Raw genomic sequence first — 141,535 nt, forward strand, 5'->3', positions numbered from 1 at the left:
ACCTACAGAATTGGCAAATGAAGTAGATAAAAGAATTTTATGAATATATTTTTGAGGTAATAATGGCAATACTCGTGTGTCATTTTTTGGGTGGGGAATTTTAATGTACACATTGCAGAGTTGGCCAATGTCAAACTTCTTTTGCTAATTTTACAAAAAGTATAGGAAAATGTGATATACAAAATGCTCAACATAAACACAGTACCTTAAAAACCAGTGATAATTTCATTTGTCACAAACAAAATTTCCTTGTTCAATAGGCTGACTGTGGATGTGAAAACATCGTAATGGATCTTGAGCTCAGTTGAATCATATATTAACAAATGAGAAATGGTTTCACTTGGTAAGGACCTGTGTATGTTAGTGCGGGGCCTCAATAAATAAATCCTGTCTCACAACTAGCATTTTATTGCAAGTCTGGTTACTGTGAGGTTGAACTGAGTTTTTTGTTTTATGATTACTGTGAACTTTATCTACAAGGATCAAATGATATGGTCTTCCACAAAGTTATGGTAAGGTGGAATATTAGTACAGATGCTAAACTGTTGTCACCATTTATCTATTTGTATTTGAGCAGGGAATAAATAAATGAATATTTGAAGATTGTTTTTTGTGAAAACATACTTATCTTATGGTACTTTGTGGTTTTAAGTCAGGTATTCCTTGAGGTTGTCACAGACATTCTCTCAGATATGCCAGACAAGCTGTTCTTGCTACCTGGGAGTCTAAAACGCTGATGAAACTGATATTCGAGTGACACTCAAGTCAAAGTGGACCCAATTTCGGCGAAGTCCGGACGGTCTATGACAGCCAAATCCTCTGCTTGCACCTTCACGATGGTGGGACTGTTAGTAATCCTGGGTATAACCTTCATGCACAAGTACATGGTGGGTGACCACCCAGGTGTGAACCAACGTAAGCAGGGGTCTAGGTGTGGCGCCCCACACCACATGGAGGAACGCCGCCCCTCTATGTTACCAGGCAATACTAGGTGGTAGATGACTCTCATCAACCGGTGAAATACCATCACTTTGCTTATTGGAGGCTTGAAGTGGTGGAACCCATGTTTAGTCTCTAGAGCTAAGTTCCGGCCAACCCTTCCCTATCTCTTCCATCATGCAGTATGATTGATGATTTTTGAGGTTATGATGAATGTCGTGGCGAGATCCAATATTCCTTACATTTCGAGGGTACAGCTCTAAAACGGTGTTCGCAGGCCGGCCGCTAGTTAGTACACCGGACTGAACCCATTGGTAACTCTCTAGGAAGCTTCCGGATCAGCTAGTGTATAATCTTGCTACCTCTACTCTGCCAGATAGTGACTGGAGGGAGTCCGAGTAGTGTGTATGCGGGGAGCATTGTCGAGGCCACGTTATGTCAAGGATCTGGGTATATTCTTACCACATGTACGCCATATCCAAAAATTTCATTACTTCATACAGCATGTCCCACCCACTTTTTCTTACTATTGAATACACCATGAATTGTCAAAATAATAGAGCAAGCTTATCTGCGAAAAGATCTAAACCTCCCAAGGACTTCCTAATTCATTTCACAAATATACGTGGTCTCAATTCTAATCTCAACGATGTCCATTTCTACTTGCAGTCTTCCAAACCCCATGTACTTTTTCTGACTGAATCTCAGTTATCAGTTGATTCAACTACTGCTCATCTCAGATGTCCAAATTATTTGCTGTATGATTCCTTTCGCCTCAAAGGTGGTACTTGTGCATATGTCCGTTCTGATATTCCCTGTCAGAGACTTGGCAATTTGGAATCTCCTCTCTTTGATCTTCTCTGTCTTAAAATCTCTCTACCTCATTGTGTAAAATTCATCTGTTGTCTCTACCGTTCTCCCAACTCCACTAATCACTTGGAGCTCTTTGACCTCCTCTCTTTGCAACTTGACTTTCTCCAGTCCAACTTTCCTAACAGTGAGGTAATTTTCCTTGGTGATTTTAACGTTCACAACACCAGCTGGCTTCCGTTTTCTAGTCACACCGACCCAGCAGGTCGAGATGCTGAGGCTTTTGCAATTACTAATGACCTAGCACAGATTGTTCATTTACCTACAAGAATACCGGACAATCCTAATCATACAGCCAAATACGCTTGATCTTTTTCTCACAAACAACCCTTCTAAGTACAAGGTTGAAGTGAGAGGTCCTTTAGGCACTTCAGATCACAACTTGGTGATTGTCTCTTCTCCAATGGAACCTTTATCTCATGGCTATTCCCAACCTCGTATTGTTGGGCATTACAAGAATGCAAAATGGGATGACCTGCGTGACTTCTTTTCTTCTTTTCCTTGGTCTGATTACTGTTTCAAAACTTCTGATGTCAACGTTTGCTCAGATCGTGTCAGTGAAATTATTCTTGCAGGAATGGAATCCTTTATCCCACACTCCACTTTAAAATCTCGTCCTTTATCTAAACCTTGGTTTTCCAATAAATGTGCTAAGGCTGTCCAAGAGAAGAACGTTGCATATTGTAATTGGCTTGTTTCTAATTCTTCAGTTTCATTTTCTGCCTACACCAAAGCTCACAACAATTGTAAAGCAGTTATTAATCAGTCCAAACTAGAGTTTGAACAGGCTAAGAGTAGAAAACTTGCTTCTTGCCCTAATGGTAGCCGAGCATTCTGGTCTCTTGCCAAAGCTATTGGCTGCAACTTTTGCCCATCTCTGCTCCCACCTCTGTCCAAACCAGATGGTTCTGTTGTCACTTCAACCAAGGATAAAGCTGACCTGCTAGCATCCCATTTTTCTTCGAACTCATGTATTAATGATCTTGGTAAAACACCTCCCACCATTCCTAACACGCTCCATTCAATGCCTCCTGTGGTCTTCCGTCAAAAGGATATCAGAAGGATTTTGATGAATCTTGATGCTAAGAAAGCTCCAGGTCCTGATGGTATTTCTCCACTTGTTCTCAAAACCTGTGCTCCTGAACTTACTCCTATTCTTTGCTGCCTTTTTTTCACTTTCTTATTCCAAAGGTGTTTTTCCTTCTGGCTGGAAATTTGCTCATATCCAGCCAGTTCCTAAAAAGGGTGACAAATCCCTCCCATCCAATTATCGTCCCATTGCAATTACTTCTACTCTTTCTAAAGTAATGGAGAAATCAATTAACCGCCAACTCTTAAACTACCTAGAAACCTTCCGTTTGATCAACGATCGCCAGTATGGATTCCGTCAGTGTCGGTCGCTGGTGATATTCTGGCTTATGTTACCCATTTATGGACTAATTCAATGGAAAGGTTCGGTGAAACACAAGTAGTTGCTCTTGACATCTCAAAGGCTTTTGATCGTGTTTGGCATAAAGGTCTTCTAAACAAGCTTCCATCTTATGGTTTGCCAACTGTTTTTAGTAATTGGTTATCCAGTTTTCTCTCTGATCGCTCACTGAGGGTGATGGTAGATGGCTCTCTGTCTTCTAACTTCTCCACTAATGCCGGTGTCTCCCAAGGTTCAGTTCTTTCCCCCACTCTTTTCCTCTTGTATATCAATGACCTACTCCCATTGACTGGAAATCCTATCCATAGTTTTGCCGATGATAGCACATTGCATTCAACTTTCCATTTTGAGAAACCTTGTCCAGCTCAATCAGCTTCAAGTTCTCGAAAATCTGCTGCCAATTCCTTAAATGCCGATCTTCAGGTAATTCTCCAGTGGGGCAAAGACAACTTAGTTGATTTCAACCCTTCTAAAACTCAATCTTGTCTTATATCTCGCAAAAAGGATTCTTCTGCTCCTATGCTTATCTTTAGTGACACTCCGATTTCTAGGCAAAATGATATATCTCTTTTGGGGATTACCCTGACTTCTAATCTCTCTTGGCACAAGCACATTACAAATATTGCTTCCTCTGCATCTAAAAAACTTGGTTTTCTGTTTCGCGCTCGGCGTTACTTTTCTCCCAAACAGCTGCTCACTCTGTATAAATCGCAAATCCGCCCTGCCATGGAATATTGTTCCCACATCTGGGGTGGTGCCCCCAAAACCTCTCTTAGGCTTCTTGATTCCATTCAGAAGAGGGCAGTTAGGTTAATTAATGATTCATCTCTAACAGAGTCTCTCCACTCGCTTTCTCATAGATGCACTGTTTCTGCTGCATGCCTCTTCTACAGATACTTCCATGGGCACTGTTCTTCTGAATTGGCTTCTATAATTCCCGCTCTCTGTTTCAAAACAGTCCGAACACGTGCCGCCACCAGCCAACATCCATTTACTGTCCAACTTCAAACCCACAGGGCGCCTCCGTAGCCAGGTGGGAAGGAGCAGCAGTGCCTAGCACACGCTTCTTGATTAGACCAGGGTTCGAGCCCGTCACCACCAAATATGGAGGATGCGGGAAGGTCAGGGAATGACCACCGCATATCCCGGAGCAATATGGCCTTAGTTGCTAATGCTCCTAAAAATCCAAATAACAATAACAACAACAACAATCAAACCCACAGAACCAACTTTTCATCTTCCTCATTTATTCATTCAACTGCCGTTTTCTGGAACAACCTTCCTTCATACGTATTTCCTGAAAATTACAATCTACAGAAGTTCAAGTCCAATATCAACAAATATCTTCTTTCGTCTTCTCAACCTCCAACCCCAGCACGGTACCAAGTACTATTGGTTATAATACCTCTCGTGTTTGGGGTTCTCATAAAAAAAAAAAAAAATTCATAATTTGGGGAGTGACTTGGTAATTTATTTTCTTAGTTTTTTGATTTGTTTTAATACAGTAGTAATAATTGATTTAATGCAAGTTAGTTATGTAAAGAAAGTTTGTCAGTTGTCCAATAGTGTGAATTTTATTGATATTCGCTGTTTGAAAGTTCTGCATTATATGAATATAGCATAAAACAGTGAAAGTAAAGACAGGTATTTTTACCTCATCACATGTCACAAGGAGGAGGATTTTTTATTTTTTTTAAGAGTCCTGTAAACAAAATTTGCCAGTCATTACACATGGGAATAAAGAGATCAGTTTTCCAATAATGCTGATATCACAACTAAATGGAATTTGAAGTGTTTATTCAATTCATTTAATTTACCTGTTGAAGGATATTTACCTTATCAACAAGCAAAATTGTCAGTTTCAAATAGTATGTTGCTTATAAATTGTGAAAAGTGCACACTACTACAAAACTATATTATATATGCATAAAATGGAAATGTGTGAGGTGTGGATTTTATTACAGTCAAAGCTCTTAAAAATATCGGTCCAGCCACCACCAAAATACTTCCCTAAAATAATGAATATAGTACTTAATACTGGTGATTTGCAAACTAAGTGGAAGCAATGGCTAATCTTTGTCTCAAAGTAGGGGAACCATTCAAATTTGGAGAATTATAGCAGAATCACTTTATCTACTATATTAAAGGAATATAGTGGAATGATTCTAAATAGAATTGAGCCATATGTAACTCCATTAAGAAAAAATTATTCTGAATTTTTAAAAGGAAGAAATACAGTAGAAAAATATATTTCACCAGGAAACTCGGAGGATATAAATAAAAACTGTTTTTGTTTTAAATTTCGATTTTAGGAAACCTTAAGTTCTATTAATATACAAAATATTTGAACTGCTTAAATATTATAGAATTCCAGATAAATATAATACAATTGATTGCTGCACCATGTGTTGAGTATAGAGCTAGTCTTCATAAAAAGGAGAAATTGGTGAATGAACCTCTTTTTGTATGTGTTTGCATATACAGTCATTCCTCGACCTGTGATGTAGTTCCATTCCAATGACCACGTAACTCGATTCAGTTGTGTGTGTGACATAAGCCTGTTTTTTATGTACATAATGGATTTATTATTTCTTTTTTTATTTAATTGTTTGTTTATATATTAAACTATTTTATAATTTAGTTTTATCTTATGTTTTATTAGTTAATTTTTACAAATCTCTAAAATCTGCTTCTTTACAGCATATAATTTCCCAACAGCCATCATCTAGGAGTGTCAGTGTTGTTGTCATTTGATCAGATATTTCATGTTATACGCATTAAATAAGTTGCCAGAATTCTCCTTGATGAGAATTAATATACTTGGAAGGATAGGCTTGTCTGGCGCCTCCGTAGCCAGGTGGGCAAGAGCAGCACTGCGTAGCACACGCTTCTTGATTAGACTGGGGTTCGAGCCCATGACCACCAAATACGGAGGATGTGGAAAGGTCAGGGAATGACCACCGCATATCCCTGGAGCAGTATGGCCTTAGTTGCTAATGCTCCTAAAAACCAAATAACAACAACAGGATAGGCTTTAAAGCTGAAGGATGTTTCTCCAATTTTTTTTTTTTTTTTTTTTTGTCCCTGTAAGCATGAGTTACGTATATAAGATAGATGGGTTTTTGAATTCAGATGCATAGAATAACTGTTAGAAAAAAAAAAATGTATCTAACTTTTGAAGTTGATAATTTTGGGCAATTTCATGTACCTCTGTGCAGGTAGCTGAGGTACTCATACTAAATACAAAATATTTAAATTTTTTTCTGGAAACAACTGTTGTAAGTAGAATAGAGACTGCGTGTGTGTGCGTGCATGTGTACATATATTCACACCCACACATGTGCTGAGTGCCTATTGTCTGCACAGTGTCTATCTGCTTGCATGTAATGGATGGGTCTTTAGTGGTTGGATTTTCATGAAATTTTGTATTTGGGCTTGTTGAGCCAAAATAAATTTAATTAAAATTGGAACAGATAGAAATCTGGCAATTATTATTTGCCAGATTTCTATGGAAAATGGAAAAAAAAAATTCATAGGTTAAATGTAATGCAGTACTGTTATCTTAGTCTGTGCATTCTTCACATTGTCTGTGCATGCTTCACATTGTATTGTTATGCAAGATCCATGAACATGATGTTGCTTATGAAGAGATGCAATATATACAGAGAGAAAAGTGACTTAAAAGAGTAATATGGGAGGAGGGTAATAAATATTATACGTTTGTAATTAAACTAAATGACTAAGTTTAGAGAACATGAATATACAGAGTTTTATTAAGTGTTCTATAAAGTTATCTTAGTAATTAAATGATAAGGAGATAATCATATTTACTTTTTGTTTCTGTTGATCATAGAAAATAAAAAAAAATCATCTAATTTAGGGGAAAAAAAATCAAAAACATATGAAATGTAATGTACTGTGTACATTAGCTAACTTGTTTTCTCTTACTATAGGGGTTATGCAAGAGATGTATTAACTCTATTTATTTGTGATCTACCTTGATTACATGCTTAAATCTATGGGTGACAACAATCCTGGTATAATGATAGATGAATTAACTGCTGATTGGGATACACATTGCTGATTAATTTTACTAATGGCATTGTACAGGTTGATTCAAAAGATTCATAGTATATTTTCAGATTTCTCATTTATTGTCATAAATATAATTATAATAGCATTCATAAAAAATATTTAAGGGCAAAGGCCTCGTGCTACAAGTTTAGAATGACTAACAGAGAAGCCAACAAGCTTTGAAACAGTCTGGGTGGTGGTATCTGCCGAGAATAAATAACAGTAGTCTTCTCCACTGGTGAAGTGTTATTTATTCGAGGTAGTGCAATACCATAGCAACTCATTGTGAAGGCATTCACAATATGAGATATAACCAAAATGATGCCAATTTAATTAATTAATTTAACTACTTTGGTAGATGGCTACGTTAAAATATGCTTTTGCACTAACCTACATATAATAGCAGTTCATTAAATTATATTTCATTATTTTCAATATTTCATTATTATTAAAAATATAATAGAGATTGCAATAAATGTTGAATGTATTCCACTTTCCTAAATGTAAGTACAAAACTCCTGTGCTTACATTTAGGAAGCACAGTTGCTTGTAATCCTGTGATAAGATTTGACATAAGTTCGAACAGTTATTGTTGAAATCTCTGATTCACTATTGACTTTTAATTCCTTTAATATTTGAAGGTTGTTAGTTTATACTATTACTTTTTAAATTTTTAGCTGCAAGATAAAAAATCTGGGGTACATGGCTGTTCAGTTATGAATGTCTGCTGTGCCTGGGAAAATGTGTCTTCATTGTAAACAAGACACTGACACTACTGGTTAGTGATTGAAAGTTAACGTATGACAACTGTGCATCTTGTTAATGACCATGCTGTTATTTGGCAATTAGAATCAAATTCCATCAAGTTGTCGATGACAAAATTAACACTTACAATTTGGCATTCTTGAATTTTGAATCATTCTGTATTTGTTGGATTCAAACAATGAAAACATTCAGAATCATCTTGACTAACTAGAAACTTGTGGTGTTAAATTATTAGGACTAATAGTAAATGACAAAATATAAAGTATATCATATCAGATGGTGGAGGATTTCCAGTACCTTCGATCATTAATTTGAGATAGTTTCATGGGCATATCTAATAGGAACAGCAACCATAATTTCATAATAAGTCGTATTTTGTGGAAATCTTAATCACTTTAAACAGTGAAATAAGACTTTATAATGCGATTAGTAGAACTATTTTCCTGTATGTGGGCACAAACATAAGTTCTCAGTAAATATGAATTAAAGTCAGAAAGCTCATTAAAAACTTATCTTTTCATCGTATGAAAATATAGGAAAACCACTTTCAAAATTACTTTTTTTTTAGTTAATTGATTGAAATATTAATTGAAATATTGGAATTTTGGGAGATTTTTTTTTTGAGAGAGATGTTTTTTTGAGACAATAGTACAGAATCCTTGTAATCAGGACTTCTAAAAAATTCAGGATGGTTGGTCCATAATAGATTTACTACTTGCTTTAGAATATCTAAGTTGATTTGCATATTTGACTTAGGATATTCTTTGTTTCAGGAATTGTAAAATAAACAAATATTTTAATTAGTAAACCTTAATTTTTTTCCTGATTTTCGTATCCAGATAGCTTGTTGAGGCTATCTTGATGCACTGCTATTTTTTTGAGTCACTAAGTGCGACTTTCTTTATTGCTTAAATTGTTTTTTTTTTTAATTTTTATTTAAAATTTGTAGTGTAGTTATTATTTGAAATTATCTGATTTAACTTTGCAGATTTATTCATTACTTCGTCTTTATAATTGCTTAAGAAACCACTGTTGACCTCTGTCCATTGTGTTGTATCCCTAATAACATTTAAATTCTGGTGATGTTATAGGTAATACTTGGGGATTTTTCTATGTAGTTTTGTAGCTGTATAACCAGTATCAGAAGAGGCCTATCAGCTATAAATTTTATCGAATTACAAACCATGTCTTAATTACTTGATTTTATCAAGTAGCATGTAACATAACCAAAAAAAGGGCGTAGTTTGTATTAAATAAGTAAGATTACTCTAGCATTATTCTTTATCCCTTAGTTTATTGCGTTTTTTAAAATTAAATATAGATTGAAATCAGGCCTTAGACTATAGCAGCAAAGCAAAGGGTTCTTAAGCACCAAACTTTGGTTCAGTAGGGAGAAGTTCTAATGACAGTTCTCCAGTGAATCAGGATTATGTCACGTATGTGTTACTTGTTTCTTTTTGTGAAGCTACTTCTAGAGGACATGATACAGCCATAGGGGATGCCTTAGGGTCTATTTGATACGAAGAGCATGAGAAGGTTAAGGATTAACAACCTCTGCATTCTGAGATTAGTATTAGCACATGATGCAAGAAAGCAACCTTATACAGCATCAGCAAAAAAAAAAATCCTATTTTACTTATCCATTCCCTTCAATAGTTTATATAGTTCTTTTTTGAATTTATTTAACCTATCCACTTACAACAACAGATGGAAGTTTGTTCCTGCAATCAATCACCTGTTGCCTAAGGACAAACTTTTGCTCATCTATTCTGCAACCACCCTTCCTCAATTTGAATTTTTGCCCTCTCATGTGTAGTCTGAACAAGAGAAAGGATCCCACCAGCTTTGAGTTGCTCAATTCATTCAAAATATTAAACACCTCAATCAGATCACCTTGCAAGGAGCCTAGTCTGTGAATGTTGCAATTTGCAGAAATGAAACCTTTGATGGTAAGAGCACCCCTTTGTTCCCATCACCAATCTCGACACTCCTTGGCACCCTTTCTAGTAGCTCTACATTTTTCCTAAAATGAAGCCTTCAGTCATGTATGCAGTATTGAAGATGTGGCCTGACCATTTCCTTGTACAATGGGTTAATCACCTCCTTATCCCTCCTATCAAAATTCCTGTGTATTATTGACAAAACCCCGTATGCTGGCCTGGCAGCCTCTCTGCACTGCTCAGAGAACTTCATATTTGACTGCAAAATTACCCCCAGGTGCTCTTCACTTCAAATACCCTGAGTGTAGTACCACACAGTTGGTACATTACTATGGGGTTACTGTTACCCATGTGCAGTACTTTGCATTTGTCAATGTTAAAACTTCAATTACCATTTCTCAGCCCATCTGCTTAACTTTTCTAAATCCTGTTGCAGTAGCATACTGTCATTAACCACCTTGCCAACCTATATATCATCTGCAAACTTGGACATCAGGTCCGATATGCATTCATCAATATCATCAGTAAATATTGAAAACAACAATGGACCCAACATTAAGCCCTGGAGGACTGCTAATAACATTAGTCCACAAAGATCAGTGTCCATTGAGAGCCACTCTGTTTTTTCCCACTCAACTATTCCTTTATCCATAGCAGTAACTTGTCATTAATGCCACCTTGTTCCAAGTATGTGATATCAAAATTACTTTTTGCATCCAGTTCTTTTGTGACCATAGTATCCAATCAAATTGGTCAAAAGGAATTCCCCTTAATAAACCCATGCTGTGTCTGGAGTATAATTGCTGCCTTGTCTAGATGATCCTACATTACTTCTTTTACTGGTGACTCCATTATTTTCTCTGGAATAGAAGTAGAACTAACTGGTCTGTAATTATTCTTCACCATTTTTGATCCCCTCCTTTGTGAATTGGGGGATTCATTTGCACATCTCCCGTCCAGGTTCCGTCCCCTGAATCCAAGGATGCTCTCATAATTATGGCTAAGGGTTTGCTTACCTTCTTTGCTGCCTCCCTTAATATAATTGGGTAAACCCCATCCACTCCAGATCCTTATGTTTAACTTTAACAGTTTTTTATTCCACTTTCTTCTCAGTTATTACAAAATTATTTAGCTCCCTGCTAGAGTTTGATAAACTTCTGGTTTCCCTTTCCCTAAAGAATTTCTGATATGTTTGTAGATGCAAAATAATTATCCATTTTCTTAACAACTTGAGCAGGAATACTTATTCAGTTTGTCAGCAACCTGAGCAGGATCATCAACAGTTGAACCTTTGATATCAAGTGGACCAATGTGAATCATTCCTTTTTAATGTTTACATAAGTAAAGAAATCTTTGCTGTTTTTCTTTGCATTCTTTCCCAAAGATTAATCTGCTTTGACTTGCCTAGTTACCTTTGTGACTTTATTGCAGACTGGTTTATATATACCACAGGCTTCTGTATCACCTGAGAATCACCAGATTCTTCTCTGCCACTTGCCCATTAGTTCATCTGACATCTGTTGAGGTTTAAGGAGCGAAAGATATTTCTTAATTGGTATAAAAAGCCTAGGAGCTTTTATAATTATTTTCCTGAATGTGTTCTACGTACAGTTTGTTGTTGGTAATATCATTAGTTGATCCCACTGTGTGATTAGACCGGGGTTTGAGCCCGTCACCACCAAAAACGGAGGATGCGGAAAGGTCAAGGGAATGACCACCGCATATTCCCGGAGCAATATGGCCTTAGTTGCTAATGCTCCTAAAAACCAAACAACAACAATGATCCCACTGTACAGAATTTAAAAATTGTCTGAGACCCCGTAGTCTCCTATACGTAAGCATAAGCCCCTCCCTTTACCCTTGATCTTAGTTATTTCTCTAAGTAAATCACACATCAATACACTGTGATCACTGCTAAGTAGTGGTTCTTTTATCAGCACATTCTTAATGCATGAAGAATCATTGTTGATAATAAGATTAAGAGTATTTCTCTCTCTTGTTGCCTCTCTAACATGCTGCTGTAGAAAACAGTCATTCAGTAAATCCGCAAAAGGTGTGTGTGTGATCAGCTCACAATTTTCAGTTAATATCTGCGAAGTTAAAATCCCCAAAGGATTATATGAGTACTGGAACAATAGGGTTGATGCCCTCAAAGGATTAAAAGAGAGGGCACCCATCAAACACTCAAGCACAGCCCAAAGCTTGAGCCCATGTTCCAGCATCAGACAACACAAAGACATCCTCCCCAGCAAAGATCCCTAGTCTCACAGGAAGTAGCTATATTTGTTAACTCGATTGTCAGGAAAACTGGAACTATATCGTACCAAAGGACAGGTGGAATAGGACCAGAGTATGTATGTCAGATGTTAAACTCTAAACTAGATGACAGGTTGCAGCTGTCATCTTTTAAGTTTACAAAAGGTGATATTATTGAACATGTTTGTACTAATGGTATTAAGAGTAGAAGAACTGAGGATTTAATTAACGATTACAGAGCAATGTTGAGAAAAAAACCACAATTCAGGATCGAAATTGAAAGTGATTGCAATCATGTGTAGAGATAGAATGGGAGAGAGTATATGACAAGTGCTTTCTCAATCAATTCAATCCTGGAGAGGCTGTGCAAGGTTTATGGAGTAGAACTTTAGTAATTGTAAGAAAGCAAGCTTATATAGCATTAGCCAAAAAAAAAAAAAAAAAAAATCTCATTTTACTTATCCATTCCCTCCAATAGTTTGTCTAGTTCTTGCTTGAATTTATTTAAACTGCCATAACAACAGATGGAGGTTTGTTTTAACAATGAAACACCTGCTGGCTAAAAGCAAACTTCTGCACTGCACATCTATTCTGCAACCGTTCTTCCTTGATTTGATTTTATGCTTCCTCATGTGTGGTCTGAAGAAGAATCCCATCAGCATTGAGCTTGCTCAAGCTGTTCAAAGCCTTAACCCCCTCAGTCAGATCACCTCACAGGTGCTGCATAGTCTCCAGATGCTATAGTGTCCAGAACAGAAAGTAGCTAAGGCCTTTCTTAGTAAAAGCACCCCTTTCTTACTCTGACTAATCTCATTGCTCTTCTCAGTACTCCTTACAGCAGTTGTACATCCTTCCTAAAATGAAGTTTCCAGACTTGCATGCAGTACTCAAGGTGTGGTCTGACCATTTCCTTATACAATGGGATAATCACCTCCTTATCCCTGCTAGCATAATTCCTGTATATCATTGACAAAACCCCCACGAGCTGTTCTGGCAGCTTGGCTCCACTGCTCAGAAAACATCTGACTGCACAATTACTCCCAGATCTTTTTCATTTTCTACTATCTTGAGTGTAGTACCACAGAGTTGGTACATTACTGTGGGTTACTGTTACCCGTATGCAGTACTTTGCATTTGGTAATTTTAAACTTCAAATGCCATTTCTCAGTCCATCTCCCTAACCTTTTTAGATACTGTTGCAGTAGCATACTGCCATCACTGTCATTAACCTCATTGCCAACCTTTATATCACATGCAAACTTGGACATTAAGCCTGATATGTTTTCAATAATAAATATTGAAAACAACAATGGGCTCCACACTGAACCCTCGGGAACTCCACTAATAACATTAATCCACGAAGATCAGTGCCCATTGAGTACCACTCTGTCTTCTGCCACTAAACTATCCCTTTATCCATAGCAGTAACTTGCCCTTAATGGCACACTGCTTCAGTTTATGTGCGACAGTATCAGAAGCTTTCCTAAAATCGAATTACATTAATCGAATTATATCAAAATTATTATTATTTTTGTTCTATCAATCAGCTTGTTCTATCAGTCAATCACCTGCTAGCCAAAGACAAATTTCTGTACATCTACTCTGCAATTATTGAGTTTGTCCTCTAGTATGTAGTCGGAGAAGAGGAAGGATTCAATCAGCTTTTATCTTACCCAGTCCATTCAAAGTCTTAACTACCTCAGATTTCCGGGCGCCTCCGTAGCCAGGTGGGAAGGAGCAGCAGTGCATAGCACACGCTTCTTGATTAGACTCGGGGTTCGAGCCAGTCACCACCAAATACGGAGGATTTGGTGGTGACTGGCTCGAACGTGACTGGAATGACCACCGCATATCCCGGAGCAATATGGCATTAGTTTCTAATGCTCCTAAAAACCAAATAACAACAAAACAAACAACCTCAGATTTCCCTGCAGGTGTCTAGTTATAAGTGCTTCAATTTGGAGAACTGAAGCCTTTCCTGGTAAGTATACTCTTTTGTTCCTCTCACTAATCTTGCTACTCTTTTCTGCACCCTTTTCAACAGATCCACATCCGTCCTAAAATGAGGCCTCTAGACTTGTATGCAGTACTCACGATATGGCCTGACCATTGCCAGTGGTCAATGGGATAAGCATCTCTTTATCTCAGCTGGCAAAATTCCTGTATATCAATAGCAAAACCCCATGATTTGCCCTGGCACCTGTCCATATTGCTCAGAGAACTTCATATCTGATGCCCAATTAACTGCAGGTCTTTTTCATTTTCCACTTCCCTAAGTGTGGTATCACAGTTGTTTATTTGGATTTACTGCTGTCCATATGAAGTACCTTTCATTTGTTGTTATTAAACTTTAGTTTCTTCATATTCCATCTATGCAGTTTTCAGATGAGGGTATTCTACTTTTGCAGTAGCATACCCTGATTATTGTGATTAACCACCCTACCAATCTTTGTATCATCACTGCATACTGAGACATTAAGCCTTATATATCTTCACCAGTGTTATTTATAAATATAGAAAACAATGGCCCAGCACTGAACCTTAGGAAACTTCGTTAATAACATTAGTCCAAGCCAACTAATATTAATGGAATTATTAACTAAACGAGATGTGGCCTTCCCATTGATGATCACTCACTGTCTTCTATTACATAACTACCCCTTTATCCACAGCAGTAATTTGTCCTTATTGCCACATTTCTCTTGTTTATGTAGCAGTCTTTTAGCATTAGCATTAGTAGAGGCATTTGATGCAAGAAAGCAAGCTTATGCAGCATCAGCCAAAAAAAAAAAAAAAAAAAAAAGAAACCACTTCCACTTCACCCCTCTGCTCGTTCAAAATACCTGTCCAGCTGAGCCTTAAACTTATTTAGGCTATCAACTTCCACGACAAGGGATGGAAGTCTGTTCCACCCGCTGGCTAAAGGCAAATTTCCACACGTCTATCCTACATCTGTCTTTCCTCAATTTGAATTTATGCCCTCTCAGGTGATTATTCTGAGCGAGAGGAAGAATCCCATCAGCATTGAGCATGCTCAAACCATTCAAGGCTTTATACACCTCTATCAGATCACCTCGCTGGTGCCTAGTCTCCAGACACTGTAATTTGCAAAACTTAAGCCTTTCTTCGTAAGAGCACCCCTTTGTTCCATTCACTAATCTTGTTGCCCTTCTCTGTACTCGTTCCAGCAGCTCTACAAAATCTTGAAATGAGGCCTCCAGACCTGTATACAGTACTCTAGGTGTGGCCTGACCATTGCCTTATACAAGGGAATAATCACCTCCTTATCCCTGCTAGAAAAATTCCTATATATCATTGACAATACACCATGAGCTACTCTTGCAGCCCATCTGCACTGCTCAGAGAACTTCATATGTGCCTGCACAACCACCCCTAGGTCCCTTTCATTCTCTACCACTGTCAGTGTAGTACCACAGAGTTGATACGTTGCTCTGGGGTTGCTGTTTCCCATGTGTAGTACTTTACATTTGTCAATGTTAAACTTCATTTGCCACCTCTCAGCCCATCTGCTCAACCTTTCCAGATCCTGTTGCAGCAGCATAGTGTCAGTAGTGTCCTTGACAACCCTGCCTACCTTTGTATCATCTGCAAACTTGGACATTAAGCTTGATATACCATCATCAATATCATTTATGAATACAGAAAACAATAATGGACCCAACACTGAGCCCTGAGGGACTCCACTAATAACATTAGTGGGCTAACATTATGAACTAACATTAGACAATACCACACATTTATGTGCAGTATTGTCAAAAGCTTTTCTGCAGTGTAAGTATATGAAGTCAAAATTATCTTTTACGTCCAGTTCTTTTGTTACTGTGTCTAGTATCTAATCAGATTGGTCAGACAAGATTAGCTATTAACTAATCCATATTGTAATTTCCATATACTGCCTTCCTGTCAGGATGATCTTGCATGAAAAATGAAGCAACGAGGAAAATTAAGATGTAATTGTTAAATTACAGAAAACCAGAATTTTTTATGTTTTAAAGGAAAACAACATTATGAAATGGTAACTCAATAGGACTCTTAGTAAACAGAAAATTCAGATTTAAAAAAAAAACAAAAAAAACATCAAAATACAAGTGGGTAAAGACTGTAATACAAGGTAGCTGAGAGGTCAGGAGCGAGTATAGTAGCACATGCTCTTTGAGTGGACTGTGGTTAAAGCCCTTGACTGCTAAATACAAGTAATGATTATACTAATGGTTTATTTTAAACTCCTCTGACCTGGTGGTCGTTCTGGAGTATAAACAAGAACATTTAGTTTATGGTTATTATGTTTAGCACATAAGTTAAAATTTATCATGTAAAAATCTTATTGTCTTCTATTTGGTTTAAATTCATTATATTCAGTGTATTTTGATTATAAACATTCTTAAAATTATCATTTTCTTTTTTCATATTTGTGTTTCAGTACTAAGTTCACGTGTTGCTGGACTGAAAAAATTTGCTTGATTTTATGAACTGCAATTTAATAGTTATGTATTGTTATGCCATAATTTGGACTGCCCTTGACCTCTGTTAGTCTGAATTTCAGAGGTTTTAGTGTATCTTGATTTTTTGTTATTTTATTTATATATATAAAAATATATAATTTATGTTATGAAGGGGATTTAAACGAGATTTGTATTCACTCAATAGTTGTGATAGAAGATTGAAACCAACACTGTGGATTACACTTTTTTTCAACATAGTCATCAGATAAAATGACACATTTTTGCTACCTCTCAGTTCACTTCCTCATGCCAGTTTTTAGAAGTCCTCTGGACCTTAATCACCTAAAAAAAAAAAAAAGATAAAAAACCTAAAATCGCCTCATCAGCAGAAAAGCGTTTTTCATGAAGGAAGGAGAGCAGGAAAGAGGAAGGATGCAAGAGGGGGGTGCGGGATAAGCAGGATGCGGCAATATTTCAAACCCACATTCATGGGCACACCTGACTGCAGTATGCGAGGAATGTGCAAAGGCATTATCATGAAGCAGGCACACACCTCATGACAGCCTTTCTCATCTTTTTTTTTTTTTTACAGCAGCACGTAGCTTTGAAGAGGTTTGCTGTCACAGTACACCCCTTTTTAAGGTAATCTGTTAGTATTACACCATGCTGATCCCAAAAAAATGACATGTTACCAACACTTGGTTGCACCTTTGCCATTTTGGTGAGGTGGGGATTCTGCATACTTCCATTTGTTTAGTTTCAGGATCATAGTGATAGATCCCAAGTTTCATCCATGGTGACTAGCTATGAAAAAAATTCCTCTTTCTTTTCCTGGCACTTCAACAACATTTCATGTGCACATTGTGCCCATTTTTCCTTCTGATAAGAGGGTTAGAAATCTGGGAACCCATCTAGCAGACACTTTACTCATAAGCCACTGTTTATGGATGATATTCTCCACAGACCTTACTCTAATTTGGAGCTCTGCAGCTAGTATCTTTGATACTGATACATCGATCTTCCAGGATTATTGCCTAAATTTTTGTAATACTCTCTTCTGTTACAGCAGTTGGTGGGTGTTGTGGGATATTTTCATCACACTGAGGTTCTTCCACATTTGAATTGTTTATGTGAATGTGCAACAACACTGTAACCAGGCGGTCTTCTCCATAAACAGTGGTGATTTCTTTGTGGGTTGTTTTGGGTGTTTCCCCTTTCAGAAAGAGGAACTGAGGCATTGATCTGTATTCTACTTTATCCATTATGGCATTTCACTTGATTCAGTGTTGCAAAGAAAAAAAAATGAATTGTCAGATCGAAACCACAATTTGTGTGGTTCTATAGACATTGCAAGGTATCAAACAAAAAAAATTTCATCTTTTTGTCACAACCACTACTGGGTGAATACAAATCTTTTTTGACCTCCCCATCTATATATATTTAGATAGTTTATTTAAGTTATTTTTTTAGTATAAAAGTGTAACTCAAGAAAAGTTTTTATATTCAAGCCTTTCTTTTTTCTAGTTACCTGCTTCAGTTGCATCATTTTATGAAGCTTATTAGGTCCATTCATTTAAGAAATCATGATTGCAGATGATATTATATACATTTCATTACTTCTTCTATCAATTGGCTTTGGGCCAATCATTAGGAAAATCTCAGATGTAAAGATTCGACAGTTAACATCAACGTTGTTGGGCTTTTTATTGGTGATTTTTGTTTCTGGCATTCATGTAATTCATCCTCTGCTTCTGACTGCCATCAATGCACTTATTATTATATACGTACAAAAACAGTAAGTATGCTAAATTTACAATCTAAGCATATCTTTTATTGCTCACCTAAAAAAAAAAAAAAAAAGTTACAGTTGATTGTTTATGTGAAAGTGCCCTTGTGTTAAAGCCCACAAACAATCTTGATGAATTGACATATTTCACAGAACATCATAATCCTGTTTTCAGTAAAATAAAATCCATATGACTTGTTCTTGAGGAATTGATAGTTTTATTGTAGCTGAATTGTAGCTGAAGTGCTGAATTCCTTATCTAAGATGATTATTTAGAATTGAGAGGCTTTCTGGGTTTTGGGGTCTTGATATGAGAAATTAGAAAATGTGCAAGACAAAATCTTATATCATAATTTACTTCATCAAAAAAGTGTTAGTAATTACAAATTTTATTACCACTATAATCAAATCTTATCTCAACCAACTAAACTTTATTTTTTTAATGTAAAAATTAATAGTTTCTTAATAAAATAAAAATACTATGCATACAAAATACTAAAAATTAAGTACAGGTAGTTCTCGACTTTATGAGTTAATTCGTTCCTAGCGAACGCATGTAAAGCGAAAACTTGTGAAGCGAGAATTAAATCCCATAGACAATGTTAAAAATAGGGGTTACGTTCTCAACAATGAAATTAGTTAGCTAATTAGTTTGTTTAAACAATGATTGATTTATCCAAAAAATGAAAAAGTAGCCTGTAAAATCAAGCAAATTATAATAATAAAGAAATTATTTGACTTACAAATTTTAAAGAATGTTTATTCTTTATCATCGACTACATGCACACTCGTTGATCACTTATTATTGGCTCGGCACTCAGTTTTTTGCACAAGGAGTCGTCTTCTTCAGAAATGCTTCAAGAGATGTTTGTTTTCAAGATAAGCTTCTATTTTCTTTATAAATTTCAATAGATGCATAGAGTTTTTAACGGAACGCACAAATTGCAACTAACACAATTTGCACGGAGTAACAAGTTTATGAAGCTTAAAAAAAAAAGAATGAAGAGAAGATTCTGAAAATTTATTTATGCTTTTTATATGACAGAAGATTTCAGTAAAGGAAACATTTCACCATAATAATGCAAAAAACCAAACAATTCCAGCTATCGGTATTTTTGCAAATGCAATAATACCGATAGCAATAACATGGAGTTTACTACCCGTTTATAATTGCTTGCAGTAACAGAAAAGTCTAATAAACCGGAAAGTGCAAATTGTTTTATGGTCATGACCTCCAGAAATGTGCTTTAGAAAAATATCACAAAGGTGTTCAAATTTGGTTCTTATAACAGAACATATGATGAAAGTGTAGTGCATTGTAGTGATTTGGATTGGTAACTAATACAATTTTTACTATAAAAACAACATTTTAGAGAGTTATATAACAAAAATTTCAACTTCCGAGGTTGTTGAAAAAAATTGCCAAAAAACAAGTGTTATTCGGTTCACATTACGATATTTTCACGATACGGATTAATATCATAAAGATATTAATCTGTATGGAACAGATTAATATCATAAAGCTGGGTACACTGTATTGTATAGCTATGCACATAGTTTGAAATGTGGTATTTATGAATGTTTAACATTCATTTTTCGCAATTAATGTTCATATTTTCGATTTTGTTGATATTTGATACTTTGAAAAAAAAAAAAAAAAAACCAAACAAACTCGTAAAGCGAGAACTGCCTGTATAGGTAAATACAGTTGTGCCCCCATATCTGCTGATTCAGTTACCCGCGGTTAACCATGGAAAAAAACCGAAAAAACTTAACATGTACTACTTGCATGTCCAATACGATGCTTCTCTTTATTTTTTACGATGTTGATTTTAAATCGAATAGCTTCCCTTTATTTTTTACAATGTTACGTATGGTTTGGTCACCAATATTATAATGGTTCTTTAGAGATTTAACAGATGCGCCGTTTTCAAAATTTTGAATAATTTCAAGTTTTTGTTTAATTTGAAAGCACAACTCTTGCGTATGCCCATCATTTTCGTTGATGTCTAAACAAAAAAAATAGTTATAAAAAAAAAAAAAAAAAAATTCCGACATCCCTGACAAATAACGAAACAAAATTTGTCCTTTTGCAATGCGATGGAACAATCGACGTGATGCACTAAATCAAACTAAACATTTGGTCTCTTTTTTTTGTTTGAGCGGTAGGTGTGATGACAGCAGGGGTTGCAAGATAATAGATACACTAATCTTCCAGTGACGACTTATAACACGGGCTCTTGTCGCTTATTTATCTTGCAAAATATCTGTTTATACCTAGTCTAGTTATTACTTGAATCCCGGTAAATCAAGAGTCTGCTGTACTTTATTATTACCATATTTAACGTTGGTAATGTCTTACTGTGTGTTTAATTTATCAATTAAACTTTATTATACCTATGTATGTACAAGAAAATCCCGTTATATATGGGGTCAGCAGGTGTTTGCTTATATCTGCTGTTTCAGCCAGCCACGGTAGGTCTTGGAACATATCCCCTGCAGATATGGGGGTCTTACTGTATTAAAAAAGTATATAATAAATATACTAGAATCACAGTAATTAGATCTCATGTATGGGATATGGATATAAAATTTTCCCTTTTATATACAGGGGCAGACTAGGCAACTGCCTAGGGCCCATAATTTTTTGGGGCCCATAAAATGGTTTTATTATACATTATTTTATTTTAAATAAATTTATCAAGTTCCACTTGTTTCACCAGATAGCGCTAGTTGCACATTGATTAGGTAGATCTAGTTACTTAATACCTCTGTTGTACTTTCATATGAACTAGTTGATTTAAGTTGGCGACTTCAATAATATGTATTTTTATATTTAGTAATAGAAGACCTTTTTTAACCCATTCAGCTGTGTCTTCCATTACAATTTCTGAAAGGTGGCAGCCCTAGGTGGGGCCCGAAATGAGAATCTTGCCTAGGGCCTGATTTTTCCTTAGTCTGCCACTGTTTATATATTAGCACTCTTTACAATGAACATTTAAGTATTTAAATGTTTGTTGTATTTGTATTAGAAGTCTGCACAGGCCTACTTTTTTTTTTTTTTATTTTTACCTGGCCCGGCCCACCCGATCCAAGCCTGAATTTGTTTTTCAAATTCATTACCCATACCTGAACCACCCAAACCAGTTTTTATCCCAGCCCTACTGAAACTTTTTATGTAAATAAAATCGCTAGCACTTATGTTTAATAATAATAAAAAAAATTATATAACAATATTAATAATTATATAACAATCATCCAAAATAATTATCAATATTAATTATAAAGAAAATGTAATAAATTTTCAATTTACCATATTTAATATAATTCCAAAATGAATTTCACATGCTTTTTATTGTAAATTGTTGTGCAGAAATAGTCAACACTGTTATTTAAATTGGTTCCACGCTCTTGCGCTGCTAATCCGGCTGCACAAAAATTTCTTTCGGAACTTGCACTGCTGGCAAATCATTTCCACGAAAGAGTACAAATTTCATTGAATTTTGGAGATGTTGATGAAGTGTGCCTTATTGGTCAATTAAGTGTCAACAGGCAAATAATACACATTTTTTCTAAAAAAAACCTTTAAGAATTTAAATACATAAAAATATATGTTAGAAGTAGTCCAAAAAAGACCAAAGCATGAACATTGACCTGAGCACAAAAGTCGTTTGTTTCCTGGCCCAGCCCAGCCCAGCCGGAGGGCTGGGTAGGGCCGAAGCCCGAGGACCAGGCTTGGGCTCCATGCGGAATTTTAATTTGTATTAATACATGCAATGCAACCTTATTATAATGCAAGTGTTGGGATAGCTTGAACACCCATATTAAAGCTGAAAATAAAGTTTACATGTTTTTCAAACTTTTAATTTGAATATTGAATGACCAATAGACATGAAATACTAAACAGGCATGTTTATCATATTCAGGTTTCATTTTTATGTGTGTGTTTGTTTTAAACTAATTTTTTGCTAGTGGATGAAATGGGTTAAATATTTTCTTATTTCAGGATGGTTCCTATTCTCCCACTTCACTATACAATTGCTAGGTGGGAGCAATGAGCACACAGAAAACTTATGCAAACTGTGCCTACATTGGTAAATTGTCTGTTAGTTGTGGAAAGAATAAATTTGAATTTAGATCTTGTTTTCACCGTTGGAAGTAAAAGATAAATTTCCTTATTTATTTTCATGAAACAAAGATAATAAATTTTATTATCTTTATTCATGGTGTGGATCAGCTTTTGCTATGTCATGCCTGCACTCATGTTGCACTGTAGCCCCTCAACTTCTGACATGCTGGGGAATCTCAAAAAAAAACAGTTAAAAGGGTGCAGTTTGAAATGAAATACCTGTTTGCAGGTGTTAGCATATTTTTCCTGGTTCTCCCTCCATAAGAGTGGAGAGAAACTAATTGTTGTGTGTATTCTATCTTTCCAACCTACAACCTATACATGATGCTAAGTACCATAGGTTCTGATATATTTTGTTTGGTGTGTTCATAAAAAATATATAAAATAGTGAATGATTATGATAGTGCTTATTTATCAGCACGAATCAGTCATGTCACTCTATTAATCTAAAACGTATTTCGGGTGCTGCTCTTATGGTAAATTTTATGACTTCAACACTGAACTAAATTCCTCACTTTTTCTGCCCTATTAAAATAAAGTGGGTCTCAGCAAGAAAAGGCAGTGTTTATTTTGAACTGTTATAACCAAATAAAACCATCTGTTGTTTCTAGTGCTACCAACCTGAAAGCCTGAATGCTGTATTGCAAGAAAAAAAATCTCCTTTGAGTTACAAGGGTGTTAGCATTAGTAGAGGTATATAATGCAAGAAAGCAAGCTTTTACAGCATTAGCCAAAAAAAAAATCTTCCCATTTCACCCATCCATTTGCCCAAAATGTTTGTCAAGTTCTGCCTTGAATTTATTTAAGCTTTCAACATCTACAATGACAGATGGAAGTTTGTTCCAACAATCAACCACCTGCTGGCTAAAGGCAAATTTCTGCACATCTGCTCTACAACTGTCTTTCCTCAATTTGAATTTGTCTCCTCAGGTCTGGGCAAGAGGAAGAATCCCATCAGCATTGAGCTTGCTCAAACCATTCAAGGCCTTATACATCTCAATCAGATCACCTTGTAGGTGCCTAATCTCCAGACACTGTAATTTGCAAAACTTAAGCCTTTCTTTTAAGAGCAACCATTATTTCTGCTCTGTATGACTAGAAAACAAAAGCCAGCTGAAATTGTGAATATTAAAATCACCAAGGAAAATTGTCTCACTGTTAAGAAATTTGGACTGGAGAAAGTCAAGTTTCAAATAGAGGAAGTCAGAGATTCAAGTGATTGGTGGAGTTGGGAGAACGATAGAGGCAACAGATGAATTTGACAGAATGTGGTAGAGAGATTTTGAGTAAGAGAAGGTTGAAAAGAGGAGATTCCAAATTACTAATTTTCTGACAAGGAATATCAGAACAGACATGTGCACAAGTATCACATTTGAAGCAAAAGGATTCATACAGCAAATAATTCGGACAACTGAGATGACCAGTGGTTGAATCAAAGAATAACTGACATTCTGTCAAAAAAAAAGTACATGGGGTTTGGCAGACTAAGAGGAAATAGACATCATTGAGATTAGAACTGAGACCACTTATATTTCTGAAATGAAAGAGGAAGGATTTGGAAGGTTGATCTTTTCTCAAATAAGTTTTTGCTATTAGTTTGACAATTCATGGTGTATTCGGTAGTAAGAAAAGGTGGGGGGGGGGGAACATACGGTATGAAGTAATGAAATTTTTGGATATGGGCGTACACATGGTAAGAATACACACTACTTGGACTCTCTCCAGTCACTATCTGGTAGAATAGAGGCAGTAGTTGATTCAGAAGCCTCCTAGAGAGTTACCAATAAGTTTGATCAGTGGACTATCTAGCAGCTGGCCTACGAATAGTTTGAGCTGTGCCCTCAAAATATAAGGAAGATTGGATCTCATGATAATGTCCATCATAACCTCAAAAGATGTCAATTGTACTGCATGATGGAAGAGATGGGGGGTTGCGGAGCTTTTTGCTCTGGAGACTAACAGGGTTCCACCATGTCAAGCCTCCAGTAAGAAAAGTGGTGGTATTGCACCAGTCGATGAGAGTCATCTGCCACCTAGTATTGCTTGGTAACACAGGGGTAGCATCGCTCTGTTTGATGTGGGCACTACACCTTGATCCCTGCTAACGTTGGTTCACACCTGGGTGGTCACCCACAGGTGACCACCCAGGTGCTAGGTGCCGAATTTCAGGACTTTGCGCATCGGGGTTAGCTAGGGCTACTAACAGTCCCACCATCTTGAAAGTTCAAGCAAAGGATTTGGCTGTCATAGACCGACTGGACTTCACCGAAATTAGGTCCACTTGACTTGAGTGTCATCTGAATATCTTCCATCAACATTTTAGACTCCCAGGTAGCAAACACAGCTTGGCATATCTGAGAGAATGTCTGTGACATCCTCAAGGACTTGTAGGAAGGCAGTAGAAAGTTATACAGAAGGTAGAAAAATAATATGAATGATAATTTATTAAAACTTGATTTGATATAGTTGTGCTTTAATTCAAAAAAAATCAAAAAAAAACCCAAAAAAGTTGAGACCAAAGTTATGTTAGATTTTCAACACAAAATGCAATTCTTTTAATGGAATAGGTGTATATTTTAATCTGTAAGCAAGATGATTAATCATAATTTGTAGTTATAATTTAATAATTTGTCTAATTTAAGATCAAGTCATCAGCCTATTGGGTTGGGGGAGGCAGCATATTGAAAAGTCTTTCATTATGAGCATGGTGGTGCAGGGTACTTCTACCTCTATAGAGCCACATTGACTCAGATACACCTTTAATACTGCTAAGCCTGATTATGTGTTATATTTTGCTTGAATGATAGATGAATAAGTGGCAAGTAATAGTTTTTGCTTGTGCAGTATGTAAATTAAAATTTCACATTTGTTGATGACAGTGTGATTTGTATCACTGATGTTATTAACATTTTAATGATTGTCAGTTCTTTATTAAACTTTATATAATTTTTGTTCATTGTTTTAATTTTTCTTTGCTAATTAGAAGTTGCAGATATTGCACTGTTTGTTTCCGATATTTTGCTTTATTTTTTTTTTTTAGATATTGTCATGTTGCAAGCTTTACATTTTGCTTTGGTTACCTAATATTTTTTCGCATTACTGAATGGTTTGGACTCCCATCACCGCCTGCACACACAAATGCCATCCAAATGATATTGACTTTGAAGGTGAGTTTATATTTTTCAAGGTATATAGATAATTTTTATAATCATTAAACATGAAGGCTGTAACTTTTTGGTTAATTTTTAACTCCAGACCTAGTAATGCTAGTGTAATAAAGTAATATTTTATTGTTTTGATTAAAGAAATGTAGTTAATAACTTACAAAATAATACAAAACAAACTTAATATTTTATATTGACAGTAGTTATTTCATGAATTGGTAGCAAATTTTATTGGCAGCTTGTTATGCACATACACACACTCTAATATATGCACAACAAGTATTTTAGAAGCTAGTAGGCTTTTCATACCAAATAAGAAATATTGTTCAAGGTGTAGGCCTAAATGGATGTCAGATGAACTAATGAGACTCGTGGCAGAGAAGAAAAATGCATGGCTTGCATATAAATTAGGAGTCACAGATGTCTATGGTAGATATAAGATAGTCTGTAATCAAGTCACAAAGAAGGTTAGGCAAACAAAGGCAGATTATAAGATGCAAAGAAAAACACTTCCCTTCTTGAGTTTACTTATGTAAACTCTAGAAGGGAGGGGATGAATCAGATTGATTCACTTGATATTGATTGTTTTATTGTTGATTCTGCTCAGGTAGCTGACAAACTGAATGAGTATTTTGCATCTACATTCACACATGAGGAATTCTGTAAGGAAGTGGAGGCCAGAAGCTTATCAAACTCTAACAAGGAGTTAAATGATTTTGTAATAACTGAGAGAAAAGAGGAGGAGAAATTGAAGTTGAATGTAAGGAAGGCACCTGGGGTGGATGGGATCTGTCCAGTTATATTAAAGGAGGCAGCAAAGGAAGTAAGCAGGCCATTGGCCATGATTATGAGGGCATCCTTGGACAGCGGAGGTCCCCATGGACTGGAGATGTGAAAATATATCCCCAATTCACAAAGGGGATCGTTTAATTTCTGTTCCGGAGAAAATAATGGAGTCACTGGTTAAAGAGGTATTGCAGGATCATCATGCAGTTGAAGTTCAGACATAGCATGGGTTTGTTAAGGGGAAATCTTGTCTGACCAATTTGATTGGATACTATGATGTGGTCACAAAGGAACCAAATAAAAAAATAATTTTGATATCATATACAGTGGAACTTCTCTATTATGAACTTCTATTTAACGAATTTCTCTATATTACGAATTTTTTCGCGAAACATTGCACCTTGAAACAAAATTACATGTAAAATTAACCCCATATAACGAAGTGTTAGAGTCTCTATAACTAATTTTTAAAAAAATTAGTAAAGCATTTTTGAAGATTTTCAAGCATTTACTGCTAAACAGCCGATCAAATATACTGCCTCCTTCCTTCCGAAATTGCGCATTAGCATCTGAAATTAAATAATCATCACTTTTAGTGAACACGTGTGGCCATCGAAGCCCATAGGGAGGGTCTTTTTTTCATTTTTGTTACAGTTATTAAACCAAATGAGTTTTCTTAAAAGTGGTTGTAAACTTTACAATAAATAGGGTAGATTTGTAAATGGATGTTGGCTCAGGGGAAAACGAAATTCACTGCGGTAAACTTTAGCATGCTGCGGCGGCAATACATAGAATGCTACCGTAGTCGGTTTTTAGTAACGTCTACTGAGTGACATTCGCTTCTCACTTCAACTGTACCACGTGACCTTCATGTCAATCATTATATGATATCTTCGTTCTCATATAACTGGACTCCCAGTAGATGGTTTTCATGAATTTTTTTTTTTTTTTTTTTTTAAATTTCGTTCGTCATCAATCACATAGGCTATATGCTCTTGTATTTTTTTTTTTTTCTGAAAAGTAACATACAGCATACGTTAATCATAAATTTTCTTTTGTGTATATAGGAATGAAAGCAGAATAAAAGAAATTCACAAAGTCGTATATTTCTTCAAAGTGAGTGATACTGTTGAATTGGCAAGCGAACGTCATTGAGTAGGCGGTACTAACAATTCGCTATATGGCCAGCACACCGAAGTTTGCAGTGTATGTATCGGCAAGAGCTGCAGTCCAGTAATTTTTACAATTGCGAAAACAGTGTCGAAGAGAAAGTATTTTAAGTATTAATGATAAAGCAAAGATTGTTATGATATTGACCAGGGTTTTAAGAAAAAAAGATGTTGCGGAGAAATATGGGCTATCTGCAAGCAGTTTATATATGATTTAAAAAAAAATTGAGAATCAATTTTAAATGCAATTGAAGGAGGAGCAGACAAGAAGCAAATTAAGTTGTGTATATACGAAGATGTTGATGAAGCTGTTCTAAAATGGGTGCAAATGATACGTGAAAAGAATATCCCAATAACGGGCCTAATAATTAAGCAACAAGCCCTGAAATTTGCACAGTCCCTTGGACATACAGAATTTAATGCGAGCACTGGGTGGCTAGATAAATTTAAGAAGCGCCACAGAATTGTGGAAAAGGTTATTTGTGGAGAAAGTGTTAATGTAAGCAGTGGCGGATTAAGGATAGTTGGGGGGTCCCTAGGCAAATTATATTTGGGGCCCCCCAAAAAATAGTAAAAAACATAAAAAATAAATAAAAGTTAGGTGGCAAATAAATGAAATTGTGTACTTTTGAATTTTTTGCTTAAATTTTCGCTTAAATTACCGGTAATCAAGATTTTTATGATGTTCACTGTGAAAACATTAATCTATTTTAGAACACTATAGGAAAATGTCTTGGCTTCGGGGGGGGCCCCCACCCAAAGCCTTGGGCCCCTAGGCATGTGCCTCATTGCCTTAATGGGTAATCTGCCACTGAATGTAAGCGAAGAAGATTGCAACAGTTGGAGGAACAATACCTTAAAAAAGATTTTGGAAGAATATGAGCGTAAGGATGTTTTTAATGCTGACAAAATGGGTTTATTCTTTAAATGTTTACCGAATAGAACACTTGCTTTTAAGGATGATAAATATTTTGGCGGAAAACAAAGCAAAGAAAGAATCACTGTGCTAGTTGGAGCAAATATGACAGGAAGTGAAAAATTAAGACTTTTAGTCATCAGAATATCAAAAAACCCCAAGATGTTTTAGAGGTACAATCTTTGGAAGTTGACTACACCTTTTAATAAAAAAGCATGGATGGCAAGTGATATTTTTGAAGAATGGATATTAAAACTAGACAAGCGTATAAAAAAAAGAAAAAAGGAAAATCGTGTTGGTAACTGACAACTGTCCGGCACATCCTACCAGTATTTCTGCCAAACTCAAAAGTGCAAAGTTGTTTTTACCACCAAACGTAACGTCAAAACTCCAGCCAATGGACCAAGGCATTATTAAAAATTTTAAATTTCATTATTGAAGGAGAATAATAATGAAGATTGTCAATGCGTTATCAGAAAATAGAAACTTGTAAGGTTACAATTAACCTTAGAGATTGCATCTCTGAACTGGCAAAAGTTTGGACAAATGATGTCACTGAATACACTGTTCAAAATTGTTTTTCGAAAGCGGGATTTGCATTGAATACAGAAGTCGAACAACGACTGGACGAACAAAATGAACTGCCCCTTTCACAACTGAAAAACTTTTGGACATTATTAGAATCGTCTGGAAACATCGAAAATGAAATAACACTGGATAGTTATGTTTATGTAGATCACAGCAGAACATCCAAATGAAGATGAAATACTGCTGAACAGTGTTAGACGCGACCACGATCACGAAGAAATTAACGATGACGCTGAAGACGCATCAGAACAACCCATAGAAAAGCCAACTCGCAAAGAAATGATTAACGCTTTTAAAACGGTTCGTATGGGTCTACAGTTTTGTGAAAATGTTCCTGATAATGTTTTTAATGCTCTGAATAAATGTGAGGTTTTCTTTGAGAATCAGACAATTTTTTTAATTGTACTGTGCAAACGAAAATTAATTTTTTAATTTGTGATACTTACTGGCGAAAATTGTGTAAATGTAATTTAAATAAGTGTTTTGAAATAAAATACATTAAAAATAAATGTAGATTCGTTTTCATTTTCTAATTAGATAACAATTTCTAATAAAAAAGATATTCTCTATATAACGAAATTTCTCTATAACAAATTTTTTCACCGGATTTATCGAATTCGTTAATAGGGAAGTTCGACTGTATTTGGATTTTAGGAAAGCTTTTGATACTGTTTCACATGGAAGACTACTGTACAAGTTGGAGCAGTATAACCAGTATGTTTCCTGCTGCCTTCGTAGTGTCAGGTTGGCCACGCCGTCTCTCAACAATTTTGATTCCTCCCCCCAACCTTTTCTTTTCTTTTTTTTTTTACAGTGGCGGTAACACTTTAAAACCGCTGCTATTTCCGGGCAATCACCGCTTAGTTACCTGGACCACACTGCCCTTGAATATTGCTAAGTTCATTTCTTCCGTCAATGTGTTTTTGTGTTGGCCGATCCATGAAATATTACGATTGAATGCAACAAGTCTGTTCTGCAGGATTTATACATGTTCCCCGAGTATTATAGTAACTATGGATTTATACTTTTTCTTCGAGCATTTTGATATGGTTTACATATATGCTCTACAGTTCATTGGCAGCCACCAATTACTGTAATATCATAGAATAAATACAGGTACTTGGTAACTGATAATTAGTAGTCATTATTTACCAAGATAAAAGAAAAATGGTTTAAGTTATGCAATGGTATCCGGTTTTAGTGCATAGTTGTTTTTTGGGGCCCTTTTAATTTTTTGATGACTATGTTATGACTGTTTAAAAAACTTTGGGCCCTGAGTGGACCACGTCCAGTGCACCCTGTTTCGCATGCTCTGCAGTGCAGATGGTTGTGGTTAGAGAATAATGACAAGAAATCCAACTTTTTGAGAATTTGTGCAGCGATTTTATATCATCTGATAATGTGATAGGATAATAATAAAAAAAAAAAAAAAAAAAAATAGGGTTACCCAAGAACAACTTCATTTACCCATGTGTAATATGTCCACAAACTGCATGCATTCTCTGTTTGTCCGTTTTGCTTTACGAAAGATTAGTTTCTAGGTGGGAAAAAAACTTACTGTCCATGCTGGAGACCGGTTAACTCATCCATAGAGTGAAAAAAAAAAGCAAAGCACTGCATATGGGTAGTCCCAGAGCAATATACCAACTGTGTGGTATATTACTTTGTGCTCAGGTTAGTAGAAAATGAAAAAAACCTGTGGATAATTGTGTGAGATGTTTTCTGAGCAGTGCAGACAGACTGTAAGAGTAGCTGATGGGGTCTTGTCAATGATATCCAGGAATTTTGCTAGTAGGAATAACGAAGTGATGATCCTCTTGTATAAGGCATTGGTCTGGCCCCACCTTGAGGCCTCCAGACCTGTATGCAGTACAGGTCTGGAAGCCTTGTTTTTGGGAAGATATATAGAGCTGCTAGAGTAAATACAGAAAAGGGCAACAAGTTTAGTGAGTGGAACAAAGGGTTAATCTTACCAAGAAAGGCTTAAGTTCTGCAAATTACAGTGTCTGAAGACTAAGCACTTGCAGGTTGTTCTGATTGAGGTGTATAAGGCCTTGAATGGATTGAGCAAGCTCAATGCTGATGGGATTCTTCCTCTTGCTCAGATTACAAACCTGAGTGGGCATAAATTCAGATTCAGGAAAGACAGTTGTAGAATAGATGTGCAAAAATTTGCCTTTAGCAAAAGGGTGGTTGATTGGTGGAACAAACTTCCATCTGTCATTGTAGAAATTGACAGCTTAAAATAAATTCAAGGCTGAAGTAGAGAAACTTTTGGAGTGAATGGATGGGTGAAATGGGAAGGTTTTTTTTTTTTTTTTTTTTTTTGCTGATGCTCTGAGCTTGCTTTCTTGCATCACATGCCTCTACTAATGCTAATGCTAACAATACTGAAGTTGAGCTTTAATGCAATTTATGAGGATTTTATATTTTAGCATGTGGCTATGGAAGGTTACCTTACAGTAATGTTCTGCCTGGGCAATTATTTTCTTCTGCTCACATCCTAGCTATAGTCAGTGAAGGAATAGCAGTGAGCATGATAATTAGAAGAGCAGTGAACTGGTCTGCTTTTTTTTTTTGAGCCCATTTCCATTATGTGATAAGGAAATATCATATTTCCTTATCAGTTTGGGAAAAAGCCTGTAATTCTTAATACGTTACTACTGTTGTATCCAATGGGAACTACTTGCCATTTGCAAAAACTGCTTTCTTGCTGCACAACAGTGAATACATATGCAAATAATGCTTCCTCAGTCAGTGAAGTAGACATTGTCACTTCCCTGGAAAATTTATTACAGGGAAATGGGCAGAGTTTTCCTTAGTGTTTGCAACTGTGGGAAAACACCCACTTAGAGCAATGTTTGTGTGTGTGTGTGTGTGCAACCCCAAACACAAAAGGTATAAGAACCTATAGTACTGAATATTGTGTATGAGTTGTAGGTTGAGAAAACAGGATGCTTGTTGAAATTGCACTTAAATTTCTGTAGATTTTCAGGAAATGCATGTGAAAGAAAGTTGGTCCATAAAACAATAAATGAAGAGGAGGGTAAGTTGTACTTTGTGAGTTTGGACAGTGGATGGATGCCGACTGCTTGCTGCATGTGTTCAAACTGATTCTGAAGAGGGTAGTGGTATTACAGATGGCAATTTAGAAGAACAATGCCCATCGAAGTATGTATAGAAAAGTATGCAGCAAATACTGGACATTTTTTGGCCTAGAGAGACAGATCATTAAATAACTGGATGGAATCCAGTTATTTAATGATCCTCTTTTGAATGGAGTCTAGAAACTTGAGAGGGGGTTTGTGGGATCACCCCAGATGTGTGAACAGTATTCCATGGTATGGTATGGTGGATTTGAGATTTGTATCGAATGAGTAGTTTTTTTGAAGAAAAGTAATGCTGAGTGCATGAAAGAAAACATGGTTTTTCGTTGCTGACAGAGCAATATTTGTAATTTTCCAAGATACAGATCGGTAGTCAGAGATGTGATCTTGTCTAGAAATCTGAGTGTCATTGAAGAGCAGCATAGGAGAATACTCTTTTTAGTGAGAAAAAAGACACGACTTTGTTTTTTTTTTTTTTTTTTTTTTTTTTTGAAATATTGAAGTTAACTAAGTTTTCTTTTGCCCATTTCAGAATTACTTGCAGATCAGCATCTAAGGACTTGGCAGAGGATGTTTGAGAAGTTGAAGCTGTATAGGACAAGTTTTCTAAAATTGGAAGATGGAATGTACTGCTATCATTAGCAAAACTTTAGGTAGGATTTCCAGTTAGTAAAGAGAGCCATTAATATAAGGAGAAGTGTGGGAGAAAACAGTGGACCCTGCGGAGCATCAGCATAAGTTAGAAGACAGAGAGCTGTCTATCATCACTTGTGGCAAAGGGTCAGAGAGAAAAGTGAATACCGAATTGCAAAAAACATTTGGCAGATCGTACAATGGGAGTTTGTTTAGAAGACCTTTATTCCAAATGTGATCACCCAGAAATATCAAGAGAAACTACTTGAGTTTTAGCAAACTTTTTCGTTGAATTTGTTCAAGGTAAATTAAGCCAAAATAGTATTAGGGAATCAACACTAATGAATCTATATGGACAGTCATTGATCTGATTGAAGGTTTTGAAGTAGCTTAAGAGTTGGCGATTGATGGATTTCTCCATTAAATTATAGTGCAATGGCACTATAATTGGATGGGAGAAATTTGATACCCTATTTAAAAACTGGCTGGATATGAGTAAATTTCCAAGCAAAAGGGAAAGACACCAGTGTAAAAAGATGATACAGAGCAGGAACAAGCCCAGGAGCAAAAGTTTTGAGAACTGGAGAAATGCCATGAGGACCTGGAAACATCCTTCTGTCAGAACACCACGGCAGTATACTGGCTATGATAGAGGAGGTTTACCAAGGTCATCAATACATTGAGTTAAAAGAAAAGTAGGATACTAGTAAGTCAGCTTTATCTTTGGTTTGTGAGGATACTATAGAAAAGTTTTAACAGGTGGGAATTATAGGTGGACAGAAGTTGTTGCCAATAGTTCCCCCCACCCCCAGTCCAAAATTTTCCATCTGTTTGAACAAGAAATAAGTTTTCTGCTCTTAGCCTGTTCAAAATCTAGTTTGGATTCCTTCAAATAAATAAAAGTATTTACCTTAAAATAATAACTCTTAAACCAAGTGATAGTGCTGGAACTCCAGCATATTACCTATTCTGTAACCATTCCTCCTATTACCATTAACTAAAAAAAGAAAAAGAAAATCAACAAACTAACCATATTAATTAAACAATGAAAACCTCTCTTTTATGGGTAGAGTCTCTCAGTCCTCCACAAGGTTGACGAGATGCCGTGACCTTATGTTATGCAAAAAAAGCTGAAGAAATTAAATCCCAAGACAAAAGCAGGCTCCCAAATAAGAAATAAACTGAAATTGTAAATAAAAATAATAAAATTGAATAGAGAGGTATCACACGTGTGATTTCTTTGGTGAACAGCCACACGTGTCAGCACCCAAAAGGCAGTTGTCCCATAGTGCAGCTGAAAACACAGCTAAATGCCTATTTGCATCCCTATATGACATATGGTAAACCAAAATGAGAGAACCAATTGAAAAATGTGAACTCAAATATGTCCAGCCCTCTTCAGGCTAAATTAAAAACCAAACATATGAAAGGGAATTTAGAGTTGACCAATGGCAAATTGACAAGGCTGATTCATCATTGGTTGAATCACCATTCACCATTGGTTGAATCAGCCCTGTCAATTTGCCTATCATGACTCAGAGTTCAGATTGATTAATAACTATTTTACAATTTTTTGTAAGGTTTAGTGTGTTCAGAAAATGAAGTCAGATTTTGATGCAAGACAATTTTCATATCCAACATTCTTATCTTGAACAGCCTATGGTAGATATAATCTAGTGTGTAATCAAGTCACAAAGGAAGTTAAGCAAGCAAAGGCAGATTATGAGAATTCTTTGGCAAAGGATGCAAAGAAAAACAGCAAAGACTTCTATACTTATGAAAACTCTAGAAGGAAGAGGGATGAATCGGATTGGTCCACTTGATATCAATGGTTTGGCTGTTGATGGTCTTGCTAAGGTAGCTGACAAACTGAATGGGTATTTTGCATCTACATTCACACATGAGGAATTCTGTGGGGAAATGTAAGACGATTATCAAACTCTAAACAGGAGCTAAATGATTTTGTAATAACTCAGAACAAAGTGGAGGATAAATTGTTGGTTGTTGAAGTTAAACATAAGAAAGGCACCTGGGGTGGATGGGATCTATCCAGTTATATTAAAGGAAGTAAGCAAACCCTTAGCCATACTTATGAGAGCATCCTTGGATTCAACGGAGATCCCCATGGACTGAAAATGTTTAAATGTATCCCCAATTCACAAAGGGGGAATCAAAGGGTGACAGGAGTAATTACAAATCCGTTAGTTTAACTTCTGTCCTGGAGAAAATAGTCACTGGTTAAAGAAGCATTGCAGTATCATCTAGACAAGATTGCACTTATAGTTCAGACACAGCATGGATTTGTTAAAGGGAAGCCTTGTCTAACCAATTTGATTGGATACTATGAGGTGGTCACAAAGGAACTGGATAGCAACAACTTGCCCTTAATGCCATACTGTTGCACATGGAAGACTGCTGTACAAATTGGATCAGTATGGCATTAAGGGCAAGTTGTTGCTATGAATAAAGGGAGAGTTGTGGTAGAAGACAGAGTGGTAATCAATGGATACTGCTCTTTGTGGACTAATGTTATTAGTGGAGTCCCCCAGGGTTCAGTTTTGGGACCATTGTTGTTTTCGATATATATCAGTGATATTGATGAAGTTATATCCGACTTAATGTCTAAGTTTGCAGATGATACAAAGGTTGGCAGGGTTGTTAATGACAGTACTCTACTGCAGCAGGATCTAGAAAAGTTGGGCAGATGGGCTGAGAGGCAGCAACTGAAGTTTAACATTGACAAACCCAAAGTACTGCATATGGGTAGCAGTAACCCAGAGTAAGGTACCAACTGTGTAGTACTACACTTAGGCTAGTGGAGAATGAAAAAGACCTGGGTGGGGGGTAATTGTGCAGTCAGATATGAAGTTTTCTGAGCAGTGCAGATAGGTTCCCAGAGCAGGTTATGGGGTCTTGTAGATTATTACAGGAACAATCACTTTATTATCCCTTTGTATACGGTGATGGTCAGGCCACACCTTGAGTACTGTGTACAGGTCTGGTGGCGTAATTTTAGGAAGGATGTAGAGCTGTTGGATTGAACACAGAAGGGCAACAAAATTGGTGAGGGGAACAAAGGGGTGTACTCACCAAGAAAAGCTCAAGTTCTGCAAATTGCAGCATCTGGAGACTAGGCACCTGCAAGGTGATCTGATTCAGGTGTATATGGCTTTGGATGATTTGAGCAAGCTCAGTGCTGATGGGATTCTGCCTCTTGTCCATATTATGCACTTGAGGGGGCACAAATTCAAATTGAGGAAAGACAGCTGCAGAATAGATTTATGTCAATTTGCTTTTAGCCAGTGTGTGGTCAATTGCTGGAACAAACTTCCATCTGTTGTTGTGGAAGTTGATAGCTTAAATAAATTCAAGGATGGACTGGAACTTACCTTTAACACTATCAATCTATTGTGGGACACTTTCAACCACTTTCTTTTAGCAGTCAGTAGGAATTTTTATCCATTTCCTCCTTCAGTGCAATTGCCAGTTCCATTGTATTAGAATTGCATTGACTGTGGCTAGATCTGGCATTAGTTAAATTGAAACATTTTGATTGGATTAGGTGTGTGGATTTGTCAAATAAACCTTTTATGCTGCTTTCTATATTGGATGAAGCATTATTGTTCTGGAACATGGAAGGTGTATTTTCATAGAACTGCCCACACTCAGGCAGGAATTGTCTAAGATAGTGTCTGCTCAGTGTTGGTCTTTCCCAGTACCACAAATAGGAATTTTTATCCATTTCCTCCTTCAGTGCAATTTCCAGTTCCATTGTATTAAAGTTGCATTGGCTGTGGCTAGATCTGGCATTACAGTTAAATTTGTCCAGGTCCAAACTAGGTGAAGCAGCCTACGCCATACTTCCACCTCCTTCACATTTTGTTGTGGGCACAGTGCACACATGGTAGATACCATACTTGTTCTCAAGGCATTCTCTGCAACCAGACCACATGATTTGAAGAATGTAGTGTGTTTCCTTGCACCTTAGGGCCCATTTCCATAGTTGAAGAATGATCGATCAGTGCCACCAAATGGTCTCTGTCATTCATTGGTGTGAGGTGGGATTTGTCAGCAGCAGCAGCTCTGCCACAAGTGCATACTTGATTTAGATACATATTAGTTGTACCATTCACTAATTTTGGGATTGGAATAGAAAATACTTTTGGTAGAGTAGTATGTCTCTAGCCAAACAACAATAAACAGCCAATAGGTGTTAATTGGGTCAAGAATTATTGTAGGCATTCATAAAGTTTTTTTTACTATCAACAATTTGACAATTTGCTTATTGGAGACTTAAAAAAATTATGCACAAAAGAAGCCTAAATGCTGGGCTGAACTGTGGCCCATATATTCAGGGGCACAGTCCAGGAAATTTCCTGTTGGTTACTTTTAAGTATTTGTTTACAGTCTGTACCTCAGTATTGAGATTTGAGGTATTACAAATGTCCATGATCAGTATGGACATTTGTAATACCTTAGTATTACAAATGACTTCTGTTTTACAAAAGGACATTTGTAATACCTCAGTATTACAAATGTCCTTTTGTAAAACAGAAGTCCAGTTATTGGCTGGTTTAACAAGACAGTGCATTATATTGCGCAACTAAATAAGTTATTGGTTTAAAAAAAATAAATATAATAAATTTGTTTATGGGGTGCTCTGAAATACCCGACTTCGACCTAAAAAATATTTGGTCAATTTTTGATTGTGAACTGTCTAAATCAGCATTGCATTTTGTTGAAGGTTACAAGAAAAGAGCAGTGTTTTATGGGGGAACCTAGGGTAAATATTTCTGTAAAACTTTACTTAATTCTTTGACAAAGAATTTTTAATCTTATGAGTATTAAAGGCAATAGTTGTCATTATTAATATTTTTTGTAAGTAGTTCTATAACCTTTGTTTCAATAAAATTTTACGTTCAAAATTTATGCTTTTTTTTTTTTTTAACTACACAGGATGTTCCATAAGTAAGGAAAATACAGCTTGATTAATTCAAAATATTCGCTATTTCAAATTATTTTTCTGCCTGTTGAACCTCCTATTATATAAAAAAGATTATTTAATTTGAAGTTTGGATAAATGGAAATAATTTTGATGTCCCTTCAGCTTCAAATTATCCAAGCTCTACTGTATCTTGAATAGTTACTGTATAAATATGTGTAAGTTATTTAAAAATTTTTTTTTTTTTTTTTTGTTTCTGAATAATTTAAACATGGGAAATATACCATGAGCCTTACAATGAAGGAGGGTATTAAAATTGTAAAGTGGTATGCAACATATGAAAATTTTCTAGGAGTTGTATGCCAGTTCAAGAAGTTTTTTTTAACATAAACCTATTATAAAGACCATACCACATTGTGTAGGTGTGATGAAGTGTGAACAGTACACAGCCTACCAAAACCTGGTAGACCTTGCATGTCACAGACATCTTTTAATTTGGAACTTTTAAGAGCAGATATCATAAATAGTAAAAAAAAAAAAAAAAACCCTGCAAAGAAAGCAAAGTTTTGAACTTTAAATAGCTAAAATAAGCTTAAATAGAATGAGAAAGGAACTTAAATATATAGTTTATCATCCCATGTTGTTACAAAGTTTGAATGAGAATGGCCCAGATAGAAGATTGAAATCTGCCAAATGGTTTTTGGTCATGTGTTAACAAAACCGGATATTGTTGATGTTGTTTTGTGGACTGATGCCACATTTAAACTAGGAACTGTTGGCCACCAGAACTGTTTTTGATACTCTCTTAAGAAGTCCCATTTATTCTTTAACAAGGATTTAAACACTCTGCTTGACAGTTTGGGCTTGAATTTGCACAAGAGGTCATCTCAGATCTTTTTTCTTTCTTTGTGGGAACCATGACAGGAGAAAGCTAAATGAGACTGCTAAAAGACAATCATTCTATTAATGGGGCTTAAATTGTCCATGAACTCTTAGGTGAAAAGTTCCCAGGCTGATGGATTGTATGGTGGGTTCCGCTGAATGGCCATTGCACTCCCCAGATTTAACACCTGGCGATTTTTTTTTTTTTTTTGTGAAGATTCTTCAAGACTAAAATGGTGGCCAATGTTGAACAGATGTAATTTTTTTTTTTTGTTTTTATTTTTCTTTAAAGTTTATGTATACCCTTTCTATTGTGCTAGTATTAATTAAAATATATATATTTAAAACGTTATTTACAGTCAAACATGTATTCTTACTTCTGGACTACACTGAATATAAGCAAGAACAATGATCTTATTCTTATTACATTAATTCTTATTTTGTGTTCCTGCATATAGGTGAACTAGTGTTTAATCATTGTAATGTATGCACTATATACTGTTGCAAACAAATAATCCTTTAATCAATTCAATTTGACATATTGTTCTACAGAGTCAAGCTGACTCTGTAGAAAAATGTAGTCAAGCTGAGCTGGATGCTGAATATTTTTGTAGCATTGTCTGTGAGATTTTGAGTATTTTTTTTTATTTTTATTTGCAGATGGTTGGATTATCATTTGAAATGCACCATAATTATCAGACAAGTCTTAATTCAGAACAAAAGAATACCTTAGAATTCATGTATCAGAAAATAAGCCCAACATTTTTTGATGTCATACAATATTCCTTCTGTTTTGCTGGTGTCCTCATAGGTAAATTCCATTTCATGTGTAGTTTAGCAAGTTATAATTTTTTGTGGTCAAATTTAATAATTCACAAAAAAAAATAATAAATAAAATAACTATTCTTTTTTGAAGTTATGCACCTGGTGAAACTTTATTTTTCAATTCCTACTATTAGTTCACACTCTCCCTATATATATTTATATATCTTGTTCAAATTTTCAATCGTTAATAAAATACTTTTTATTCATCCACTCAAGTTCAAATAAATTTTTTTAAACTTGTAGTGGATGACACTTGATGTTAATACAGTTTTTTCAAATATTAATTCATTAATTAAATTTAATTAATTAATTTTAGTTTTATATGGGAGAAAAAAAATTTCTCTTATATAAGATATTTAGCAGGATATAAATTTAGGAATAAATACCGTCAGTGGCAAAGCGTGTAGATCGCTGGAAAAAAATTTCTTTTTCAGATTCTTTTTTCATTCTAGGTTCTAGTCTGAGTCAAGGAGGGAACAAAATGGAAAATGAAACATGTGAATAAAAATAATAGTCCAACACCATATATAGAAAGGAAAATGGAAAATTGCAAGGAAATTCGCTTTCTATTTTGCCACTTAATATTGTGATTCTGTCATATGTATATACATATTTATATTGTAATTATTTAATAAAAAGTAACTAAAATAAAATTTTTCTTTGTTGACCTAAGTAGGAATTGACTTTAAAAAATTTTTTTTTATATTACTTGTTATGTTAGAACTTGTAATATGGTCTCTGTATTGCATTGTGTACAAAGGAAAAAATCTGTTAAAGTGAGTAGCACTCATCCGTGTAAAATTCGATTTATTCTTCTTATGCAGGATATACAAGTGAAAAAGTGGATCACATATGTTTTTCATATCTTATTTTGCTTCTTTAGTGTATACAATAGGAAAAGCAAGTGAATGACATTGCCATTGGCTAATCATGAATGCGATGTTTACTTTGTGGGTGTTATCCATCCAGAAATGAACTATTCACACACTTTTTACACCATGATAAATAATTTTTTAAAATGAACATTATTTTACCTTGTTCACAAGAACCTGGCATTAACTTCCTGTTTATGCCCTTGGCATGAACAGGAAGCTAATGTTGGAAAGAGACCGAAAACTGGCATAAATGCTTTAAATGCCCCAACATATCTTATAATACATTCAAATACAGTCAGTCCTCGTATAGCACGATAGTTGTGTTCCTAGAAACCCTCGTGCAATATAAACAACAGGCCCTATGGGAAAAATAGGGTTATGTGCCGACCACCCAAGATTGAACACACATTTGTAACCAAAACATTACCAAACACAATAAATAATCATAATAAAATACTTACATATTTTATTACGACTATTACGTAATAAAATTTATTATTGCTAATGTTTTTGCTTCTATCGTAAGCAAACTTGTTTTTTGTTTGATTTTCTATCCAGACAGTTGACAGCTGTTCCATCTCTTCCAATTCTTTGTCTTAATCTAATGGATTTTAATTACACTTTGAGTTATTCCTGCTATGAAAGTTATTTTTATTTTCTCTGCATTCTTTGTAATTCTCAGCATTGCCTCATTTGGGTCTGTAGCACGTGCAGTATCACATGGTCTTTCATTTTGCTCAAAGCGTTTCACAATTTCATATTTTTTCTCTATCGACAGAGGCGGATTGGCCATAAGCCTTACCGGGGAAACCCCGGTGGGCCGGAGGCTGGTGTGATTTTGGCCATAAACCATAGTATGAGGCCACCACAAATTTTCCTGGGTAAGAATTTTTGACCCAGTCTGCCTCTGTTTATTGATATTGCTTTTCTTTTTCTCTTTGAATCTGCAGTGTCTTCACCAGGATGCTTCCTTTTCACACCTTTTAAGTATTTTACTAATTTTTAGGGAATAAAGCACAATTACAAAACGAGGAGGCACGCTTGATACACATAAACAAAGCTGCGCGCGTGTAGCAACCGAATAAACAACACCGTAAAGGCAGAGATACACTATTAACACTTCACATTTTACTAAAGCACATTTCTAGGGGTTACTACCATAAAACAATAAAAACAATTTCCAGTTGCGTTTCTGCTAGTGGAATCTGTTATAAACTGGTAGTAAACTCGATCTAATTGCATTTGCGATTATACCGATTGCTGGAATTGTGTTGGTTTTTACGTTATTATGGTGAAATGTGTTTCCCCTTCAGTGATATAAAAAACAAATACATTTTCAGAATCTTCTCTTCATTCCTATCGTGTTGCGTTCGGTTAGGGTGATTCTGCGTTCGACTGCCATTTCTTGTAAACACAAAGGCGAATCGTGCATAAGCGAATTCGGTTCATGTTATATAAGATATCGTTCCCCTATTTATAAATCGTGTATGATCGAATTCGTGTAGTGCAAACGTGTTATACGAGGACTGACTGTACTGAAAAAAAATCGGTCAATTGTCACCATTTCTCATACAAAAGAATCTTGAGAGTTATGTCAGCCCACCATAAAATGTTAAGAGATAAAAATCGGATGATATTTTAGTATAAACAGCCCATTCTAAACATTCTGAAAGGTTATTATAAACGACAACCTTTGCAAGAATACCAGTAACGATATCTCCTCACAATACCTTAAATACTTCAAAAAATGTCATTGTGGAATGGGACCTTCTAAATGTGCCCGAAGAAGAAATTCAAAGTGAGCTCCAGGAACAAAGAGTCATCAATGTTAAAAAAATTACAATTAAAAAAGAATGTATAATAACCCACATCAGGAATCTGATACTCACTTTTAACACACCAAAGCCACTCAGATCAGTAAAAACAGAATATCCACATTGCAATATAAGACCATATATCCTTTCTTCTGTTTCAGTTGTCAGAAGTTTGGCCATTCTCAGACTGTGTGTAGAGGAAATTGACGTGTGCACACCGTGGATCTCAAGAACATACATTTGTATTTCTACTTGTGTAGTTTGAAATCATAAATGTCCAAATTGTAAAGGGGAACATACTGCATACTCAAGAGTGTGTGAAACCTGGAAGAAAAAAAAAATAATATAAAAGTACAAAACAGAAATTGGAGTTTTCATATCAAAAAAACTAAAAAAGCCATAGCAATAAACATAGAAAATAAACCTTGTTATGCTCAAGTTAGCAAAATCAAAAACTCTGGAAACAAGACTTCCTAACTCAAAATATTTTGAAACACAGATGGATGCTATATTTCCCCCAAGAGAATCAATCTCAGAATGGGTTTGTGAATTTTACAAATCTTGACCACCACAAAAGCAACAAGAAAAAATTGTCAATACACCCAGATAATGCAGACAGTGTAAGAAGAAAAGTAAACAAAGATGACAGAACAAATGGATATAGGGGCAGAAAATCCCAGAGAGGACATTGTCCTGGAAATTTTTGTTGAAGAAATAGATACAGGAAGACCCTATTTTCCAAAGAAAGACTAAACCAAGGCAGACAAAGTGAAAACAGCCCAAAGGAAACAATCCGAGAGATCATCTAAACCCAACTGACAGATACAATTATCCAGTGGAATTGTAGAGGTTTTTGATCAAACATTAATGATATTATAGACTTACTACCCAATATCATTCATTAAGTATCTGCCTATAAGAAACATATTTAAAATTACAAGACAGTACAATTAAAAATTATATCCTATGTTGAAAGGATTGTATATTGGATGGAACAACATGAGGAGTCACAATTTTAGTTCACAGAAATGTGCCATCCCAACACTTCCTTAGAAGCAGTTGCAGTCAGTCTAGCAATAGACATCAATATTACCATAGCCTCAATATATCTATTTCCTAGAAAAGAATTTCCGTTGAAAGATTTCAAACAGCTGATTGTTTAACTGCCATCTCCGTTCTGTATATTAGGTGACCTAAATGGGCATCACTCACTATGGTATGGGATGATCTCAAAATAGACCAGAAGGGTAAACAAATTGAGAAAATAATAGTTGAGAACAACGTCATTATTTTGAATGATGGTGCGCGCACACACACATTTACACCATCCATCAAAAAGCAGCTCTGCAATAGACTTGTTCCCCAGCACTACCTGATGATTCAATGGACTGTGCATGAGAATCCATTGAGCAACGACCACTACCCCATAATTTTGGGGTAGCGGTTTCTGCTCAATCAGCAAAAAAAAATCTGAAGAAAACCCCATGTCAAATAAGTAGACATACTAGATGGAAAATGATAGACTGGGAAACTTTCAGGACACTAGTAAAGCTAGATTGCAACATTATTAAACAAGAACCAGTACAAGTAGCAGTGGCTTATGTCACAGATAACATTCTTCAAGCAGTGGAAAAGACAATACCTAAATGCCTTCTAACATTAGAATGTATCCAAAACCATGGTGAAACAGCGAGTATCAGGAAGCTAAAAAAAGAGACAGACTAAAAAAAAAATCCAACAATGGACAATCTGATTCAATTAAAGAGAGCCAGAGCTAAGATCAGGAAAGTGCACAAAATCAGCAAAAAAGTGACTTTGATCAAATTTACATCCACCTAACCAGTTTCACACCAACTACTCTTATCTGGAAGAAGATGAGAAAGGTGACAAACAGTTCCCAAATAAATCCCTCCCTATTACTAAATTGGAAAGGACAGTTGGTCACAACTACCAGTGGAAGTTCTACATACTATATTGAGGTAAACACTTCCAGTGTTCCCCGTAGATACTATAGGAAACAAACTCTGTATTTAGATCTAATCTTTCATCATTAAGTATGCATGAATTTTGGCTGTGATTTGAAATACAGCAAAATTCAAAAGCTAGTGTTTTCAAAATTCAGTATGAAAAATAAGAGAAAATTATATACACTGGTATCCATGAATTTTTTTTGTGCTATACAGAATGTTCCATAACATGTGGGCAGTACTTTCAGGATCCATTCAGGACCTAAATGAAAGTTATAAACTTTTGATTCTTAATGGTTAGAGTTCTAGCTTTTTGAATTTAAAAAAAAAAAAAAAAAAAAAAAAAATGGCTATGGAGCTTTCAATGTTAAAATAAAATAATAAAGAATAAGCAGACACAACATATCAGAAAAAGGAAGTGAGTGAGTGGCCTTCATTGGGAAATTTTGACAAGAGTGCTACTCATCTCATCCGCTATCTTCACCTTCCTCATTTGTGATGTGTGATTGTTCACTTTCCTGCTTGTGTGGTTATTCCAGGTTTGTCAATTCTGGGATAAATAGTGTAATCATAGTGCATCATCTTCATAATATTACTATTCTTCAAAATGTAGGAAACTGTGGCGGCATCTTTCTGAAATCCAAATTGCTCTTTTGCTCCCTTCTATCAAAACTGAATTGTGGTAGCAGTTCTCTTAGTTATACATGGTGTGAAACAATGGTCTTTTTTCTAGCAATTCTTGTTTTAGAACAACTGCAAAACCACTTATTCATCATTGCATTATACAAAGTAGAAGGATCCACATTTGGATACAAGATAATGGACAACATCACTGGCTGCTTGCTGTTGAGAGGAGTACCGTTCCTTAATGCCATTGAAGAGCAGTTTGTGCATAAAAGTACAAACTGTTTTTCAATAGTGCCCACAGTGTCACAACGGTGCCACACTATCTGCCCACAGTGTAGGATTTTTGGCAATTGGCAACAAACATCTCTAATAATACTAAAAAAGTTTGGTGGTAAACCCTCCATCATCTGGAGTAGATGTAATCAATCCAGATGCAGCAGAGGAAAAAAAAATTCAGAGGTATGATATGAATGTACATTTGTTGAGTTTCACTGTCTGCAGTGACACAGTAGGATATGGCCTTTTTTTCAGTTTTATCCATTAGTTTGAAGTCTGTCCCTGGTGAGGTTCAGAACTCTAGTTCATACATACAAATTAGTTTTCATCAATGTGCAGTGAATCATCACCTTGCTAATAAACTGACAAAAGTATTTCAGTGGGAACTTTTACTTTCTTCCCTCATATACAATGTATTTTTAGACATACAATGTATTTTTAGACTTTTCTAACACGATGTTTCCTAACATTATTTTTCAATCATAAATTCAAGGAGGAACTGGACAAACTATTTGAGGGAGTGGACAGATGATATGGGAAGTGGTTTTTTTTTTTTAGCTAATGCTGTATAAGCATGCTATCTTGGTAATGATATTCTGTCAAGACAGGATAGGATAGTCATGGCAGGAAATGACAGTATAGTTCCATCTTCCTTTCCATCTCTGTATCACTGTGATAAAGAATCTTTTCATAGCAGTTGTCTTTCTTTATCTGATACATCAGATTCTCTCTACTCCTGTGCAGGGTGAAATGCCTGGAAATGCATTTTTACTTAAACTAATAAAAACAGAATAAAAAAGTGAAAGAGATACACACAGTGTGATTTCACTTAGAGAAAAAAGTGTGGGCTCTTTCAAAGAATAGTAACTACTTTGAACAGTTACAAAAAATCAGAAATTGCTCTCCCAATAAAATGAACATGAAGTGGAAGACTGGGCTGTGCTCCTATCTCAGAAAAGTGAACTGTGTCAATAGCTGCAGTGCTACACATTAATTACTGCATTCCCACCCTAATGTATCAAGGAAGGAGAGCTTGGAACAACTTATTTTGCTGAGAAACCACCAGGCATATTGTCAATGTGGGTTATTTAATAATGTGGACATTGCAGACATGACAGATCAGCTTTTGATGACCTGAGTTATGAAATATACAAGCAACTCCTTAATGTGCAGGGAATTAAGTTTCCAACAACTCTGCATTTGTTGGGGGGTACTTTATTTTATTTTTTTTGGTGCAAAAATGCTATTTCTGTGCAAAATTCAAAGAAAAATATATTACCACATTTTAACAACACGATAAAAGCTTTATACAGGGTGAGTCAGAAAAAGTAGCCCGCTGCTCCACGCTTGGAAGAACCAGCAGCCAATCAACACGTGACTAGCCACCTGCACAAACAAATCTTCCCCTCATAGATTAGTAGCATATGTCACCCCTCAAGGTCAATCTCGTTGGAAGATAGTGTTTTGCCTGATATAATCCTGTATGTGTGTGTGTTTGTTTGTTTATAAGGATTTTCTGCATCATGCCTTATTCAGTTCCAGAAAGAGTTGCAATTGTTGAGGCATATGTGCGTACGGGTTTATTTAAGGAAACAAGAAGCATGTTTGTGGAACAGTTGCCCAGCAGTGGGGAACTTTTCATGTATAAAATGTTCATCAGTTGCTGTATACAGCAACTGATGAAGAAGTGGCACGAAACAGCAAGTGTCCTCAATGCGAAAAAGAACCGAGCCCTTTCTATTCGTATGCCAACTGTAGTGTGCGATATTCACGAGAGGATGAAATTAAGCCCCAGGAAGAGTACCTGGAAATTAGCCCAGCAAGTCGGTGTAAATCAGACATGTGTACGTGTACTGCACTCTGTAAATTTGAAACAATTTTGTGTAATGTGTGTGCAAGAATTAAGAGACAGAAAGTGAAACATGTAAATCATTCCAGGTGGCTCCTCAGCAGCATTGTTGACGGTCCAACTCAATATTTTATGTCAGACAAAGCCTGGTTTCATTTATCTGGACATATCAATTTTCGAAACAATGTACTGGGCAACTGAAAATCCACACCAACTCCACGAAGGACTGCTTCATGACAAAAAAATCGGAGTATGGTGTGCCATATCAGCATGGCGGATCACAGGACCCATCTTCTTGGAGGCAACTGTTAACACAGACATGTACCTTGCAATATTGGAAAGCTTTTATGCACAATTAACCCCTGAAGAGCGGGAGTGGTACACTTTTCAATAAGATGGGGCCACTTGCCATATGTCCCACAGAGCGCTGGTCCGAATTCACGAAGCCTTTCGAGACGGAAGAACTGTCAGCAAAGATTTATGGCCCCCACGTTCTCCAGACCTGTCCATATGTGATTTTTACTTTTGGGGTTACCTTAAGGAGCAAGTTTGAGACGAACCCACACACTCTTCAGGAATTCGTACTGCTATTGCGGGCATCAATGATACAGTGTTTCAGAGAGTTTGCCAAAACATGTTGACACAGGCTCAGCACTGTCTTGTGGCCCAAGGAGGTCATTTCCAACATCTTCTTTAACGGCGGGTAATGTACTATACATTTACCCACTTGTGCATGCATCGTATTGTAGTTTCATTGACGGGCTACTTTTTCGTGACTCACCCTGTAATTGTATAGGTATTTTGTACATATACATATGTACATTAGAAATAGTACTACTTATGGATCTCTGTATTAAAAAGGGCATCCAGTGTGGACCAATTGGCTTTTTTGTTTGTTATGCAAAATTTGTCTATAGTACTAATAAGTGTGTACAACCTCACTTCATGGAATTACCTTGTGAACATCTTTGTTAAGCACTTCTAAAAAATTCATATGCTGATGTAATGGTGATATCACTTCAATGCTTTTGATAGTCAGAACCCTTGTGGGAATGTGCCCAGACACTTGTGTGTTCCTCTAGTTCATTGTTGGTAGGTGAGTCATAGTGGGAGGTTAGAAAATTGTCTACATTATCTGCATTGGTTCCCTAGACAAGATGAGCTACCCAGTGCAGTGGAGACATCAACCACTCTTGTCTGGTGCTGTCAGTTGCATCAGGTAACTCATCTTCAGACATGAATTTTGTAAGACTTCTGGTACAGTCACTGTTAGGGAGACTTCATTTCAGGCCTCATTGAAGTTACAGATTGCCTTCAGCATGTGAAAATTTGTCCAATCTCAGATGCTTTATCTCTTCTGGCCACTAGTAATGCTTTAATGATTGAAACTATGTATGCACAATAATTTGTAGACAGTACAAGGGAACTTCCCCACACACACAAACACAACTGTGATGAAACAGTGGCAGTTCTGAAAGTGCACTACATACCTAGCTTGATAGGGTTGCTCACACTTGGTATCATTCATGTATGTTTCTCCCCTCATTTTTCGGGGTTCGAGCCCGTATACCACCAAATACGGAGGATGCGGAAAGGTCAGGGAATGACCACCGCATATCCCGGAACAATATGGCCTTAGTTGCTAGTGCTCCTAAAAAAAACCAATTAACCAATTAACCCCTCATTTTTCTATGAAAAGTTTTATTTTTTTTTAATATAAACCTGTTATAATGAATTTATGTTGGCTGGGGGTGTATGCTAAGTGGGGCTGCATATATATAAATAAAATTTATGTATCTTTATGTCATGAAAAGAAATTTATCTGACAAATTTATCTTTTGCTTTCACCACTGAAAATTAAAGATACAGTCTGTCCTCGTATAGCACGATAGTTCTGTTCCTAGAAACCCTCGTGCAATGCAAAATCGTGCAATATAAATAACAGGCCCTATGGGAAAAGTGGGGTTAGGTGCCGACCACCCAAGATTGAACACACATTTGGAACCAAAACATTACCAAACACAATAAATAATCGGGTAATTTTAATCGTTATAAAATACGTAAACATTTTATAACGATTAAAATATGTAATAAAAATATATAATATATATTTTTATTATAATATAATAAATAATAAAAAATAAATATTTTTTATAATACGTAAGTATAAATTATAATACGTAAGTCGTAATAAAATGCTTACGTATTTTATTACGACTATTACGTAATAAAATATTGCTAATGCTTTTGCTTCTATCGTAAGCAAACTTGTTTTTTGTTTGATTTTCTATCCAAACATATGACAGCCGTTCTATCTCTTCCAATTCTTGTCTTAATCTAATGGATTTTAATTACACTTTGAGTTGTTCCCACTATGAAAGTTTTTATTTTCTCCGCATTCTTTGTAATTCTCGGCGTTGCCTCATTTAGGTCTGTAGCACGTGCAATATCACATGGTCTTTCATTTCGCTCAAAGCGTTTCACAATTTCATATTTTTTCTCTATCGACAGAGGCGGACTGGCCATAAGCCTTACCGGGAAACCCCGGTGGGCCAGAGACCAGTGTGATTTTGGCCATAAAAGCTAGTATGAGGCCACTACAAATTTTCCCGGGTAAGAATTTTTGACCCAGTCCGCCTCTGTTTAGCGATATTGCTTTTCTTTTTCTTTCTGAATCTGCAGTGTCTTCACCAGGACACTTCCTTTTCACACCTTTTAAGTATTTTACTAATTTTTAGGGAATAAAGCACAATTACAAAATGAGACACGCTTAATACACATAAACAAAGCTGCGTGCGTATAGCAACTGAATAAACAACACCGTAAAGGCCGAGATACACTATTAACACCCCACATTTTACTAAAGCACATTTCTGGGGGTTACTACCATAAAACAATAAAAACAATTTCCAGTTTCGTTTCTGCTAGTGGAATCTGTTATAAACTGGTAGTAAACTCCATCTAATTGCATTTGCGATTATATCGATAGCTGGAATTGTGTTGGTTTTTACGTTATTATGGTGAAATGTGTTTCCCCTTCACTGATATAAAACACATAAATACATTTTCAGAATCTTCTTCATTCCTATCGTGTTGCATTCGGTTGGGGTGATTCCGCGATCGACTGCCATTTCTTGTAAACACAAAGGCGAATCGTGCATAAGCGAATTCGGTTCGTGTTATATAAGATAACGTTCCCCTATTTATAAATCGTGTATGATCGAATTCGTGTAATGTAAACACTTGTTATACGAGGACCGACTGTAGATATAAATGCATATTTTCCTTAGTTAATATGAACAGTTCACACAAGCTTGTCAATGATAAAATAGCCATATTCCATCACTGCTCTCAATTACCACTTCTTCATATATGACCATTTTGAAAGTGAAACATGTACAGAGTAAGCTGAGCCCTCTTTCAAAGAACATCCACCAATTATAACATCTATAATATTTAGAGCAGTTCTCCCCCACCATGAAATGAACATGAAAAACAACAAGAAATGCCAATAGCTAGTGCAGTGGTGTATCCAGGTATCATCATAAGGGGCGGGGGGGATATGGCGACTAGGCTTTTGAGATTTTTTTTTTTTAGAATGCCTTCTGCATTCTTTCTTTAATTTCAAATTTTTGGTTAAGGGGGTGCATATCCCCCCTCTGGCCACCCCTGAATACCCAAGCCGGTTCTGGTTGACTGAACAAATTTGAAGAGTGCCATGGCTTGGCAGTAATCATTGTGGCACTAGCTATATTTCTTATATTTCAAGCTTCCTTGTGCACTTGTCAGTTCTCCAACCATGGACCACTGTATCTAAATTCTATTATTTTTCATAATAGCTTCTGGGAGATTGTTTTTGACTGGGTTACTTTGTTGGAAGATTTTTTTTTTGACAGTAGAGGCATTTTAAACTTTTATGGGTCTTTGTCAAAAGTTTTTTGGTTGTGTTATTCCATTAAATTACTGAAATAATAAACTTTGACAAGCTGAGATGGTTACTTCTGACTATTTGTGATTAGTTACATCAGACATACTTTTATTAGTTCACACATCAAATGCCAATTTCAGCTTCAAGACCTGCTAAGTAATTTTACTTTTTTTTGCTATTCTTTGTGCTATCTAGCAATATGGCACCAATATTATGTGGAAAGTAGCAATATCCATTACAATAAATGACAGTTGTTTCCTTGAGTACTGCTCCATTTTGTTACTCCCTTTCTCAGTAGTGCTGTGTGTTGTTCACTACTATGTTATTATTCTGATCAGAATAGAAGAAAAGTGGAAAAACTGCCAAGATGTGTTTATACATGAGATATATCAAACATTATTCAATGTTTTTCCCACTTTTTTTTCATTTTTCTTCCATTCTGATTGTAACAATAATATAGTTCTGAACAATATGCAGCACTGCATGACATGAGGAAGGAAGTGACAAAATGAAGCCATATTCGAGAAAACAGCTGTCATTTATTGTATTACATGCACACACACACACACAGCATAATAGTATTGTATTACATGCACCTATCCGTTGTATTTTGTATTTAAATGTCAGTTGATGAAGAGACATGCGTCTCGAAAGCTTACTGTTAGTATATATTTGTATTCTTACATTAAACTGGATTTATAACTTATACGTGTATGTTAGTAAAAATTCAAATCATTAAAATGCACTACACTTTCATTGTTATCATGTGTTCCGTTATAATCAATTTTAAACACCTTTGTGATAGTTTTCTAAAGCACATTTCTGGAGGTCACGATCATAAAACAATTTGCAATTTCCAATTTATTGGGCTTTTCTGTTACTGAAAGCAATTATAAACAGGTAGTAAACTCTTCTTGCATTTGCGAAAATACCGATAGCTGGAATTGTGTGGTTTTTTACGTTATTATGGTGAAATGTGTTTCCCCTTTACTTCAATCGTATAAAAAAACAAATAAATTTTCAGAATCTTCTCTTCATTCCTTTTGTTTTTTAAGCTTCGTAAACTTGTTGCTCCACACGAATCATGTTAGTTGCAATTTGTGTGTGCCGTTAAAAAATGCTTATGCATGCAATCGTGAAATTTATAATTAAAAGAGAAGATTATCTTGGAAATAAACGCCTCTTGAAGCATTTCTGAAGAAGACCACCCCTTGTGCAACAAACCAATGAGTGCCGAGCCAACAATGAGTGATCAACGAGTGTGCATTTAGTCGATGATGATGAAGAATAAACATTCTTTAACATTTGTAAGTCGTTAACATGATAACATTTGTTTAAAAAACTAATTAGCTAACTAATTTCATTGTTGAGAACGTAACCCCTATTTTTAACCTTATGTCTATGGGAAATAAATTCCAGCTTTACCAGCGTGTATTAGGAATGAATTAACTCGTAAAGTCGAGAACTACCTGTATTTTATTAACCTGTGATTGCCTTACTCTTGCTCTTTTTTATATAAAGTTATATTTATGTAAGCACGTGTTTATACTTACGGTTATATTTTTTAGGTCCATATTATAAGTATCGAACGTACTGGGATATGTTTCATGCCCCATATATTTCTTGTATTCCACATGCAGAATTTTTAAAGCAAAGGATATGGGTGGTTCCTATGTATCTTTTATTGTTTCTTATCTCCAATTATATTTTTCCACTCGAGGTAAGTATATAATCTTATCACTTTTCTAAAAAAAAATTGTGACTAAAGAATAGAATAACATTCTGGATTTGTTTACAAAAGTTGATATAATTTTAATATGATTTTTAATAGAACATGGGGTAATGCTGAAATTATCAAAAAGATATTTTGAAATATGGATTTTTTTTGTACTTTTCTTTGTGTTTGAAATTAGCCTTCTACAAATCCCCCTCCCCCGCTCCAACATTTGTCACCCATTTGGTTTAAGGTTCAGTCCTTGTCACAGACTGGAGGAATTATCTTCGAAGGCTGTAATTAGTTGGTCTCGACAGACTGAATTTCAATCAAGATGGGTGGCACAGCATATTGCCCCTGGCTCCTCTGTTTCTTCAACAACTCCACTGGATTTATTTAATCCATTGTTGAAGGCCGTAATGTAGTTTCTCCTTTTCTCCCTCCTTTCACTATTTAGCATTATTTTAACCACTTTGTAGTGTTTATTTTAAGTTTGTTTTTTTCCCCCCTCTATAAATGCATTGAAGAAAATATTTTCCGTTTATTGTGTTTTATGCTGTTATCTATTGGCTGTTATCACCTGCTTTGGAACCTACCAGGAATGGCAAAACCATCACGCAAACATATCCAAGATGTTACCTGTGCATACCAAATTCTCCTTCATGTCCTTCATTCAGTTGAAAAGTATAACATCAGATGTCAGGAAAAATACTAGTGTTTTTAAGACCAGTGAAGTAGGGCGAATCTGTGAAGAAGTTACACAAGTTGGCTTTAAAACTTGGTATTTCATTGCACTATTCAGTCAGGTTCTATGCTGCAAAATTTTTCCATTGAAGCATATTTTGAATGTTATTTCAATAGTGAGTTTCATTTGACGCAATGGTTTGGCACAACATCAGCTTCTCCATGTTCTAGATAACATTGAAGCAGAGTATAGTGAGATGGTCGAGTAGGGGTGCGGCCCCTGAAAAGGTTTTTTTCACTTACAATCTGAAATAGATATATTTTTGAGAGAACATGGTAATCCAGTACCATAGTTATCATGTGAGAAGTGGATTTTGGGTTTCTTGGTCTTAGATCTTACATCTTGGTTTTATAGCATCTATAACAAGTTATCTTAATGAGCTTTATGAAACATCAAGGAAAAGGTAAATTACTGCCTGATTTCTTCTAATGTTAGTCTTTGAAATTGAATTTGTCACAAAACATTAATGAACAAAACTTGCACCACTTTCATTTTTTTACAAAATTGATGTTGGATCATTCATCAAACCAGTTGTCTAACACATTCCCTAATATAACTGAATGGTCACGCTGAGTGGTACATTAATATCTGTGTGATTTGATTGGTTTCAAATCAACATGACTGCAAAGCTTAGTTAAGGATAATATTCTTGTCAAAAGACTGGTTATAAATTCCCCTGAGTTATGTGGTCATTCTGGAGTATAAAGCAGAACTGAGTGGGGGAAAAAAAAAAAAGTTTGTCATGGTTTTGTAGGTCCAAAATGAACTTTTCTCAATGTTCATTGATTTTTCACTCTAGGCCAAATTAAATCTGCATATTTCAAAATCATTTCACCCTTAATGCTGGTGAGGTCCCAGCACAAATGCAGATGGAGACAATTTTATTACAAAATAATGGCTCCTTGAAAGATGCTTTCGCTGAGGGAAATCTTTACAGTTTTTATGCTGGGGTACTTATTTCAAGATTCCCAACTCAAAACCTTTCTCAAAACAATTGATCACAGCATTTGGTTTATTTTGGTTTGTTGCTTGCAGAAGTATTTACTTCTGTGAGCAGGCAATTTTGCTTTGGAAATATCAAAAAATATATTGTTCTTGACTAAATGAGCATTTCCAAGCTATGTTATGCATTTCATTTTTCAGCGAGATCCATATATGGAGTATCCCAGCTTGATATCCAACAAGCTGGGAATATTCAGTTTCAGAAATCTCATTAGGATGATTTTAAAATAGCTCATATTCACACACTTGTCATACAGGTGATATGCGTAATTGATTTTGCAGAGGTTACCAGTTAAAATAAAGAATGGAAGAATGCCAAGAATCTAAGTAATTAACAGATTAAGGTAAAAGATATCAAACTAAAACAATAATATACTTTGAGGCTTTTTTTTTTTTTTTTTTTTTTTTCTCTCCCAGATCTCACCAAGTAGGTTGCCTATCTTTGGACACTTTCAAGAAGCTTAATGTCTTTTTTTTTTTTTTAATGTGGGCTTTATACTTGAATGCATTACAAGTGTGGTCTTACATTTGCATTATACAGTGGGATTATGACTTCCCTGTTCTCTACAAGCAAATGTCTGATAAATCATCAATAGAATACCATAATACGTCCTTCACACACACTTATCTATGTTGCTTGGAGAACTTCATGTCCACCTACATTTTAACCGAGAAATCTTTCTTCCTCTACTGCTTTTAATTTGATCCCACCAAGTGTAAAAGTCAGGAATGGCTAACCTTTTTGTGCGGTATACTACATATGTTAGGTTAGAAATGTGTTGTGTTGACAAAATCAAAAACTACTGGAATCAGTATCCTCCCTCCCCCAACTAATCTACATCTGGTGCCACCACATGTTTTTGCAAACTATGTAAAGGAATTTTATGCTAAGCACTTGTAGTAAAACAACATTAAAACAATTTTATATTTATAAAAAATAAATTTATAACACACCTACTTACCAGAACATGTGCTAAGTGGAAGAATACCAAAAATCTAAATAATTAACACAATAAGGTGAAAGATATCATATTAAAGCAGTAATATACTTTGGGGCATCTCTGATTTTCACAACAGTATCAATGTTGGGAGAAGCTTACTGGCACTTCTGTTTACCCGAGTGTGTGCTAAATTAATGCTAGAAGGGAATAAATATGAACTGGCAAAGTAGGTTCCTGTCATGTTGATTCCTGGAAATTATGAAATTATCATGATTTCTGGCAATAAAAGTGGAATTTAAATTATTTGAAATAGATTAGGGCAGTTATTAGCTTTCAGAGAGAGAGAGAGAGAGAGAGAGAGAGAGAATGAATGTGTCTGAAGTTGCTTCCTTCAGAGTATGAAGCACATGAAGAAATAAATGTTGCAAATTTTTATGTATTAACTTGTAATTGTATTTTAATCAATCAGTTATATCAATATATGTAGTGAAAAGAAATGAGGGAAAGCAATGCACATGTGATGCCAAAATTTTATGACACCCCTTGGAATATGGTATGATGCCCACTCTGGAAATTCATGTTTTGCTTTTTCAAATTAGTTGTATACTTTTTTTGCTTTTTTTTTTTTATATATCAGGAGGTTTGTTACTAACAAGAGCTTCATGGCCATCTCTGGTATAAGATATTCTGGGGTTACTAGTCCCCACATGTATTTTGCTGCATTAAAACATAGCTGCCAATATTCTGGTCATCCTTGGAGTGTATCCAGGTCACCTGAAGGAGAACTACTTGGTGCTGATTGTTAATTTGCAGATTTAGATATCATGTTTTCAGATTTAGATACCTAAATCTGCAAACAACCACTGTTGTTTCTCATTTAAGAAAACAAGAAACAACAGTGGTCTAAGAACTGATCCTTGAAGGGACCCCACTTGTAATGTTAGCCCAATCTGTAAAGTAACCATTAATTATAGCCTTCTGCCCTCCAGCCAGCCTGCAGTTCATCTTAAAATCTTACCTTGATCCCAAGATGTTCCAACTTATACAGTAATCTCTTGAGGACTGAGTCAGTCGCTTTTATAAAATCCGAATAAATAGTGTCAAAATAATTTCTGCCTCCAGCTCATAAGTGACTGTGTCAAAATAGATAACCAGTTAAACATGATTTTGCCTTAACAAAACTATGTTGTCTCCTTCAGAATTCCATTCCATCTAGAATGTCTTTGTACTGCATTCTTCATCATTGCCTTTATGATTTTCCCAATCACTGAAGTCAAGGCTACTTGTCCAGTCTATAGTTATCCACTTCACTCTTATGTATTGACCTTTATGTATTGGCTATACATTGGCACTTCTTCAATCCAAAATGATCTCTCCTGAGTTCAATAATGCCATCATACTTAACTATAATGGTTAAGTGCACTACTCTCTAACTACCTCTGTTACTGGGTATATGCCCTACTATCAACTCTAGGAGCCTTACTTGCCTTTAGGTTTGGAAGATTGGTTTCTAATAAAACATTTTCTGTAATTTCATCATTGCTAATTTTATACTGCTCAGCTTTGCATTTTAATTCTCCCTTGAGAAGGAAATGAAGTCACAAAGATCAAGATCTGAATAATAAGAGAACTGCCTCAATTCTTAACCATTATAGTTTCCTCAGAAACTGTGACACTCTTGCTGTGGTGCAGTAACCTTCTAGACATTTTCATCAGAATTTTTTTTTTTTTTTTTGTCTCACTTTGATAAAGTTTCTTTAAAACTTCACTATAGTATTTTCTAAACACAGCACAGAATAATTCCACAGTATGAGTGTAAGCAATGCTTTCATGTTGCCAACAGACAATATTGGCAAGCATATAGACATAATTCATAAACTATGCTTGGGAGGTGGAGATTTGCTATTTTTCCACTGCATACTTTATTTTGACTCAGGATGATAATGGTAGATCCAGGACTCCTTTGCAGTGGTATTAAGTTTAAAAAAAATATATTTTTTTAACTTAATAAAGGTGAACCCAGATATCATTTCACCTACTTTTGTTCACATGTAAGGAGTCAAGAGACTGAACTTGAACAGACATTCAAAAATGTTCCAAAACATTTTTGAATGTCTGTTCAAGTCAAGTCTGAATGTCCAAAACATTCAGAATGGGAATAAATTCCTGTTTTGAGTTTTCGCTTTATGAGCGCACGCTAGGAACGAATTAACTCGCGAAGTCGGGAACTGCCTGTATTTTGAATTAGTAAAACATTTAAAACAGAAAAGTTTGTAATTTTAATGATTTTTTAAAAAGTTAGAAATAATTTTTGAAAAATTAACAGTGTACCTTTGGTGAGGAGTTTTTTAAAGGTTTGTATTATTTGGAATACCGTTTCTGCTTAATTGGGTTTTTCACCTCTCCTATAAAATTTCCAGTTTTGAGCTTTACTAATTAAGATAATGACATTGTTAATGTGTGTGCTATGTTTGACTTTAGTTGTCTTTATCATAATTTAACTGATCCCGTAGATTTTTTTTTCAAAATAAAGTCACTCTGACCACACAGGGTCAGTTAAACACAATTTGGGTTCGAGCCCATCACCACCAAATACGGAGGATGCGGAAAGGTCAAGGGAATGACCACCGCATATTCCCGGAGCAATATGGCCTTAGTTGCTAATGCTCCTAAAAACCAAACAACAACAAACAATTTAAATACAAGGTTAGTGTATTTAAATTGTCTTGTCACATAGCATTTTTCAGTAGTAACAGTAAATTGGCATTTATATTATTTATCTAGTTTTGAGTTATTTTAGTAATCTACAGTCAGAATGAGTGGAAATAATGCCTTTCATATAAAGAAAGATGATGGCCATATGAATGCCAGCAGACTTCACTGACCTTGTTCGGGAGCTGGAGATTTACCCTGATTCCACTGCATAGCAAACCTTTTACTGCCTCTTACACTATAGTTTTATTTAAAATTTTAATTTATGATTGACTCTTGTGTCCTGCAACTTTGTAGGAAATCAGGTTTATTTTTACAAGTTTAAAATAATTTTTCATATGTATCTCATATAAGCAGTCCAAATAAAGTTATGTCCTGTTATATAACTAGGTGATCCAGTTTAATAAATTATCTAAGAGTAAACAGTAATGCGGTATAATTGCAAAATAATTTGGTTATAGAGATTTCTCAGGCATTAAGAAAATAGACTGGAGTGCAGTTATTATATTTTATGCTTATACCATCATTACCCATGTGTGATGATTGATTTCATTTCTAGCATATGAGTTAGACATAACATACAGCTAAGAAAACTTGAAATATCAAATGCTACTCAGCATGGGAGTAGATATTAAGATATAGTAGAGAACTGCTCAAAGAGATTTAGATTATTTTTAGCAGAATACGTATTACTGCATTAGCTTAGCTTAGTATAGTGTTGTATAGTCAACTGTAGTATAGTAAAGTTATCAATTTAATCTATTAACCTTATTAATTTTCATTATTAATTAATTAAATCGTATTTAAACGGAAATCATGCCCCAGACTAGAGCAGCAAAGCAACGTGCACAATGTAGCGGGAGTGCCATGGCTCAGGGGAGAACCAAAGGGGGCAATTCTCCAATGCACCACAGCCTAAAGAAATGTGCAACTTGTGAAATGTTTGCAGACATTTTTGGGATGGGTCATGATGTTGCCAAGGGGGATGTCTTTGTGTGTGTGCTCAATGTAAGCAGTGTGTGAAGGAGTTAGGCGCCAAACTCAGTGTTGTTATAGGTCTTTATCAGAGCTTGAAGGACAGGGCAGATGCCCTCGAAGGACTTAAATTGGGGGACCCATCAAGCTCTCAGCTGCTCCCATCAGTGCCAGAGCTTGCACTTGATTATCAGGTAGCACAGCGGTAACTGTCAGGGCAGAATGCACTGGTCCCACAGGAGCTAGTTATTGTCGGTGACTCTATTGTCAGGGAGACGGGAAATATATTGTTCAAAAAGGATATGTGGAATAGGACCAGGGTATGTCTGCCAGGGACAAAAGTTGATGATGTTATAGAGCAGATATCATCTTTTAAGGGCACAAAGGGTGATACTGTTGTACATGTTGTCACTAATGACATTAAGAGTAGGAGATCTGCTGATTTACTTAACAAGTACAGGTTAATGTTGAAAAAAAGTTAGGGTTAAATTTGAAAGTGTCTGCAATTCTGCCCAGACACAAGAGGGAGTATATGATGAGAACCTTGTCAGTCAATTTGGTGATGGAGAGATTGTGCAAGGCTCATGTGGTAGAATTTTTCTCAGCGTGGTCTGTGCTTATTAACAGGAGAGATTGTTTCTACAGGGATGCGATGCACCTAAATAGAAAGGGTGCAAGAATATGCTGATGCTATCGAGGCACTGTTAGGTGGGTCGGAAAACTGCTAGCTTGTGGGGATTCACAGACTAATAGATTAACAGTAGCCACAGTCAAGGTGAAAGTGATTCTTGCACTGCTTCTATTGGAATGAGCAGGAGCCTGCAAAGTGAGGTACTGGGGATTTCAAGGGCTGCTGGAAGTCATCATGGAAAAAGTAAATACATGGGTTGTGTTAGAGTAACTAAGAGTAAGAATAGGTGTATGTATACTTGCATGTACACTTTGCTTGGAGTAATATAAATTTGTTGACTTTGAAATGCTGGTCAAGACATCAAAAGCAGATATTGTTGGGATATCAGAGACGTGGTGCCACATGGATGTAAGCAGTGCAGAATTGGAATTTGGAGAGTACAATGTGTACAGAAAGGATAGACAGGAAGGGAGGAGGGGTTACTCAGTTAGTTAAGAAAAGATAAAATCTAAGGAAGTGCATCCAATTGACATTGGTGGACAATGCAATGTTGAGTCAGTGTGGTGTGACACGAACACTGGGAAAGGGAAATTGAGATGTGTATTATAGGCCTAATGAATCTGATGAGTATAATGAGCAATTGTGCAGAGAAATAGGAGAGTGGGCCAGTAAATCCGAATGTCTTATGGGGAATTTTAACTTTCCAGATATTGACTGGAACTTGTGGTTGGTCACTCGCACACTAGCAAGGCCTTTGTGGATTTATTGGATGACTTTTCTACAGCAAGATGTTCAAGAGGCAACAAGAGGGAGTAATACTCTTGATCTGATTATCAGCAGTGATTCTTCATGTGTTAAGCATCTGCAGGTAAAGGAACCACTAGGTGGCAGTGATTGCAGTGTACTGATTTGGGATTTACTTAAAGATGTAACATCAGGGGTAAAGGGAAGGGTTTTTGCTTTCGTAAAGGTGACTACACTGGTCTCAGATTTTTTAAATTCTATACAGTGGGATCAACTGATGATGTTACCAAGAGTGAATTCTAAATGGGAAGCCTTCAGACTTTAATCTTGGAAGATACTAGGCTTTTTGTACCAACTAAGAAATACTGTTCAAGGTTTAGGCCTAAATTGATTTCAGATAAATTACTGCAGTTCGTGGTAGAGAAGAAAAACGCATGGGATGCATATAAATTATCAGGCAATACAGAAGACTATGGCAGATATAAACTAGTCTGTAATCAAGTCAAAGGAGGTTAGGCAGGTGAAGGCAGATTATGAGAAATCTCTGGAAAGGATGCAAAGAAAAACAGCAAATAGTTCTTTACTTATGTAACCTGTAGAAGGAAAGGGATGAATCAGATTGGTACACTTAACATAGATGGTTTTACTGTTGATGATCATGCTCAGGTAGCTGATAAACTGAATGAGTATTTTGCATCTATATTTACACACGAGAAGTTATTCAAGGAGGAGAATGCCAGATGTGGATTGAACCACAATTTCTGTCTGACATTATTTCTTTGGCAGCTCTCTCTAATAATAGTACCACTTCGGTTGGTTCAGCTGCTGTAGACATGTTGCTTATTGTATGAATTATTATATATAATAATTTATACAATAATTTCTCCTCTAGCTGTTTAGAATGTAAATTGCAAAGTATTTGTAATGAATACTGATGTCTTAGTAGCACTCTTACACGACTTCTTGCATATAGCTCAAGAGGGAGCTGCCAAAGAAATAATTTCAGACAGAAATTTTGTGGTTCAATCCACAATTAAAATTAATATTCAGAAATAAATAAAAATGGTATAGAAAATGAAAGAGAATTGGACACCCAGCTGATTATGGCCAGTTTACATGAGTATTCAATTCAGTAAAAAGATGAGCACATTATGATATTGTGCAAGCAAAGTTAAAATAAGGTAAAAAGGATTGTCAACAACAAAAAAAAAAAAGGCTGTTTACTGAAGATGACTGAGAAACTTAAGGAATAGATGAAACCACGTTCAGAACATTATTAATTTAATTTTTCCAATTGAAAATTAAATAACACAGAAAATATTAGCAGGATGCAAAAAAGTAATCAAATATTAAGGAAACTGAAACACCAATCAGACAGTGACTAATAATGAAGTGAGAGAAATCAGTATAAGTATATGGAGAAATAAGTTAAAAGCAGCAATCTATAGTTTCCCAAATAAGGTGACAATAGGCCCTGATAAATTCCCCACTATTCATGTTCAAAATCTGTAGTATTTACATTACTGACTTACTTCTACACATCATCGAGAGAATACTGAATGAAGACAACTTCCTGAAGGTGTGGAAAACTATTTCACGAAACAAGTCCCCAAAATCAGTCACCTTAAATTGTGTGAAAGATTTCAGACCAATTGCTTTAGGACACGTGCTACAAAAGTTCTTTGAAAAAACAATCCCACACAATTAATATTGCTTTAGGAATAGATCAGAGTTATCTGCACTGTATAATCACAGAGATTAACCATTATAAATTTAATGGAAATCTTGCTTCTAATCCAAGAAGGCCTAAATAGCAAGCAGAATCTAGATATCATTATTTTAGATATTACATCTACCTGTGAAAACATTTTTATTCTTGTCATAACAGGTATTCTGAAGGAATACTTTCTCATAAGGGGGAATATTCTCTCAAGTTTAAATAGAATTCTTTGTGACAGACAGAAAATGGAAACTCATGTTTCCATTCAAAACTGATGAATGGAAACATTGAGTGCTACATATCAGGTCGATAAAGGGTGTCCTTCAAGGGGGTGCCAGTCTTTACAGTAGCAGTAGACCCCTTTTTTAGCACAAAACTGCAAACATATCACTTATGTAGATATGAAATTTTTTAATAAAATCAAAATATCAGTTGGGTACTGTAATAAAGTAGCAGATAATAAGAAAAAAGAACTTGAGAAATACTTGAACTGCATTGGATTACCCTTGGATGAAAATAAGATTACACAATTGTTCTTTACAAGTAAGAAAAATCAAAATAATATATCAGTAATGGTTAGTGGTGCTTTCATCCAAAAAAGTAAAATCTCGTGGATTTGTGGACTCAATGAGATGAAGAAATAAGTTTCTTGCACATTTTGTGCATATAAGGAAGGGGAGGAGGGAAAAACATATGTGGCACTTTGACCAAAAAGTTTGGAACTAACTAGTGTCAGAAAATCCTAATCTCATAAAGCAATACATTAAAAAATGCATTGAATCCATCCTGTTATATGCATTGCAAATTGATTATTCCGGGCCTGAGAAAAGCTGTAATGCTGCCCGAAGGCAGCGTTACAGCTTTTCTCACGCCTGGAATTACTGGCTCTGGGGATGTCTGAGCCTACATAGATTTTTTTTTTTACAGTGAACACAATGGTGTTCAATAACCTTAACATTGATCCTGACAAACTCTTCATGAGCAAAGCTTATCAGAAAGAAATTTTTGAAAATGCTTATTTATAGATACAGATATAAATGGATCAAAGTTATAAGATCATACCCATGTACATGAAAACTACAGCCATGTGAAAAATTCACTTCTGTTTTCTGTTGTGTGCTGTGATGGCAGATAAATTATACATAATTGTAATTTTGCCTAGTGAATGAGGGAATGATAGCTTCAAAAGTTTGAGTGAGAACCATGTTTATTAGTTAGAGCAAAGTAATTTTTGTATAAAATCCACTGTGCTTGCACAGATCTCTTTAAGTGCTTGTGCTTGCATAAATCTCTTTACAGTAGCAGTAGACTCTGGGCATATGAGTGGATTAGAAAATCTAGAACTAGAGCAGTTGCTATGAGTTTTCCATCTTTACACAGATATCAAGGAATGGGAGCGAATTGTTAATTTTGTTGAAGATTTCACATATTACCATTTGATATAAAAATGTAAAAGAAATACTACCAAAGAAAGAAAAATATGAAATACTAATATTTATTAATATTAATTACCTTCTTTTAGAATTTAAGTTACTTGTTAGGCAAAACAATGGATGAAGTTAGTATATTTTAGAATAAAATAATACCAATTTAAGAGTCATAACTGAAAATTGAAAATTAATTTTTCATTTGAGAGTAAAAAGAGGCTTAAGATTGGTGTTAAAATTCAATTTATTTAGAGATAATAAACTGCACATTACTAAGCTATTTATCATTGACATAAATTGTGTAATAGCAATAATAAACAAATAGCCAAAAAAAGCCAACTGATTTGAATACAGATTCCATCAGTCTCATATTGTTGAGACCTACTTACAGTACACTGCCCAAGTTCTGTGCTACAAATAAAGCAATTTCCTCTTTAGTTTTCCTACCAAATTGATGCACATAAAACATGGTGTTAAAATTATAAAATCATTTATTGCCATCCAATAAAGTAGGGACAATAAATCCAGTAAAGAGGAGATTTACATTGAATAAAAAGTTAATTGTAAAGTGAGGCTTTAACAAAGAATAAAATGAATAAAAACATGAAAAAGCTCTTTCAAACTGGAGATAAGTTTGCTAAAGTTAGAAGTTTGATATCAGTAACTCTCAAATGAGTGAGTTTGAAATCAACTGGGCATCGGGGTCAAGGTTGAAAGCATGAGCAGGTAGCTAGAATGAAGAATCATGAGCAGATAGCTGAAATGTTGATATTTGAAGAATCAAATCTGTTTTATCTGAAAGGTTCAGATGAAGAAATGGAGAGGCTCTGGTAGTCTTGGGTGGAATTTGCCACTAAAAATCTCGGATGTTGAGGAATTCACTTTGACCAGTGACCAGCGGTGCAAAACATTGAAGCTTTGTATTGCCAGTGAACAGCAACAGGCATCACTTTAATTCAGTGGTATAGTTGATGCTGAGATGACAGAGTAGGAAGTTCTATTTTCTCATTTAACTGAGAAAATATTCATGGTAGGCTACCTGAATTTCTCATTTAACTGTCCAATCAGAAAATATTTGACCATCATGGTAGGCTGAAGGGTGGATTTTGAGATGACAGACCAAATTAGTGATGCATAGAGGAAGTATACAGGTAACCCTCATGTAACACGGTAGTTTGGTTCCTACAAAATCTTGTGTAACGTGAAACTGGGTATACGGGACTAAGAACCAGTACAAAAAGGGGAGTTACGTTCTAGAAGCTAACAAAAATACACCATTTTTTATAACTATTGGAAACTTAATTTTTATAGTAGTAATAACTATTATTTTTATAATAGTAGTAACTTAAATAGTAATAACTGAACAAAGTCTTACCTTATAAACCGTGATACTTGTATATCAGATAATGTACATTCATTTAATTTTCTTCCTCTTCATGGTTGCTAATCACTATATCTTCTGCTCTCTTTAAAAGTCATGAACTGCATGCTTCAAATTCACAATTTTTTATGATCTAAAACAGCACAAGTTCAATAGCACAGAACAGGGATCTCCCAACAAAATACAATGGACCCCCACTAAGATATAAAGCACAAATTTAACTTTATTACCTTACCAATTAACAAAGTTAAATGATACATGAAAATCGGAAGAATATTTTCCAGTTAGCAAAATAAAAATAAATTTACGCTTATCTACATTGCTTAATGAATACTTACTGTAATACATACCAATTGATATTTCTGCTCACTGACTTTTTTTTGGTCGAAAATTTAAAACAGTAAAAATGATAAGAATTAATAACAAAGAATGTGATAGATGGGGAAACACATTTCACCAGAATAATGTGAAAACCCAAAGAATTCCAGCTATCGGTACTATAGCAAATGCAAGAAGATAGTTTAGTACCCATTTATAATTGATTACACTAACAGAAAAGACCAATAAACTGGAAACTGCAAATTCCTTTTATTGTTTTATGCTAGTGACCTCCAGAAATGTGCTTTAGGAAAATATCACGAAGGCAAGTAAAGAAAGTTTTATCCAGATCTCAACAAAAAGAGAGAGAGAGAGAGAGCTAACGTTTTTACTTGGGTATGGCAATGATTCACCTTTTCTGCTACAGGCATAATATCCTTTCTGTGTTAAGTCATATCCCACTCCCAGCTACAAAATATAAGTAGATTCCTTGCAACAAGTTCTAAGTGCAACTCTTTCTTAGTTTGTGAGCATTTAAAAAGCAGAGGTTTAATAAAACTTGTTGGCAGTGACACTCCCAATTTACTGCAAGGTTTGATTACCATTGATGCTCGCCATCTTGAGGATGATCCACATACTAGTGCCACACGACCATGTATATATTGCCACAATGCTTAATCTTCACGGTAATATTTTATATGATGTTTTTATATACAAACTGCAGAAGTGTGATTATCCAGCTTATTTACTAGAATGTGATGCTGTTATTATTGACCAGGTGGAAAAACACATTAAACAGTACAGAATAAAAAAAGTAGAGATTACAGTTTGAAGTGAAATGGCTGTCTGGGTTGCCTTTTCAGATCCTGCTGACATATCTGCTGGCTCTCCAGTAAATGAAATGAATTTTCAAAATCTCTGCTGCTAAACAATGAGGAAAATGTTGTTGCTTATAATAAAGACCCAAGGTTGTCATTGTTAGGTTATAAGTTGATTTTAAAGAACAATGTAGAATTATCACAGATATCAAATAGCTCTTTATGTACAAGTACATAAAGGCAACTTAGGTACGAACTAGGAACTGGTGAAGGGACTCAAGATTATCCACTCGGTAAATTATTTCCTTTAGAGTGTAATGCAGACTATCTTCATGGTGTTAGTTTTCATAAAGGATGTTATCTAGGGCAAGAATCTGTGTCAAGGGTACATCATACAGGAGTTGTAAGAAAACAGGTTTTTCCTGTCATGATAGAAGGCAGAATACAACAGAAAATTTCAGAACTTTGCACTGTTGAAAATCAAGAAAGGAAAAGAATGGGCAAATTACTTAATTATGAAGGAAAATATGGATTAGCTATGTTAAATATTTCTAATAACTTTCAAGCAAAATATCTTAGGTTAAAGGACTCTGAAGTAATTCTAAAAGCCTTCAAACCAAATTGTTGGCCTCAAGAACTTAAGATATAGTTATTAATGAGATAGAATACCAGGGTTGTAATTAATTTTAAATTCAACAGTGAAAGTTACTTTGTTATAAAGCTTTTATAAAAATTAAAAGTATTTTTAGGTAATCTCATAGTCTATGTATAAATATAGTGCAAATGCATCAGGAATACATAGCTGTATCTGAATAAATCAGATTATTAATAAAACGGCATCGTTTTAAGTTATATCTCATATTGTGAATACCTTCACAACGAGTTGCCATGATATTGCACTACTTCGAATAAGTAACGCTTCACCTAAGGAGAAGACTAATGTTACTTATTCTCAGATGGATACCACCACCCAGACGGCACCGTTTCAGGGCTAAAATGAAGAAGGGCCAAATAGCCCTGAAACGGTGCCATCTGGGTGGTGGTATCCATCTGAGAATAAGTAACATTAGTCTTCTCCTTAGGTGAAGCGTTACTTATTCGAAGTAGTGCAATATCATGGCAACTCGTTGTGAAGGTATTCACAATATGAGATATAACTTAAAACGATGCCGTTTTATTAATAATCTGATTTATTCAGATACAGCTATGTATTCCTGATGCATTTGCACTATATTTATACATAGTCTAGACTCCTTCATAGCTTGAGACTTATGCCCTAAACGCTTGAGTAATCTCATAGTAAATTAATTAATTTTTATTTTATTGATTATTCTTGTGCAGCAAATCTAATTTAAATTGTTACTTTCTGTATTCATTTGTGACTTTCAGTAAAATACAAAGAATATGAATTCAGAGTCAGAAAAAAAAATATGACAATTCTCAGTATATATTTACCCCAGGGGCTCACATCTGGTGAGTATGGGCTTGCACACCCAGGGTCCTGAGCTGGATATCATCATTCTTCCTTTTCTTGGTGATTCCCTTCTACTTCTCTTGTTCTCTCTCTCTCTCTCTCTCGTGGCGCCTCTGTAGTCAGGTGGGTAGGAGCAGCAGTGCGTAGCACACGCTTCTTGATTGGACCGGGGTTCGAGCCAGTGATCACCAAATACGGAAGATGCAGAAAGGTCGGGGAATGACCACCGCATATTCCTGGAGCAATATGCCCTTAGTTGCTAATGTTCCTAAAAACCAAATAACAAAAACTCTTTCTCAGAGTAATTCAGAAATTTTTTTTTGGCTGGTGCAGTATAAGCCTCAGGATTCCTTGTACCATATGGCTAATAATAATAATAACAATAAACAGCAGGGATTCACAAAAAGAAATGGAAACGTTGAAAATTACATCTAACATAATAGCAGGGTTTTTCGATATGCGAGATTTCCTGCAATTCTCAAACTGTGTTAGAGCGAAACCCTGTTATATAAGTACAGTCAGTCCTCGTATAGCACGATAGTTGTGTTCCTAGAAACCCTCGTGCAATATGAACAACAGGCCTTATGGGAAAAATAGGGTTAGGTGCCGACCACCCAAGACTGAACACACATTTGTAACCAAAACATTACCAAACACAATAAATAATCGTAATAAAATAGTTACGTATTTTATTACAACTATTACGTAATAAAATATTGCTAATGCTTTTGCTTCTATCGTAAGCAAACTTGTTTTTTGTTTGATTTTCTATCCAAACAGATGATAGCGGTTCCATCTCTTCCAATTCTTGTGTCTTAATCTAATGGATTTTAATTACACTTTGAGTTGTTCCTTCTATGAAAGTTGTTTTTATTTTCTCTGCATTCTTTGTAATTCTCGGAGTTGCCTCATTTAGGTCTGTAGCACGTGCCATATCACATGGTCTTTCATTTCGCTCAAAGCGTTTCACAATTTCATATTTTTTCTCTATCGGGGTTTCCCGATATATGGCCTTACCGGGGTTTCCCCGGTTGGCCGGAGGCCGGTGTGATTTTGGCCATAAACGCTAGTATGAGGCCACTATAAATTTTCCCGGGTAAGAATTTTTGACCCAGTCCGCCTCTGTTTATCGATATTGCTTTTCTTTTTCTCTCTGAATCTGTAGTGTCTTCACCAGGATGCTTCCTTTTCACACCTTTTTTAAGTATTTTACTCATTTTTAGGGAATAAAGCAAAATTACAAAACGAGGAGGTACGCTTGATACACATAAACAAAGCTGCGGGCGTGTAGCAACTGGATAAACAACACCGTAAAGGCAGAGATACACTATTAACACCTCACATTTTACTAAAGCACATTTCTAGGGGTTACTACCATAAAACAATAAAAACAATTTCCAGTTGCGTTTCTGCTAGTGGAATCTGTTATAACCCTGGTAGTAAACTCGATCTAATTGCATTTGCAATAATACCAATAGCTGGAATTGTATGGGTTTTTACGTTATTATGGTGAAATGTGTTTCCCCTTCACTGATATAAGAAACATAAATACATTTTCAGAATCTTCTCTTCATTCCTATCGTGTTGCGTTCGGTTGGGGTGATTCTGCGTTCGACTGCCATTTCTTGTAAACACAAAGGCGAATCGTGCAATAAACGAATTCGGTTCGTGTTATATAAGATATTGTTCCCCTATTTATAAATCGTGTATGATCGAATTCGTGTAATGTAAATACGTGTTATACGAGGACTGACTGGTACCGTGTTGGGCGAGGATTGCTGTAGTTCATCAATTGTGTTAGAGCGAAACCATGTTGTAGAAGTACCATATTATATGGGGGGGTTGCCTGTATATGTCAAAGTTTCTATATAGTGGATAAAAATTTTTTACATTTTTTTCATTATAAACTAGGGGAGAATTTTTTTTTTTTCCCCCACTGATTGCAAACAAATAGCTGAATACTTGAAGGTTTTTCGCAAAAAGATTGCAATAGCAGTTGAAGGTAATAATAGGATCACGGATTAAACCAATGTTTCTGTTTTGGAACATCAATAGCTTGCTTCAAATTATGGCAATTTGTGGTAGAGATGGAACCTAAGTAGTGTGGGAAAGTTAGTAAGCTTTTGGACTTTTGTTCCAGTTGCATGTATAATTTGATTGCCTTTAGTTTGAATAAGGAAAAGCTTTTAATGCAGTACAAATAGTCATAAGAATTATTTTGGTAATTGAAGGCTGAAGTTGGGGAACAAATACAGTATATTCCCAAGATTTCCACTACGCTGATGGCCATGCATGTGTGGGTGCTTATCTGTCTATGTATAGATTTCTACAAATATCTGGTGACATGATGATATATCTAGATGACAGAACTGTCAAAAAATTTTAGTACTTTGTAGAATGATGACAAGCTTGGCAAAAAAGATGGTCAGAATATTGGAAATGAAAAATTGAATTTTCTTGAAATGCACTCATAAAAACTGAAATTTTTTTTTTTCTATTTCGGTAAACAAAGTGTGATAGAAGGATATTTAGAAAGTTTATCTGAATATCCCTACACTTGCAAAAATAGTCACTTAGTTCTAGAACATAAAATGTTTTTATCATTTGGAAGTATGCTCGCTGTTTTGTAACACAGACTGGTTTAGTGAAAGTAAAATTGTTTGTCACAGGTTTTCTGTAAAAGCAAGATTAAAAAAAAAAAAAAAAAAAAACCTAGTTTTTGCCTTCATCATAAGTGTGAATTTTCAACTTAATTTTTCATATCATATTATTTTTTTTTTTGTTTGTATTCAGTGGAAAAAAATGCTCATCTAGTTTATAATGAAAAAAAAAAAAAAAAGGTAAAATATCAAAATAATTTAACAGTATTGTTTTTAAAGTATTTAAGACTTAATTAGTATTTACTGTATTATTCTAAATGTTAATGAAATTTTGGTTTTATTACAGTATGCATCATCACAGGAGATTATTTATCAACCATTTTGGTATTGTGTTTTCTATATGACTCCTCTATTTTTCAATTTTCGAATGCGCATCTATACTGGATTTGTTTTAGGCGAATGTGTTTGTTTAATGGCAGGCTTAGGAATATATCCAGCTGTGAGTGCGCCTCAGCCAGGTTCTGGACCTACTAATTTTGAGCTGCTTAAAGAAGTGTGAGTTTTTATCCATACCTTAAAATAATAAATAAATATTTTTATTGCAAAGAATTTTTTAAATTGTTTATGAAATTATTTTCTTAAGAGAAAGTGCATTTTGCTAAATGAACAATACGTCAGTTATAAATCAGTCAGTTATAAACGATCAGCGTTGGACCCAAAAAAGAAATGAAATGAAGTGATAATAGTTTGAAAAATTAATGCTACATGTGTTATATTTTTCTTTCTTTACTGTCTGGTCCCTCTGGCTCTTCAGAAACAACTGTGTTTATCCATGAGTTGCCCAAAAATTGCTAATATTGATTTTTAATTGAATAACTTCATTAAGAAAGTTAAAGGCACTGTTATTCTAAATGAGCAGCCAAAGCAATGTCTGGAAGAAAACTTCTGATTGAAAACATAACTTATTAATGAATAATGTAACTCCTATTACTGAGCTGTATTAGTCCAATACAGCAATTTAATAGAGGTGGGACTGTTTCAATACTTGGGTATAGAAATAGTTTGAGAAAATAACACTACCCTTTGTTGTATTATATTTTTCTATTTTTACCGTCTGGTAACATCATTGTCCCTCCAGTGACAGAGCTTGGGCTTTAGAAATGACTAAGTTTATTCACAACCTAATGGAAAATGACCTAATGAATATTGGATTCATTTTCTTGGCAATGCTATTTGCCAAAAAGATGAATCCAATATTCAGTAGGTAATTCGATCACCTGTGGACAAATTGCATTTGTCCACAAATGATCAAATAAGCCTCTTCAGTGGAGGGACAGTAGTGTCCCCAGACAGTAAAGACAGAAAAAGATAATGCAGAATAGAAGTTAATTTTATACCTCTGTTGAAATATCATCTCATTTCTTTACTAAATTGTTGAAATGAATCAATACAGCCCAGTAATAAGGATTATGCATGTAATGAAAATTACATTTCTTTCTACACTCTGCTTGGCTGCTCATTTAGATTTGATACATTTATTCACTGTTTGACACAAGGTTACTAATTGTGGCTATGCTACCTCTTGTTCTGATAACGGAGTCAAATAACTCTGAAATTGGTACGTTGTCTAAGTCATGACAGTACTTTTGCATTTTTAATAAATAAACTGCCGACCGGGCTAGCCGGGTAGGTAAAATGCCTGCCTGGCAACCCAAGGGTCGCGGGTTCGATTCCCACCTCGGGCTGGATATTACGATGATGCCAAACCAACCGGTTGGTTGGATATCCCGGCCACGATACACGAAGGAAGTAATAAAAAACTGGTTCCTTTGTGTATTGATCACATCATACGAAATAAATAAATAATAAATAAACTGAATAAATGAATTTTAATGAAATAACATCACCAAGAGATGATATTTGATTAAAAATATTATTAGTAACTTTAGGTCAACTTGTGGAAAAGTGCAGTCATTTCTAAAGACTATATGGAAGGACAGTAGAAAAACATGAGTACCGTTATTTTCTAATACCATTTCTATACCAGTGTTAAAATAGTACCAGGCTTCTTTGCTAAATAAGATGACAGTTTATAGCAGTAAATGTAACATTTCAAGAAATAAGGAATTTCTTGGTATGTAAAGTCTATTAATTACATTATTTAAATGTAATTAAAGTCTATTAATTACAGTATTTAAGTGTGTGATTCAGGAAAGCAACATTTAATTCTCTCGGAATCAATCCTTTTCTAGGAGAATAAACAGATATGATGCCTGAAAATCAGGTCTGAATAGGATTTTTAAATGCAGTTAATGATAAATAAAGCAGTAAATTTAACATTTCAAGAAATAATAAGGAATTTCTTGGTATGTAGTCTGTTAATCATTATTTAAATGTAATTAAAGTCTATTAATTACAGTATTTAAGTGTAATGATTCAGGAAAGCAAGGGAAGCATTCAGGAAATCAACCCTTTCTAGGAGAATAAACAGAGATGATGATGCCTGAAACTCAGGTCTGAATAGGATTTTTAAATGGTCAGTCATGAAAAAGATTTAATTAATCTTGTGCTTCTTTTGAGCACATCACTGAAATTTGTGTTAATACTTTTGTAATCAACATAGTATTATGTAATTTGTTATAAATAATTTTATCTGCTTGCTTACTTGAGATCATTTTGTTAGATTTTAATGAAAGAAAGGTGTTTGAAATCCTTAAAGATTTAAGAGATAGTAACAAGCCATGTTAATGAAATGTTAATGTGGAGTAACATTTAATTAATATGAGCTGTCAATTGTAGCATATTGTTGAAATCAGGCCTAATTCACAAAGGGGAACACAGGTAATTACAATTAGTTTAACTTCTGTTTTGAGGAAATAATTGTCATTGGTTAAAGAAGCATTGCAGGATCATCTAGACAAGACTGCACTTATAGTTCAGACGAAGCATGGGTTTGTTAACAGGAAGTTTTATCTGACCAAGTTGATTGGATACTATGATGTGGTCACAAAGGAACTGGATGCAAAAAATAATTTTGATATCATTTACAGTGGGGTATGCTAGAATGAACGTAATTGGTTCTAGAACCTCGTTCGTTCTAGCATACGTTGAAATATACGTATTTAGGGGTAATCCGTTCCAGGCCTACAGCCTGGAGCAAAGTTACCATTCAATACAATGATTTAAACAGGAAAAATATAATACAAAATGAAAAATATGTGTAAAAATAATATAAAATTAATTAATTTAACTTTTATACACTGTACATAAAATTTGAAAAGCATAAACAAACTTTCCCTAATAAAAATCACAGAGAGGTGGAAGGAAAGGAGTCATCATTCCTACTCATCTTGGGTGACTGTCCTGTGGGAGGTTCATCAGTTGGAGGGCATTTGTCCACCTTTTTGAAGAATGAACCCAGGCTTGATTGCTTTATCCTGGATTTTTGGACCCTCCAAAAGTGGGCCATCAAGGTGTCATTATAATGATTAAGGCCCATTTCCACAGCGGCAATATCTGGGTGATAATCTTTTATAAGTTTGGATAGTTTATTCCAGCAAGAGAACCTCTTTAAGGTCTTCAGCTGGAATGCTGTGACTTTTTTTTCTTGTCCTCGTCCTTCTCATCCCTGAAAGCTTTCCTCTTCTTCAGTGCCTCTGCCTCTTCATTGTGAATCTCTGCTAGTTCCTTCCTGTGGTCCTCCACCAGTTCCTCCATGTCCTCCTCGTTGATCTCCAGCTCATGGAACTGCCCAGACACACAATTTCCTGCACAACAGGCTCTTCCTCCAATTGTTGAATGCCTTTGAAGTCCCTTGGAGCCACAGCGTCAGGCCAAAATGGCCTCCAAGCTGAATTCAAGCACCTAACAGAAACTTCCTTCCAAGAAACCAAAATTAGGAAAACAGCATCCGCTAAATTGAAGTTACCCTTCCAGAAGTCCTTCAGAGTCACATCACTTAGAAGAAGTAGCCTCAAAACATTTCCTGAACAGTGCCATAGTGTAGTTTTTTTTAAATTTGCAATCACCTGCTGGTCCATAGGCTGGAGGAGAAGCGTTGTATTAGGTGGCAAGAAGTGAACCTTGATAAAACTGAACTCATCTGGTAATTCTTCCATCAAATTAGGAGGGTGGGCTGGAGCATTGTCCATGACCAAAAGAACCTTCAGTGGAAGCTCCTTCTCCCCTAAGGTAGTCACAGACAGTGGGGCCAAACACCTGTCACCCAGTCAGAGAAAAAACTCCTGGTCATCCAAGCGTTGTGGTTGGAATGCCACAAAACTCAAAGGTGGTTTTTCCTGATGTTTTTAAAAGCTCTGGGGTTCTACATGAGCAGTGGCTATAAGTGAAAGACTCACTGGCTATAAGCCAATGAGTCTTTCATTGGCTTATAGCCAGGCAAGGGAATCTCGAAGGTGGTCTCCTCCTTTGTAATATATGTTCTACATGGCATTCTCTTCCAGAAAAGGCCTGTTTCGTCACAGTTAAACACCTGCTGCGGAATAAAACTTCCATCCTCAATTAATTTGAGGATGGAAGCCCCCAATGTGACTACAATCCACAAAGCAGGATCAAAGGGAGACACAGGTAATTACAGACCTGTTAGTTTAACTTCTGTTCCAGGGAAATTAATGGAGGTACTGGTTAAAGAAGCACTGCAGTTTCATCTAGACAATCAGTTATAGCTCGAACACAGCATGGGTTTGTTAAGGGGAAGTCCTGTCTGACAAATTTGATTGGATACTGTGATGTAGTCACAAAGGAACTGGATGCAAAGAATAACTTTGATATCATATATTTGGACCTTAGAAAGGCCTTTAATACTGTTGCACATGGAAGACTGCTGCACAAATTGGAACAGTGTGGCATTGGAGGCAAATTGCTGCTATGGATAAAGGGATGGTTGAGTGGGAGAAGACAGAGTGGTAATCAATGGACACTGCTCAACGTGGACTAATGTTATTAGTGGAGTCCCTCAGGGTTCAGTGTTGGGTCCATTGTTGTTTTCTGTATTTATAAATGATATTGATGATGGTATATCAGGCTTAATGTCCAAGTTTGCAGACAATATGAAGGTTGGCAGGGTTGTTAATAACACTAATGACACTGCTGCAACAGGATCTAGAAAAGTTGAGCAGATGGGCTGAGAGGTGGCAAATGAAGTTCAACATCGACAAATGAAAAGTACTACATATGGGAAGCAGTAATCCCAGAGTAACATATCAACTCTGTGGTACCACACTGACAGTGGTAGAGAATGAAAAGGACCTGGGGGAAATTGTGCAGGCAGATATAAAGTTTTCTGAGTAGTGCAGATGGGCTGCAAGAGTAGCTCATGGTGTCTTGTCAATGATATACAGGAATTTTTCTAGCAGGGATAAGGAGGTGAATATCCCCTTGTATAAGGCAATGGTCCGGCCACACCTTGAGTACTGTATATAGGTCTGGAGGCCTCATTTTAAGAAGGATGTAGAGCTGTTGGAATGAGTACAGAGAAGGGCAACAAGATTAGTGAACAGAACAAAAGGTTGCTCTTATGAAGAAAGGCTTAAGTTTTGAAAATTACAGTGTCTGGAGACTAGGCACCTGCAAGGTGATCTGATTGAGGTGTATAAAGCATTGAATGGTTTGAGCATGCTCAATGCTGATGGGATTCTTTCTCTTGCTCAGAATAATCGCCTGAGAGGACATAAATTCAAATCGAGGAAAGACAGTTGTAGGATAGATGTGCGGAAGTTTGCCTTTAGCCAGCAGGTGATTGATTGCTGGAACAAACTTCCATCTGTTGTAGAAGTTGATAGCTTAAATAGATTCAAGGCAGAACTTGACAAACATTTGGAGTGAGGGGATGGGTGAAATAAGGGGTTTTTTTTTTTTTGGCTGATGCTATATAAGCTTTCTTTCTTGCATCATGTGCCCTTGCTAATGCTAATATTTTCTTAAATTTCTCACGATGTTGCTCAGCAGCATCCCTATCTGCACTGGCAGTCTCACCATGCCTCACAACTCTGTGTAATCCAGTCCTTTACCTAAATCCAGTAAACTACCCCTTGACAGAACCTGTACTTTTATTAGGAGCCTTGGCATCAGGTTCCTCAAATAACTGTTTCGCCTTTTCACAAATAATTGCCTCACTCGCACTATCACCTGCCATTTGTTTTTCATTAATCCACACTATTAGAAGAGTTTCCATCTTTTCTGTGATATTACAACGTGAACTACTTAACCTAGAGATTCCCTTTGTGACCTGTGCACTTTTTATTTCTTCACTGATTTTTAAAATTGTACTGATCGTTGATTTAGCCATACCTTATTCAGCACTTAGATCTCTACACTTTTCCACTTTCTCGCTTGGAAATATTTCTTTCTTAATGTCTAAGTTAATTAGCTTTCTCACACTATTTTGCTGGCTCATGGCTAAAATTATATAGCAGATTAATTAAAAAATATATTTTCACTGCTAAAGGGCAAATAAGCAATTACCTGAACTAAACTGATAACTGAACCTTCCAAATGATAACAAAGATAACTGATGCTCTAATTAAAGCTGGAAATTATAGCAGGAAGCGCTCTAATCAACACTTCATGCACACGTGCGTGCTACGTCGATCGATGGTATTGCTCCGCGTTCATTGTAGCATTCTGATTTTATTGATAAAACTGTTCATTGTAGCATTGTTTGTTGTAGCATAGCTGACTGTACTTGGTTTTCAGTAAAGCTTTTGGTACTGTTTTGCACATGAAACACTACTGTACAAATTGGAGCAGTATGGCATTAAGGGCAGATTTCTGCTTTGGATAAAGTGATGGTTGAGTGGGAAAAGAGAGTGGTAATCAATGGACACTGTGTTTCGTGGACTAATCTTATTAGTGGAGTCCCCCAGGGTTCGGTGATGGACCCATTGTTGTTTTCTATATTTATCAGTGATATTGATGAAAGTATATCAGGCTTAATATCGAAATTTACAGATGATACAAAGTTTGGCAGGGTTGTTAATAACAGTAATGATGTATGCTACTGCAACAGGATTTAGAAAAGTTGGGCAGATGGGCTGAGAAGTGGCAACTGAAGTTTAACAGTGACAAATGCAAAGTACTGCATATGGGTAGCAGTAACACAGAAATGTGCCAACTGTGTGGGTACTACACTCACGGTAGTAGAGAATAAAAAAGACCTGGGGGTAATTGTGAAGTCAAATATGAAGTTTTCTGAGTAGTGCAGACAGGCTGCCAGAGAAGGTTATGGGGTCTTATCAGTGATATACAGGAATTTTGCTAGCAGAGACAAGGAGGTGAATATCTCTTTGTGTAAGGCAATGGTCAAGCCACACCTTGAGTACTGCATACAGGTCTGGAGGCCTCATTTTAGAAGGATGTAGAGTTGCTAGAACGAATACAGAGAAGAGTGACAAGATTAGATTAGTGAGGGGAACAGAGGAGTGCTCTTACCAAGAAAGGCTTAAGTTCGTCTGGAGACTAGGCAGGCACCTGCAAGATAATCTGATTGAGGTGTATAATGGCTTGAATGGTTTTATCAGGCTCAGAGCTGATGGGATTCTTTCTCTTGCTCAGATTATGAACCTCAGGGGGCATAAATTCAATTTGAGGAAAGACAGTTGTAGAATAGATAGATTGAATAGGTGGTTGCTGGAACAGACTTCCATTTGTCATTGTGAAAATTGACAACTTGAATAAATTCAAGGAAGAGCTGGACAAATTTTTGCAGCGAATGGATGGGTGAAATGGGAACTTTTTTTTTTTTTTTTTTGCTGATGCTGCTGTTATAATCTTGCTTTCTTGCATCATATGCCTCAGCTAATTTTTCTTAGCTTGACAAATATTACTATCTGACGTGGCAGTTTGTGATCTGAACAAACCTCTTGAATAGTTGTTTGCTCCTACATGATGTCCATTGCTTCAACCACACCTGCACACACACTTGGAATTGCATATTGCAAAATGTAGTTTAGGTTTTGTATGCAAGCCTGTGTCATACCAGTGGAGTTCTTTTGTTTAAATATTGTATTTTAGCCGCCAAAGAAGGAGAAATGCATACATACAATAAAATTTATGTTATTGATATAATTTAAATTGATACAAACTGTAAAGGACATTCTGAATGCAGATTCTTAAGGGAAAAAAATGAAATTTTCCCAAAAAAAGTTTTCGGACTTTCATTTATGGCAGCTGGAAAATAGCCAGTTTGAGCCATATTTAGTTGTCGAGGAAGTAGCTCAGAAAAGCTCTGGATTGTATCATTTCTATTATCTGAATTGATATAAACTCTTTATTTGATAAATGCAGACAGAACAAAGAAAAGCTCTTTTTTTTTATTAGTGATTATTTAAATATTCTCAAAATTGCTAATTAAATTCTATAAGGATGAGCCAAATGAGATTAGCTTTTCTGTATGTGTGGATGATGCACAGCAGCAGAGACAACATAGCATTTAAGTGATGGGTGCAAAGAAGCTAGGGCAATGCAGTGTTCAGTTTTTTATAATGGAGGGTGCCTCTAGAATAAATTCATTGATGTATTGCTGATGTACATCAACAACTGTGTATGTCATGCCTATGATTGTATACAAATGGGCAATGACTCTTGCCCAGGAGAAGTTCAGCCGCTTGTCACAGAAAAAGGTGTCTTGGCAGACATGTCATCAGGGCCGACCGGGCTAGCCGAGTGGATAAAGTACCTGCCCGGCAACCCAAAGGTCGCGGGTTTGATTCCCGCCTCGGGCTTGGATCAAAGTACTGCAAAAACCTGGGGAGGTGCAATATGGCCATAGAAGCCGATGCGCCAACAACTACCAAATCAAAAAAAAAAAAAAAAACGTCATCAGGGAGGATCAGCATATGACAGTTGATTATGTAACCAGGGAGCTGAATATCAGTCACGAGGATCTGTACAAAGTGGGTTTCTTAAGTATCTCAATCCCATTTGCACGTTTCTTAGATTTGCATGTGTCAGCAGCACCTGGCATGAAGTGAAGAGGAAAGAAATTACTTTCTTTTGCTATGTAATAGTTTTTTACATGGTAATGCATGACCATACATGGCTAAAGACTATGGCAACCATCAAGAAACTACACTGGAAAGTGTTTGAGCATCCTCCATACTTGTTTGTGTGTTGTCACCCTGCAATTTTTGTGTTTTGAGAAGACAGAAAAATGATCTCTCACAATGTTGATTCTACACAGGCAGGAGTGAAGACATCAAGCATTGGTGCCAACAGCAGCTAAATTTTCATGAGCTGAGTAAGGAAAATATGGTTTGCAGATGTAGTAGAGAAACTACACATTTTGTCCCCTTTGCACTTTAACAACCAACTAAATCCAGCCATTTCGTTGTACAAATGGGGCAAATCATAACTGTGTGAAGGAACTCTTAAAGATGACTCTTCCCCAGGACATATTCAACCACTTGTCACAGAAAAAAAAAAAAAAAAAAAAAAAAACGGTATTTTGGCAGACATGTTATCAGGGAGGATCAACATATGACAGTTGTGTGGCCAGGGAGCTGAATATCAGCCCCTTGACTGTCCCTCCCCATGATGTCAGACCTGCTAGTGTGAAGGTTTCACCACTGTACAGATAGGATTAGTGCCTAAACTGTGGAACGCCTCTGTAGCCAGGTGGGCAGGATCAGCAGTGTGTAGCACACGCTTCTTGATTAGACCGGGGTTCGAGACTGTGACCACCAAATACGGAGGATGCGGAAAGGTCAGTGAATGACCACCGCATATCCCCGGAGCAATATGGCCTTAGTTGCTAATGCTCCTAAAAACCAAATAACAAACCTGAACTGTAGTAGTTTTTTTTTTTTTTTTTAAACAAGATTGTTAGTAAAAAAAAAAAAAAAAAGTCACTCTTTATAGTTGACTCTACTGTCTGGCATTTTAATGATTCCTCTGTGATGACAGTACAGTGGTTTTTGTCACTTGTAAAGGTCTGTGTTCAAATCCTGTTGGTGACTGGAGGAATTAGTTTTTCAGTCAGGATTGTCATTTAATGAAGTTAGAAAAAGTGAGAGGGTTGTTCGAGAACAGTTTCCAGAACCATTGAAGTTCCCTTGCTGACATAAGTAAAAATTTTTCCTACTCATATTTTTCTTTCTTTACGAAACAAATAACCTCTACCAACTAGGGCATCCTATTTTGAGAAAAATTTGTCCTTGTAGGCCTTGTGGAGTCTCAAGACTAGAGTTAATTGGCAAGACTCTCTTCTTATATTCCCTCTTGCAGCATGTTCCATCATGACTGTATCACAACTAAGTCTTCAGTTCAGTTTTGCTTGATGTCATTAGTTCCTGTGTGTTGAATACTATAGGATTGCAAAGATATTTTAACACAGTAGTTAAAATTAAATCAAAATTTGTATGCATGATCATGCATTCAGTTTTAACCAATGAAAGGCATTCTGCTCTCACTAAAGACTGAAGGTCAACTATTTGATCATATGGCTTGGGAGTTATGTTCAACTTACAGACAAATAATGCTATCTGAAACTATCTGCTATCTACATAAACTGAAATGATGAATCTGTCATACATTTAAAAATCTGAGACACTGAGGAATAGCTGTTTTTAGGAGCTGTCCTGACAGTGTTTCAGCTCTAAATTATAGTGTTTATAAATGAAAGTTTACTTTTATACCCCACTTGGATGTTTACTTAGATAAAATAGCTATTCATAGGTTAGCATACATTTGCTAATAGAAGTTAGCTGCTGTTTGATGAGAAGCTAGTAAGCTTTAAAACAGCTCTCCTGATAGGGTCTCAGATTTTTAAATATACAGCAGATTCATTTTTTCACACTGCAGTTATAATTTTAAAAGATATCAACTTAGGCAGAACTGTGGGTAATGGCATTTACCCACATTGTCTCTAAATTAAACTCTAGATTATCACATTGTCTCTAAATTGAATGCGAGTCCAAGTCATAAGGTCAAATGCTCAGCCCTCAATAATCTTCATTAATTTTTTTCCCAGTGGCTCAACATTGTTACTTTAAACATGAATCCTGGGTATGTAAGCCTTTTTTCACATAATCATCATTGAGGGCAGAATGTCAATTTTTGTGCCAGGCAAACATATTGAGGTTCTGTTCTACTGTCTTTATTACAGAAAATATTCCCAATTTCCTTAACAGTTGATCATGAAAATTACCTCCTTGGTTCCAAGAAGGAACCAAAGAGCCAATTTTAATGTGATATTCATTAGGAGTCGATCCATCCCTGGGGGGCTTATCTTTTGAAAGATCATTAACAATGGCGCCTCCGTAGCCAGGTGGGCAGGAGCAGCAGTGCATAGCACACGCTTCTTGATTAGACCGGGGTTCGAGCCCGTGACCACTAAATAAGGAGGATGCGGAAAGGTCAGGGAATGACCACTGCATATCCCCGGAGCAATATGGCCTTAGTTGCTAATGCTCCTAAAAACCAAATAACAAACATCATTAACATATTGCTAATTGAGTGACTACCAAACGCTCCATGTATATCATTATTCAGGGCATCTACTCACTTTCTATTAATTCCATATTATACCAAGCTTTGACTTAAGATTGCTGCACTCTCTGCATCTAGTATGGAGTGCAATAAAATACATTACAAATATGTTACCATTAGCTACAGTAAGTTCTACGCAGAAATGCCACAGTGAGTACAAGCAATAAGATCATGATTCACAGGTGAACCCAGGGCCCGCTTTAGAGTAAGGCAGAGTAGGCACTGTGGCACCGCCTAAACCTTATTTTTATGAAGTTTTTATTTTTTATTTTAAATTTAGTGTTACATTACATATAATTTACTTTATGTAAGTAAATAAAATCCAAACTTAATTATTCTAAAAAATGAAAATCTTTGCTTTGGCAGGTGGTGGGGTGACATAGTCAATGTGGCCTGGGCACCATATACCCTTGAACTGGCCCTGGGTAAACCATCAGTGAAATCCATCCCTACCCCCAAGTTGTGCCAGCCTTCCTGAGCCATGCTATACTTAATCATTTTTATTGGAAACCATATTTAGCATCAGATACAGTTATATTGAAATTATAAAAGTATCATTATAGTTTCAGTGAAGCAATTTATAAATACCCTAATGTCCCATAATGCACTCATATCCAGGAACATATAATTGTTCCCCAAATTAATAAAGCTGAAGAAATTTGTTTGGTTTGGTTTGGTTGGTTTTTAGGAGCATTAGCAACTAAGGCCATATTGCTCCGGGATATGCGGTGGTCATTCCTTGACCTTTCCGCATCCTCCGTATTTGGTGGTGACGGGCTCGAACCCCGGTCTAATCAAGAAACGTGTGCTGCGCACTGCTGCTCCTTCCCACCCGGCTACAGAGGCGCCAAGAAATTTGTCTGCTACTGTCTCCTCCTCCTCATTTTGAAACTGAGGCTCTCACCCTTTCCTTCTTTACTTGAAATTTTTTTCTGACAATTTCATTTTATGACATTTTGATCACTACTTGCTATCAGCTCCCACACCATCACATTTTTGATATTACAAAAGATACAAATATCCAGATCAAGAATATTTTTATCCCTTGTACTTTTGGACATGTTAGTGTATGTAACAGTCATGCAGTTGGTTCAAAAAAAAAAAAAAAATTACTGATCACAATAAACTATTTCTTTTCATGATTTCCAGTCTATAAAAAGTAAGCTAGTTACCCATAATGAGGTATGTGTATTGCTTGTTCGTTTGCATTAAGAGATTTTACTCATACTACTTGCACTTTTGTTCTGTACCCTTCTCCTTCATTCATATTTCATTTACTACTAGTATTTTCACACCACATGCTCACCTTTAATATATATATATATATATATATATATATATATATATATATATAGGAATCCCTTGATTAGCTTGAGACTCGAATTAACCTGGTTTATATTTAGCTACCAATTTTCGATTAGCATGGTATTTTGGCTTGGCCTAAAGAAATTGAAGATGGTGATGCTACGAAAGTCAGTACTAAGCTACGAATGTAAATACACTGCTAAAGTATGCATAACATTAGAGAACATTATAGAAACACATCGCTTGTTTTCTTAGTGAGCACGCGACTCTCTTCACAAAAGGGAGTTACTGTTTATTTCGTGTTGCGTCATACCTTCTCCATCGAGAAATAAACAAAAACGAATGCAAGATAGTGTGGGAAGCTAGTTTGTTTTTCTATCATAAGAAAATAAAAAGGAAGCGGATTATTTCAAATGTGTATTATTACAACAATTGAAATATTTTCTAACATTATGCACTCTGAAGGACAACACCAGCCACTCTATTTATTACGTACATACAGATCAGTTGCTTTCCGTTGTTCTTGCGTTGCATGTTAACGTGCAGACTTCCATGTATCTCTCACCATTAATTACTGTGCATACTAATTAATTACATTAATTTCTATTAAATTTTTTATATATTACGTAATTATTAACTATGGATAAAAGAAAAAGTGTATCTGATAGTGCCTCTGGTGAAAAGAAAAGTGATAACGTTAGATGAAAAAATTGAAGTCATAAAAAGATTTGAAGATGGTGAGAGTAAAATACAATCCTAAAATACAATCCTGGAATGCCTGAATCAACGGTTTGGACAATTTTAAGTAAAGCCAGCGCATATAAGGAAAAAGGTAAGCTTGCTTCATCATCAGCACGCACACAACCCACAAGAAATAGAAGTGTTATGATGATTGAGGTGGAACATCTTTTAGCCATTTGGACAGAAGACTGCAATCAAAAAAGAATTCCAATCTGCACAATGACCATAAAAACAAAAGCTTTGAGTATTTTTGCAATGTTAAAGAAAAAGTCAACAATAGAAAACTTCGGTAGAGTGGTAACCGAAGAAAATGTTCAAGCAAGTTCTTCAAAAGAAAGTGATTTGAAGCAGAAATGGAAGAAAATTTCACTGCTAGTAAAGGCTGGTTTGAACATTTTAAGAATAGAATAGGACTGCATAATGTTGCATTGACTGGAGAAGCGGCAAGTGCTGATAAAGATACAGCCACGAAATATCCCGAAATTTTAAAGAAAATTGTTGATGACGGTGGCTAAACAGATCAACAAATATTTAATGTTGATGAAACAGGCCTTTTTTGGAAACGAATGCCAAAAAAAAAAACCTTTCTAGCAAAAAAAAAAAAAGGCTCAACCAGGCTATAAAGTTTCCAAAGATAGAATAACACTTTTATTGGGAGGCAATGCAGAAGGCGATTTGAAATTAAAACCCACGGTTATCTATAGAAATGAAACTCCCAGATCTTTCGGTAAAGCTTTTAATAAAGCAAGCTTACCTGTTGTTTGGCGCTCTAATCGAAAAGCTTTGGTCACGAAAGCTTTATTTGAAGAGTGGTTCACTAGCTATTTTTGTTCGAAAGTTTAAAGGCCTACTGTGAAGAAAATAATCTTGCATTCAAAATTTTATTAATTTTAGACAATGCTCCGGGCCACCCACCAGCACTTTCTGATTTGTGTGAAAACGTGAAAGTTTTTTTACCTCCAAATACGACAAGTCTTTTACAGCCTATGGATCAAGGCATAATCACTACTTTTAAGGCCTATTATTTATGCAGAACGTTTATGCAAGCAATTGAAGCAACAACTGGAGATGGTGCAGGTTCTTTAGTTGAATTTTGGAGAAATTACATCAGGAAAGCAATAGACAATATTCGTGAGTCATGGTCTGAAGTAACATCCAGCAATATGAGAGCAGTTTGGAAGCATATTTTGTCACATTGTGCAAATGATTTCTGTATTTTCACTCATGTCAACACTGTTATTGATGAAATAGCAAATATTGGAAGAGATCTAGGCTTTGATGAAATCGACAACAGTGATGTTTGCGAATTGCTGGAATCACATTCAGAACAGTTAAGTGATTCTGACCTCCTTAATATTGATGAACAACGAGCATATGATGAGGTGGAAATTTGTGAGGAAAAAAATGTTCAAGAAAAAAAGTTGACATTAAAAGAACTTGAAGGAATATTTCGTGCAGCTGAAAATTTGAAACAACTAATCATGGATGCAGACCCAGATGTCGAGTGCAGTATGCAAATTCGCAGGAACATTGAAAAAATGTGTATCCATACAAGCAAATTTATGATGAAAGGAAGAAAGAAAAGTCTGTGCAAACCTGCCTTTTGAAATATTTTACAAAGAAATAAAGTGAGTTATATATTGTAATTTTTTAATTTCAATAAACTTTTGATTACAGTAATACCCCGACTTACGCTACCCCGACTTACGCGAACTCGGAGTTACGCGGTTCTTGATTTTTTCGTTTGGCAACGCTGCCGCCCACTATTTTCAAGGTCGTTTTTCATATGTTAAAGAGAATGAGAGCGAAAGATGAACAAAATTCAACTTTGCTGCTTTCATGTTTTTTATATCAGTGAAGGGGAAACACATTTCACCATAATAACGTAAAAACCAACACAATTCCAGCAATCGGTATAATCGCAAATGCAATTAGATCGAGTTTACTACCAGTTTATAACAAATTTCACTAGCAGAAACGCAACTGGATTTTTATTGTTTTATGGTAGTAACCCCTAGAAATGCGAGGTGTTATAGCGTATCTCTGCCTTTATGGTGTTGTTTATTCAGTTGCTACATGGGTGCATCTTTGTTTATGCGTATCAAGCGTGCCTCCTCGTTTTGTAATTGTGCTTTATTCCCTAAAAATGAGTAAAATACTTAATTAAAAGGTGTGAAAAGGAAGCGTCCTGGTGAAGACACTGCAGATTCAGAGAGAAAAAGAAAAGCAATTATCGATAAACAGAGGCGGACTGGGTCAAAAATTCTTACCCGGGAAAATTTATAGTGGCCTCATACTATGGTTTATGGCCAAAATCACACTGGCCCACCGGGGTTTCCCCAGTAAGGCTTATGGCCAGTCCGCCTCTGTCGATAGAGGCAAAATATGAAATTGTGAAACGCTTTGAGCGAAATGAAAGACCATGTGATATTGCACGTGCTACAGGCCTAAATGAAGCAACGGCGAAAAGCACATGACAATTGCAAACTTGACAGGTTGAAAATTGAAAAGGGCTCAATTGTAAAGGGCTTAAAAATTTTAGAAAACAGACTCCAACGAAGAACGCGTTATAGCTACAAAGCAAGGAATAAAAAAATTATTAGCTTGCTATGAAGAAATTCTGCGTGAAAAAAAAGAACGCGCTGTGTCGTCAGACGAATTTGTTAGATTTTATGAAGCCATTGACATCGAAATAACTTTTTAACGTAAGTCATTTGTTTTTTTAATACATATTTTGTATTAATATGTATAAAGAACTGCAATTTTATTAATATTTTTCTTCTAAACTAGTGTTTTTGTTAGTCCTTGGTCCCAATTAAGCAAAATTTATATGTATTTATATGCAAAATTGTACCCCGACTTACACGAATTCGACTTACGCGATTTTCGTCGGACCCACCTATCGCGTAACTTCGGGGTATTACTGTACTGTACTGCAAATATTTATAATTATCCTTTGATTTTTTAGTGCTGTACATTAAATTGCCATAAAAAAAAAAACGTATTTTTAAAAATATTGATTGGTATATATTTTTAATGGTCTGTAGGTCTTGGAACGAATTAGGCTATTTTGTATTGATTATTAACATGATTTTGTATAGCGCACCATTTTTGCGGAACCAATTAATCGCGCTAATCAAGGGATTCCTGTGTGTGTATATATATATATATATATATATATATATATATATATATATACATACACACACTGTGGCCAGGTTATCAGATATATTCTCATCTTCCAAGGAATTGACCATTTCCTGAGACAGCCTCACATCTGTACCAGGCTATATAAAGCAGGTAACCAAATACTGAGGAGTAGTGTGTACAGTTCGGTGAAAGAATGGTCCAAAAGTGTGATTTAAATGATTTTGCAGTGTTAGTCGCTGTCAGATTGCTGATGTGCATATCATGGACACTACCTACAGTGTCTAGGTTCTACTGGAATGGCCTTGTGGCAAGAGACCGTGTTAATGTGAGAGGTCAATGGAGGGGTGGGGGGATGAAAAGAATCATTCAGTCTAACAGAGCTGAAAAATCAGTCAAATTAATGGCCCACAAAGGAATATATGTCAAAATTCATTGGAATCTGTTACAGATAATTATGGCTGACAAATGTGGAATCCTCACCAGATTCCACTTTTCTCAGCTAAAAACAAACAGCTATGGTACAATGGGCACAGGAATATTGATTGGACACTTGAGGATTGGAACAAAAAAATCACCTTTATTTTATCCTACAGTTGTTCCATGCTGATGGAAGGACCAGGGTATAGTAAGAACAGCATGATTGTGTCCATTACACCTGATGTCAACCCTGCAGGTGTGGAAGTGTAAAGTAGGTAGTGTTTTCTGGCACATGTTAAGTCCTCTGACACCGATAGGTCAATGTCTGAGTGCCACACACTACTTGAACAGAACATCTGATCAGATGCTTTCTCTCATGCTCACAGCTTGTTTGGTAAAAGTTACTTCCAGCAGAGTAATGTTCCATGTCACAGGTATCATTTGGGTCATTTGGAAGTGGCTATGAGAGCATGACAGGGAGTTTACCATACTTCTTTGACCTACTCAGTCATTGGATTGAACATCTCTGGGCCCCTTGACTTGGGTGCCTGTATGTGGTTGGATGAACCTCCTAGTGACATGGCTGATCGTCCAGATTAGTGTCACTAGGATCCAATGCCCACAGCCTAGGTTCCAGGCTAATACCATAGGAATTTGGCATGCTTGCCATGCTGTGGGACCCATGGAAACTCAGAAAGGGGGATCCTGGTGGTTGACGAGGCCCAGCTTTGACACACCACTTTGGACCCTGCTTCGAAAAGATGTGTGGGCATGGGATGATTCGCCAGGAGTGGGATGGCATCCCACTCCTGAGTGCATTTATTGCTAGCTGGGTTGTGGGAATCCCATTTGAGTGCTGTGGTGAGTGGAAAGTCCAGGTGCTGAACCAAAATCCAAAAACTTCACAAATCCTGATAATATAAACTCTTTTCCTGGAACCCCAACACAGTGGCTACCAGAAAAATTGAATGTTGACCCAGATAATGTCACCTCAGCAAAAAGACAGAACATAGAAGTTATATTAGGTTCAAAACCTTATTGACTGATAATACACTTTAAATGTGGGTAGAAACACCTTTTTCCACATGCCTACCTGTACGTTTTCTTCAATTGGTCTTTCTATCTCCCCCCCCTCTCTCTCTCTCTCTCGCTCTCTCGCTCTCTCTCTCTCGCTCTCCTGCCTTCACTTACTTGGGAGGTAGAGGAGAACCCAACCCATATGGAAGTGACCACTTTTCTGTGATAACTACTCTACTCGTGTCTTCCTTTTAGGATGTCATGATAGAAGATTGATCAGGCTGACTGGAATGCCTTTCAATGTCTGGCAGATTTTGACATCAATACAGTCAGTCAGGAGCCCAGCAACATGCAGTCATGTTGATGGGCTCCAAGAAAATATTGTCCAATGCAGCTGCAATTTCAATTCCAAAAATGTCTACCTGGTTTCCATCATTTCCCAAACCAACGTGGAATGTAGAGTGCACAGCAGCAGTGAAAAAAATGCTCAAAACAAGCTTGGGGATTATTCCGAAGATATCCCACCACAGCTAATTTGATAGCCTTTAAACACGTGTGCCAAAGATGTTATGTCCAATGTCAGAGCGAAAGGAATTGTAGATCAGTTTTACTTCAACTGTTACCCAGTTGGTCATCTCTAAGGTGGTCAGACAAAATCTGGAAAATGTAGGGAAAATATGTATTACATCCCTTGTCAGTCCTGGAATAAAATGGATGCTCTATTGCAGATTCAGCTGCAATAGCCAATGCTCTTGGGGAACTTTCTCTAATATCTCAGCAGCATCATCCTGTTCCCCCAGAGTTTCTTGTCCTTAAATTGAAAAATGAAAAACAGTCCCTTAATTTTACACAAAAGGTGTTTACCCTTATAATGGGCCATTTATCATTCACAAGCTGAAAACAGCTCTCGGCCTTATGAAGGTAAGTGCTATTGCACCTGATGATTTCCATTATGAAATGATTAAACACCTGTTCATAAACCCATGGACTACTTGCTCTTCCATTAGAATCCATCAGAATCTTCCTCAAAGGATTGAGGATTTTCAGACACCTGGAGCAAGGCAACTGTTTTTGCTTAGCAAAAGCAAGAACAGTTGCCTTACTAAAAGATTGTACATTTCCAGCAAATTACTTCCTATTGCTCTGATAGCTGTTTATGCAAAATATTAGAGAATGGTAATGCTCATTTGATACGGTACTTAAAAGCAAATAATCTTGTCTCCATCATGCAATGTGGCTTCCAAAGAAACAGGACTACTTTGGACAATTTAATTAGGTTGCAGACATACATAAATGTTTTCCTAAAATGAGAACACTGTGTCCATGTTCCTTGATATGTAAAAAGCATATAATACAGTTTGGAGAGATGTTTTAAAGGAATTTATAGCCTTGGTCTTAGAGGTCACATCTCCATTTTTATAAAACTTTTTATCACTTTACTTTTTCTAAGTTTGTAGGATCCATCCTCTTTTGGTCTTTCTGCCAAGAGGAGGGAGTTCTTCAAGGATCAATTTAAGTGTTATACTTTTTTGCCATCAAAGTAAACTCCATTAATAAATAAATAAATAAATAAATTTTCTGTTTATACTCCAGGACGACCAAACGGTCAGGAGTTAGGAACACCTTCCCCCATTTGTAAATAGTTCTCTGTTTTGACTTCAGCATACTCTCTTAGTCCTGCAGCATCAAAAGACAACTGAAACATGCCAATTGCCTTAATTCCTGGGAATTAGCTAATGGATTCAGAGTCTCATTGAAAAAAAACTGTTTACACTTATTGTCATAAACATAATTTTCATGCTGAACCTGAATTGAGGCTTGGATACAACATATTCCAGTAGTACCAGACATAAAATTCTTGGGACTTGTGTTTGATAAAATGTTAACTTTGTACAAAGTGCATGCGAGGTTTGAATATCCTTTGTATACTGTTTTCTATTTCCCGGGGTGCAGATTGATTCACCATATTATGTCTGCATCATGTTGTGCGATCTAAATTAGATTATGGGTCATAGTTATGTGCATCTGCCCAGAAACAGTGTGCTTCAGTGGTGGACACCATCCACCATCAGGCTATCCTTATTGCTGCTAGAGCATTTCAAACATCTCATGTTCAGAGTCTCAGTGTGGAAGTAAATGAGCAGTCATTATTGTTTCAATGGAAATGCATCTTTACAGTAAGCATTCAAACCAAAATCACTGCCAAACCATCCTGTGTGGGCATCCATCATTGAACCACGATGGGAAAATCTTTATACTGTATACTCATCAGATTGCCAATCATCCTTTTGGTATTAGTGTCCAAGAGCTACTCAGATTTAGATATCACAGTGGACAATGTTGTCATGTCACCAGGGCAACCCATCCATCCTGTATATGCATGTTCCAGCATGCTACTTGTCCCTTAAGAACTGGGAAAGCCTGATATTTCAACTCTCTGCTTTCCAGCTCTATTCTGCACACCAAACTGACATTGAGGCCATGCCAGTCTACACAGATGGCTCAAAGTTGGAATTATCTGTGGGATCTGCTGCTATTTCCAGAAATGACACTATCTGAGCAGATTCCCCACGAGTGCAGCATATACACTGCTGAGCTACACACTACAGAATTAGCCTTGGACCACATATGTACCTATCAATACTAACATTGTATTATATACAGTAATACCCCGAAGTTACGCGATAGGTGGGTCCGACGAAAATCGCGTAAGTCGAATTCACGTAAGTCGGGGTACAATTTTGCCTATAAATACATATAAATTTTGCTTAATTGGGACCAAGGACTAACAAAAACACTAGTTTGGAAGAAAAATATTAATAAAATTGCAGTTCTTTATACATATTAATACAAAATGTATTAAAAGAAACAAATGACTTACGTAAAAAAGTTATTTCGATGTCGATGGCTTCATAAAATCTAACAAATTCGTCTGACGACACAGCGCCTTCTTTTTTTCACGCAGAATTTCGTCGTAGCAAGCTAATAATTTTTTTATTCCTTGCTTTGTAGTTATAACGCGTTCTTCGTTGGGGTCTAGGTTTTCTAAAATTTTTAAGCCCTTTACAATTGAGCCCTTTTCCATTTTCAACCTGTCAAGTTTGCAATTGTCATGTGCTTTTCGCCGTTGCTTCATTTAGGCCTGTAGCACGTGCAATATCACATGGTCTTTCATTTCGCTCAAAGCGTTTCACAATTTCATATTTTTTTCTCTATCGACAGAGGCGGACTGGCCGTAAGCCTTACCGGGGAAACCCCGGTGGGCCAGTGTGATTTTGGCCAAAAACCATAGAATGACGCCACTATAAATTTTCCCGGGTAAGAATTTTTGACCCAGTCCGCCTCTGTTTATCGATAATTGCTTTTCTTTTTCTCTCTGAATCTGCAGTGTCTTCACCAGGAAGCTTCCTTTTCACACCTTTTAATTAAGTATTTTACTCATTTTTAGGGAATAAAGCACAATTACAAAACGAGGAGGCACGCTTGATACGCATAAACAAAGCTGCGCGCATGTAGCAACTGAATAAACAACACCATAAAGGCAGAGATACACTATTAACACCTCGCATTTCTAGGGGTTACTACCATAAAACAATAAAAATCCATTTGCGTTTCTGCTAGTGAAATCTGTTATAGACTGGTAGTAAACTCGATCTAATTGCATTTGCGATTATACCGATAGCTGGAATTGTGTTGGTTTTTACGTTATTATGGTGAAATGTGTTTCCCCTTCACTGATATAAAAAACATAAAAGCAGCAAAGTTGAATTTTGTTCATCTTTCGCTCTCATTCTCCACCGTCGCACCGTATATCGATAACATATGAAAAACGACCTTGAAGATAGTGGGCGGCAGCGTTGCCAAACGAAAAAATCAAGAACCGCGTAACTCCGAGTTCGCGTAAGTCGGGGTAGCGTAAGTCGGGGTATTACTGTATACAGATTCCTTAAGTACATTTCAGGCATGTTATCAGTGATGAGATACAATTCTCACCTGATCCTGTCTCAGGTTAAGCAGAACGTATACCCTCTCAATGAGTGTGAATATGATATCCATTTCTGCTGGATTCATAGCCACATTGGGATTAGAGGAAATTATTTGGCTGACACTGCAGCTAAATTACAAATTTCCACAAATTATCTTGGTCTGTCAGTCCCCATACAGATTATAGGCAAGTAATATGCAATATGTTACACTTCCAATGGCAAAATACATGGATGAACAGACTACAAATACATTATATTAGATGAAGCCAGATTTAATTGAAACATGTATAGTCTAGTCTGTACAGGAATTGTAAAGAGGAAGTTTTTCTTGCTCAACTCTTCATAGGACAGTCACCTGACTGTCCTATGAAGAGTTGGACAGTCACCTGACATTTCTTTTTGATTAGGGCTGATGACCTTCCTGTGTGACTTGTGACACCATTCTAAATGTTAGGCATGTTTTTATTGAATGTTCAGATTTTATTTTTGCACAATGTTTGTTTAGTGCTTTTACCATTTGACTGAGCCCTATACATTTAGTAATTGTATCTGACAAAGACTCAGAAATTCTTGCCTTTTTAAAAACTAAGTTTATACCATTACATATAACTCTTATTTTTAAATTATACACCTTTTACTTATTTTTTATATTTACTGCTTTTGTTTATTTACCTTTTTTTTTTTTAACATGTTGGCCAATTTTTTAGGAACTTTTGACTTTCTGACCACAAACAAGTGTTTATGGCAACTACAGGATGTAGTAGTTTGCATGGGCCAGCATCCCTAAGGAATGCTTTTAGCACCTTGTGGAATCTCTGCCCTTACAACTTGACAGAGTAGCCTCAAGTTGTCAAAGTGATACTTTTTGGAGTTTGGAAATTTTTTTTTTTTTTAAATTTTGAACTATTTCTAATTTTTTAACCAAACATCTCAGTATATATTATCTAAAGTAGAAAAATTACTAGTCTAATATTTAGGATAAAGAAATTATTTGCTTATTACTTATTTGACAACAAGATATTTAACTCTGACTCTTACAATAGTGAAAGCCATCCCGAGAAATGGTCTAGGATTGAATACAGTTTTGAAACTATTCGTAACATTAATGAATATGGAAGTGAATTCTTGCCTACGATTCGAGAAGGAATACGTTCATGGAATAGGACAGTTCAGTACTGGCTTGCAGTATTTGTTTATCGACAACTTCCCTTTCCGAAACACATAAGGTAAGCAATACTGAAAAGAAATTCAAAGTTTTGTTTTAATGATTTTTAAATAAACATTTTACATGACTAAAAAGAAAATTTTACAGAATTCTGCAGATGAAAAAAAAAAAAAAAAAAATGGTAATTTATACCAGGATTTAAATTAATGACCAGCCATTCATGAAGTCACTATCTCCGTTGTTGTGATCTGGTTATTTTGTTAGGTGTTTAACTCACTGTTTTCCAGGTGATTTCAAAACTGTTTTTCCAATGTTTTTACACTGTTATCAAAGCATAGAACTTGCATTAGACGTCATCAGTAAAAGAACAATTTATTTTTATTGTTCTTTTTCTGCATTAGGTTTAGTGCACTGCAATAACATATGACTGCTTAGCTTGGCCATATACACTAACATACCATTAATATCTGGATGCTGGCATATTTACAAATAACCTTTATTTACAGGAAAACAAATAATGTGTGCTGAAACCATGTGTGCCTATAACACAGGCTCTAGTCTCTGTGGAACACTCTTCACCAGTTTTTGTTGTTGTTGTTGCTGCTGCTGCTGTCCTCCAATGCCGCCCCTGTCTTACCAGGCAATACTAGGTGGTAGATGACTCTCATCATGAATTTTAAAGTGGTGCAATACCGCCACTTTGCTTATTGGAGGCTTGAAATGGTGAAACTCATGTTTAGTCTCCAGGGCAATGCTCTGGCAACCCCCACCCCAATCTCTTCCATCGTGCAGTGCAATTGATGTCTTTTGAGGTTATGATGGACATCATGGTGAGATCCAATGTTCTTTACATTTTCAGGGTACAGTTCTAAAACTGTTTGCAGGCCAGCTGCCAGATATGCCACTGACCAAACCTATTGGTAACTCTCTAGGAGGCTTTCAAATCAACTAGTATATAATCTCACTGCCTCTACCCTGCCAGATAGTGATTGGAGGGAGTCCGAGTATTCTATATGCAGGGGGAATTGTCGAGGCCACCTTTGTCAAGAAGCTGGGTATATTCTTACCATGTGTCTGTCATATCCACAATCATTACTTTATACAGCAGATTCCTCCACCTTTTCTTATTACTGAATTCACCATGAATTGTCAAACCAATAGAACAAACTTATCTGTGAAAAGATCTAAACCTCCCAAATACTTCCTCATTCATTTCACAAATATAAGTAGTCTCATTTCTAAACTCAGTGATGCCCATTTCTTCTTAGTCTGTCAAACCCCATGTACTTTTTTTTGACAGAATGTCAGTTATCGGTTGATTCAACCATTGGTCATCTCAGTTGTCTCAGTAATTTGGAAGACTTTGAAATCTCCTCTTTTCAACCTCCTCTGACTCAATCTCTCTACCATATTCTATCAAATTCATCTGTTGCCTCTGTCGTTCTCCCAACTCCATTAATCACTTGGATCTCTGACTTCCTCTATTTGAAACTTGACTTTCTTCACTCCAACTTTCTTAACAGTGAGGCAATTTTTTTTGGTGATTTTAATGTTCACAACTTCAGCTGGCTTCTCTTTTCTAGTCATACGGACCCAGCTGGTCAAGATGCTGACGCTTTTGCAATTATTAATGAACTCACACAGATTGTTCATTTACCTATATTCCTAACCATACAGCCAACAGGCTTGATCTTTTTCTCACAAACAACCCTTCTAAGTACATGGTGAGGTGAGTGATCCTCTCGGCACCTCAGATCTCTTTTCTAATGGAGTCTTCCTCTCATGGCCATTCTCAACCTCATGTTGTATGGCATTACAAGAATGCAAAATGGGATGATCTGCGGGATTTTTCTTCTTTTCCTTGGTTGGATTACTGTTTCAAAACTTCTAATGTCAATGTTTGCTCAGGAACTCTACCTAAAAATAAAAATCTCGACATTTATCTAAACCTTGGTTTTCCAATAAATGTGCTAAGGCTGTTTAAGAGAAGAATGTCACATATTGTAATTGGCTCATATCCAAATCTCCAGCTTTATTTTCTGCCTACACCAAAGCTGCAACAGTTGTAAAGCAGTTATTAATCTGTCCAAACTAGATTTTGAAAAGGCTAAGTGTAAAAAAAAAAACTTGCTTCTTGCCCTAATGGTACATGAGCATTCTGGTCTCTTGTCAAAGCTATTGGCCGCAACTTTTGCCCATCTCTGCTCCCACCTCTGTCAAAACCAGATGCTTTTTATTGCTACTTCAGCCAAGGATAAAGCTGACCTACTAGCATCTTTTTTCTTCCAAATCATGTATTAATGACCTTGGTAAACCACCTCCAATCATTCCCAATATGCTCCTATCAGTGCTTCCTGTGGTCTTCCGTCAAAAGGATGTCAGAAGGATTTTGAACAATCTTGTTGCTAAGAAAGCTCCATTTCCTAATGGTATTTCTCCACTTCTCAAAACCCGTGCTCTTGAACTTCTGTTCTATATCACCTTTTTTCACTTTCTTATTCCAAAGGCATTTTTACTTCTGCTTGGAAATTTTCTTATATCCAGCTAGTTCCTAAAAAGGGTAACAAATGCCACTCATCCAATTACCCATTGCAATTACTTCTACTCTTTCTAAAGTAATGGAGAAATCAATTAGCATCCAAATCAAATTATCTAAAAACCTTTCATCAGTGTCAATGGTGATATTCAGGCTTATTGTCCATCTCTGGACAAATTAAGTGGAAAAGTTGTAGGATTTAATTTTGTAAAGATAAGAAATCAATGTATTTTAAAAAAAAATTTGGAACAAGCAAATGGTATAAGGGTGAGGTATTAAATTGAGGATGGGGATGGGAAAAAGTATTTTAAGTAAAGACAAAAAATAGCAATAGAAGTAGGATAGTAGGATCATTCATTTCACCCATGTATTACACTAATAGTTTAACAAACGGAAAGAACTTTAGAATTAGACAGCAGAAAGATAAAAAAGCATAGAAAAAGTTATTAAATAACACTAAGCTTGCTGGAGTTGTGAAGCCCAACCTTGTAGTAAGGGCTCTGGCATTTCTAAGCATTAGTATAAAAGGGAGTTAATACCAAATGCTTGTATTGAAAGGAAAAAATGTGTGCAAAACATGCCAAGAAACAAATTTAAAATGAAACCGAAAGTATGATAAGACAGCGAAAGTGTACGATACCTGGAGTATTTCAATAAATGTGAAGAGAAAATGTGCTGGCGGGAAAAATAAAGGCTGGGAGCTGAAATGCACAAATTCAGTAGAGTAGATGAATGCATGCAGGCTTCAATATATCTCCATGAGAAAGCAATTTATACCAGTGAAGCCTTATATATATATAAAACTTTTTGATTTTTGAAAGGGTCTGTAGATCTCAGTAGTTTGTGAACTACTGTTCTTGAATATTTTTACGTGCCAACGAAAGGTTGGGGTGTTTCTAAAGTTCTAGAACCTTCAATGAAGTTCTCTAGAAACATTGTGAGCCTCCTAGAAACTTCTCTACTGGTATATACAGGGTACAGTTACATTATGACCACCTACCTATTATCCAGAATATGTGCCTTTTGCAGCATGCACCGCAGCCAGCCGCCGTGGGAGTGACTCAATAAGGTTGCTATGGGTAGCTGTGACCATGCAGACTTCAGTGCACCCAGAGTTCCTGTAGGTTCCTTGGTGGAGGATCCATCCTCTGATGTGCCGACCGAGGTGGTCCCTTCAATTGGGTTAAGATCCAGGGAATTCAGTGGCCAAGGGAGTAGCTTGAAGTTTTTGTTGTGCTCCTCAAACCACTCACGAACAATTCTGACGACACTGCATGATACATTGTCTTGCTGATGGATTCCATCGCCCCCCCCCCCCCAGGGAACATGGTCAACATGTACAGGTGTACCTGATCGGCGACGATCGATTGATAACCATTTGTGTTCAGGGTGCCCTCCAGAGGTATCAGTGGAAACAAACCATGCCATGAAAACATTCCCCAGACTATAACGCAGCCCCCACCAACCTGCTTTCTGCCAAGAAAGCAGGCTGGTGGGGGACAGTGCGGCCTTCTGCCAACAAGGCAGAAGGCAGCACTGTCGTGTTGGAGACCTTTCTGGTTGCCCCACAGTTCATTTGTATGACCAGTTGAGCAACAGTAGCGTGCCAATCAGTCCTGACGAACCGTTTCAGCCGATGTTCACCTCTAGGATCAATGGCGCATGAGGCTCCACAATTGGTATGTCGGGTTGTCAAAACTGTTCCATTCGTCCAGTCTTGATACACTTTCACCACTGCAGCATGTGAGCATTTCATAAAGTCCGCTGTTTCCCCTGGCACCCCTGGCCCGATAGCTGATGATCATGCCTTTTTCCAGGTCTGATAGGTTGCTTGCTTTGCCCATGACAGAGGCTGTTACCACGTTCATGGATGCTGAACATCAAGCCTTATATGCTTGTGGTGTGTTAAACTTGATACGTGTGCTGTATGATTTGCTAGGCTTGTGTGATTGGGGAATGGTCATAATATTGTGACTGGACTCTGTATATGAATGGGTTCCACACCAAGCAAGCATTTTGTATATCAAAAAAGTGTTTCAGAGTGAGTGGTGAACAAAGTGATTAGTGTTTGTAAACAGGTGTTTTGTGTATTATTGTGAACTGTGTTTAAATTAGAAATAAAAATCTATAATTTCTAATTGTGTTCATGAAATATGTGTGTTTTTGCCGAAATAAGCCTGAAGCAAATGTAGCTTTTGCTACATTTGCGAAGAAGTGGTATTAAAATTGCAGCAGAGGCAACTGTCACAACTTGTTAGAAAAGCCTATGAACATCTATTTTGGATGTGAGGTCGGAGATTAAGGTAAAGTATTGACTCCGAAGATTATGTCCTGATGGTATTTCTTGATGGAGCTCCAGGTCCTGATGATATTTCTCCACTTGTTCTCAAAACCTGTGCTCCTAAACTTACTCCTGTTCTATGCCACCTTTATTCACTTTCTTATTCCAAAGGTGTTTTTTATTCTGCTTGGAAATTTGCTCATATCCAGCTAGTTCCTAAAAAAGGATGACAAATCCCTCCCATCCAATTATCGTCCCATTGCAATTACTTCTACTCTTTCTAAAGTAATGGAGAAATCACTTAACCGTCAACTCTTAAAACTATCTAGAAACCTTCCGTCTGATCAACGATCGTCAGTATGGATTCCTTCAGTGTCGATCCACTGGTGATATTGTGGCCTATGTTACCAATTTATGGACAAATTCAATGGAAAAGTTTGGTGAAACACAAACAGTTGTTCTTGACATCTCGAAGGCTTTCAATCGTGTTTGGCATAAAAATCTACTAAACAAGCTTCTATCTTATGGTTTGCTAACTGTTCTTTGTAATTGGTTATCCAGTTTTTTCTCTTACTGCTCACAGAGGGTGATGGTAGATGGCTCTGTCTTCTAACTTCACTACTAATGCTGATGTCCCCCAAGGTTCAGTTCTTTCCCTCCATTCTTTTCCTCTTGTATATTAATGACCTTTCATTGATTGGAAATCCTATCCATAGTTTTGCTGATGATAGCACATTGCATTCCACTTTCCAGTTTGAGAAACCTTGCCCTGCTCAATGAGCTGCAACTTCTCAAATATCTGCAGTCAATTCCTTAAATGCTGATCTCCAGGTTATTCTCCAGTGGGGCAATGACAACTTAGTTGATTTCAATCCTTCTAAAACTCAGTCCTGTCTCGTATCTCTCAGTCCTTATATCTCTCAAAAAGGATTCTTCTGCCTCTATGCTTATCTTTGGTGACACTACGATTTCTAGGCAAAATGATATATCTCTTTTGGGGATTACCCTGACTTCTAATCTCTCTTGGCACAAGCACATTACAAATATTGCTTCCTCTGCATCTAAAAAAAACTTGGTTTTCTCTTTCGCTCTCGCCGTTACTTTTCTTCCAAACAGCTGTTCACTCTGTACAAATCGCAAATCCGCACTACCATGGAATATTGTTCCCACATCTGAGGCAGTGTCCCCAAAACCTCTAGTTTTTAGATTCCATTCAGAAGAGGACAGTTAGGTTAATTAATGACTCATCTCTAACAGTTTTTCCACTTGCTGTCTCATAGACGTTCTGTTTCTGCTGCATGTCTTTTCTACAGATACTTCCATGGGCACTGTTCTTCTGAATTGGCTTCTATAATTCCCGCTCTCCCTTTCAAAACATTACGAACGTGTGCCGCCACTAGCCAACATCCAAGAGCATCCAACATGCCCTTGAAAATCAGTGCATTTAACCAAACAATCCAAAACATATGCATAGTACTTATTCACTGTTTTATTTTCCTGGTGGAATTATTCCTTACAAATAATTCTTTGCTATCAAAGAAAGCAACATCACTTCAGTTTTTTGATTTTTGTAAACAATTTTTTTGTCTTGATCACCATTCTATCCTTGGTCTCTTTGTATATGGAATGTGTTTGAAACAGTGAATCATCACATGTTACAATTCAGTTGAGCAATGGAGGAGGGTGGGATCATCATCATTCATCAGATTGAATTTGCTATTTGTATGCTTTAAGGCTGAGCAACTTTTGTTCATCAGTCAAACAGTGCTAAATGAACCTAATACAAATCTTTCATTTGTCCAAATCTTCTATCAGAATTGTATGAGTTGTTTCTCTGTTAATGCAAAGTTCTTCCATCATTTTAAGAGTTATTCAGTAATAAATGCAATTAATGTATAAAGATTTTTATCTGTTTATGGGGATTAAAAGCATTATTGGATTAAACACTTAAATGAGTCATCACAGAATGGGATTTGATAGATGTAATTGAAGATGGAATAGTTTTAAGAATTAAAAGGTCAAAACGTTATGCATGCAAAATGAAACCTGATTTGAAATGTAACATAATACTGACCTTCAATACCCCAAATTTTCCTATTATTGTGAAAGCTGGATACCTAAATTGTCACATTCATCCATTTATTCCGAATTCAATATGGTGTTACAAGTGTCAAAAACTTGGGTGTTCTCTGGCAATGTGTTGAGGTGACTCACTTTACTGCTGGTCAAAGCAACACGTACATGCAGATTGTAACATTTCCCTTCTGCTCAAACTGTAATGGCAACCATTAAGCTTACTCTAAAGCTCCTGAACGTTGGAAACTTCAGAAAAATAAAATTCAAAAATATAAAGTTGAACACAAGTGACCTATCAGGAGGTGATAAAACAAAATAATACCAGTAAAACCAAAGATCTCATATGCCGTTATCACCAAAAAGCAACAATTGATAGCAACTCAAACAGATGCTTCAATTCTACCAAATGTACTTCTGTCTGACTGGGTCTGATCCCAATTCATAGCAGTTACACAAGAACAGAAATCAGTTAATCAAGTTAATAATACTCTGGTTTTCATACTGTCTGTTGTATCATTTGCTCTTCAAATTATGTATAAACAGCATTCTAATTCCCAAGACTCAAGGTACAAGAAAGAAACTGCAATATTTATCACATATGAACCACTCCTAGAGATCCACACAAATGAAGACATGGAAGATGTTTCATAAGGATCAATACTGACTGCTACACTCTTTGCAATCAGATTAAACACCATGACGCAGGATATCCCAAATGCCATAGAAACCTATCTGTATGCCATATCCTGTCATTCACATAACATGAACACTATTGTAAGGCAACTTCAAGTCCAAATAAACAAAATAGAACTTTGAATGGTGGATATTGTCTTTCCGATAAATAGTCTTCTGTCATCTGTTTTGTAAAAAAAAAAAAAACGCACTTAATCCTAAACTTGAATTATCACCGAAAAATCAAATATAATCATTTTGATTTTTCATTATAATCCATCTGTATCACATGTTAATCAGGTTTTGGTTATAGTTCCCCATTTGTGACTCTTCTAGGAAAATTTTTCTTTTAAAGTTAAACGAATCCATCACTGTGCCCTCAGAATGTAAGGAAGATTGGATTTTGCCATGATGTTCATCATAACCTCAAAAGTCATCAGTCATACTGCATGATGGAAGAGATGGGGAAGAGTTGACTGGAACTTAGCTCTGGAGATTAAACATGGGTTCCACCACTTCAAGCCTCCAATAAGTCAAGTGGTGGTATTGCACCAGTTGATCAGAGTCATCTACCATCTAGTATTGCCTGTTAGCACGGAGGGGTGGCATTCCTCCATGTTGTGTGGGCACCACACCTCGTCCCATGCTTACGTTGGTTCATACCTGGGTAGTCACCCACAGTGTGCTTGTGCATGGAGGTTATACCCAGGATTACTAACAATTCCACCATCATGAAGGTGCAAGCAGAGGATTTGGCTGTCACTGACCGTCCGGACTTCGCCGAAATTGGGTCATCTTGACTTGAATGTCACCCGAATATCAGTTCCATCAGTGTTTTAGACTCCCAGGTAGCCAATACAGCTTGTCTGGCATATCTAATCAAATTGTAGCAGGTTATCAAACTTAGTGTCGAAGTTTGCAGATGATACAAAGGTTGGCAGTGTTGTTAATGATGTAATGGTAGTGTGCTGCTGCAACAGGATCTAGATAATTTGGGCAGATGGGCTAAGAAGTGGCAACTGAAGTTTAACTTGACAAATGCAAAGTACTGCATATGGGTAGAAGTAACCCCAGAGAAACATACCAACTGTGTGGTACTACACTTAAGGTGGTAGAAAATGAAAAAGACTTGGGAGTAATTGTGCAGTCAGATATGAAGTTTTCTGAGCAATGCAGACAGGCTGCCAGGGCAGGTCATGGGGTTTTGTCAATGATATATAGGAATTTTGCTAGCAGGGAAAAAGAGGTGATTGTACCACTGTACCACACCTTGAGTACTGCTTACAGTTCTGGAGGCGCCTCATTTTAGGAAGGATGTAGATTTGCTTGAGTGTGTAAAGAGAAGGGCAACAAGATTGGTGAGGGGAATGAAGGGATCCTCTTCAAGAGAGGATCCTTATCAAGAGAGGCTTAAGTTCTGCAAATTGCTGTGGCTGGAGACTAGGCACCTGCACGGTGATCTGATTGAGGTGTATAAGGCCTTGAATGGGTTGAGCTCGCTGAATTCTGATGGGATCCTTCCACTTGTTCAGATTAAGAACCTAAGGGGGCATAAATTCAAATTAAAAAAAGACATGTAGAATAGATGTGCAGAAATTTGCCTTTAGCCAGCGGGTGGTTAATTGCTGGAACAAACTTCCGTCTGTCGTTTTGGAAGTTGATAGGTTGAATAAATTTAAGGAGGAACTGGACAGGTATTTGGAGAGAATGGTGTGGTTTTTTTTTTTTTTTTTTTTTGGCTGATGCTGCATAAACTCATACACTTGCTTTCTTGCATCACATGCCACTACTACTACTAAGAGAATGTCTGTGACATCCTTAGACTAATTTGTTTACTGCAGAGGATTGTTTCTGGTGCAGGCAACATTTGCTTATTTCATATTTAAAGCTCTGAAGTGGAAAGGATGCTCTTTACAGCTGTATCTAGCCATTTATTGTTTCATACACATGCTGTTCTTCTCACCCCATTTTTTTTTTTTTTTTAAATTTAAATTTGTTCATCTGCTTTACTTATTAGGGCTGTGTTTTTACCCTGTGCTTTGTTAAATATGGTGTTGTTCTTGTATTTTTTTCTTTCTATCATGTAAACTCCTCTGCCCTTTTTGCGTGTTCAGCAATAAATTTATCAGTGATAGTATCATAATCATTATCTCTTTCTTCTCCTAACAGGTTTTTTCCCAACCCATGATGGGTACTGGTACCAGATGCTTGGGGTGGTTATGTCTGGTTACTATTATTGGTCATGGAACTCTGACTATCCTACAGCTCTACAGAATCACAGCTGTCTGGAGTTTCATGTACGTGTTTTCTGTGAGGCCTTTGCTGCCAGGTTGTTATGGAAGCTCTTTAGAACCATGCCAATGGTTGACAGTGATTGGAATGTCATTACTTGTTCACTGTGCCACATTTCTTTGATTTCCTATCCAAAGTTTGTGTACTTACTTCCTGATCTTTTCTTCCAAGGTTGTGGGTGTTGGGCACGAAGTTGACCAGATAGGTAGCCATCTCCTTGTTGAGGGTTATGTCTGGTCTGTTCTGGGATGTCTGGTCTGTTCTGGGATTTGTTATTATGGGGTGATCCCAGTATAGTTTGTGGGTAGGAGTCTAGTCTGGCCTGAGGTTAATACTTGTAATACGGTATGTTTTCTTAATCGACTGGTATTTTTGTGCTAGCTTCTGATGTATTATCCGGGCAACCTGGTCGTGTCTATGAGTGTACTCTGTCTGGATGATCACCTTACATCCCACGGTGATGTTTTGAATTGTGTTTGGGGACTGGCAGCATTGTCGGCATGTCATCTGCTCTGTGGTTCTTAGTGATGTAATTCTTGTAGTTCCTAGTGTTGATTACTCTTGGATGGAGAGCATGAATCCTTTAGTCTTTGGTAAGAACCTTGCACTCATAAGACATGTATTCAAAGCCATTTAATCTATGCAGTTTGATGGAGGCCACGGAGGACTTTCGTCTATCTTTGTCTATTTCTCCTGTCTGTGTAAATGGGGTCTCCTTGAAGAGGTTGAAAGGTTTGCCATTTGTCCCTCTTTGTTATGGCTTTTTGGATTAGTGCTGTGTTTCCTGGAAGTAATCCCTTAGTTTCTTAAATGCTTTCTACTGTTCAGTGATGTCTATCAAACCCCTCCTTCCTTTCCTGGCTACGGTCAATATATCAATCGCTGACTTTGGGTGGTGTTGGTGGCTCTTGGTCATTGGTGTCCCGGTTGATCTCATAATCTCCTCTAGCTCAGTGGCGCCTCCGTAGCCAGGTGGGAAGGAGCAGCAGTGCGTAGCACATGCTTCTTGATTAGACCGGGGTTCGAGCCCGTCACCACCAAATACGGAGGATGCGGAAAGGTCAGGGAATGACCACCGCATATCCCGGAGCAATATGGCCTTAGTTGCTAATGCTCCTAAAAACCAAATAACAAACATCCTCTAGCTCAGTGTTGGTCCAATGTGTTAGTACTGGGACTGCGTAGGTATTTATGGCCCTGACCATGTTCCTATCATTCAGCTTTGATTTTAGCAGGCTTCAGTCTTTGGTATTTCTCAGTGAGGTGGGTATTGATCTCCTTATGTTCTAATTGTTGAGGCTGCGTCAGCCCCTGATATTTATAGGTCTCCCCCTCTGCCATGGCTTCAATCTCTTCAGTAGTCTTCAGCTATTAGTTTTGGTTGACTGCATTTTTCTGATACAATCTGTGTGTCTTGGATCGGTCTAGGCCAAATAACATCCTGATGTCTATGGCGATCTGGAGTAGTTGTCGTGAGTTGGTTCACACCATGTACATCAGGTGTAAAGGTCTCCTTTTTAGAATATATCCATACTTGCTAATGGAGAATGTATAAGAGCCTTTCAAACAGTAATGAATGTACAAAACAACCTAATGTTTAAAACAATTTTAGATGACCAACCAAATATTAATGACGTTTTCTTTTTCCTTAACTTAATCGGATGCTACCAAAACATATAGAATAACATTTACAAAAAAGCTACGTAATTATAAAAAAAAAACTTGGCTTCCTTCTAAACAACATCAAGAAAAACGAAAAATGTCGAAATATGAAACTCTCTAATCTAGACTAGGAACATTATAGCCTAAGCTGCTCTTGCGCCAATAGCTCTCAAACAACTACAACCATACTTCCTGTTGTCGAGCATGGTGAGCAGTGGGTTGAGTGCTAGACAGAAATATAGTAAGCTCAGGGTATCTCCCTGGAAGATACCTCTTCTGATGGAGATCAGTCTGGTCATGACATTGATGATGGAAAACCACTATCCACTACCTTGATTGTGGATTTCCATTTCACCACTTTGCTTCTAAGAAGTGTGTTAGTTTATATTGGTCTCTGGTTTCTCTTTTGTTCATCCTGGTGGCTGCTACTATGGCACAGTAAATGACTGTGCAGATGGTACCTATAGTTACTTTGTTGTTGTTGAGGTAATCCAGTGTTATTTGCTGATTGAGGCAGTTACAAGATTCTGTTGGGTCTCTACTTTGGCTTAGCATGGGTCTTTGTGGGGTCCATTCCCTTTATTCCTGCTACGGCCTTCCAGTCTTCTATTTTGAATATTTCTTACTCATCTCTGTCCACTTTGGCTGCACTGGGTTGTTTCCTCCTCCTCCTCCTCTAGTTCTGATGCTTGTATCCTTGTTCTTTGTAGTTGGAGTATCCTGCTTGATTTTTTCCAAGATTTCAGGAGCCTTCAGGTTCTTTGTGATGCTGGTTCGTCTCTGGTCTGCTGTTTGATGACCTTAATCAGGATCCTTTCCAACCAGTTGGTGTGTAGTTTCATCCTGGACTTTTGTGCACTGGTTGTGGGAAAGTCTTAGACAATCCAGTTTGATTTTGCAGATGAATTGAACAGGTACTTTGCGTCTGTCTTTACTGAAGACCCTTCATGCCGAGCAAGCGAGGCTGAGCCATATGCAATTAGTGATGTGCTTACAGATGATTGTTTATTAGAAAAACTTGAGCAGAAAGGCAAGTAAGGCTATTGGAGTTGATGGCATATACCCTGTAGTTTTGAGGGAGAGCACAAGGGAATGTATTGAACCATTGAGGTTTATTATGAGGGCATCTTTGGACTCAGAAGAGGAGATTCCTTTGGACTGGAGAAGTTGTTTGTTGTTTGTTATTTGGTTTTTAGGAGCATTAGCAACTAAGGCCATATTGCTCCGGGAATATGCGGTGGTCATTCCCTTGACCTTTCCGCATCCTCCGTATTTGGTGGTGATGGGCTCGAACCCCTGTCTGATCAAGAAGCGTGTGCTACGCACTGCTGCTCCTTCCCACCTGGCTACGGAGACACCTTGGACTGGAGAAGTGCCAATGTATTGCCAATACATAAAAGCAGCTCTAAGAGAAGTTGGTAACTACAGACTGGTCTGTAGTTATCAGCCTGACTTCAGTGGTAGGAAAAATCTTAGAGGTAGTGATCAAGAGTGTAATCCAGGATATTTAGATAGATATGGCATTCTGAAGGACCCACAACATGGCTTTGTTAAGGGTAAATCATGCTGTGAACTAACTTAGGCTATTTTGACACAGTTACTCATGAGCTGGATTTAGGGAATAATTTTGACATAGCTCATTTGGTTTTTAGCAAAGCATTTGACCCAGTCTTTCATGAGAGGTTACTGTATATGCTTGAATAGGTTGGGATTACTGGTAAGATTCCAAGATGGATTGCTAGGTGACTGCAGCACAGAAGGCAGAGGGTTGTGATTAATAGATATTCTTCATATTGGTGTAATGTCGGTAGTGGGGTCTGGGGACCCTTAACGATCAGTTCTTGGACCACTGTTGTTTCTCATTTTCATAAATGAAATTGATGAAGGGATAAAAGGCGTGATGTTGAAATTTGCATTAGATGTAAAGATTTGCAGAGTCGTTAATGATCAGTGTCAAGCAGTGCTCCTTCAGGACGACTTGAACAGGCTTCAAAGATTGTCAAGAGAAGTGGCAGCAATGTTTTAATGCTGCGAAATGCAAGGTACACTGGGGAATAGCAACCTACAAATAAATTATACACTTGGTGGGGTTGAATTAAAAACAGTGAAGAAGGAAAGGGATCTGGGGGTTAAAATATGGGCAGATATGAAGTTTTCTAAACAGCATAAACAGGCATCCAGGAAAGCCCATGGTGTCCTATTGATGATTTATCGAATGCTATCCTGTAGAGATGGGAGGTCATAATCCCACTGTCTTATACAGTCAGATTATACAGTGGGTTATAATCCCACTGTATAAGGCAATTGTAAGACCACATTTGGAATACTGGATTCATGTATGGAGACCTCATCTGAAAAAGACATTGAGCTACTTGAATGAGTCCAAAGATGGGCAACTCGAATGGTGAGATTGGCAGAAAAATGACTGTATGATGAAACACTCTGATTATGTGGGCCACAGAGCTTGGCAACCAGGCACCTCAGAGGTGACCTGATTGAGGTTTACAGCATGTTGAGAGGGATTAATGAAATGACTGAAGATGAAATTCTCCCTGTTATAAAGAATTCCAGAAATAGGGGTCATAAATTAAATTCAAATTACAGGGCTGAGGTTTAGATTAGATTAGATTAGATTGTAGGAAGTTTTCTTTTAGCCAGCGAGTCGTTGATAGCTGGAACAAGTTGCCCTCACTGATAGTTGAAGCTGACAGTTTCAATAAATTCAAAAGTCAACCGGATACTTACCTGTGTGAGGAGGGAAGCATATATTTTGTGTTTTCTTATCTACCTGGTTGTTAAGTGGTGCTGTCCCCCATATGGCTATTATCATATTAGTCTCTAGGTTGGTTACTTTGTAGTATGCTTGCGTGATGAATGTATTCATTTTGATGCTTCACCTCGTTCATTGTCTCATTCTTCCTCTGGTTGATCACTAGTACAATTGCACAGGAAGCACTTCCAATTGGTTGGGCTTAGGTGGTCTTGCCTTTCAATTGGTAGTAGCCATATGGGGGACAGCACCACTTGCTCCGCTGTTGTCCTCAGCAGATTGTCTCTAATTTTCAAACTGATCTCTCTGCCTAAAGCTCAAATGCTAGTGACTTTATCCTGCACCACACTCAATGCTGTACGTTCTGTATTTCTACTTCTCATCTTCTATGGAGATGGAACTGCCTTGCTTGGGTTTTTGCATCCAGTGGTGGGTGGTAGTTATTGAGAGTAACACCAGATGGTGCCACTCTGCTTCAGCCATCGCTTTGACCTTGGAGGTAGGTCTGATGAAGCCACTTTCATGATTTTTCAAACTTGTGTCCATCACATTGGTTCCATCATAATCACTGGGCTCATTGTGACACCTGGTGTTAACATAATAATAATTATTATTATTACCATTATGTTAACACTACATTTATCATGTTTGCAGCCCACACCTAAGTCATCCTTAGCTGTGGATTGCAAAGTTTGAAAAATAGACATCTAAAGGGCAATCTAATTGAGATGTATAAGACACTAAAGTAATTGAGTGAAATGAATGAGGAAGGTCTGTTCACCCTAATAGGTGATGCTCGAACTGCAATTGATAATCCTGCCTCACTATACTAGAATTCCAAATTGGATGATTTGACACCAGTAATGAAACTGCCACCATAGGGTGGCCCAGCGGTATGATAATCCCACAAATATAAAATCTCAGGGGATAACAGAAGATTGAATCTCATGAAGTTCAGCTATAGGCAGTGGGTTGTTGAACATTGGATTAGGTTTCTACCCAGTGTAGTAGAGACAGTTGAGTCTGGCTACATTTAAAGAAGAATTAGATGATTACCTTGTGGGAGTGGAAATGGTATGAAAATTCTGTTTATTTATTTACTTATTTTTGACTGATGCAGAAAAAGTGTGCTTCCTTATATTATTTGGTCCTACTAATACTAAAAAAAAAAAAAAAAAAAAATCTCATTGATAATAAGAATATAGAACTTAATTGTATATAAGAAGTCTAATAAAAACTTATAGTATGTTGTTATTGAACAATATTTATTTTTATACACCACATTTGTTTATTTGATAGGCTTATAAATATACAGCACACTTGAAAGGTAATGAGAAAAAAATTCTACAAATAAAAAAAAGCAGATGTGCACAAAAAGGAATTTGAATTGTTATGAAAATCATTCAAAATAGTCTGTTACACTATGTACTTGTTTCACTACTCTTAATTTTTGAAAGCACCCTTGTTATTGGATAGTATAAAAGCATTCTTTTTTTTGTCTTCATATTTAATTTTAAAAGATAAGCCAAAGAGCAAAATGAGGTGGATGGGTGTGAGAGGGAATCTCAGTAACATCCCTTTTTTGCAAAAGAAATTTTTGAATAATTAATAAATAATGCACAGGTTCATTGTTATGCACAAAAATTATTTCTTGTCTTGAAGGTCTGTTCTGACCTGTCATATTCTTTTCAACAATTGTCTCATTTCTAATTTCATCCTACCCCCCCCCCCCCCCCATCAGATTTGGCTGTGGCTGACATTTCTCTTTTTGAGGTTAAAAATTAAGATAAAAGGGAAATTATTTTATATTATCCAAAAGAATCTAACCATCATCTCAAGGACATAACTGAAAAAATTTCAAGAATGTTTTCACAATTTAAAAAAAGGTGTAACAAGTGCATAGAGTCCTGTGGTAACTACTTTGAGTGATTTTCATAATTAAATGAATATTTTATATTGAAAATGTTGAGAAAAATCATTTGTTTCTTTTTTCAGAAAAAGAATATTTTTATATAACTGCCTTTCTCAGGAAATGACCACCGCATATCCCCGGAGCAATATGGCCTTAGTTGCTAATGCTCCTAAAAACCAAATAACAACAACAATATAACTGCCCTTCATAAAGGAAATTTTCTGAACAATTTTTTAGAACTTTTATCTAATTACTTTTTATTGCACTGTGTATATATGTAGGTGATGCAACAGCATGCATATATGTATTGCAGTTTATTTGTATTAAAATTTATGCTGTCTCTATATGCTTAATGTATGGTAAATTTTTATATTATATTTTTATTATTATATTAATATATTTTATTTCTTTTTTTTATCAGAATCGTTATTACAATGCTCGTAAGTTCTTTCTGGCATGGAGTTCATCCTGGTTATTACCTTTGTCTTATGAGTGCACCACTATTTCTGGTTGCTGAATTAGAGGTTGAGAAAGCATTTCGTAAAGGTGCATCAGCAATGCAGCAGTGGGTATTTGATTGGATTTGGTGGATAATAAAAATGCAGTCATTTAGTTACATGGGAATGGCATTCTTGCTTCTTAACATTGATGCCACTCTTCATTACTGGAAGTCAGTTTATTTTATTGGTCATACTTTTATAATAAGTATGTATGCAATTGCATTTATTGTGAACAAGACTAGGTTGGTTAATAGCAAGATCAACTAAGAAATATTCCATGAAAGATTTTAATTTTTACAAATCTTGTAGGCAGCTGAAAAAAAAAAAAGATAAAACCAACTTGAAAGTTTGCCACAAAAATTATTTTTGAGATGAAAAGCAAATAAAATTATACTTCCATTTCAGAAAAGTAAGTCTGTGCAGATATATATGTATATTATATATAAACAAAAATGATTGATAAATAAGGAGGAATCCAAGGTTTTGTATCAAATATATATATATATTAGCATAGATTTGTAAAAAAAATATATGAACAAATAGGATGGTTCACAAAAAAAAAAAAGGGAAATGGAATTCCCTCCCCTCCCTTCCCTTTACTTACTCTTTTTTGCTGGGCCATCTTGTATCACAAAAGAATATTGTTCCTGATCAGTCGAAGTGGTTTGGAATATGGTGAACAAAGCTGTTTATGAATTAATAAATATTGTACTAAGTAGTATTTATGAAAGAACCCTAGAGCATCAGGATAATCAACCATCACAAGATTTTGCATTTCCCAGTTAATCATGAATATAAAGTATTATAACATAAGCATATAATTTAAAATAACTAATCAAGGCTAGTTAAAATAAAAGCTGTTTACCAATAGGAATAGGTAATTTGCTGATTGCACATAAATATATTTTTTAATAAAAATGATTTTTATCACTTTTATTATAAGCCATGCATAAAAAAATTGGTACACAGCAGGTAAAATACCCAATAGTCTTCAAAGGTGTAAACCACTTCATAGGTGTATTATTCTTCAACTCAGTACTGAGCATCAGTCATTAAAAATATAGCAAATGCTCATGCGACACTTAATGGCATTTAATGGATTAATGGATGCATGCACTCATTTACAATGATTAAGTTAATACAATGCAAGTTTATTCCATATTATGTTTATCGCTTTTATTATGTATAATTTTTATCAGTAAATCACTGTTTTAACAGTTAATCTTGCCTTGATTATTTTAATTTTATTCAAAGTTAATTGTTGGACACAAGACTTGCATTGATAAATTTTTTAATGGGTGATGGTGCAAAACATATTTCTTAAAGAAAACACAATTAGAAAAATATAAACACATCCTTTTTGTTATTGTTATTTTGCATTATTACTTGTTTTCTGATTTCTTAAGAACCAAAGGCAGATATAAAAAAAAAAGCAAAATATTTCACCATGATCAGATTTTAATAAGCAGGATTATTTTTGTGAGAGCTGCATCACTGAAATTGTATTTTTTTTTCACACATTTTATATTTTCTTATATATTTTAATCATTATCCTCTTTGTGCAGAGACAATACTTGTACATTAAATATCTGAAGTTTTAATTTTAAAACCATATATCTATTTACATCTATTCTTAGTGTTTTCATGAACTTTTGTTGTATTTATTTTAAATAAATATGAAAAATACGGTTTTCAGCAACACATTAGTAATTGATCATTTTAAATTAGTGTAATGTGAGTATATAAATACTGTAGTACGATAACAAAATTTTTTATGATTGTTTGTCATGAAATTATTTATTGACTGTTTTGAAATGAAATTCAACAATTTCAGAAATGATTTAAACATTTGGGAAAACTTGCTACTTAAAAGCTTTAAAATGATTTTTTTTTTTTTTTTTTTGCATTTTCTAAAATGATAAAGCATTTGTTTTAAAAGGCAGTTTAAATTTTGCTACATATAGTAAAAACTAAGCATGTAATAATAAATTTTTTAAAATTGTCATAAACAATAATAATCATAATTATTGCGAAGTAATTATTTTGCTTTCTTTAATTGTGTGTAATTATTTCTAAATAAGAGGAGCTATCAAAAAGTTCTAATTTCAAATATAGAGGCAGCTAATAATAAACAATGATAATAATTTTATTTCTTAACATAATTCCCTCAAATTTTGATGTACTTTTCCCAGCTGTGCTGTAGTACTCTTATACTAAAAAAAAAAAAAAAAAACACCACCACTCAACGTCCTGAAATCATTCATTTTCATTCATTTACTCACATTGCATCATGTTACTACATGCAAGTTGATAATTTGAGGAAACAAAGGTCACTGTGAGCAGATCTGATAACAGGGTGGATAATCCACTTTCAAATGGCAGCTATTGGAACTTGAAATTTGTGAAATGGTGCATTGTTGTGATGGAGCATTTCACAGTGATGCAATGTTTTCCTTGCTATTTGTAGTTTCTGGACTAAACTTGCATAATAACTGTCTGTCCATGTTCCAAGTAGCTAGTCAGTAAAATCCCCTTAAAATTGAGGAATGTAGAAGCTATACCCTTGCCAGCACTGTTTAAATATGAAACTTCTTTGGAGGAGACCTGCAATGCTTCTAGTATTTTGATTTTCTTTTTTTCTTAATATTGATCTGATGAAGTAACATAACAGGAAGAGTCAGGATACCTCTTGAACTTAGATGTGCCTCAGAAAATTTTGCTCTCATTCATTTCTAATTAGATGTCAACATTCATTGGATCCATCTTACTGGTAATTTTTTTTCATACCTAATTGTTCTGTTAATATGGACTGCACTGTTCCCTAAACATTCCTTGTGGCCTCACAAATTTGGATATGTCTATCACTCATCACTGCACTGTGGATTTGATTGATCATTTCTGCAGTCATGCCAGGTTTTGATCTTACTACTGTAGTGTGCTCCACAAGATTCTTTTTTTTACAGTTTAGTAATTAGATAGTATGAATCAGAGCTGTAATACTCAATATGTTCTACGTTGATAATAATATTAGTAAACTCCTCTTATTAATTTACTAACAGTTTAGTAATGGGCATATGGAGTTTAATGGTAATAATATAATCCCGCTATCCACCATGCTTAACAGCAGCAAGTATGTGATGGAGCTATGCATCCTTGGATCTTAGCCGGAGTTCAGTTTTTTTGTGAATATTTGATCATTGGCTTCATTTTTTAAAAATTAGCAAATTTACAGGTCATATAATAACCTGTAAAAAAAAAAAAAAAAAAGTCTCTCTCTCTCCCTCTCACGTATACACACACACACACACACACACACTCACACTTCCCTTTTGCCAAAATTCTAAAAAGAGTATATATTTTTATATACTAGGTATACAACATTCATCAATTATAATCTTTTCCATGTTAAGCTTTGCACTTTTTGATATCTCTCATGTATATATAAGGTAATTTTGAGAAAAGAAACCAGACTAAACATTCTCTCTGGCATCTAACCTGTATATTCTATTAATGATCTATGTCAGTTAATTGTAACATAGGAAAATACTGTAATTCATAAAAATATGCAAATATTATTTTTATGTGTTATAGTTATTCATATTTGCTGACTTAACTTCATATAGAGTGACATATCATTGTTGCACTAACTGTAAAAAAATTATGTTGAAAGTAAGTTGTAACAAATATAGGTTCTTTAAGCTTATTAAATGCAATAGGACTTATGGAATAAGGCACACTTGGTTTTAAAAAAAATATTGAAAAAAATCACATTTTAAAAAATTTAAATTGACAAATAATATCGAAAGGATTATTTGTCAATAATTCCCAGTGTTTAAAATGCCATTTTAAATTGAATACAGTTTTAAATTACTTAAATCAAAGTAATATTTGCTTATTTGGTTTAATTAAAGCAGAGTTGGTGTGAATTATTGTATCTTGCATATTAAGAGTTACTTTGTGTTTATATGTAATACTAAAAGGATTAAAAGTGAAAGTAAAAAACTGAAAAATTTTAGACTTAGAATTTTTATACATTTACAATTACAGCTGCTTATAATCAGATCAGTGTGGGGAAACCTGTGTGACCTTTTGTGATACTCAGTGCAGCCTTTTTTCACACTTGTCTGGATGTATCTAAACTGGTATGAATTTAATAATGTGTCAGTGAAAGTGGCTTACCATTGAGCAAAATGGTTCTGACTTTTCTAGGGTTTTTTGTAACACTAATTTCTTTATCACCACTTCAGATGTGTGAAGTGATGGTAAATGAACATATAGGTGTTCTTGATGCTTTAATTGGTGATTACAAAGACAAGTTGAAAGATTTTGAAAAACACGTCACCTGAGATTAGCTTTTTAGTCACATCTAGGTGATGTCTCAAATGCACCTGATAATTTACAGGTATAATTGATTTAGCTTTTAGAAAACAACATACTAAGATCTTTATTTAATAGCAATAAAGGACCACCATTGAAATATGGAAGGATGCTTTTGAATATCAATGACTGCATCAACATGCTCATCATTACTCTCTTGCTTTGGCACAACCTTTTGACTCAACGTTTTTGCATGTGATTGTAATCAAGAGGTTAGCTGTGATTATCAGTGACAAAACTCACTTAGACCAGTAGAAGCTGAAGACAACAGTGCTGGAACCAAACTAAGTTCTTAATTTAGAACAAACAGTCACAAAAAAAAAAGAAATTTTTAAATTGTGTATGCTCCTTCATTTTTTAAGATTTTAGTAGGTATGAATAACTGAAATGCTTTATTTGAAAGTAAATAACTTCCCCATAGTTTTTTTTTTTATTTTTTTAAATATTGGTAAATATAAAGAAATAAAAATTTTTTTTTTTTGTATTAATTCTGTGCATATTGGGATGAAGTACGTTTGTGCATTGGTAGTTGATTGATTCATGCGTTGTTTGCTCATCTGAGATTGTTCTGAGATCCTTGTAGGGAAATTTAACATAATCTGTGTTGTTATTGCACACCTTTCAATTGGAATTATAAAGTGAGTAATTTATAGGTGAATTTTCTTATTTTGTGTTTGCATTACAGACAAATTCCCTTTTTGTGTTTGCATTACAGACAAATATGGGTAGTATGGGGAGTGGATTTTTCATTTGTTGATAAATCTGCCTGAGAATAATTGCTTTATAACTTAAACAGGAGTGAACAAGTTCTGTGCAGAAACATGTTGGGATCCCTTTTAGTGAAATTTAGTGGGATCTGTATGATTATTGTATGCCCTCAGTTAGAGATATAAAGTCAGTAATGAATAATTAATCAGTTAAATTTGTTGTCTAGTATTTGGATTAGGATTAGACATGGAGAGTTGATTTTTCATTTGATGATAAACTCTACCTGAGAATAACTGCTTTATAACTTATAACATGTGGACACCTTGTTACTTGTGCAGAAAGAAGTTATAGGCATCCCCTTTCGCATGCAGTAAAAGTATGGTATCTCTCTTACTCCATGTGCAATAAATTATCGAAAGTGTTCTCACCATTTATAGACACCCTGTATAATAAAATGAGCGAGTAAATTTTCAGCAGGTTGCTGAAGGAATTTTAATTTACAAGATTTTCTTTTTTCGAGTATTCACAAAGATATATCTTTGAAGTAACTTTAAGAAGCATTGTTAATCACTTTTCTCTCAAAATCCCTTTACACACTTCTGGTTTTGTGGTGGTATGTGGAAAATTTTTGAATTATGAAACTGGCAGTATAATCCTACTGTGAAGGATAAGGGGAGAGAAGAAAATTATGTGAATGATAAGGTTAATTCACTTCCAGTTATTGAAATGATTCAGATAGTGCAGAAAAAAAGATGCTGTGTGGAGTGTATCAGCCCATTGGGAATGTTAAGATAATCATCAGATTCCATCCCCTTCAGAGAAGTGCTAATATCTCCCTGAATTCAGAGTTGTGAAAGAGATGATAGGTAACTATAGGCCGATTTGATTTAAGTAGTGGGTAAGATCATGGATGTGTTGCAGGACCATTTTGATAGTAATGGTATCCTTATTGTACCATGGCATGGTTTAGTGAAGGTTTGCCTAAACAGTCTGGTTAATCATAAAACAGCTGGATGCAAGAAAAACATTTACCTATTAAAACTTCAGCACTATTTACCTAATTATTTACTATCAATATATAAAGGGTGATCTAAGACCAAAGTGGGTAACTACTAACTGGCAGTCTGACTTCAGTGATAGGGAAAATCACACAGGCAATGATAAAGAGCACAGGATCATTGAGATAGAAATAAATTTGTGAAGATAAACAGCATTCTGTAAAGGGAAAATCATATTTAATCAACCTGGCTATTTTAGCAGTCATTCATGAGCTAGATGTAGGAAGTAATGTTAACATATTTACTGATATTTCAGCAAAGCATTTGACTCAGTCTCACATGAGATGTTATTGTTAAGCTGGAACATGCAGAAATCATAGGGAAAATCTTTAGATGGATTGCAGGATGGCTGCAGGGCAAGATGATTGTGATTAATGGTTATTCTTCAGATCAAACTAACATAGGAAGTGGGATTCCACAAAGATTGGTACTGGGACCACTTTTTCTTTTGATTTTCTTAAATTGATATTGACAAAGGGATGGAGGGTGTGATGTCAATTTGCAGAAGATATCGGTAGAGTAGTTAATGAACAGCACCAAATATAACTTCTTCAAGAGAACTTAGATATCTTTTCTGACCATCTCCATAAATGGAGATGGTTGCAGTATAGACAGGTGACAAGGAAGCCCATGGTGTCCTCTCAGTGATTTATCGAACATTTGTTTGTAGAGATAGGAGGTTCCAATAGGACTGAATAAGGGAAATTAAGACTGCACCTTAAAAAAAAAAAAGACAGCTTCTTTAAAGGGTCAAATAAAAAGGGTGTCTATATGAGGGGAGATTTTGAATATACAGGCTGCAGAGCTTGAAAACTGGATGCCTTAGAAGAGATTTGATTGAGGTGTATAAGGAAACTATAAATGATGTATTCCGTGTATAAATGGTTCCAGAACTAAAGGACATAAATTCAAATTACACGGGGTCGGAAGGGGTTTAGACTTGATTGCATTTAGTTTTCTTTTAGCTTGCGAGTTTTTAATTATTAGAATAAGTTATCTGCATGGGCGGTTGAGGCTCAACTAAATAGATATCTATGTGGGGGAGTGGGTCAAAGAGGTGGTTTATTATTTTTCTTTTACCATTGCAGTAAAAGCCTAGGATTTTCTTGCACCATATGACTAATACCTTCAACTTTATTATTTACTTTGCCAAGTAAAACTTTTGATATGGCTCTGGATGAGGGGTGGTAAAAAGACAGGAGACAAAGGGTAGTCATGAATGGATATTTTTCAAGATGGTACAATGTAGCAAATGAGCCCTCAGGGATTTGTCAGTTTTGATGGATTGCCAGATGAGAAAGCTGTCAATATGGCTGATAATTTTAAGGTATGCATCGTAATTAATAACCACTGATGAGTCATGTTGCATTGGAGAATAACTGGGATCAATTGAAGATAAGGTATAAAAAATCAACTAAAGTTTAATGTCTCAAAAACATAAGGTTGTACATCTGGGGGAACAGAAAAACCAGAGTTATGAACTAGTGGGAAGAAGAGTTAAAAATTCTGGATTATGACACAATCAGATGTGATATTGATAACATATTGTAAATAGGTGGCTAGGAAGGCATGTGGTGCCCTGTTGGGGTTTTACAGGATCATTGCAAATCCAGGGTCCTGAGCTGGATATCGTTATTCTCTTTCTTGATGGTTTCCTTCTCTCTCTGTCTTTCAGGGTAACTCAGATTTTTTTTTTGCCTGGTGCAGCAAAAGCCTCAGGCTTCCTGGCATCACATGGCTGATAATAACAATGAAAGAAGAGGATACAACTTTTTTAGTGGGATTAATGGTGACACTGCATTTGGAATACTGTATTCAGATCCTGGAGGCCATAACAACAACAAAAAAAAAAAAAAAAAAAAAAAAAGAACCCCTTCTTGAGAGCAGTTCATAGGAACATGATCAGATTGGGTTTATGTTCAAATGCAAAAGACTTATTACTGTAAAGCTTGGCATGAAGACTTCTTTTGCGGTGGGGGAAATATGATATGACCTAATTCAGGTGTTATAAGACCCTGAAGACAATTTCCAGGACCCTAATTCCAGTTATATATGCCCACAGCCCTAAAATATGGTTGTAGTGGACTGCCTATCATAACAGTAATTGCTTTTTTTTCTGGGGTTTCCTTCCTTGGGACCCTGGAGCAACTCTGCCACTGCATCTTGATAAATTTGAAGGAGATTAGTAAAAAATGAACAAAAGAGGTATAATATTTCTGTAAGACAGACAAAAACTGTGGAGTGGGACATAATATAAAAATCTTAGGGAATGACAGAAGGCTGGATCTCAAAGTTTGCCTTCAGCAGCATATTATGGATGCCAATACTGTATGTCCAAAGTACAACTGTATGGTCACTTTTCAGTAATGGAGCAATATGATTGAACTTTTTTGTTAATGCAGAAAGATGCAGAAAATCTGTTTCTTTGCATGGATATTTATTTAGAAATAATTTATAAATTATTATTCCAATTCTAAATAGTATCCTTCTTCAGTAGCTAAAAGTTAAAGTAAAATGTAAATTAACATGCTAAAGTTAAACTGAAGAAGTTAAATGTCAGTGGGAAGTGTTATGCTGAATCCAAATCACTTCCTGCTGACAAACTGGTAATTGTCCTGGTCTGAGGAACAAAGAAATGTAATTAGCATTAGCAGCCATCCAATGATATGGAGTGAAAAACTATTTTCAGCAGTAATAAAAATTTCACCTTTGTTTTCATTTAACTTCTATTATTTAAGACTAATTTATATATTCCAGTATTTTTGCTAGGTATATATTCTTTCCATTTATCTGATTTATTTCTTTTCTATTTTCGATAATGGATATTATTAAATATTTAGATTGTTTCAAAAAATCTTTTGGCTTGCATTATAAGTATAGTAAATTCTTTGGGTGTTCTTTAAGTATATATCTGTATAAATAATGAGCTGGAATCAGTATTTAGAAGATATCAAATGGTTTTGCAAATCGTACAAAAGATCTTTGTTTGATTTTGGAAGAAGTAAAAAAATGAGACATGCTAATGGAGTTGTCTTAGTTGCTACAATTTGAGTTTCTTGAGGTCAAGAAACTCAAATTCTTGACCTCAAGAATTTGAGTAGCACATTTTCATTATACCTGATATTTAAATTAGTTTTTTTTTTTACAATCATTCCAGAATGATTAGATAATGATTCTCATCACCCAGTCATTCCTTTGGGTAATGATTCTCAGTGACTTGCTAACTTCAGTTATTTGTATCATTGGATTAAATATATATAACTATATAATATTGGTGTAGATACACCATAGTTTACCCATAAATTTAAACTACATATATAGTGTAAAAGGCATTGTTTTAATTGTATCTCATATTGTGGCTGCCTTCTCATTGTGAAGGCAGCCACAATGAGATACAATTAAAACAAAGCAACTGGGTTGTTATCATTGCAACACCAGGGTACTTGCCCACCCACTGACGATGAGTTAATAAGCTCCGAAACAGTGCCGTATGGATGATAGTATCTGCTTGAGAATAAGTAAATAGTCTTCTCCTATGGTAAAGTGTTGCTTATTTGAGGTAGTGCAATATCATGGCACCTCGTGAAGGTATTCACAATATGAGATACTCTTAACTCTTACATAACCTGAGACTTTAGCCTTAAACTATATTGTAATCTTAAAATCCATATATAATTATGCCTTGTACATTTCATCTTTAAATACATTAAATATATATATATATTTATTTTTTTTTTTACAAAACCATCTTTTTGTAAAAAAAGATACTTAAAGAACATTTTATTTATTTATTGTATTAGGTGGTCCCAACCAACGTGTGGCATGCACACAAAATCATTCAAATAAAGCCAGTTAAAAAAATATATAGTTCTAATGTTATTACCCATATCATAGAGTCCAATAAAGTTCTCAAGCTGCTTTTTGGATATAATTGCTATTGTAGTGCTCAACAGTGAAATGATGTATAAATGAAGCCACAGTGATGACACAGTCATACATCACATTCCAGTACTTGTTCCACCTTGTTGTGAGCACAGCCATATCTCTTGTAAAATTTAGAGACATTCTACTGGATATCAATGTACTCTGGTTTATACATCAAAACAAAGTCAGTTTTTTCAAAGCCAATGTCTTTTCAAATGCCTGAACAAATGACATTCAGAAAGGCATCATCAGGAGTGTGGTGGATGGTCAAGCACCTCCAATCTAATATTACTGCATTGTCGGTTAGGTTAGTACATGAGTGTGGTTTGTTTGGCTTTATTTGAACCAAATGCTGCAAAAACAGATGTGTTTTTTGGACCATACACAGCTTGCAGTTGCAATTCTATTGGAAATCAAGTGAGGTAATCATTTTGGTTTGGTCTTCTGTTGTGATGCCAGAAAAGGTATATAGCATTCTGCAAAAAGAAAGAAAGAAAGAAAGACATACAATACATCTTTGTCTTTATTTCATATAACTTGTAAATATTGGGAAGGTACAGTTTCCTCACAAAACATGTTACCTTATTTTTCAAATACCCCTTATAGTATGTGTTTATAATTCTTTAATAGCATTCGTAGAGGCATATTATGCAAGAAAGCAAGCTTATATAGCATCAGCCAAAAAAACAAAAACAAAATCACCCTTCCTATTTCACCCATCCATTCACTCCAAATGTTTGTCTAGTTCTGCCTTAAACTTATTTAAGTTCAAGGCAGAACTCCACTACAACAGATGGAAGTCTGTTCCAACCATCAACCACCTGCTGGCTAAAGGTGAATTTCTGCACATCTATTCTACAATTGTCTTTCCTCAGTGTGAATTTATGCCCCCTAAGGTGAGTAATCTGAGCAAGAGGAATAATCCCATTAGCATTGAGCTTGCTCAATCATGCAGCTTCTTGCACCTGTGAGGTGCAAGAAGCTGCAATTTGCAGAACTTAAGCCTTTCCTGGTAATGCAAACCCTTTGTTCCACTCACCAATTGCCCTTCTCTGTACTCGTTCCAGCAGCTCTACATCTTTCCTAAAATGAGGCCTCTAGACCTGTTTACAGTACTCAAGGTGTGGCCTAACCATTGCCTTATACAAGGGGACGATCACCCCCTTATCCCTGCTAGCAAAATTCCTGTATAATATTGACAAGACACCATGGGCTGGCTGGCTCTCTTGCAGCCTTTTTGCACTGCTCAGAAAACTTCAAAGACTGCACAGTTACACCCAGGTCCTTTTCATTCTCCACTATCCTGAGTGTACTACCACCCAGTTGATATGTTACTCTGGGTTTACTGCTACCCATATGCAGTACTTTATATTTGTCAATGTTAAACTTCAGTTGCCACCTCTTAGTCCATCTGCTCAACTTTTCCAAGTGTGTTGCAGAAATACATACAAGGTTATTTAATGGTAACAAGATTGCTGTACATAATTAGCTATATTAAATTGTGGTTGTTTAATAATTATGTGAATAATATAGTTTATAGTAGTATTTTGAAAAAAATATATATAGTATACCAAGGACTAACAAATTAAAATAGTATTTTTAAAATTATTAAAGGAAGTCATTCACAAATTAAGTAATATAGTCTTTAAATTTTTTGAAGGCTTCCCCCACAATAACATTTTGTAAACCTTCTCCATTTTTACACAGTAAAATGTTCCAATTAAAGTAATTTTTTTTTTTTTTTTTTTTTTTCAAAAAAGCTCATTACATAGTATCTGTGTTGCCACCTTCACCCAGAACACAGTAACATTTTATCTGGCTCAATCCCATGTAATACATAACTTAAATGAGACCTCAAGTGTAATTTTAGTAGTAGGCTGAAGTATTTATGGGACGATTACTAACAGTAACCACATCATTTACGAGGGCATTCAATAAGTTATCTACCTAAGGTACTTCCCATAGTTATATTTCAATGATTCATGATTTATCATGTTCCTACATATCTCAACTTGAATCATACTAATTTTTATCCCACTATGTTTTTAGGTTGTGCTGCTGTAACAGAAAGAAGGAAGACACCTGTATCAAATTATGGATTTGCTGAAATTGGTGCATTGTTCAGTCAAGTTTCTCACCAAAGAAGGAAAATGGGCCAAAGGCCATTCATGAAAAGATGTTGGCTGTGTATGGCAACAGTGCACCTTCAGAGTACCAGGTGAAATTCTGGTCAAAACAATTCAAGTGGGGTAGAGAGTCCATTAAAGTTGATCCACGTCGAAGAAGGCCTGTGGCAGTGACTGCTCCAGAAATGTGCCAAGCTGTGGAAATCCTTTTGCTGAATGACAGACATTTAATGGTGTTCCAAATCTCTAGGGAATGTGACATATCTGATGAAACCATCCTCCATGAACATTTGGGGATTACTAAGGTTAAGTGCAAGATGGGTCCCCAGATTTCTGACCCCTGTGCAGAAGCAATTGAGAGTACGGCGTTGCGAGGAGAATTTAGAGCTTTATGGAAGGGATCCTGAAACGTTATCTCCAGAATTGTTATGGGTGATGAAACATGGGTTCATCACTGGGATCTTGAGACCAAGCAAGATCCTGAGACAATGCAATGGAAGTACAAGGGTTCTCTCCCACCCAAAAAATTTTGAACACAACCTTCAGCTGGAAAGATTATGGCCACCCATTTTTTGGGATACTGAGGGAATTTTGCACATTCACTATTTGGAACACAAGCAGACAGTCACTGGGAAATATGCATCCAAACTGTATAACCTTAAGGGATGTCATAAAGGAAAAATGCCGTGGAAAACTTTTTTCCAGATGTGTGCTGCTTTTCAGGACCAGGTTACTTGCTGTTGTTGCTGCTTTGAGAGACTATGACTTTACAGAACTTACCCATCCACCTAAGAGTCCAAATCTGGCCCCCAGTGACTATTTCCTGTTTCGACACCTCAAGAAAAATGTATGTGGACATCGCTTTGCTGATGATAATGAACTGAAGTCTGCTGTTTCTACATTCTTTGATGGACAGGACAAAATTTTATTTGTTTAGTATTTCCTCATTGCCAACAAAATGGAACAAGTGTATTGAAGTTCAAGGGAGTTGCATTGAAAAATAAAAACAGATAGAGAAATAATTTATTGAATGCTCTTCATATGTATAGTACAGTCGATTCCGGTTATTTGGGACACATCAGGACTAGTGCATTTTGGCCCAGTTAAGCGGCTGCCCCAATTATCCGAAGTTTCAGGTAAAAGAAGTTAAAAATACAATGGATCCCTGTTTTACAATTGGTTTGCTGTACAATTAAATCATGTTACGATGGACTCGCCACAGTAAAGTACCGTTCACTATACGATGTGTATGCGCCGGTCATTGTGATCACATTTGTGAATTGAATTTTAATTCTATCAAGCAGCGATTCTAATAAGCAAAAATAGGAGGAATATTATCCACAGGCTATAAAAATAAAGATATATTGAGCACAGGTTTACCTTTTATTACCTTACCAATTAAAAAATTAAATGATACCCGGAAATCGGAAGAATATACGTGATAATTGGAATAATTAATACGCACTGTAATATGTACATACTAACTAGTTGACATTTCTGTTCACTGACATTTGTGGGTGGGATTAAAATGTTAAAAGATAAGTAATCAATAACAAAGAACTCGGCACACACAAATTGCAAGTAACATGATATGTGCAAGTGAGAATGGAGTAACAAGTTAAGAAGCTTTAAAAATAGGAATGAAGAGAAGATTCTGAAAATTAATTTTTTTATATGATTAAAGATTTCATGGAATTAACCTAGCTATCTATGGCAACCAATTTAATAGGATATTAAATTGGTTGCCATGGATAGCTAGGTTATTTCACTATAATAACCCACAGAATTCCAGCTGTCAGTATTACCGCATATTCAATAAGATTGAATTTACTATCCGTTTATGATAGATTGCACTAACAGAAAAGCCCAATAGACAGGTGACTGCTAATTGTTTTTTGGTTGTGACCTCCAGAAATCCGACTGAACCACGTGGTAAGGTCGGAGACAATCGTAGGGTAATCTCCACTGCTGCGGTCTCCTACCCCGATTAAACAGCATTTTGTCCCAATTAAGCGAAGTAAACCCTGGCTATTTTCTCAATTGGGTTCCGTTTTTTAAGATTTGCCCCAAATAACCAGCTGCTCTGATTAACGGGTGGCCCAAATAACCGGAATCCACTGTACTTTGATGATTGGGCATCAACTGAAATGAAACCAATCATTAATTTTAATAGTGCTGGCTTGTGGCCATGTTACAGGCTTGCCTAACTACCAGTTTTTTTTTTTTTTTTTTTTAAAATCTGTTGGAAGTTATTATATAATTATAGGCGCCTCCGTAGCCAGGTGGGAAGGAGCAGCAGTGCGTAGCACATGCTTCTTGATTAGACCGGGGTTTGAGCCTGTCACCACCAAATACAGAGGATGCGGAAAGGTCAGGGAAGGGCCACCGCATATCCCGGAGCAATATGGCCTTAGTTGCTAATGCTCCTAAAAACCAAATAACAACTATATAATTATAAATGTTAATTATTTGGAATATTATTATAAAATCTTCTATAAATCAATATTATTTATTGTGCATCGTACAACATGGTAGCACGACACATTCAATAATTTGTGATTTTACTGTTGATGTAGCTGATCATGGAAATGTGTTCACTGGTATGCACGGGACTCCAGGGACACATCATTAAAGGCATACAGCCTTGTTAGGTTGCAAGAACATATGCAGCTAATTAGCTGAGTAAATTCTTTGTTAGACACATGTTGTACCTTCGAATGGATGTGCTAACTGTGAATTATGCGATTATTCTTGATTTTATATATATATAGTTTAGTTTTAAGTTTTATAAACATTACCTGTATTAATAATTCATTGTCTTAGCTGAATATAAAGTTCATTGTCTTAGCTGAAAAATCCATAATATATAAACTGCTAAATGTTGAAATAGAGAATTTAAAGAGAATTACAGTACTAACAAGGAAATGTGTACAAACATGAATATCTGGCCATGACATTGAAATCCCATGGTACTAATTTTCCTGCTTATTATTTTCAAGAGAAAATCTCTGCACAAAATCAGAATGACTGATGTAAATCAATAAGTTGATTGTATTATAAACATAAGGCTCTAGCAACCCATGCTAAAAATGTCTTTTGCTTATTACTTCCTAGCAATGTTAATATAACATAGATAAAGTAATATAAATAAAGACAGACTATTGCAGTATGTAATGAAAATGTAAAGTACTGTAATATGTATATGTTTTTAAATAAGAAATACAAACCAGAAAGGGTTCTCTGCCTAGCTGCTTTATACAGAAATAAATTACTTTCATAACCAGATTTTAATCAGAAGGTTATTGATAAAAAGAGCAGAGGATGCATTTTTTGTTTAAGTAAGACAAACTTTAACATTTTATTTTTTGGTAGTTGGTATTCCATAATTAGTAAAAAAAATATATAAAGTTTCAAAAATAAAACACGTATTAAGTACCCCTTTCTTATATGATGACCAGTGGATGTTTTTTATTAACACGAATTGCTTTGTTTGGTATTTTTGAAATTGTAATGTGAATTTATAATTTGTAATTTAAATTTACAATTTTATCATATCTAACAAACAGAAATCACTGTTTTGTTATTGAAATAACATTTTTTAAATTGTTTTTTCATAAATATTTGATTTTTTAATTGTATTTATGCAGTCTTGTCTTAAAAAAAAAAAAACTTGGAAATTTCCAGTTTCTGTTATGACTGTTCACATTGACTATTTTCCTTGACTCAGGAATTAAAATTGCATTAAGGACATATTTAAACAAGTCATCCATGTTTTTGAAAATGAATTTGTTTTTATGTATCTCTTGTTAATTTTTTGATTCAATTTGTGTGTATAAACTGTATAAAGCATGTATATTTTTATTGTATTTTTGTCTTAAAATATTTCTTTATTATGACAACCTAGTAATTGTCAGAAATAAATATTTCTTTAAGACCTTGAAGAATTTAAAGTTTTATATGTAGCATACGACAGATGAGCATTCTTTTAGTGTGGTGTGTGATGATGTAAAATGTAAATATGATTGTTTTAAAAATAATTCTTGATTACTGAATGATATGTAAATATTCCTTCTATTGAATTAGTTATAATTAAAATAAGTAAATTACTGTGGAATGCTGTTTAATTGCAAATTTCAGTGCATTAATATTACAAAGTAAATATACTTTGCATTGCTTTTCTGCGATAGGAAGGTGTACACTTTGTTGTTCTTTCAGTGGGACCTCTGACTTAGTCACATGTGCTACTTTAGTAAAAGAAGCTCTATTATAGATATTCATGTTGCTTAGTGGAAAAGTCTGAAATATAAATCTAGTCCATGGTTAAGAGGATTTTTTTTAAAGGTTTTTCACTCATTACAGTGATACTTGGTGTGAGTTGGAAGTGGTAGAGTTTTCTGTGGTTTTCCACCTTATGAAACAAGCACATTAATTCCTTGTTGGTAAATAAATCAAAGGTTTTTAAACTTGGAATTATTGGTTCATTAAAAAAATTTGAAAAAAAAAAAAATTATAAATATATATATTGGAATTATGTCTGAAGACAGATTAAAATTTTAAATAGCGTAAATGAGGGAGAATGTTAATTTTCTCCATTCTCCAATTTTCTCTAAATGTCTCTTAATCTTAAAATTTTACATTGATTTTGTTGTTTTTATATTTATCTATGATATATTAGGATATCCATACCAGGGCTAGATTTATATATAACTAGTGAGTTGGTTGAGGTCACTACAAATCTGATGCTTTCAAGTAGTACCAAAATTAATTATAAAAAGTAATAATATACACTGTGCTGCCACTTTATTAGGTACACCTACCTAGTAGCGTGTAGAGCCTCCCTTAGCCTTCAAAACAGCCTGAATTTGTCTAGGCATGAGTGTGTTCATGCAGTTCCTTGAGTGTGTTCGCCTGCAGCGAACAGCCCTTTCCAGCTCATCCCAAAGATGTTCAATAGGATTGAGATCCACGGACTGAGCAGGCCACTGTAGCAAAGAAAAGTCATTGTCTTATTCCTGGAACCATTCCATAGTGATTCGGGCTTTGTGCACCGGTGCATTATCCTGCTGGAAGTAACCATCTGACTGAGGATAAACTGTCTACATGAACGAATGCACTTGGTCAGCAACAATGTTTAGGTACGATGTGGCATTCAGACGTGAATCTATGAGTATCAATGGACCCAACGTGTGTCAAGAAAACATTCCCCACACCATAACAGTTGGCAAACCATAAGATGGAAGCTTGTTTAGGAGACCTTTATGCCAAACACGATCGAAAGCCTTTGAGATGTCAAGAGCAACTGTTTGTGTTTCCCCGAGCTTTTCCATTGAATTTATCCATAAATGGGTAACATAAGCCAGAATATCACCAGTGGATCGACACTGACAGAATCCATACTGGCTATCATTGATCAGATGGAAGGTTTCTAGTAGTTTTAAGAGTTGGCAGTTAATTGATTTCTCCATTACTTTAGAAAGAGTAGTAGTAGTAATTGCAGTGGGACGATAATTGGATGGGAGGGATTTGTCACCCTTTTTAGAAACTGGCTAGATACGAGCAAATTTCCAAGCAGAAGGAAAAACACCTTTAGAATAAGAAAGTGAAAAAATGCCTCAGGAGTAAGTTCAGGAGCAGAGGTTTTGAGAACAAGTGGAGAAATACCATCAGGACCTGGAGCTTCCTTAGCATCAAGATTCATCAAAATCCTTTTGATGGAAGACCACAGGAGGCATTCAATGGAGCGTGTTGGGAATGGTGGGAGGTGTTTTACCAAGATCATTAATACATGAGTTGGAAGAAAAATGGGATGCTAGCAGGTCAGCTTTATCCTTGGTTGAAGTGACAACAGAACCAACTGGTTTTGACAGAGGTGGGAGCAAAGATGGGGGAAAGTGGCCAATAGCTTTGGCAAGAGAGCAGAATGCTCGGCTACCATTAGGGCAAGAAGCAAGTTTTCTACTCTTAGCCTGTTCAAAATCTAGTTTGGACTGATTAATAACTGCTTTACAATTGTTGCGAGCTTTGGTGTTGGCAGAAAATGAAACTGAAGATTTGGAAACAAACCTATTACGATGAGCAGTGGTTGAATCAACTTATAACTGAGATTCTGTCAGTAAAAGTACATGGGGTTTGGCAGACTGCAAGTGGAAATGGACATCGTTGAGATTAGAATGAGACCACATAAATTTGTGAAATGAATTAGGAAGTGTTTGGGAGGTTTAGATCTTTTTGCAGATAAGCTTACTCTATTAATTTGATAATTCATGGTGTATTCAATAGTAAGAAAGAGTGGAGGGGGACATTCCATTACTTTATACATGCTGTATGAAGTAATGAAATTTTTTGGATATGGCGTACACATAGTAAGAATATACCCAGATCCTTGACATAATGTGGCCTCAGCAATGCCCCCCACCTGCATACACACTACTTGGACTCCCTCCAGTCACTATCTGGCAGAGTAGATGTAGCAAGATTATAGACTAGCTGATCCAGAAGCCTCCTAAAGAGTTACCAATAGGTTCGGTCCAGCGTACTAACTAGCGGCTGGCCTGCGAATACCGTTTTAAAGCTGTACCCTCGAAATGCAAGGAAGATTGAATTTCACCATGATGGTGAGATCCAATCTTCCTTACATTTTTTATGATGTTCATCATAACCTCAAAAATCATCAGTCATACTGCATGATGGAAGAGATGGGGAAGAGTTGACCGAAATTTAGCTCTGGAGACTAAACATGGGTTCCACCACTTCAAATCTCCAATAAGCAAAGTGGTGGTATTTCTCCGGTTGATGATAGTCATCTACCACCTAGTATTGCCTGGTAACAGGGCTGGCATTCCTCCATGTGGTGTGGGTGCCACACCTTGACCCCTGCTTATGTTGTTCACACCTCGGTCACCCACAGTGTGCATGTGCATGGAGGTTATACCCAGGGTTACTAACAGTCCCACCATTGTGAAGGTGCAAGCAGAGGATTTGGCTGTCACAGACTGTTCGGACTTCGCAGAAATTGGGTCCACTTGACTTGAATGTGATGCGAATATCAGTTCCATCAGCGTTTCAGACTCCCAGGTAGCAAGTACAGCTTGTCTGGCCTATCTGAGAGAATGTGTGTGACAACCTCAAGGATCCAAGTTTGTTACCTTGGTTGCTGGATTAATTTAGTGTTCGCCTATGATATGGATATTCAAGAAACCTTTCTGTAAACACTAAAAGGCTTAACTTTAGTGTTTTCATAAAGGTTTCTTGAATGAATTGGACACTGGACACGTCTTGCTTAAGCATAGAACTATTTCTGTTTTTTTTTTTTTTTTGTTCAGAGAGTGGGTCTCCATATACATTTACCATCCTTGTGAGTGCACATATACACACTCTAAAATTAATGGAATTTGGAACACCACTAAACTGTGATTTTATTGAAGGTTGGGATTATAGGAACCCCGTTTGCTTGAATACAAGTGCTGAATGGTGTGCATTCAGTTGAAGAGGTTTTGGACGTCATCTTATGTTATGTTATTCCAGCCCTGTTCCACTCGCAGTTGAGGATTCAACTGCAAGTATCAAATTTGAGGTCAGGTGCCTTTGAATCATGTCCCAGACATGTTTGACTAGAGAAAGATTTGACGATCTTTGAGGCATTCACACCATGAACAGCCAGTCTAGAATTGTGTTGTTGGTGCATGGATAGGGAATCATGTCAACTGGATGTAAGAAAAAATTTGTCATGTTACAGTTAAGTGTGAGACAATGTGGTGCATGACATTTTGCTGTATGTGAAAATTTGGTGAAAGACAATTGACAGATACAAAAATTTGGTGTATTACACAAAAAATTAAGAAAATCAATGAAGTATGTTTGGAAAACTAAGAGAAATTTTGGCGACTTAGAAGACCCTGGCTGTTTTCATCGACTTTGAGGGTGCCTTCGACTCCCTTTGGTGGGAGAACATCCTGGAGCGTCTGCGATCGGCTAGGTGCTCCAACCACCTTTACTTTTTAATCCGTAATTATTTTGCCAATAGAACCATAATAGTCAAGGCTAAACATAGCCAAGTATCAAGATCAGTATCTAGAGTGTGCCCACAGGGCTCTATATTGGGTCCTATTACATGGAACTGCAGCAGTAGCTCTCCCGATCTTTCGATAATGTCAAAATAATAGCGTACGCAGATAATCTCACCACCTTGGTAAACTGTAACTCTAGGGCCGATCTTGAAACCACCACAAATTTTGTTCTCCGGGATCTCTACGATTGGACTGTGACCAATTAGCTTAGAATCAGCTTGTCAAAAACAAAGATAATTCTTGGCTCAAATTTGGATATCTCTATTCATCTCCCCATAGTTAAAGAGAACAAGGTTTTAGGAGTGGTAATTGATTCCAGTCTCAATTTTATTCCTCACTTGACAAACTTAACATCTAAAATACATAGATTTACTGGTGCAATTGTTAAGATGTCCTGTTTTGAATGGGGTCTCTCTAGAAAAACTTTAAGGATCTATTACAATGCAGTTTTCCTCCCTCTGGTCACATGCTGCTGGTGCGTGGTTTCACAGGGCACGGCTCAATTACTTCAAAGCAAAACTCGCCTCCTTGCAGAGAACCATCTTGCGATGTATAGTTAAGGCATGAGGACAGTCTTGATGCAAGTACTGGTCGGAACATTACCTTTAGACTTGCAGGTTATTTATAGAGGATTTTTATACAGACTGAAAAACCAGATTGATACCGAATTTCTTGGAATAACCATCAACTTTCAAGAGATACTAAACGAGAAAGGAGACTGTGGAACGAGTTAGTTAATATCTGGCAGTCTCGATGGGACACAGCTCCCATTGGTGCAACAAGAAGAAGATTTATACCACAAGTTTCATTTCTCCTAGATAAACGTATTAGATTGTGGTTCTGCATGGACATATTCACATCCTACCTGATGACAAGACACGGATCGATGAATCAGTCTTTTTAGGTTCAATTTATCACGAACAGATCTGTTCGTATGGGTCACCAGAGAGCTGGGATCACATTAGCATTAGCATTAGTAGAGGCATTTGATGCAAGAAAGCAAGCTTATGCCAAAAAAATCATCAGCCATCAGCCAAAAAAAAAAAAAAAAAAAAAAAAAAACCACTTCCACTTCACCCCTCTGTTCGTTCAAAATACCTGTCCAGCTGAGCCTTAAACTTATTTAGGCTATCAACCTCCACCACAAGGGATGGAAGTCTGTTCCACCAACCAACCACTCGCTGGCTAAAGGCAAATTTCCGCACGTCTATCCTACATCTGTCTTTCCTCAATTTGAATTTATGCCCTCTCAGGTGATTATTCTGAGCTAGAGGAAGAATCCCATCAGCATTGAGCATGCTTAAACCATTCAAGGCTTTATACACCTCTATCAGATCACCTCGCTGGTGCCTAGTCTCCAGACACTGTAATTTGCAAAACTTAAGCCTTTCTTCGTAAGAGCACCCCTTTGTTCCATTCACTAATCTTGTTGCCCTTCTCTGTACTCGTTCCAGCAGCTCTACATCCTTCTTGAAATGAGGCCTCCAGACCTGTATACAGTACTCTAGGTGTGGCCTGACCATCGCCTTATACAATGGAATAATCACCTCCTTATCCCTGCTGGAAAAATTCCTGTATATCATTGACAATACTCCATGAGCTACTCTTGCAGCCCGTCTGCACTGCTCAGGGAACTTCATATCTGCCTGCACAACCACCCCCAAGTCCCTTTCATTCTCTACCACTGTCAGTGTTGTACCATAGAGTTGATACGTTGCTCTGGGGTTGCTGTTTCCCATGTGTAGTACTTTACATTTGTCAATGTTAAACTTCATTTGCCACCTCTCAGCCCATCTGCTCAACCTTTCCAGATCCTGTTGCAGAAGCATAGTGTCAGTAGTGTCCTTGACAACCCTGCCAACCTTTGTATCGTCTGCAAACTTGGACATTAATCCCGATATACCATCATCAATATCATTTATAAATACAGAAAACAATAATGGACCCAACACTGAGCCCTGAGGGACTCCACTAATAACATCAGTCCACGATGAGCAGTGTCCATTGATTACCACTCTCTGTCTTCTCCCCCTCAACCACCCCTTTATCCATAGCAGCAATTTGCCTCCAATGTCACACTGCTCCAATTTGTGTAGCAGTCTTCCATGTGCAACAGTATCAAAAGCCTTTCTAAGATCCAAGTATATAATATCAAAGTTATTCCCTGCATCCAGTTCTTTTGTGACTGCATCATAGTATCCAATCAAGTTGGTCAGGCAAGACTTCCCCTTAACAAAACCATGCTGTGTCTGAGCTATAACTGAAGTCTTGTCTAAATGATCCTGCAGTGCGTCTTTAACCAGTGCCTCCATTAATTTTCCTGGAACAGAAGTCAAGCTCACAGGTCTATAATTACTTGTGTCAGCCTTTGATCCTCCTTTGTGAATTGGGGTCACATTTACACATTTCCAGTCTATGGGTACCTCCCCTGAGTCCAAGGAAGCTCTCATAATTATGGCTAAGGGTTTGCTTACTTCCTTTGCTGCCTCCTTTAATATAACTGGATAGATCCCATCCACCCCGGGTGCCTTTCTTGTGTTTATCTTCAACAGTTTCTCCTCCACTTTACTCCCAGTTATTTCAAGATTCTGTAACTTACTGCTAGAGTTGAATACACCTCTGGCATTCCCCTCGCTGAATAACTCCTCATGTGTGAATGTCGATGCAAAATATTCATTTAGTTTGTTAGCCACCTGAGCAGGATCATCAACACTTGACCCATCAATATCAAGTGGACCAATCTGATTCATCCTTTTCCTTCTAGAGTTTACATAAGTAAAGAACTCTTTGCTGTTTTTCTTTGCATCCCTTGCCAAGGATTTCTCGTAATCTGCCTTTGCCTGCCTAACCTCCTTTGTAACTTGGTTGCATATCAACTTGTATCTATCATAGGCTTCTGTGTCATGTGTTAATTTGTAAGTATCCCATGCATTTTTCTTCTCTGCCATATGCCTCATTAGTTCATCTGACATCCATTTTGGCCTAAACCTTGAACAATATTTCTTAGTTGGTATGTAAAGCCTAGTAGCTTCCAAGATAAGTTCTTTGAATGCTTCCCATTTTGAATTTGCTGTTGGTAACATCATCAGTTGGTCCCACTGTATAGAATTTAAATACTGTCTCAGTCCATCGTAGTCGCCTTTACGGAAGCAATAACCCTTCCCTTTACCCCTAATGGTAGTTACCTCTTTGAGTAAATCCCACTTCAGCACACTGTGATCACTGCCACCTAGTGGTTCGTTTATCTGCAGATTCTTAATGCATGAAGAATCACTGCTGATAATCAAATCAAGAGTATTACTCCCTCTAGTTGCCTCCCGAACATGCTGATGTAGAAAACAATCATCCAATAAATCCACAAAAGTCCTGCTAGTGTGTGAGTAACCAGCCCCCAAATTCCAGTCAATATCTGGGAAATTAAAATCTCCCATTATAAGACACTCTGATTTACTGGCCCACTCTATTTCCCTGTACAGTTCCTTATTATACTCATCAGAGTCATTAGGCCTATAGCACACTCCTACTCTCAATTTTGATCTCCCAATGCTTATGTCACACCAAACTGACTCCACACTGCACTGTCCAGCGATGTCGACTGGCTTCACTTCCTTGGTTTTTATGTGTTTCTTAACTAATAGCATAACACCTCCCCCCTTCCTATCCTGTCTATCCTTTCTGTAGACGTTGTACTCCCCAAATTGCAGTTCCGCATCCCTTATATCTGTGTGACACCACGTCTCTGATATCCCAACAATATCTGCCTTCGATGTTTTGAGCAATACCTCAAATTCATCAAATTTATTTACTAAACTCCTAGCATTGGTGTACACGCAAGTATACCTGCACCTGTTTCTATTCTTAGCTACCCTAACACAACACAATAATACATCTCGTATTATTGCTCCCTGTTTGATGATCTCAGACTTCCTCTTCACACACCTACTAATTTTCAACCAGGACAGGAGTTTTCTCTGCTTCAAAGCTCTGAGTCATACTAGATTCTTCAGGCTTTCGCTCAAGGCGTATTTCTTCGAAGGCGTTCAGTGTTGACAGATGTCAAGAGGATACAGCACAATGACCCTATTGATGCATAGCTGTTAGATCTCCTTTAATAATTGTTGAATATGTAAACTCAAATCCTCAAGAAGCATAATATTTCCTCTGGTTTAGGCCTGCGCACAAAGTTAAGTGCTTTTCTTTCTTTCTTTCTTTTTTTTTTTTTTAATTTTAGCAGCACCACTACCTTTCTTTTTATTTTACTTATTTTTATTATACATGTTTTTATTTTCTTGTACTTCATTTATTATTTCATTTTTTTTCCATATCCAGCACCATGGGTGGGCGTTTTTTGTTTTTTTTTTAATCCTGTGGAATGGGACCCCAGTGAATCCTGGCCTAACAGGTAGGTCAGAGTCTCTTTTGAGACGGTACGTTTTATATGGACTGGCCCACCTTCCCGTGGTGTGGAAGAGTATCCAGAATCATCTCTCCAGGTGAGCCTCCATAGCCAGGTGGGCAGCAGCAGCAGTGTGTAACACATGCTTCTTGATTAGACTGGGGATAGAGCCCGTGAGCCACCAAATACGGAGGATGCGGAAAGGTCAGGGAATGACCACCGCATATACCCGGAGCAATATGGCTTTAGTTGCTAATGCTCCTAAAAAAAAACACCAAATCTCCAGGTGAATGATGCTTCTGGGTAGCCAAGCAGCCAGAACAGAAAACAAACCTATGTCATTCACATTTCTGGCCCTTTTATACTATTCTTCACAGAGATACGAGGCAGAGTTGAACTGAGTCAAATACACGTCCACAGAAGAAATGCAGAAAAATAGAAAATATATTTTGTGTAAAGTTATCCAACCTAATCCTACTTAGAGGTAGGTTAGAAAGTGAGTATGTGCCTATTATCTTTGCATGGCTGTCCATATTGTAACAACTTTACAATATGGATGGGCAGTCATGCTGAAGATAATAGGCACACACTCAACCAATCCATGCTGCTATCCCAGGATATGCAACGGGGCCTCCCCTTTCTTTGAACCCCAGATTTCTACTGGTCTGATTTTATTGAAATATGGAAGGTCTTGAAAATCTTTTTAAAAGAGCAGACTAAAAATTTCATGAAAATCCATCCATCCACTGAAAGTTGCATTACATCAGGCAAACGATGTTCTGAGCCCTCTTAAATTTCATTAAAAAAAAGCAAAGAAATAACAATTGCCGAATTTCTACTGCTCTGATTTTAATGAAATTTAGGAGGGCTCGGAATATCATTCTGAGAGTCAAATGTGAAGTTTTATGAAAATCCGCCTGTGGGCAGACATTTATGAAGACTATGCTGTGCCTAATCACAATTATGAACCATGATCACTAAATTTACAGCATATCATGTTGGAAAGTAAGGTTTTTGCATGTTCTGTCTTGATTTGTTATTCACTGAATTCTTACATAGAATTCAGTGAATTGTCATAGCTACCACTGGTCTTTCATCAACCTACCACAAACAGCGAGATGTTATGCATCAAACTGTCTTATACAAATAATTATCCTGCACTGAATTGATTTGAACACTATGGACAGGTATTGTTCAGTTAAAAGCATTGCATTATCCATATTTGTCAAAATGTCAATGGGATGACCACAAATCACTGGGTTTATGACATTGAAAATGTCATAAACCCAGTGATTTGTGGTTTATGACATTGAAAATGTCATAAACCCAGTGAAAATGTCACTGCATTTATGACATTGAAAATGTCATAAATGCAGTGATTTTTTTTTTTATCTATAAACATAACTTGTTTTTGTTGCACACAATAGCTCACCAAATCACCAGCCAGCAGTTGCAGTTTCTTGCCTTTTTAGTCTACTCCCCCACCCAAGTTCTGCCCATCATTCACACTGTAGCCAAATGCTCTCATCATTAAACACTACAGACTGCCATTCCACCCTTCAGTTTACCTGCTTATGCCATAACTGCGGACATTTGCTATGAATGAATCAGCGGGAGTGAAGCAAACAGTTAATTGGACTCAAGATAATTTTTTATGTAAAAGAACAGTAATTTCAACTTTAGATTTTGATCACAAACAGTTCTCGTCATACTGAAACAAATACCTTGAAAATTTAATCATTTATTCTTATAATCCTTAACATTATCACCAACTTTGGTCAAAATTGGTATCACTTTTTTTGTATTCTGGTTTCTGTTTCCTTGCATGTATTTAATTCAACCTGACTGCAATGGAGAACATTGCAGTCAAGTTGAATTAAGGAGAACAGCTCCAAGCACTAAATCTTACTACTCATAATTCAGCAAGCCATAACTATAGCAGTATATGAAACTATAATATGTATGAGATAAGTTGAAATAATGTACAGGAAGTTCTCGACTTTACGAGTTAATTCATTCCTAGCATGCGCTTGTAAAGCGAAATCTCGTAAAGCGGGAATTTATTTCCCATAGACATAAAGTTAAAAATAGGGGTTAAGTTCTCAACCATGAAATTATTTAGCTAATTAGTTTTTTAAACAATGATTGATTTATCGAAAGAAATGCAAACGTAGCCTATAAAATCAAGCAAATTATAATAAGAGAAATTATTTACGACTTACAAATGTTAAAGAATGTTTATTCTTCATCATCGACTCGTTGATCACTCATTGGTTTGTTGCACAAGAAGTCGTCTTCTTCAGAAATGTTTCAAGAGGCGTTTGTTTCAAAATAATTTTCTCTTAATTATAAATTTCACGATTGCATGCAAAAGCATTTTTTAACAGCACACAGAAATTGCAACTAACACGATTCGCACAGAGTAACAAGTTTACGAAGCTTAAAAAAAGGAATGAAGAGAAGATTCTGAAAATGTATTTGTTTTTTATACGATTGAAGTAAAGGGGAAGCACATTTCACCATAATAACGTAAAAAACCACACAATCCCAGCTATCGGTATTTTCGCAACTGCAAGAAGGTCGAGTTTACTACTTGTTTATAATTGCTTTCAGTAACAGAAAAGCCCAATAAACCGGAAAGTGCAAATTGTTTTTAATGTTTTATCGTCGTGACCTCCAGAAATGTTCTTTAGAAAAAATCACGAAGCCGTTTAAAATTGATTCTTATAACGGAACATATGATAACGATGAAAGTGTAGTGCATTTTAATGATTTGAATTGATAACTAATACAATTTACAAACCACGCTCACGACCTTTTTATGGCCATAAGGTTACGCTCGTGACCTTAAAAATGAAGTTTTAGAGAGATAAATAGCTTAGTTATACAGTAAAAATTTCAACTTCTGAGATCTTGAAACGAATTACCAAAAAACAATGTGTTATTGGGTTCACATTACGATATTTTAACGATACGATGGTGTCTCTGGAACTGATTAATATCGTAAAGCGGGGTACACTGTATTGTATAGCTAGCACGTGGTTTGGAATGCGGTATTTATGAATGTTTAACATTCATTTTTTGCAATTAATGTTCATATTTTCGATTTTGTTGATACTTGGAAAAAATAAATAAATAACTCGTAAAGTGAGAACTGCCTGTATTTACTTATTATTAACAACTGCTTTGCAGTTGTTAATAAAGTAAATGATATAATAATGAAGAGAGAGAGATATACTGGGTGGTTATAAAATAAGTTTCCTATTCAGGAGAACCTAGTTGCAAAACGGTTAGAGATAGCGCTGTAAAAATTGGCGTGTCTGTCATTTAGGACATGGGGAAGCGATTTGTAGAAGAAGAAAAAAAAAAGTTCAAATGTCCGCCACCGGGGGAGAAATTGGCACTGTAAACATGAGATGGAATGCAGGAACTCCCCGACTTACGCAATTTCGACTTTACGTAAGTTTTTGCCAGCCGGTGCAAACTGAAAAAAATATGGAAACGTATTTTGCATCTGTATGGATAAATGGAAGTAGAGGCAGTTCCTGCTTTACGAGTTCCCGGGTTTACGAGTTTTTCCCTTTTTTTTTTCAAGTATCAAGTAACAACGAAATCGAAAATATGAACATTAACTGCAAAAAACGAATGTTAAACATTCATAAATACCGCATTTCAAACCATGTCCTCAACACACATAAGCTATACAATACAGTGTACCCCTTTACGATATTAATCCGTTCCAGAGACACCATCGTATCGTGAAAATATCGTAATGTGAACCCAATAACACATTGTTTTTTGGTAATTCATTCCATCACCCCAGGAAGTTGAAAATTTCGCTATATAACTCTCTAAAAGGTCGTTTTTATAGTGTAAATTGTATTAGTTACCGATTCAACTCATTAAAATGCACCACACTTTCATAGTTATCATATGTTCTGCTATAAGAATCAATTTTGAACGCCTTTGTGATATTTTTCTAAAGCACATTTCTGGTGGTGACGACCAGAAAACAAAAACAATTTGCACTTTCCTGTTTATTGGGCTTTTCTTTTACTGCAAGCAATTATAAACAGATAGTAAACTCGATGTTATTGCATTTGAGAAATACCAATAGGTGGAATTGTGTGGTTTTTTACGTTATTATGGCGAATTGTGTTTCCCCTTTACCGAAATCTTCAATCGTATAAAAAACATAAATAAATTTTCAGAACCCTTCTCTTCATTCCTTTTTTTTTTTTTTTTTTTTTTAAGCTTTGTAAACTTGTTACTCCTCGCAAATCGTGTTCGTTACAATTTGTGCATTTGTTAATAAATGCTTATGCATGCTATTGAAATTTATAAAGAAAAGAGATTATTTTGGAAATAAACGCCTCTTGAAGCAGTTGTGAAGAAAACAACTCCTTGTGCAACAAACCACCGAGTGCCGAGCCAATAATGCGTGATCAACGAGTGTGCATTTAGTCGATGATAATAAAAAAATAAATTTTCTGTTTATACTCCGGGACGACCAAATAATCAGAGTTCACAAGATAGACAGAATACAAAAAACAGCACCGTATTCAGCAGTCACGGGCTTGAACTCCGGTCACTCAAGGCACGTATACTTAAGCACCTGCACGCCTGACCACTAGGCTACGACGGCCTAAGCTGATAATGAAGAATAAACATTCTTTAACATTTGTAAGTCATAAATAATTTTAAAAAAAATCATGAATAAGTTTCTACATCAGACATTCTGACGCAGCTCTGGGCCACAAGCCAACTATGGCCAGCATCACTAACGAGGCAACAAAAGCAGCTATTTATTATTATAATTTGCATGATTTTACAGGCTACGTTTTTATTTCTTTGGATAAATCAATCATTGTTTAAACATAAACTAATCAGTTCACTAATTTCATTGTTGATAACTATATAATATCGGAGTTTAGATACACCGTAGACAACTCTTAAAAAACTACAAAGTAGTTGTTGTGGGCATCATTTGCTCTTTCTCATATTGTGCTCTGCCTTCACGACGAGTTGCCATGTTAATGCACTACCTCGAATAAGTAACGCTTCACTAATAGAGAAGACTATTGTTACTTATTCTCGGTGAGTACCACCACCCAGACATGTTTCAAGGCTATTGTGAATTTAATGTGAAAAAAAACCCATTGGACCAGATCAAACAAATGAATTATAAAATTCAAACCATTTGTCCCTATTAGACTTAGAAAAGCAAAAAGGTAGAGGGAAAGTAATAGTAGTAGTGGAGGAGGAAAAGAAACATGTCGAAGAATGAAAGGGACAGTAACTCTTCAACTCACACCACCTCCTTCACACCTTCACAACTCACACCTTCAAATTCCTCCAATAGGTAACGCTTCCCCAGTAGAGAAGACTGTTGTTACCCATTCTCGGAAACTCCGTGAATATCAGGCTCCCCAGACATGTTTCAAGGCTATTGGCCTATCATCAGTGGGTGGGCAGGTACCCCAGACATGTTTCAAGGCTATTGTGAATTTAATGTGAAAAAAAACCCATTGGACAGATCAAACAAATGAATTATAAAATTCAAACCATTTGTCCCTATTAGACTTAGAAAAGCAAAAAGGTAGAGGGAAAGTAATAGTAGTAGTGGAAGAGGAAAAAAAACATGTCGAAGAATGAAAGGGACAATAACTCTTCAACTCACACTACTCAAAAACTCAAATTCCTCCAATAGGTAACGCTTCCCCAGTAGAGAAGACTGTTGTTACCCATTCTCGGAAACTCCTTGAATATCAGGCTCCCCAGACATGTTTCAAGGCTATTGTGAATTTAATGTGAAAAAAAACCCATTGGACCAGATCTATCAAACAAATGAATTATAAAATTCAAACCATTTGTCCCTATTAGACTTAGAAAAGCAAAAAGGTAGAGGGAAAGTAATAGTAGTAGTGGAAGCTATTGGCCTATCATCAGTGGATGGGCAGGTACCTAGTAATGCAGACATGACGACCCAGTTGTGAAGTTAATCACACAATATGAGAGATGCCAAAAGGTGTATAAGATAATATTTAAAATAATTAAATGCACAAGGCATAATACATTAAGAGTTTAATATCTATATAATATCGGTGTTCACAACTGGGTCGTCATGTCTGCAATACTAGGGTACCTGCCTACACACTGATGATAGGCCAATAGCCTTGAAACATGTCTGGGTGGTGGTACTCACCGAGAATAAGTAACAATAGTCTTCTCTATTAGTGAAGCGTTACTTATTCGAGGTAGTGCATTAACATGGCAACTCGTCGTGAAGGCAGAGCACAATATGAGAAAGAGCAAATGATGCCCACAACAACTACTTTGTAGTTTTTTTAAGAGATGTCTATGGTGTATCTAAACACCGATATTATATAGTTATTAAACTCTTAATGTATTATGCCTTGTGCATTTAATTATTTTAAAAATTGTTGATAACGTAATCCCTATATTTAACGTTATGTCTATGGGAAATAAATTCCCCCTTTACAAGCGCGCGCTGGGAACGAATTAACTCATGAAGTCGGGAACTACCTTTATTGTGAAAATATTCTAATATGAACCCAATAACATAGTGTTTTTTTTTTTTTTTTTTTGTAATTCGTTCCAAGTCCGTGGACGTTGAAAATTTTGCTATATTACTAAGCTATTTATCACTAAGGCGCATTTAGGGCTAGAGC

General features: G+C 36.1%; 1 protein-coding gene and 1 pseudogene across 1 annotated transcript; both read left to right on the forward strand.

The window, feature by feature from the left end:
- The first annotated feature begins 18,319 nt into the window (after nt 1-18,319).
- frj (membrane bound O-acyltransferase domain containing farjavit) lies at nt 18,320-110,455 on the forward strand. Its single transcript, XM_090378355.1, has 7 exons — nt 18,320-18,531; nt 25,692-25,818; nt 39,499-39,649; nt 52,568-52,719; nt 70,548-70,756; nt 93,366-93,548; nt 110,110-110,455. The coding sequence occupies exons 1-7, from the start codon at nt 18,320-18,322 to the stop codon at nt 110,453-110,455; spliced, it is 1,380 nt and encodes a 459-aa protein (XP_090234481.1).
- Nucleotides 53,834-66,776, forward strand: LOC150083021 (iron-sulfur cluster assembly factor IBA57, mitochondrial-like; annotated as a pseudogene).
- Nucleotides 110,456-141,535: the final 31,080 nt, after the last annotated feature.

This window comes from Mastigoproctus giganteus, chromosome 7, assembly GCF_048544385.1.
Source record: "Mastigoproctus giganteus isolate SK-2022 chromosome 7, ASM4854438v1, whole genome shotgun sequence".
Taxonomy (NCBI): Eukaryota; Metazoa; Arthropoda; class Arachnida; order Uropygi; family Thelyphonidae; genus Mastigoproctus; species Mastigoproctus giganteus.

Coding starts and splice junctions, on each gene's coding strand:
- frj (XM_090378355.1), top strand. CDS start 18,320: ATGATTGCAGATGATATTATATACATTTCATTACTTCTTCTATCAATT. Junction 25,819..39,498: donor AAATGATATTGACTTTGAAG/GTGAGTTTATAT, acceptor TTTTATTTGCAG/ATGGTTGGATTATCATTTGA. Junction 70,757..93,365: donor TTTGAGCTGCTTAAAGAAGT/GTGAGTTTTTAT, acceptor CTCTTACAATAG/TGAAAGCCATCCCGAGAAAT.